Below are 144,179 nucleotides of genomic sequence, written 5' to 3' on the forward strand. Positions count from 1 at the left end.
AAAAGTTAATTGGTGTTCTTCCTTGTCTTTCTAAATAGTTTTACATTTCTATTTCCAAGATTTTCATAATAATAATCTTCCAGATCTGAAAGCTTTTTATTCAACCACATCCCTTTCACTCTTAAAAATACTGTTCCCCAACTTATCTCCCACCCAGTTTCCAAATGGTTGTATTCACACAAACTCTGATAGCCATCCTCTAAGCAGAAGTGAAACCAATCTGAGTATCAGTGATTGGCTATGGGTATAATTTCATCTTTGCTTTTATGCTTTTACATTTTCCCCTTTGTTTTCCCTATATCTCCCATTAGATTAGGGATTATGCCCCTTGTGTCTCATTCCTGGGTGTCAGTTCCTTCATCTGTAAAATGAGGGTGTTTGTTGAGGTAGTCAATTAAGTCTCTTCCAATCATCAGATCACAGATGACATAAGAAGATTTTTATCAATTGATACAGAAAGAAAAAAGTGGGACCAGGAGTTGGCATACAAGATAGCTAAAATAACATAAATGTAAAGGACACTTTGAAAAAACCCCACAACTTAGCAGTTATAAGAATCCGTCTTGGTCCCAGAGGATAAGCAATGAAATAATCTATTCTCTGATCAAGGATAAGTGGACCATAAGTAAACGGTTCATATACATTTTTGTGTCTTTTTTCTCAATATTATTTTATTGTTTCAATTACATGCAAAGATAATTTTTAATATTCATTTTTGCAAGATTTTAAGTTTCAATTTATTTCTCCCTCCTTTCCTTACTTCCCACCCCCCTCAAGACAGCAGGCAATCTGATATAGGTTATATATGTACAATCATCCTAAGTGTATGTCCATATTTGTCATCTTGTGAAAGAAAAATTAGAACAAAAGGGAAAAATCACAAAAAGAAAAAGCAAATAAAATAAGTTGAAAATAGTGTTTTTTGAAACTCATTTGGTCCTCCATAGTTCTCTTTCTGGGTGCACGTGGCATTTTCCATCCAAAGTTTATTGGAATTGTCTCAAATCACTGTATTTCTGAAAAGAATTAAGTCTATCACAGTTAATCATTACCTAATTTTGTTATTACTGTACACAGTGTTCTCCTGGCTCTGCTCACTTCACTCAGCATCAAGTCATGTAAATCTTTCTAGGCTTTTCTGAAATCAGTCTGTTCATTTTTTTGTAGATCAATAATATTCCATTACAATCATATACCATAACTTATTCAGCTATTCCCCAATTTGTGGGTATACATTCAATTTCTAATTCCTTGCCATTATAAAAAAAAAAAAACTGCTACAAACATTACACACCATCTTTGTTATGGAGTCAGTTGGTTTTGCTTAATTCTTTTTCAATGTTGTAAGGGATAGTTTGCTATGGAGGGCAACAGGCATATACCAGAAAATGACTGTGATACAAAAGGGAAAAGCATCAATAAAATTTAACATTTTTAAATAAACAGAGTGATTATATTAAATGACATCTAAGTCACCTGCGTCCATTCTTTCAATATTGGATTAGCCAATACACATGAAATGGTTTCTTTCACATTTACTCCTTTTTCCTTAGCCAATATCTGCCAGAATTTATATGCACTTCTTCATCCATGCACCCTACCTCCACCCTTAGGAAATCCTACTTCATGATCACATCTCTAGGGTTACAACAATCTGGTAGAGATAGATCTACTTTGGCCTTTTGCTACTTGGCTAGATGGGGCATGATAAGTGAAATTCTTATTTCCTACAGAAGAAGCCTGTTCCTTTTGAAGCAATTCCAGGTTCTGCCAGTTTGGGGAGCCTGAAACCAGGAATCAAATCTGTCTGAATTCTGTGAATGATGGTGTCTAAGGAAAACAGACTTTACTGAGCACTCTGCAGGATCCCAGCCAACAGAGAAATATCTTAGTCCATGCACCTCAGATGATTATGATAAAAGTGGCTATGAAATAAATTCTAAAGGATTTACTTCCTTGTGTTCAATGGGAAAAGATGGCCAACTCAAGAAGTGTACATACAATTCAATAATAAAAGAACAAGATTACAAAAGAGCTACAAGACTAAAATTTTGAATCCCCTCAAAAGTGATTAATCTGGAAGACTGGAACAGAATGCCCATGATTAAATATGACATATTAAAATAAATAAAGGAACAAATCACGAGTATGTCTTCATTCAGGCAGACGTGCATTCTAAACTAAAGCATGTGAACTACCTAAATTTCAGAAATGACATATCAACTACATAAGTTCAGAAAAAAAAATTCTTTTATTGGTTTTTGCTAAAAATAAGAAATGAGGGAGAGGGGTATAATTATTGGACTTATAAATAACATCAAGACACATAAAGCTATAGTTTGCAAAGATGCTTGAAAGATGGCCCCATTCTCACATACTATATCTTTTCTCTTGTGCATGGACTTCCGTTCTCACCTTTGTCTCAGTATCTCTGGCTTTTGTCAAAACTCAGCTCAAGAGACCTTGATTCTATGTGTTTGTTAACATTAGGTTTTTCCTAGCTTTCTAAAGAATGGGTTAAAGTGGAAGGGAGAGAATGAAGATCTGAAAGAAAAAAAAAATTTGAATTTAAGAAAATAATTAGGAGAGGGAAGGAAAAAAAAAAAAGAAGAAAACAATAATGTATGCTCCTTGAGAACAAGGACTGCAATTTGTTTGTTTTACTTAGCTTTGGTTTTGCCTGACATATAACAATTTATTAACAAATGAAGACTGACTGACTAAGGTACTGGTGTGACAAAGGTGTCCATTGTAGAGATAGGGCTAACGTGCATACGGGGATGGAACTTTATAGTAAAAAATAGTGAGTATATCTCAAAAAGTTAGCAAACTGTGCATACTCTTTGATCCAGCAGTGTTATTACTGGGCTTATGTCACAAAAATATATTAAAGAAGGGAAAGGGACCTGTATGTGAAAAATGTTTATGGCAGCTCTTTTTGTAGTGGTTAGTAACTGGAAAATGAAAAAATGCCCATCAATTGGAGAATGGCTGAGTAAATTGTGGCAAATGAATGTTACGGCATTTTATTATTCTGTAAGAAATGACCAGCAGGATTAATACAAAGAGATTTGGAGAGACTTACATGAACTGATGCTGAGTGAAATGAGCAGAACCAGGAGATCATTATATACTTCAACAACAATACTATATGAGGATTAATTCTGATGGACGTGGCCCTCTTCAACAATGAGAAGATCCAAATCAGTTGCAATTGATCAGTAATGAACAGAATCAGCTACACCCAGCGAAAAAACAGTGGGAAATGAGTGTGGACCACAACATAGCATTTATATACCCTTTCTGTTATTGTTTGCTTGCATTTTTGTTTTTCTTCCCAGGTTATTTTTACCTTCTTTCTAAATCCAATTTTTCTTGTTTAGCAAGATAACTGTATATATATATATATGTATGTATATATATATATATATTGTATTTAATATATACTTTAAAATATTTAACATGTATGGGACTATCTGCCATCTAGGGGAGGAGATGGAGGGAAGGAGAGGAGGACAAAAGTTGGAACAGAAGTTTTTGCAAGGGTTAATATTGAAATGATTACCAGTGCATATGTTTTGTCAATAAAAAGTTATAATAAAAAATAGTGAATGTATAATAAATCTGGTCAGATAGGTTAGGAACAGGATGTAAAAGGTTTCAAATACCAAACAGAGAGTTGTATTTGATCCCAAAGACAATAGGAAACTTCCAGAACAACTTGATCAATGAATGAAATTAAGAATGAAAAAGATAAACATGCTTTAGAAATATTACATTTAAAACATACAGCAATTTTTCTAAAGCCCAGACTTCATCTTGCCAATTAACTCCAGCAATTTCTCTAGTACCTCTAGCAATAAATATAAACTCGTCTGGTAATTAGAACCCTTTAAGACATGGCCCAACTTATTTTTCCAGTCTTATATCTCATCCCTTTACCTCTCATATTATATTTTCTATATAACTACATGTGTAAAGATTGTCTCCCTCTTAATATTTTCATATTGGATTACTTACTGTTTTACTTTTATATTTATATTCTTAAGGCATTATATAATGCCTGGCATACATTACATACTTGAGTGCTTGTTGATTGAGTACCTATATTTTTCCTATCAGACATCTCATAATCCTCTCTATCACTTCTCATGTCTTATCTCCATCCCTCTTCAGGATATGGATGGTTAAGTGTATCCCGCTAGTTATTAAGCATCTACATTCTGAAGAGAGTTAAGAATCTATTGTACATATAAACAAATTAGAAGAACAAAGAGATAGGCTGCCTCCCAGATCTGTGGAGAAGGAAAGAATTTGTGACTAAAAAAGAATTAAAGTACATTATGGAATGAAAAAGGACAATTTGATTATATTAAGTTAAAAAGTTTTTGTACAAAGAAAACCAATGCAGACAAGATTAGAAGGGAAGCAAAAAACTTTTTTTATATCCAAGGGTTCTGATAAAGGCCCTATTTCTAAAATACATAGAGAATTGACTCAAATATATAAGAATACAAGTCATTCTCCAGTTGACAAATGGTCAAAGAATATGAACAGACAATTTTCAGACAAAGAAATTAAAACCATTTCTAGACACATGAAAAAAATGCTCTAACTCACTATCCATTGGAGAAATGCAAATTAAGACAATTCTTAGATTTGGCTTTCAGATTGGCTAAGATGACAAGAAAGGTAATGATAAATGTTGGAGGGGATATGGGAAAACTGGGATACTAGTACATTGTCAATAGAGTTGTAAATTGATCCAAACATTCTGGAAAGCAATATGGAACTATGCCAAAGGGTTACTTTGATCCAGCAGTGGGTCTATTGGGCCAAATCTTTTCAGGTGATTCTATGTTAGAACATAGGCTATGTTAGCCCTAGGTTTCCTGATTTAACCCCAGTGGAAAGGTTAATCTGCCCCAGAGAAGTCAATCTAGGCTAAAGACAGAAGGGGCTGATGTCTTGCTGATCTACAACCATTACAATGCTACCTGAAATCTCAGATTATCTCAGGAGCATCCCGAATCTCCTTTACTAGAATCTGAATAATACTTCAAAAAGGAGACCAGAAATCTCAGGTGGTATTAGACTGGTTCAGACATCTCTAGGAAGGGGCTTAGATGAAACTGGTCTAAAGTATAAGAGTTTAAAATATTGGTTCAATTCAGCAAATATTTATTAAGTGGTTAGTATGTGCAAAGCACTGTGATAGTCACTGGGGAGCAAAGAAGAAATGTCACAGTCTCTACCTTTATACTTCTTATAATCTGAGAAGGGAGAAACAAGAGAAAGATGTGTGTGTATAAATAATTATATAGTAACAGAAAATGTGTTCAGTTGAAAAGAGTTATCAAAACAAAATGCCATGAGGAACAACACGGAGACACGGAGACATTATTTTAACCTGCAGTATTTGTGGTGGATATATCATTGGTTCTGAAACAGGTGACCAGGGCTCAAATTTTATTTCTATCACACCCCTGTTTTCACTTGGACAAATGCCTTCATGTTTTCAGGCCTCAGTTTCTCATCTGGAAAATGAAGTAGTTGGACTATATAGCCAATGAGTGAGGATAAGATGATGAGAAGATGTGAAAGATATGACACTTTGGTTAGACCTTAAAGAATGGGAAGAATTTCCAGAGTGAAAATGAGACAAGAGGGAGTCTGTTCCAATTATGGAAATAAGAGAAGGCAGGTGAGTATAGATTATGTGAAGAGGGCTTAATAAAATTCAGTTTACTGAGTGAGCTTCCAGACTCTCTTAGACACAACCAAAAAAATAAAAGTAGATTATGTGAAGGGAGAGAAAATATAAACTTCTGTTTCTCTAGTGTCTTTCTCTGCTCTCTTAAATGCTACCTTCCATTTTGGATATCTATCCAGACTTTGGAAAATAAGAAACAGAAATCTTTCATCTAGCCAATAGTTTCAGTGCTACTGGGACCGAGAGATTAATCTGATCCACTCAGTTTACAAAAGAGAAAACATATCCATAGTTTTAGTGACTTGCCTGGGGACACATAGTTATAAAACAAGTAAAATCAAATAATCCTGAGATCACATAGTTAAGATGTCAATTTTCAGATGAAGACATTAAAGCCATATGTAGTTGTATGAAAACATTTTCTTAATTACTATTAATTAGAGAAATGCTAATTAAAAGAACTCTGAGAAACTGAGGCAAGATAGAGATTAAAGAGTTTTTAATATTTTATTTGAGAGGGAGAGATTGTGCTGAGAGCATGTTGCCCCCAGGGCTGATGTCTCAAAGCATCCAGCAACTAATGTAAGTTTACCATGAAATATATACATGTAGCTCCAAGGTCGGGTAGACAAAGGGGGATGAAATCCAAACTCTGGTGAATGGGGATCTCCAAGAAGGGGACCATCAATCTGGAACTCACAGGTTGGGAGTAGGATGATAAATTCTTACAAATTGGGAAGATTTAGAAGGTGTCCAACTAGAGCCAGTCTAGACAATGCCAATTAGGTATCTGAGGTAGGACATCTAGAATCTAATCTTTTGGAATGCCAGATCTCCACAGCCCTAATTATCTCAGTTCTAAAGAGCAGAAAAGGGGAGTTGCAAACAGGGGGAGTAAGGCAGAATGATTCAAGGAACTGAATCAGAACAATTGGAGAAACTGAAGCAGAACAATTTAGGGAAACTCAGGCAGGACCATTAGGGAAACTGAGGAAGGACAATAAAAGGGAACTGTGGCACAACACCATCTCACACCTCTCAGATTGACTAAAATGACAAGAAAAGATAATGATAAATGTGGGAGGAGATGTAGAAAAATGGGGACACTAATACATTTGTTGATTGAGTTGTGAACTGATCCAACCCATTCTGGAGAGCAATTTGGGCTGTACCCAAAGTGATATAAAACTCTGCATACCAAAGAAATCATAAAAGAGGGGAAAGGACCCATACATGCAAAAATATTTGTAGCTGCCCTTTTTGTGGTGGTAAAGGATTGGAAAATTAGTAGATACTGGTTAACTGGGGAATGGCTAAGTTATAGTACATGAAAATAATGGGAAATTATTATTATATAAAAAATGCTAAACAAACTCATTTTAGAAAGGCCTAAAATGATTTACATGAACTAATGCTGAGGGAAACAACCAGAATCAGGAAAACATTGTACACAATAGAAAGTTTGTGGAATGATTGGCTATGACAGACTTAGTTTTTCTCAGAGTCAGAGGAAACTCCAATAAACTTTGGAAGGAAAACACCATCTTCCTCCAGAGAGAGAAGTATGGAGACTGAATGTAAATCAACACATGCTATGTTCACTTTTTTCTCTTTCTCTTTTTTCTGTTTTTTTAAATTTTATTTTATTTTGCTCATGGTTTTTCCTTTTTATTCTGATTTTACTCTGATTCAAAAGGAAATATGTAAAAAAAAAAAAAAAAAAAAGAATGTACATTTATTACCAAGAAAAATGTTTTTTACATATAACTAAGGAAAATAAAATTTAAATAAATAACGAGTCACTGGGGTGGGATATGGTTATTTAATAAATCAACAAATATTTTTTAGATGCCTACTATGTTTCAGGTGATGGGTCTCTTTGACAGACATAGTATTTATATATAGATTCACAACTGGAAAGGACTTCAAAGATCATTAAAACACCAGCATTATATAAACAAGGAAATTGAGACACAAAAAGTTTTCATGACTTTTTTCAGTCACACAACTAACAAAGGACTGGGTAGGATTTGAACCTTAAGAGTCTTTCCTACATGATTCTTTGACAAGAGTACTTCATGCTTTTTCAGTAGAAAACATGCAATATAAACACAAAATGTGCTTGTCCTGTTATTTTTTTTGACAGAGGAAGAACTAACTCTTCTATTTCATCATTTTGTCCTGATGTAACTTTTTTTTTTCCTGTTTGTAGTCTCCCAAGTTTTAATGGTGACAGATTTCCATTTCAAAAGAAATCTTATTTAAACAATTGATTGTTTCTAAAATAAATCCAAACACTGAGACAAAGATCACAATGTGTTCAAAAAAGACACCACCAGTTTCTCAAGGAAATTGGTAGCAGGTCCAAGCTAAAACTCCTAGTCTTTCTGGGAGGGCAGCTTCAGAGAGCCTGGATAGGATCTGGGGTAAAGTTCAAGGAAGTACAGATTTTGTGCTGAACTTAAATATTGTTCCTCACATCCATTTCACCAATTTTGTGCTTTGGGAAGGAAGAGTGACAATGAAATTAAATGAGGGTCTCTGTCTCTGTTTCTATGTCTTTGCTTATGGCTCACTCTCTAAAATGATGCATTAGAGCTCAGTGGGCTGCCAAAATATCTGAGGGAGCCAGAGGAACGCCCAGTATGGAACAATAGATACATTCTTGGTGTCAATTGTAACCTTTTTAAAAATAATAATAATAAAAAATATTTCCTCTCTGTGATGTGACTGACATTCTTCATTTATTAGTCAGTTTTGGAGTGATAAGATAAACAAAAGATTATCTCTTAGAATCTCCCCCTCCCCCACAGCAAAAATACACAAATTCAGCTAAAATTAAGAGCTATTTCCAAAAAAGTCAATCTCTTTCCCTTAAAAACATACTAAAGCAAGAATTAATGTAAGGCTAGTTCCTTGGCTCAGTTTCTTTCTGACATGATCATCAGATCATAGCCCTAGAACTGAATTTGACCTTAAAGGTCATTTACTTCAATCCTCTCACTTTATACTGGCAGAAGTCAAAAGGAACTAAGTTCAAATCTGGCCTCACACACTTACTAGCTGTGCAACCCTGGGTAGATCACTTAATCCCAATGTAGGGAGGGGAGGAAATAATTAATTAAAAATAGAAAAATAAAAGAAAAGAAAAAAATATTTTAAAAAATTTTAAGTGATTTTCCCAAGGTCACACAGATAGTAGCATCAGAAACAACCTCTGAATCCAGGAACTTTGACTTCATAACCAGTGCTCCTGCCCTGAGGTGGATAAAAAGCCAGAAAGACCCAATTTCAAATGCTATTTCTATTAATTCTGGGTGTGTGACCCTCTGCAGATCTTTAACTTGTCAATAATTGCCCCAGACAACTTTGTAAGACTATAAATTGCAGAAGTTGTCCATTTACATTGCTGGTGGGAGTTTCTACATCTGGATGGAAATTTATTTTTTAAAAAAATTTTAATCTTTCAATTATTAATTTTCCTATTACCTTGGAATTGTTTTTCTGCCATCTTCCTCTCCTTCCCTCAATTTAGTTGATCTTTACCATTTATTTCATATTTGGCTCATTGTTATGCAAACAGGGTGTGTTGATAATAATAAGAAAAAAAAGCCCGAAGCCGAAAAACAAGAACAGTTAAGTCTGCCTTTCCTCTTGCAGAGACCAGCTACCGTCCTAGTCCCGGGACCCTCCCTACTTCCCCCCACTTTCCACGGGCCACTTCCCGTGCTCCAGGCTTTTCATAATTTTGGGACTGAGGCCAAATCATCACTACCCACTGGAGCAAAGGAGGAGTCAATGCTGCTGCTGCTGCTGCTTCCTAGACTGTAATTACTACGTCACTACTTGTTTGCAAATCCCTAAAGGTCCATTTGACGTGTTGGGTTTACAGAGTTTGAACACATCCATCTCTCTTTACGTTATTGAACTTCAGAACTGAGGACTTCATCTCTAAATCCTAAAGGAGATAAGACCCCCCAAGGGGGAGAAGAAGGGGAGTAATTCAATTCCAATCTTTGGAATCAATCACTTCCACCCCTGAGAGAAATAACCAACAGTCAGCATACCCCTGGTTTCAGATGAAATAAAACATTTTAAGATTGACCCATTTTTTCTTACTCTTCAGAGATTCTCTGTAGCAAGCGACTCTAGGTGATAAGGGATTTGTTTTTGTTTTTGTTTTTTAGATTGTTGTGGTTCTTTTAATCCTTGACCTCCAAACAAACTTTATTCATGATTTTAGGAAAGAATAAGAAAGAATCAGAATTCTATAGCAAAACTGGTCCAATGATAAGACTTCACACTTCAGAACTTTCTGTGATAAAGGCACATTGAGTAAACTCCATATAAACATGGTAGAAAACAATTTATATGCTGCATTTTTGCCAAAATATGTCAGACACAATTTTGTAATGTATAAACATTTCTACTTGGAGCGAGATTCTGATGAATTGAGATCTGACAGATCAGAATACTCTCTGATCTAAACAACTTGTAAATGATATTTTATGGTAGAGAGATGGTCTTGAAGCCAGAAAGACCTGAATTCAAGTCTCACATATCCTGGTTGTGTGATTCTGGGCCAGTCACTCATCTAGCAGTTTTCTAGAAAGGTCTCTGAGCTGCAGAAAAGTACCAACTTGATCAGGTCAAAAAAGCATTTATAAAGTGCCTATGATATGTCAGGCACTGTGCTAATTTCTGGGGATACCACAAAAGGCAAAAGACAACTTGCTCAAATAATCAATGGAGAGAAGGCACTAAAATTAAGGAGGGCTTTTACCCAGAACTTGAGAAGCCAAATGCCAGGAGGTAAAAATGAGGAGACATTGGAAAATGAGTGGGTGAGGGGTGGAGGGTGAGTGGGTAGGAGAGATGGGAGAAGGGAAGCCAGGTAGTCAAAATGCCCAGAGTTGGGAGATGGAGTGCCTTGGGAAGGTGGGGAGGAGTAAGGTGGAAGAAGACTAGAAAGATAGGGAAGGGGTTTAATGTGGAACAAAGGATTTCCTATTCTATCTTGGGGATGATAGGCACTGGAGTTAGTTAACTAGAGAGAGAAATGTATGAGAATTCCCTACAGCAATCAAATCATAGGTCTAGTTACTATTTCTATCACTGTAAAACAAACAACAAAGATTCTTCAGCAACTTTAAACAAAGATGGATAGCTTAAGTTCAGAGAAAGGATGCTGACTCTGGAGCTAGAAGACCCAGGTTCTCCTGACTCTTACGTTTGCTACTTATATCAGTGTCATATGCTTCTACATATATGCTATCGTTAAAGGTAAATAAGTCACTTAGTCTCCCTAGGATACAACTTCCTAGACACCTTTCTGCTTTAAACCTATAATTCTACAATATACTTAATTTGACCAATGGGAAAAATGTCTTACAGAAACTAGAGACTCCCATTTAGCTGCTCAGAGATAAACTAAAGGAATATATCTCTCTCAACTGGATTGAACAAAGACACTCTGAACAACTCTCAATAACCAGGTAGCACTGTGGATAGAGGGTGAGATCTGTAGTCAGGAAAAAGTGAGTTCAAATCCTACTTCAGACACATATTAGCTGTGTAACCCTGACCAATAAATTTCACCTGTATCTGCCTCAGTTTCTTCAACTGTAAATTGGAGAAAATAATAGCATCTAACAGAATTGTTGTGAGGATAAAATATTTTTAAAGCTCTTAGCACAATGCCTATATGTAAATAGGTTCTGTGTAAATATTGTTTTTATTATTGTTATCAGTTTTTGACCACCAATAATCTGTCCATTATCTCATCTAGGGAAATAAGATCTTTCCTTGACATTATATCTTCTATTCAAATGATGTTATATGTTTCTATATTACATATTAAAATACCATTTTAAGTTGTTATTTTTGTTGTGTTGAATCATTTTAGTCATATATAACTCTATGTGACTCTATTGGGATTTTCTTGGCAAATATAACGGGAAAGAAAGAAACTGAGTGAAACCGGGTTAAGTGACTTGCCCATGATCACCCGGTATTAAGTGTTCAAACCAGATTTCATTAAATATCTTAGTTCTAAACCCTTCCTATTGCTGTTTAATTCTACTAACAATACATTTAATACTCCCATAGTATGTTGTTTTCCATTTTTGAGATTTGAGAACTAGGCACTCAAATTTGGAACAAATATTGACTTCCTTCTCCCTACCCCCGCCCTAAAAAGGTGCCCAGTTAGAGTCTCGTGTTCTCTCAGCTTAAAATTGCCATAAGTGGGGAAGGAACCTACACCTTAAACAAAATCCAACTCATTATAACCTTAACACAGGTATTATATTACAAAAATCCCACTGACATTTATGTCCCTTTAAAAAAATATCTAAGGTATGCTCAAAAAGTTATCACACTGTGCATACCCTTTGATCCAGCAATGTTTCTACTGTGATTATATTCCAAAGAGATCTTAAAGGAGGGAAAGGGACCCACATGTTCAAAAATGTTTGTGCCTAGAAAATGGAAATTGAATGGATGGCCTTCAGTTGGAGAATATCTGAATAAATTATGGTATATGAATGCTATGGTATAATATTGTTCTGTAAGAAATGACCAGAAGGAAGATTTCAGAGAGGCCTGGAGAGACTTACATGAACTGATGCTAAATGAAATGAGCAGAACCAAGAGATAATTATACATGGCAACAACAAGACTGTATGATGATCAGTTCTGATGGATGTGGCTCTCTTCAACATTGAGTTGATTCAAACCAGTTCCACTTGTTCAGTGATGAAGAAAGCCATTTACACCCAGAGAGAGAACCATGGGAACAGAGTGTGGGACACAAAATAGCATTCTCACTTTGTTGTTATTTGCTTACATTTTGTTTTCTTTCTCAGTTTTTCCTTTTTTTCCTTCTTGATCTGATTTTTCTTGTGCAACCAGATAACTGTATAAATATGTATACACATATTGGATTTAACATGTATTTCAACATATTTAACATGTATGGGACTACCTGCCAGATGGGGGAGTGGGTGGAGGAAAGAAGGGGAAAATTTGCAGCAAAAGGTTATGCAAGAGTCAATGTTGGAAAAATTACCCATGCATATGCTTTGTAAATAAAAAGCTTTAATTAAAAAAAAATCTAAGGGATGTGTGTGTGCACACAAACATAACACACACACTGGATATATGTGTGTGTTATAGAAATTCACTCACACACACATATGTATAAAAATAATTTTGATTTTTTTTTTATAAAGAGAAACAAACACCAATGGTGTTGTTTCCAATACAATATGTTTGTTTCTATCTATCTTATGTCTAATATAAAAAAACCACATATTCTTATATACTACCTATATCTATATCTATATAGAAAGTTACATGGGTATGTATATATTTTAAGAATTGAATGCAGCCTTTTTTGTAGTGGCTAGAAACTGGAAAATGAATGGATGTCCAACAATTGGAGAATGGTTGGGTAAATTATGGCATATGAATATTATGGAATATTATTGTTCTGTAAGAAATGACCAGAAGGATGAATACAGAGAGGCTTGGAGAGACTTAAATCAAGAATTGAATGTAGCTTCTTGATTTAAGTCTAATTTTTACCATGTTCCCTGATATTTTCTACTGAAATGAGTAGGAGCTAGGAAGAAGGAAAAGAATGAGAGAAGAATAAAAGTAAAGCAGAAATGTTAAATGTTACCTGCCAATCATATGCTTAGCTAGAAGCCATAAATATCTAAGCACCATGACAATTCAAGGCCAAGATTCCCAAGGCTGCCCTTGACTTAAATGACCGTTGCTGTTAGCCCACAATATTTTTGGCAGATAGACAGCTGCAATGTCTGTTAACAACCGATGTAATTTAATGGGCCATTTTTTATTAGCTTTGGTTGTTTTAGTATGGAAAAAAAAAAAAGAGTATGTATATGCATGGTTACCCGACTTCAACACTAACAGGAAGGAAAAGGCTAGATAATTAGCATGGGATTTTCTTTTAATCCATAAAACTGCTTTTCTTTTATTATACAAAGTGATTCACATTAATAATGAGGCATGCTTCGTGTTGCATGACATGTAAAAGTTTTTAAAAAAATTACCCAAATTCCCCCCGCCTACTCACAGTTCAAACTCACAGTTTGCCATTAAATGACAGCTGCTTGGTCTGTTGAAAGAAATTCTAAAGGCACTCTTCACTTATTGTAAATGTGACCCCAAAGGTCAAAATGGATATCTTTGGTGAAGAATATATGTCAATTTACTGTTATAGCTATACATATATATTTATAAATATATTCAATTTTTAGAAAAGCACTTTTTGAAAACTCTTGTCTAATGTGTTAGGGTCTTCCCTAGTCTTTATGAGAACAATAACTTTGCACTTTTCTTTTTACTAAAAATCCCTTTGCTTGGCTAAAACCACATAGAGGCAAAGCCAGAAGGAATCATAATGTCTTGATCAAGCAAAAACTGAGCTTGAGAACCAAATTTTCTAACAGATACATATTCCCTATAGAGCCTTCCCAGGACCTGCAATATTTGGGGAAAGTCAACAAAGAGGGTATTGAGAGACTTCTTTCCATACAAGAGCGGAGAGATGTTAAGTACAGATAGAAAGCTGTTTGAGTTAGCATTAACACCCTGTTCTTCACTTCCCAGCAAGTTGCATTCTTCTGGTTTTCTCCATTAGATTCCATGAATCTCTTCAATCTGGAAAATCACTTTGGCCCTAGAAATCACACCAATGCCCAATGTAACTTCTCCAAGATCTTCTATTTATCAAAGTCATCCAGCCCAGCTATTTTTTCTCACCATATTTTAGGCTAAGTATTCTTCCTCTCTCTTTGTCTCTCTGTCTCTGTCTCTCTCTCTCTCTGTCTGTGTGTATGTGTGTGTGTGTGTGTGTGTCTTTCTCTATCTGTTTCTTTCTCTCCTCCCCCTCCATTTTCCTCTTCTTTTTATGTGTGACCTTCCACACTAGAATGTAAGTCTCTTGAAGACAGGAACTACATTTCTTTTTGCTTTTATCAAAATATTAGGAAACATCCTATTTTCCAGAACTAAGACTCAGCAAGCAATCTGTGCTCCTAGATGATCTCACCCTCTAGCAAAATCAAATAATTATTATATTGCTTTGAGTAGCACCTGAGGTTCTCTGAGCTCAGACAAGCACTAGACAAATATAGTCCTGCTATAAATCAAATTTGTCTCATTATTGATTGTTACCTATCATTGCAGGGCTATAGCTCACTTCTTGGCCATTGGTGTAAATATTGAGATCTCCCCACACTTCACTAAATCCTCACATTAAGGATGGGTTCCTGAGACATCTATTTAATTCCTCTCCTTTCTTATAAACTGTTTCCCTGACTTTGAAATTAAGCTTTTGTTTGATTCTCAACTCTCTTGTCTCCTATCTTCTCTGTTGTATTCAGCATTGGAGCTTGTTGAATACTTGTTGCCTAATTGACTACCAGACCATGAAGTTCATGAAGTCAGGGATCCTGTTTTGGTTATCATTCTCAGGGTCTACCTAGCAAAGTGCTTTGCACAAAGTGAGTGCTTAATAATGACTGTTTTTATTAAGAAAGTTTATTTAAAAGCCTGAACAACAAAAGATTCTACCAATTATCCAATGTACTTGCAAATTGCTTAAAAAAAAATTTGAAGTCCTTCCAGATTTATTTATCTTTTTTTTTCCCCCTTTTCTGAGGCTGGGGTTAAGTGACTTGCCCAGGGTCACACAGCTAGGAAGTGACGAGTGTCTGAGATTAGATTTGAACTCTGGTCCTCCTGAATTCAGGGCTGGTGCTCTATCCACTGTGCCACCTAGCTGCCCCTTTATTTATCTTTTTATCTCTCTTTAAAAATTTTTGATTAGAGATAAGATTTCATTGGGAGAGGAAGCTCCCAATGAAAAGCTTTCCTTACCAAGGCAGGTCAGTACTTTTTTTTCCCATTCGATAGTCAAAGAGAACTTCCTGGGAATGTTGAGAAGTTAAAGGACTTTACCTAGACAATAATATGTGTGAGAATAATAATGATAACTATAGTAATATCCAGCTTTTTCAAAAGGCTTTAATATTTGCAAAGCACAATCATGTCATTGGATACTCACGACAGATCTAGGATATAGATAATATTATTCCTATTTTACAAATAAAGAAATTAAGGTAGAATGAGATTAAGTTCACAGTTACATAGCAAATTATGTAAAGCAGAATTTGAACCTCAGTTCTCCTAATTCCAAGTCCCACACCCTATCCTTGCTGTCTATAAAATGAAGCTTTTTTGTACTACAGTTCCAGGGTTCCCAAGCTTCACACTGAATCCAAATCTGCCCAGAAGAAAATAAGAAAAAGGACCTGGGCTAGTTCTTCCTGACTTTGAGCTTAGTTCTCTATCAACTATACTATGCTGACAAACAACAATAACAATGATAGATCTACATTTCTTTAATGCTATGAGAAAGTTAGGAGGATCAGTGCATAAAGCACAAGGTCTGGTTACAAGAAGGCCTGAATTCAAGTATAACCTCAGTCATATATCAATTGTATCATCCTGGGTAACCTGTTTGTCTCAGTTTCCTCATTTTGTAAAATGGGAACATAATAATGGTACCTACTTCCCAAAGTTGTTGTAAAGATCAAATGAAATATTTCTAAAGCACTTTTAAAAATGATATATGAATATTTCTAAAATAGAAATTTTATTTCTTTTTTTTATTTAGAATTTTTTCCACAGTATATATGCATGAGTAATTTTTTTAATAATATTATCCCTTGTATTCATTTTTCCAAATTATCCCCCCCCTCCCTCCACTCCCTCCCCCCGATGACAGGCAATTCCATACATTTTACATGTGTTACAATATAACCTAGATACAATACATGTGTGTAAATCCCATTTTCTTGTTGCACATTAAGTATTAGATTCCGAAGGTATAAGTAACCTGGGTAGATAGACAGTAGTGCTAACAATTTACATTCACTTCCCAGTGTTCCTTCTCTGGGTGTAGTTATTTCTGTCTATCATTGATCAACTGGAAGTGAGTTGGATCTTCTTTATGTTGAGGATATCCACTTCCATCAGAATACATCTTCATTCAGCATTGAAGTGTACATCGATCTTCTGGTTCTATTCAAGAAATTTTATTTCTAAGGCAGTGTGTAAATTCTAGTTGTTTTTATTACTGTTGTTGCTATTTCATTTACAAAGGGTTTCTGGGAAGACAATATTAATATTATATCCTTTAGTTTTCTCATCTGTAAAAGGATAAATTGGACTTGTTGATCTTTAAGATCTTCCAGATCTACCAATTATGATTTCAGAGGTGAATAAAATGAAGCTCAAAGGGATTGTTACAAGTGTAACAGAGATCTGATACATGTATAAAGCACTTTGTTTCTTCATGTGAACAGCTTGGAAGTCTTGCTTCTGGAGGAAACATAATAACAGGCAAGGATACCTTGGAGAGACAGACTATGTAGTGGCATTTGATCTTCCATAACTGGCTCTGGTCAGCTAACCATGTGTGGAAGATAAGGCTCTTTGGCTGTTGGGGTATTCACAAGGATATATTAGCTTCCAGTACCATCTCTGTCTCTCTTCTTAAAATCACCTCTCTGCTCACAGTGTCTGGTAAAGTGAATGAAATCTTCAACCACAGGAATTTTTAAAACGACCTCAAAAGAAAAGCTAGAGGGATCCAGGAGTTAGAGTTCAGTCAAACTGAGAAAGTTAACATATTGGATACATTTCTTCTTTATTATGTTGTTTTAACAATATAATATAATTGAGATCCATTAGAAAAAAAAGGACATTTTTATTCTGTTACATGGTGGCAAAGCCATTGCTAATCCAGCAATGTTTTTGCCCAGCTCTCTTTCCCCCCAGTTGGACCCAGGAGGTATTAAACAAAATGTTTGTCTGTTTGGTCTAGAATGCTGAAGTAAAAATCTCTTTGTAAAAGTTAATCAGTGTTAAATGGTTAAATGGAACTGGAATGCTGATTACCAGCCTTTTAAAATTCATCTGGGAGAATGTGGTAACTATTGATTAAGAACACACATGATTATGTCCGTTTCTGAACTATACATTTATGGTTATTTTTTAAATAAGTTAATCCACTTAACAATTTCACCTATGTGTATGTATATATATTGTAATTTTGTAATTTATAGAACTACCTCATTATTTTTACAAATGCTTGGCAAAACAGAATTATAGGGTGATGAGGTCCTGGGTCATTAAGTAGGATTTACAGAATTAAAATATCCTTTTCTTTCTAATATATCTCAATTATATTATATTGTTAAAATAATAGAATAAAGGAGAAGTGGATACGATAGGTTTACTTTCTAAGTTTTAAAAATGTTTATCCAGTTCATTAATCTTCTCCTTTTCTATTTTCTTTATATAAGTTTGTTATAATATGATTTTATTCGAGAGAACTGATTCACTTCAGTGGATTGAGAAGATCTAATATTCCAAAACTGGATCTCTACACAAGGCATTTCACATTTGTGGGTTTCACTTTCCTCATGAGTAAAATAAGAGAGGTGGACTAACTGATCCCAAAAATACCTTTCAGCTCTACCATACTAGGACAACAGAAGTAATTTTCTGATTTTTTTCTTGTTAATTTATAAAGAGATTTGTTAATTTGTAGGCACTGACCTAAAGTTCTCCTATCTGTGGAGACAAATTATGGGCTTTTCTGTTAAGGGACAAGTCAATTCTCCGAGAGCCTTCACAGCTGTGAATCATAGCATCTGAAGGAGTTGCAGGGCAGCCTTTGCTGACACAGGTGTTTCAGACTGGGAATGAGATAAATTGGAGGCAGAGGGAAGAGGAGAGAGGTCAGACAATGTAATGGCCTCTCAGTAAGGGGGTCAGAGAACAGCAACTGTCTCAGTCTCCTTGTATCTTCCTCTCACATGAGGAGACCCATTCTGCAGGTCTGGGTTGGATCTCCAGTAGCTACTGTCAGGTAGCTCCTGTGTACTCCAATACTTTTCTCCTTTTTTTCAGGAGACAGAATTCCTCCTGAGCAAGTGAAATCATTTATTAAGCTCTTTGCTAAAATTCTGAGGTTTTAAATACAAAAGTCAATTGCTTCCCTTAAGGAGCTTATATTCTAATAAGAAGAGGCAATATATATATTGAAGAGTGGTGATCAGGGAGGGATGCTTGGCTTGGGAATTAATGGGGATGGTGCATAATGGTGTTAATTGATATGTTCTTTCTAAAAATAAATAGTATTGACTTGATTAGATTTCTTAAAACAAGAGGAAGAGGTAGTTGGACCACCAAGTGGCTGGGATTGATGCATAAATAAGATTTCAAACAGGGTTTGGCCTGTACATTTGTAACCTATATACTATAAAGTCTTTGTTCTATACTTTTGGGGTATGAAAAAATAGTGATTTTTTTTTAAAGTGTGAGAAATGTATAGATTAGAATATTTCTTATCATACTCTAGTAATAACAAGGCACAGTGTAAGCAATGAACTGCTTTATTGTGAATTTTCCTCTTCTGGGCAATCAGCAACTGCCTCCTTGTTTTTGGGTGGAGTAATTATGCTAAGTAGGAAAAAAGTTCTAAGTACTCCTTAGCAGCTAGGATTTTTTTGTCTTTTCTCTCAAGGAGCTTACATTCTGAAGGGAGAGATAGCTAAATACATACTTTATATCCTCTAAGAAGAAACACAGAGATAGTCTTATAGGAAAAGCATAACAGCTAAGGAGACCAGGAAAGTTCTCCTTGCAGAAGGTGGCACCTAAACTGATTCTTGAAGGAAGTCATAGACCCTATAAATGCCTTCTTTCGATTCTGTATCTTTTAACTCTTTGTCTCTCGTGCCTGAAATGTTCTTCCTCCTCACTTCGAACAATTGGCTTCCCAGCCTCATTTAGGACTCATTCAGAATTCTTCAAAAAGCATTTCTCTCCCTCCCATCTCATACTTTCTCTCTGACATTCCCTTTTCATTTATAAGATATATAATTGTTGTTGTTGTTTCCCCATTTCCCCAGAGGACCAATGATATTACAGATGCTATTTTGACTTATGCATGAATTGGATTTAAATGAGGCAGTTGCACAGTCTTCAGCCTCTCTCTTCCAGAGTCATCAAAGTCCAGTGGCAGGACAGAAGTGGTACCTTTGGTACCTTTGATACTCTGATCTAGCTCTAAACACTCCACAGAGCCTATTTTAGCATGACTATTGCAGCAAATTATTCTCACCTGCCCATTCTTCCAGGGAAAGTCTTAACACACTTGGGTGGACTTTTCCCTAACTCACCTTAAAGCTTGTGGATTATCCTCAACATGATTTAGACTGTCTACCAAGATAGATGACTGGGGTGTGGCTGCTGCACAGGTTACCGTTTCTTCGAGCCACAGGAGATATTTGGTGAATAAGGTGCCCATCAAAATTGGATGAGCAGGTCTGAAAAGGGTTTGGCTATCTCTCACAATCATTTATTAAGTATCTACTATGTACTAGCTACTATATCTTGGTATTCTACAACAAAAAGGAGTTAGTTCCAGCCCTCAAGGAATTTATAATATAGCTGGAAGATATGTGTTTACATATGTATATATGTATACACATCTCTCTCTCTCTCTCTCTCTCTCTCTCTCTCTCTCTCTCTATATATATATATATATATATATATATATATATATATATATGTATATACATATATATATACAACATAGATCAATGAATTTGGGAGGAAAGTACTAGCAGGTAGGTAAGTCAGGAAAGATTTGATACTTGAAAGAAATTAGAATGTCTAAGAGGTGGAGGTAAAGGAAAAGTGCATTTTAGACCTGGAGGACAGTCAGTATGAAGGTACAGATGGGAGATGGAGAATTGTGTATGAGGAACACTCATAAAAGCTAGTTTGACTGGATTATAAGGAAAGGAAGTGATGTCCAAAGAGAGAAGAAAAAGTGAATGAGCCATAAACATATCTAGGCCAGTTCAGGTCAGAATCTGGAGGTAATAGAACATTTTGCTCTGAGTAATTGTTTACACAATTCTCAATTGCAGATCTTACGTGCAACAGGTTTAGCAACACTATCCTAAGACAGAATGTACAAGAATCCATTGGAGCACATGTCCTTCTCTTTGAATTAGGATGGTCTGGAATTATAGTAGGTGGTTAATGAATATCTACTTTGATGGCTGAATATAGATAAATGCTTTGAGATAATTAGGTGATAATAGGTACTTAATGATTCTGGGAGAATTAATTTATAACAGTCACATTGAGGAGCTTAAGGAAAATATGTTTCAGCAAGAGTTAAAGACAGTGAATTTTGTAAAAGAAGAAAGAAAATGTTTACATTTATGCTACTGACTGAGTTGGGATGATACTAAGTAAAGGCACTAGACTTGATATGAAGGTGTGGGTTCAAATCCTGATTCCACCACTTATAAGCTTTATTTTCTAAGGTAGTCACTTAACTTCTCTGGGACTTCTAAGGTAGTCACTTAACTTCTCTTGGTTTCTCATCTCATAGAAGGGTTTGAATCCAGGATTTGCATTGGTTCCTTCTATCTTTATTGATGTTATTGTTGTTGTTCAGTTATGTCCAACTCTGCATAACTCTATTTGGAGTTTTCTTGGCAAAGATACTAGAGAGGTTTGCCATTCCTTCTCCAGATCATTTTATGAAGGAGTAAACTGAGGCAAACAGGATTAAGTGACTTGGCTGGGATCATACAATATATAATGTACAAAGCTAGATTTGAACTCAGGAAAATGAATCTTCCTGACTTCAGGCCTGCCCCCATCTTCATACTCTATCATAAATATGATGACAGTTTCTCTTCAAAGACTTTACAACTATATAGGATCTGCCAGCATTTATAATCTACAAACCCAGGGTCATTTTCAGACATAATAAAGTTTTAAAGTGGGACTTCAGGGAAAGAATATAGCTACCTAAATATCATCATTATTATTTTTTTTAATGTAAGAGGCAAGATGTCTAAGGAATTTGATTTTTTCTTGCAAAATTACAGTTTTATAGGCCCAGAAAGAAATCAACCCTGTCTACAAGAAGGTCAAGAATTTTTAAATAATACCAAATTAGCTGAACAATAACTTCCAAACCTTTTTTCACTGACTTACATATATGGAAGTACATGGAACATTGGGATGGGGAAAGAAAAAAAGGCTCCAGAACATAGGCAAAAATTGGCATAGAACCAAAGGCTAGAACATTGATTTGGTGGAGGGGAATTCTCTTTTAAAAACAATAAATTTGGTAAAAGAAAACAAGAGGAGGAGAGGAGAAAGAAGAAAAGGAGGAGGAGAAGGGGAAAGGAAAAGGGGAAGGAGGGGAGAAAGAAGGAGGAAGAGAAAGTGGAAGAGGGGGGAAAGGAGAGAAAGAGAAAGGAGGACGGGAGAGAAGACATTTATGTAGCCTTTATGGGTTTGCAAAATATGTTATTTAATTTGATCATCACAATAGTCCTATCTAGTAAGTGATATTCCCATTTTACAGATGAAGAAACTGAGATGAATGAGATTAAATGATTTATCCAAGGTTACACAGCAAAACTGAAGTGGGATTCGAGTTCAGGTGTTATTGACTCGAAATCCAGCTCTTTAGCCCCTCTCCCACCTAGCTGCCTGCATTCTAAAGAGAATTCATATAAAGACCAGACTTCTTTAGATTGAAAACTCTAAAAGAGCAGGAATTGTCTTTCTTTTTCATATTTGTATCCCCAACACTTAGCACAGTGTCTAGTACATAGTATGTGCTTATTAAATGTTTATTGACCTACTTTCAATCTATACACAATGATCAGTCAGTCAAAAAAGGATTAAATTAATTATCTATTATATATGATGTATTGTTCTAGATATTATAAAAACAAAAATGAAGTATTCCCTACCCTTAAAAACCTAACTAGTTGGTTTGGGGGGGGGGGATGACCCAATATAAAGTTTCACATATTGAATTTCTTATAGTGAGGTATATCCATCCATAGGAATAACATGATGGTATAAATCACTAGATAAGAACAATTTAAAAACTGGAAATGAGATGTACTTTGGCAAGAGATATCAAAAAATAACTCAAACAGTTTTTCAATTGTCTTAGGGAAAGAAGGGACCAGAGAAAATTACACACCCTTTTATAGACAGGAAGGGAAAACTAATAACAGAGGACTGTGAATAGCCAGAGGATTTTAATGTCTTTTTCACTTCTGTCTTTATAGGAGATCAAATGTAAACAGTTGACCAAGCAAGTCCTTAGTTATGAGAGAAAAATGAAAAGCCATATTAGAATAAGAGAAAAAATAATGTATTCACAGTTAAACATTATTGTATAATGTAATATTTATTACAATATAAAATATATTGTATTTTATGTCTGATGTCCATTTCATGAAGCATCAATAGAACTTTCTTATGAAAAACTATGTTGAAGATATTGAAGTTTTTTAGTCTGGTGAAAAAACAAGGACAGATAAATTGATTACATCTTCCAAGGACATAAAGGCCATTTTAAAAGTTTTCTAACTAGTTCTCTATGTCCAAGGGAAATAAAAGGAATGAATCAAAAAACACTTAATAAGTTCTTAAAATAGGCCAAGTATTACACTAAGAATGGGGGATATAAACACAAAAGCAAAGATGGTACTTGCCCTTAAGGAGCCCTTAATGGAAACAATATACACAGGGAAGTGGGCTTCAATTGCAGTTTGAAGTTTGAGATATATTTCATACTTCCCAACCTATATACAACTTCCCAAAATATCTGTTAGCATATTGAAACTCTCTGCCAAAATTCTGCTCCATCATGGTACTGGGGTACAAGGATAATTCTGAGTATTCAAATTTAACAACTCTTCAAATATTTGAAGACAATGAATGTATCACTCCATATGATCTCTTTTACACGCTAAACAATTTATCCTCTATCTTGTTTGCGTATAGTTCTTTTCATGTTTCATGCTGCCTCTCCCATTAAGCAGCAAGCTTTTGGAGGCTAAGGACTGTTTTTTGCCTTTTTAGGATTTAGTATAGGTCCTGGTACATAGTAGGTGCTTAATAAGTGTTTCTTGACTGGCCAAACAGCCTGATTTTTTTTCAACTAATCTTTGTTTGTTCTTGGGACTTCTCATCATCCTGGTGACCTTCCTTTGAATACACTCCAACTCATCAGAATTCTTCCTTTGGTATTGATTATGAGACATAGGATTATGAGAAATAGGCACCGGACTGTCCAGCAAAATGTGCCCTTTTCAAAAAAGGTACTCTCTGAGCAAGAGGGAATTGCAGTATCCCAAAAGAAACATGAGATGCACTTCAAATATTCACATGAATTTCTGTGGTAGAGCCTTCTGAGCTCTTCTTGGTGTGATCAGTCACAGTCAAACACACTTGTACCTTGACCCCAACATAGTGATGGCTCTTTGAGAACAAAGGACAACAGATTCTTCCTTTGTCTTATCCCCTGCCCTTATTACATAGTTTTTAATCAATGCTTGTTGATTGTTGTTTGTTCTCCAAGGACATATTGAAGACATATAGGTCATAGGATCATACATCTAGAGATAGAAAGGAACTCAGGGGAAATCTTGTCCAATGCCTCATTTATAGAAGAGGAAAGTGAACTCCAGAGAGGTTAAATGATTTAACCAAGTTTACTCAGCTTCATAGGAAGGGCCTGAATCCAGATCATCTGATTCCAGAAGTAATGTTCATTCCATTTTACCATGCTGAGAAAAAATTTTATTTTGTGTAAAGAAATACTTCTTCAAAATTAATTTTTTTGGTTTGGTGCATAAGGGCAGTAGTTAAAAGTTGCAGTCGCATTATGCATACATACATATGTATATAATATATATATGTGTGTGTGTTTATATACACAAATGTGTGTTTATGTGTATACACATAAATACATGTGTGTATTTAGATGCATGTATATTTGTGTCTTTATATATGTATATGCATATATGTAAATCTCATCTGAGTCTTATAAAAACCCTATGAGGTTAAGTGCTATTCTTTTTTTTTTAATAGTTTTTTTATTTTCAAAATATATGCAAAGATAATTTTCAACATTCTATTCCAAATTTTCCCTCCCTTCCCCCATTATATCCCCTAGTAAATAATCCAATATATATTAAATATGTACAATTCTTTTATATATATATATATATAATTTCTACATTTATCATGCTGCACAGAAAAAAATCAGATCAAAAAGGAAAAAAAATGAGGAAAAAAAAAAACCAAAAAGCAAGCAAACAACAAAAAGATGAAAAAAACTATGTTGTGATCTACATTCAATCCCAACAATCTTCTTTCTGGATGCAAATGGCTCTCTCCATCACAAATCTATTGGAATTGGCTTGAATCAGTAGGTGCCATTCTTTATTCCCATTTTATAGATGGGAAAACTTGTTCACTTATCCATGAATTGAGGAAACCTTTCAGAGAGGTTAAGTGCCTTGCCCAGAGTTGACACAACTAGTGTCAAATCCAGATCTGTACCTACTACCTAGTTGCTTTAGCAGATTTTGTCACTATGTAAGAAAAACCTTAAACCTTTTCAAAAATAGAGTGAATGGACTTCCCCGGGGGGAGGGGGGAGATCGTGGGATTCCCTTCACTGGAGACCTCTAAAGAAAGGCTGGATGACCAATTTGGGATTCTTGTTCCAGATACTGATTGGATTAGATGAGTGGGGGTTCTTTCTAGTTCTTCCAGAATCTCTCTTTCATAGAATTTTGTTGTGTTATTTTAGTCATGTTGATTTTTCATGACCATAATTGGGGTTTTCTTAGGAAAGATAGTAGAGTAAGTTCACCATTTCCTTCTCCAGCACATTTTATAGGTGAGGAAAGCGAGGCAAATAGTATAGAGTGACTTACTTAGATAGTGTCTGAGGCCAGATTTTAACTCAGAAAAATGTCATCTTGACACTCTAACAGACAGCCTGGCACTGTAACCACTGTAACACGTAAATACTAACTATAATTATTCTGAAAATGTCATCCTTAGTTCTCTCTACCCTACCTCTTAGATTCCCTGGCTTTCTTCAAGAAGACTTAAAAACCATTTTCTACATGAGGTCTTTCATGATCCCCTGTGTTCATAATGTCTTCTCCTTCTTCCTGAAGTTGCTTTGAATGTATTTGTTTTATATAAATATATAATTTATATATTTTTTATATAAATTTATGTGTATGTTTTCTCTGCTAAGATATAAACCCCTTAAGGACAGGGATATTAAAAGATTTCCAGTTATCTTCATTATTTTGTATTATTCCTCCTTCTCATTCCTATCCTATACATCCTGTAGCTCCAGACAAACTGCTTCTTCACTGACCAGTAAACATTTCTCTGATTATTGTTTCTGCACCTTTGTCCATGCTGCCTCCACTGCCTAGAAAGCCTTCATGTTTTTCTTCTTTACATGGTACAAAAACTAATTATCCTTCAAGGCTCAACAGAATTTCTGCCTCATTTATGAAGGTCTCTCCCACCACAACTGCCTTCGAAGAGTGTTCCTGGATTCTCCAAACTTTCATCTTTCATTTCTATACAATTATATATTGAATTGCTGATTCTGTGTCACATTTACTCATGACCCTGTCTTCCTGAGTAGACTGCAAGCTACTTTACGGAAGAATGAATACTTTGTTGTTGTTATTTTGTTTGTTTGTTTTTTAATTCTTGATAGCATCTAGCAATGCAATGCTCAAGAAATACTGATTGAATGAGTCCAATAGTGAACAGGACCTCAGGAGCCATCTAGTCCCCAGCTCTTAAATTATGGTTCTTGACCCCATGGGATTTTGTACTTGAATGTGAGAGTGGTGAAATTATGATGTATAATCATTAAATGTTTGCTTTGTTTACCTATTTTATATATCTATATACCTGGGTTCAAATGAAACTGTCTTGGGCAAAAAAGGATTTGAAGGAAGAAAAGTTTAAGAAGCTCTGATCTAAATTCTGATGGACATGGCTCTCTTTAACAATGAGATGATTCAAACCAGTTTCAATTGTTCAGTGATGAACAGAGCCATTTACACCCAGAGAGAGGACTGTGGGAACTGAGTGTGGACCGCAACATAGCATTTTCATTCTTTTTGTTGTTGTTTACTTGCATTTTATTTTGCTTCTCTTTTTTACCCCCTTGGGAAGCATAACAATTGTATAAATATGTACTTATTTATTGGATTTAACATATATATTTTTTACCATGTTTAACATATATTGGACTACTTGTCATCTAGGAGAGAACATGGGGGAAGGGAGAGGAATTGGGAAACAGGATTTTACAAGGGGTAATATTGAATAATTGTCATGCATGTTTTGAAAAATAAAAAGCTTTAATAAAATAAAATAAAATAATTCTAAAAAAAAAAAGAAGCTTTGATCTAGTCCAATGTCCTCCCTTGAAAGTTGATGAATCTTTATAGCAGTATTTCTAATGAAGAACTTTTTTCTAAAATATATACAGAATTGACTCAAATTTATAAGACTACAAGCTGTTCCCCAACTGATAAATGGACAATTTTCAGATGAAGAAATTAAAGCCATTTCTAGTCATATGAAATCACTATTGATTATGTTATACCACAGTCTCCTTGAATTCTCCTTGAATTGTCCTACCTCAATTGTTCTGCCCCAAACCCCAGGTCATCATACCATCCTTCTCTCTTAATCATCAGAATATTTGATAAGGATAAAAGATCTTATATTTTAGAATATCAGATACCTTTCCCTATTAGAATATCAGATGCCTCTCCCCATTTCCAGTGCCTCTCCCCGTTATGTCATTGTTCCTGTCACCCTATAAAGAATCTCTGTACCCCACATTCGATACTGAATACTTGGAGACAAGAGTCTGATCCAGGTCAATTGATTAATTCTCCAATAAATTAAATTATTCAAAACTCTCTAATCTCTATCTTCCTCAGTTTCTCCATCACAATTAGAGAAATGCAAATAAGACAAGTTCGAGATTAACACTCAACTCTTTCAGATCAGCTAAGCTGTAAAGAAGATATAATGATAAATATTTGTGGGAATGTGGGGAAAAATAGGACACTAATGCATTGTTGGTGGGGTTCTGAAATGATCCAACCATTCTGGAGAACAATTTGGAACTATGCCCAAAGGACTATAAAATTGTGCAGTCTCACTACTGGGTCTGTATCCCAAAGTGCTCATAAAAGAAGGAAAAGTACCCTCATGTGCAAAAAGTTTGTAGCAGCACTTTTTGTAATGGCAAGGAAATGGATATTGACTGGATGCCCACTAGTTGGAAAATGGCTGAATTAGTTATAGTATATGACTATTATGGAATATTATTATTCTATAAGAAATGATCAGCAAACTGATTTCAGAAAAGCCTGAAAAGACTCACATGTGCTGATATTAAGTGAAATGAGCAGAACCAAGAAAATATTGTATTCAGTTACAAGATTATGTGATGATCAACTGGGATGGACTTGGTGATTCAAAGTAATTCCAATAGATTTATGATGGAAAGTGCTTTCCACATTCAGAAAGAGAACTAGAGAAACTGAATGTGGATCAAAGGTTCACCTTTTTCTTGTTTTTTGTTGTTGTTTGCTTTTTTCCCCTTTATCATGTTTTTTCCTCTTGAAGCACAGCACAATGAATATGGAAATTTTTAGAAAAATTGCACATGTTTAATTTATATCAGATTGCTTGCTGCCTTGGGGAGGGAGAGAGAGAGAAAGAAAAATTTGGAACACAGGATTTTGCAAAAGTGAATGTTGAAAGCTCCAGCCCTGAAGTCAGGAGGACCTGAGTTCAAATCTGACCTCAGATACTTAACCCTTCCTGGTTGAGTGACCCTGGGCAAGTCACTTAACCCTAATTGCCTCAACAACTGAAAACTATCTTAGCATGTATTTGGAAAAATAAAATATTATTACATTTTTAAAGAAAATTTTAAAAAAAGATAATCAGATTTGGAAAGCTGAATGATTTATCCAAGCTTTTATAAGTAGTAAATTGCAATGCTCAGATTTGAATTCAGGTCATCTGTCCTTAATACCAGCATCTTTTTCACTTCCTGATGCAGCCTCTCCAAAGGATGATGGGCATTGCTATAATCTCTCCCTTTGTTTTTGTTTTTATTTTAAATGTCAGCTCATAAAAGACTTGGATTTCTGAGTTTTTAGCCCCACAATTTAATCCTTAGTTTAGAGAACATGCTCAAATAAAGTCTTAGAATCCTATAAGGATATCATTTTTCTAAATATAACAGAAAACAGAGGCACAAGGTACTTTAGTATAGATTCCTCTGTTAGAAATGAGGAGTGAGTGCACATAGAAGTTACCCCTTATTTATCCTGTATGTATCTTGTACATAGATGTTTCTAAATTGTTGTCCCCATTAGAAAGTGACTATCCTTTTCTATCCCCCTAGCACTTGGTCCATAGTAGGTGCTTAGTAAGTCCCTTCTATTCCTCTGCTATTCTCTGTGGCACATAACAGCAATTTGTTGGATTCACTACAGACATTTGCCCTGGACCAAGATGCTTCTTTATTCTAAGGAACAAGAACAGAGATGCATCAGATATCCCACATGGAGAAAACTACTGATGGAGACCTTAAGAAACTCTCAGCTAGTCCATCAAAGAGTGAGAATACACTGTGGTGTTTTTATCAGAATATCTTCGCATACTCCTAATAGCCTAGATGATGGAAGCACATCAGCACAGTGTCTAATGCTTATGGTGTAAATTCGCGCTTATGGTGTTTACATTTAAGGTAAATCTTTGCTTTAAAAAAAAGTGAAATATTGATCTTCAGGGCTTCTTTCCTTCTCATTCTCTATCTTCTCCATTCGGTAGCATCCCTATTCCCTACTCTAGGTATTCTAAAGCTCTCTAAACAGCTTTAGGCCTCAGTTTCCTCATCTGTAAAATGAGGAGCTTGGTTTAGAGGCAAAGATCATTTTGATTTTGTCTTTCTATAGAAAATAGCTGTTGTATTACCATATCCTGTATTTGAAGACAAAAGGAATTATTATAATTTGAATCCTTCAGATCCTTACAAGCTAGATAACCATGGGCTAGTCATTTAATCTCCCCGTTTTCTCATAGATTAGAGATAATATTGGAATTTACTGATATAACTATGAGCACCCAAAGGGAATATCTGCAAAAACTTGGTCAATTCAGATAAATGTGAGCTATGATTGTTATCTCCTGTGGTCTGGTACACAGCAAGTGCTTAACAGATGCTTCTGAAATTTAACATTACTTCTGCACCATCAGGCTTTGGCTAGCCCTGCTCCTTCCATTTTTATCATCATGAACTTTTGGACAAAGACAAATTCAAGAACCACACAAGCTCTGGCTGCTGGCACATCATGCATGTGCATTTGCGCGCACACACACACACACACACCAGGAGACTCTAGTTCAAGAGCAGCTGTGTTCCACTCCTGTCTTTAGCAAAGAAAAAATTTAGGTCAGTTCCCTGTCACCTATGCCAAGCATGCACTTGGCTTTTAATTTTTTTTTTCCTCCCAAGAATACTTGCACCAAGGACTGGGGACACATCAAAATTCAGAAAATAAAGAACAACTTGGGATGAACATCTCCAGTCAGAATTTATACCTTGGCAACTTTTCAGAGGATTTAATGCACTGCAGGGGATTCAATAAGCAAGGTAGGAAGCTCAGCTTTTCAGGAGACATGTCCTCAATCAAATTGAAGCAATGTGGTACTACTTTGTGTGAGCTAGTCACTTAATATCTCTGAGACTCAGTTTGCTCATCTGTTAAATGAGAGAGTAGACTAGTTTGCAATTAAGGTTCCTTTCAACTCTAGAGCTAAAAATCCCATGAATCCCAATGTCCTTCCATAGAAGTCATCCAGTTCACAGGGAACTTAAGCACTGTATATGTTAAGGGACCAAGGGGCCAACAAGCAAACAGTCATTAGAAAGTTTTTAGAATAATGGGTAAACAGAGTAATGTGACATATTTCTCAAAACTGTCCTACCCTTGAGAGGACTCACAAAGTCTCAAAGGGACTGTAAGATCACAGAATTACAGATTTAGACATGGATGGGAATTTAGAGATTACCTAGTTCAATTCCATTTTATAGACAAAAAAATTGAAGCCTAGAAAGACAAAATGACTCACAGAGTCACATATGTAATAAGTACTTTTTATAGGATTTGAATCCAGGCTCTTCATTCCAAATCCAACACTTTCCACTGCACCACACTGTTCATTTCTGTAGCCTAGCATCCAGCACTGGGTCTCATCCACAGTCAGCACTTAATATTGTTAAACTAGGGGAAAGTTAATCTGAGGAAAGAATTTCTTAAAGTTAGACTGTTTAGCATAGCTTGGTGGTAGCTAAGGGGATAGGTCAGGGTCTGGACTCAGGAGGAACTTACTTAAAATCTGGTCTAGACACGTCCTAATTGTGCGACCCTGGACAAGTCACTTAATAATGTTTGCCTCAATTTCCTTTTCTGTAAAATGAACTGGAGAAGGAAATGGCAAATCAATCTGGTATCTTTGCCAGGAAAACCCCAAATGGGGTCACAGAGAGGCATGGTGACTAAAATGACTAAACAACAAAATAAAGAGGCCCTCCCCCACATATTAATCCAGGATCCTGTCCTCAAAATGTACCTTTTCTACTTAATAATAGACTTTCAGCAAACAGCTGCTCAATGATCAGAATTGTTCAATGATCTCAGACACCTGCTAAAACAAACACTAGGTCTATAATAATTAAACCAGAAACTTCAGAAAAAGCAGGTAGTTTTGCAAGTGCATATGATCGAGTCTTCATGATCTGAAATTTGCATGAGTTAGGACAACTATAACCCCTAACTTGCAGCTGTTGTCTATTGATCAATGAAGTCTTGTCCCTCTGAGAGAGTCACAGAACAGGCAGCTGCAAACTCGCCTTGTCTGTTTATTTAAGTTGGTTATTCCTGTACAGTAGAACAGATGCCTAATTCTGGTCTTGGGTAGAATGCAGTTGTTATAATTTTATCCCTATCTTATAAACTCTCCTGAAGGGCCTAAAAAATTATGAAGCCAAATGTCAATAGTTCTCTGACCATTTAGAGCTTTGTGATAAATATGTGCAGTAATTGGAAGCTTCTGCGAGCCCTCAGCTCCCTTCTGATGAGCCATAAACTGTGTTGCCCTCCTCCCCATATTTCCTTACATGTGAAGGTGGGCCATACATAAAGGATGCTGTCATGTGAAAGGAGGCAATCACGCCTAGAAAAAACCCCACAACTCCAATATCCCCAGGAGACTGGTTTCTCCATTTCTCCCTTTCCTTGAACATTAAAAGGAAAGGGAAGAGGAACTTCCTTCTCAAGTCTTGGTGATTTCTTGCTAAGGATATAAATACAAGCATGTTGAAAGCATATTCTCAATAAGATTATTAATAACTCTGTGTCAGGATGGGAGGAGTCATCCAATGTGGGATCATAGGGTTTTGATTCTAAATCTGTTCCCTATTTTTGTGGTTAGATATGGGTATATACAGGGTAACCCTTTAAAAACGGATTCTTTAGTGCAGTGTGAATGCAAGTGGGCTTATGTGGATGTAGCAGTGTATACTCATGCAAAGCTCAGTGTAAATTAATCATTGCAAACATGAGGCCCTGGATGATTGAAGGAAAAATAAAAGTCTCTAGGTACTATGATAACACTCAAAAGTATGAAATTGTACCATGTTAGTCCTGGGAGGAGCTTAAGAACCATCAAGTCTAGTTCCCTTCTTTTACAGATGAAGAAACTGAGCCATGAGGGCTAAAAATTACTTGCATGGATGACAGGATGTTAGTAGCAGATTCCAGTCTGGAATCCAAGTTCTCTTAGTTGCTGGTCCATTGAACTTTTTGCCCAATCTTCTTCCCTCCCCCCCCCCCACATTTTTTCTGTGTATGTTGGGAAAGGAGAAGGAGATATCTTTCTATCTGTATTCTTTCACAGAAGTTGAGATTTCTAAATATTTAAAATGATAGTTCCTATATTCAAGGAGCTTATATTCTACTAGAGGAGAAAGAATCAGGGATTAAAATTAATTCTTAATTCAAGGTATGCCTTGAACTTAGTATTCTATCTCCTCCCTCCATACTTCTGCAAAGGCTGTTTTCTATTTCTGGAATGTATCCCTTCTTAACTCTACCTCTTAGAATACTTAGAAGAAAGGAAAAAATAAGGTTATATCTATCAATATTTATCACAATAGAAATTAAAAAATTTTAAATGTTTAATTTATATGACACTAAATCCATAACATTTCAACAAATATTTTTATGAAAAATAACTTTTTTCCAAATCAAAAATAGTGAGAAAGGTGGCACTATTTTATATATATTTGAAAATATTGTAAATGTGTGGATTAATAGAAGACAGGATTCTCATATCAGCTTCTTCATTAGACCTGTTATAATATATTGTTTTGTTTAAAGTTCATAAAGAAAATCAGACCTCACAAGAGCATATAGGTGAAAAAGGAGGCAGTATTTTAATAAGCAAATAACATTATGAAAAAGAGATCTGATTCCACAATACTGCAGAAAGGTCTTAGGAGATCCCAGAGAGTCCTTGGATCATACTTTGAGAAGGACTGGTAGAGGAAATTTCACAGGTAGAGAAATTGCTTCTCCCAACATTGGTGGGCATCTTCTCAGTAATTTATCATCTCCAAGCAGTAGTTTTTAAACTTTTTTTGACATGGTCTTATTTGGCAATCTGTTGAACCTATGGATCTCTTCTTTGAGTAATGCTTTCCACCCACCCCACCCCCATTCCCCATTTAATAGGTTTTTTTTTTTTTTTAGCTAAAGATTGTTTACAACATTCACTTTTATAAGATTTCGAGTTCCACATTTTTCTCCTTTTCATCTTCTCCTCCCCAAGACAGCAAGCAATCAATTTCATATAAGTTATTCATGTACAATTATTAAACTTAATCCCACATTAGTGGACTAATGTGAAAAGACTAAGAACAAAAGGGAAAAAAAAAACCATGAGGAAAAAAAAACCAAACAAACAAAAAGTGAAAATAGCATGCTTCCATCTGCATTCCACAGTTCTTTCTCTGGATGTGGATAGCATTTTCTATCATGCGGCTCTTTGGAAATGTCTTAGACCATTGTATTGCTGAGAAGTGCTAAATTAATCAAAGTTGATCATCACACTAATCATGTTCTTAAATGGCTAAGATACCTAAGTTTAAAAAGAAACCGATTATATTGAACCAGTTATTAAAAGTCCAACAACCCCCCCAAAAAAATCATGGTTCTCCCAAGTTAAGAACTGGTATTAGAGTTGCTTAGCCCACACAAGGATTATATCATTTGCCAAGTCAAACAGCCAATATATTCAGAATTAGGACTTAACTTTAAGGCCAGCTTCCCATTGCTTTTCTAAGAAAGGGATCTATTTTTGTTGTTGTTGTTGTTGTTCCATGATAGACTGTGTGAGACAGACTTAAATCTGACCAATGAGCAGTCTACTCCACAGGCTTCTCCTTTCCATAACTATGATCACATTTCTGCTATTTTTCTGGGTTTATAACCTCAGAATCATTCATAATGTTAAACATTTTTTAATAAGCTAGGACAAATTTAGCCTAACTTATAATGACCCAACACCTCATTTGGCAAGATTCTTCCCAATAAACATTACCGAGTTCCTACTGCCTTCTTCCTAATATTTCATATATAAGCAGAGAGAAAAGCTCAACAGAGACCAATGAGCATTTATTGACGTGAAATGTGAAGGGATAAATCCATGGTAACTGAATTAATAAGCAGCTGCCTACATGGCAACATCCACATGCAGAGAAAATAAACATATTGAAGATGATTTTCACCTTGAACTATCACCAAACTTATAAATTGGTTTGATAATTCTACCTCCCCAAACATACATACATATATATATATATATATATATATACACCTATATATGTATGTGTTGTGTATGTGTGTGTATATGTATATATATATATACACACATATATATATGTGTGTGTGTATATATATATATATATATATATATATATATATGTGGGTGGGTGGGTGGGTGGGTGTGGGTGTGTGTGGGTGTGTATATTTTTTAATTTACTTATAAATTTGAACTTGGATTTAGTGGCTTCCCCTTCCCACACACACAACCAGGTCTGTCTGCCCCAAAGGCTCTGGTGGCTGGGATAAGCTTAGGGCAGATGCTTTGTATGTGAACAGCACCAGAGTTGTTACCTATGCTGCTCCAAGCACATCCCTGTTGAACCTAAACTAGCATTTCAAATATTTATTGGGGAGTTTGGGATGTTTTTGAGAAACTCTCTTCAGGGTTATCAGGTGTCATTCCTGCCAGCAGATTCCCAAACTCTTTCTGTTTCTCTGGATGAGCCAGTTTTCTCATGAATTGCACTCCTATGAGATTGGGGAAAAACGAGAATCAGTTTACATTCAACAGTCAAGCCTGCCACCTAGAGCTCAGCAGCCCGAATCCCTCAGCTCCTGGCTCACCTGCCAGTGCAGTACTGAATCTCCTAGCTGCCACAACTGGAGAGAAAACACAATTTTAGGAAGCACGTTTTGATATTTTAAAAGGACCACACAATGACAATGATCATGCTGGTAAGGCAGAATATGTTCCAGAAACATGTTAAGTTTTTACCTACTGTGTGTAAGGAACTAGGGATATAAAGATGGAAAAATGCCCATTTCTGCCACATAGAAATTGATATTCAAGAAATTCTTGAAGAGAGGGAGGGCATAACATCTATGCAAGTAAGTTAAATATAGTCTGGGATAGACCAAAGTGCTCTAGAGAGAGATCACTTTTACCTGGAAGGATCAAAGATTTCACAGAGGGGATCCATGAAAGAGGAGGATTTCAGCCGGCAGAGTTGGGGAGAGAGAGAGAGACAAGGAAAGAAGGAGTGATAGAGGACAAAATAAGACTAGGGAATGGGCTGGAAATAATCCAGTTTTCTGGAAATGGAGAGCATGAGAAGATGAAATGAAATTATTTGGCAAAAGTAGATAGAAGTCAAGCTATTTTGTAATTCAGTTTTTCAGCAGTGTCCAATTCTTTGCAATCCCATATGGGATTTGCCATTTGCTTTTTCAGTTCATTTTACAGAAGAGAAAAACCGAGGCAAATAGAGCTAAGTGACTTGCCCAGGTTCACACAGCTGAAATGTTTGTCTAAGGCCAGATTTGAAGTCAGGAAAACTCACCTTCCTGATTTCAGGACTGGACCTTTATCTGCTGTCCCATCTAACTGCCAACGTCTAGATAAGATGTTTTTATTTTATTCTAGAGGAAATAGGGATACAACAAGTGATTTGAAGCAGGGAAATGATATAGTCTAAACTGTGAATGAGGAGGATTATTTCAGCAACTATTGCTCACCTAGATAAAGTGAATCAATTCTGGGGGTCTAAAGCTAGCTATCACTTTGCATTACTGAAGGGAGTCTTATTCTGATTCCTTTCATGTAAATGAATTAATTCACATCCCACAACTGGAACAGAAATTGTACTAAGAAACATAATAGAAACAGGGACTACATAAAGACAAGCAGGACAAGATAACACAACCAAAGTGGAATACCACTCTGGAATGTCTTACCTGTAGAAATAAACATGACTTTCCTTCAATGAAGAAAGAGTACAGAGGTAAAGTTAGATAAGGTAGTCTTTATTAATAAAAACATGAAGCTTTGATTAAACACACATCACAGATGATATTTATCATGGAGAAAATACAAATGGGGTAAAAAGCTTTGCACAGTGTCCTCCTGAGGTGCCAAAGAGCTCACAGGATGAAAGCCCCCCGAAATCACCAACTTCTCCATTCAAATAAAGTTTAAGAACAATCCACATTACACCAGAAACCAGATTGGGGGAAAAATAAGTCTAATACGATGAATTGTTGTCTCCTCCCCCAAGTCATCCAAAGTAAATTTCTAACGTGCAAATAATTTTCTTTTGGCCAAAATGTAACCCCAGTTCCTAAAAGCATACATCGCATCATAACAGAGCATCCGTTTCAATCAAAAAAGACAGGAGCCTCAACAAGATCAGTAGACACTTAAAACTGGAAATCTAGAAAACAACCACAAGTTTTTATTTATTTCCCCCCTTTTTTTTTTCTTTTGATAGTGCAACTCAGTCAACTGAGAGGAAGCTCAGAATTTGCGTTATGCAAACATGGCTCCCAGCAAATATGGGAAGAAGCAGACATCTTCAACTGTCCACTAGTCTTCTCAGTAAAGTCAAATATTTCAGAACTCCGGCTGTTGCTGTAGAGAAAGAGTATCACTGGCAACCACTATTTAAAACAGCATTTTGGGTTATACATGATATTTAAATATTCTAAAGTATACACACACACATTTATGTACTTAGAAGCTAACAATTGAATACTCTAACTTAAATAAAATTTCCTTTTTGACTTGACAAAAATGCTCTTAAAGGCAGGGATTTTTGTTGTTGTTGTTGTCTGAAGTGCAAAGTTATAACTGCATCAATAGTTGATCTCCCTCCTGCATCTCCCTCCTCCTTTACTATGTTTGTGGCAAAATAGCTTTTATTTAGAAACATGAGATTCCACTCTTCCCTGTCCCCAGATGGCTCACCTTTAACACAGACCCTACAATGCACTGGATAGCTTCTCTTCTTATTCAGGGGTTCTTTTGTGATGGCATTCAGAGGAACAGGGTCGCAACATCTTTTTAGGGAGAGGACGGGAACATTTTTTCATTCTTGGAGCTCTGCGTGCTTAAAAAGTCTGAATTGGCACAAGGGAGTGGAGACTCCCTAGAAGACAGCAGAGCCCAACAAATAATACCTACTACTGCTCCCCAGTGCACACGAGGCAGAAGTTATACTTCTGCACCCATATTCTGCTGTTCTCTGCTTTAATACTTAAGTTCAGCCCCATCAGAAGCATCAAGATTCAAGCCAAAGTTAGAAACTCTCAACTGGCTTGGGTGGACATTGAAATCCTTCCATTTCTCTTCCAAAAAAGAGTGAGCATGTCTAATCAGGGTTCAAATCAATTAAAAAACAATTTTTAAAAAATTTTAAAAAAGAAGCAATCCCTCAACAAAAAACCAACCACTTTCTATGAGGTAGCTGAGGTCAACTCCCAAGTCCACAGTACAAACAAAAGTGCTTAATCAATGCCCAGGCATTTATTAACGAACACTGTCCAGGTGCTTAATAAACACTTTCTTTGGAAACAACACACAGATCCCTACAGACACAGAGGAATCCTGAGATAAATCTATTACAGAGTGAGGGTGAAAAATAAATTTATGCATGAAGGAACCTTGGAGGCGGTACTGATGACAAGGAGTGGGACAGTGACCAGTGGTCAACATCTGGCAGATCTCAGCAGTCTGCTCACCTCCCAGAAAGATGGGGAGCCCCACCTGGACTAGACCAAGACGACCCAAGGACAGCTGGAAGAAACCCTGGCCCTCCAGAGTCCCCTGGCTCAAGGCTAACTGGACAACAAACGATCTCAAAGAACTACATTCTCCCAAATCACCCCAAACTAGGCTCCCAGGGAAGAACCCTCCTCTTTCCAGCCCTCCAATTTATGTCCTTGAGTTCTTTTAAATGTCAGCTCACACACATACAATGCTATTTTATTCCACAGTTTTTTGTTAATGAATGGCTTAAATACTTGTGCATAGAGGCCTGGATCCACAAAAAAGCTACTCATGATTCTAATACTGGTGGTATTATACACACACACACACACACACACACACACACACACACACACACACACACACAATATATATATATAATCATTATATATATAAGGACACATTTGTGCACATAGACCCCCACACGTGTGTGTGCAAGCACGCCCCTCCCCTCTACAATAGGACACTGTAATTAAGCAGCACCCCTTTTGCAAAGCAAGCTAAGGCTGGGGCCGCTTGGGGGAGGGACTGCAATGGCAGGGCAAAGAGAGGAAGCTCGGAGCATGAAGATCTGCAGTAGAAGTCCCGATTCCTTCACCACTACAACTCTCAGACTCCACCACCATCACCCAGTCACCTCGGCGGCCCTCCGAACCCTCACACCATCTGGACTGCAAAGGGGTCCAGCACACCACAGTGCATACAGAAAATATGAAAGACAAGCGGGAAGAAGAGGAGGAAGAAGACTGCATCCTGTTGAGTTAGGTCTCCGTAGTATAGTTATTGCAGGCTAGCGATGGCAGGGTTGAAAAGCTACTCCACCGCCTCCCGCTGGGATTCTGCTGGGGTGGTTCTGCACGGGCTTGCTCTTTGTAATTACCCAGAATGTTTTTGGCTTCTTCTGCATCCTTCAAAGGATCTTCCCCATACTCATCTTTTAGCCACTGCCGAAACTGGAAGGGTTCGAAAAACAAAGCTATCACATATTTGCACAGGCCCCGATAACTGTCTAAATGTTCTCAAACAGCAACAGAGAGGCAGGGGAGGTACTCACTCCACACAACAGGCTTTAAAAAACCCCACGCTTATACAAGAACTCATCATCTCAAGGATAGACTACCATAAGAGCCTTCTGATTGGTCTTTCTGCATCTTCTTCTTCTTCCCCAAAGTATCTCCCTAAGAGACAGGTCTGACCATGTCACTTCCCTCCTCAGTAAACCCCAAGGGCTCCCTATTACTTTCAGATCAAATATAAAATTCTCCATTTGGCTCTTTAAAGCTCCATCATCTGCCCCCTTCCTGCCTTTCTATTCTTTTTTGGATACTTTACTCTTCTCCATGCACTTACAAAACATGTCACACTGGCTTGCTTGATGCTTTTCCATACCATTTCCACCAATTCCTAGAATGCTCTTCCCACCCTCACCAATACCTCTTGGTCCCTTTCACTTCTCAGTTCAAATACCACCTCTGTGAGAAGACTTTCCAAGTCCCCCAGAAGCTAATTTCTTCCATCTCTGGTTACCTTCCTTTTAAACTTTGAAAATAAAGGATGAAAAGCATCCCCACCTTCTATTTACACTGTATATATTTTGTGTATCATTGAGAAGAAGATGACAGAGATCATCCTCCTACTTTCTTTTATACCCTCAGAGTTTAGCACAGTGCCAGGCACATGATGCTTATTGAATAACTAATTAATGGTAAATTGACCCACCATCTGCTGAACCAACAACAAAATGTTGAGAGCCATCATTACACTCGAAAGGTTATTAAAAAACAACAACAACAACAACAAAAACAAAACAAACAAAAAAAAAAAAAACAAACAAAATGAAGCAATAATGTCAATAACCTGAGTGTGAGAAAACTAGGACAAACAATGCTTTGGGATTGGAACAGAATGGAAAGAATTGAGAAACCTGGAGCAAAGAGAGAAAGAAATATTCTGCAAGTTATTCTCCCTATAAATTCAAAACAGAGTGGAAATGTTGAAGGCTCAGTGCTAAAAAGCTATTTGGGCTCCGAGTTCTCTAGTAAAAGAAGGCCAAGAAAAGGGCTTTTTTAAATGTCTGGAACTGTCAATAATCTGTGGGGTCTTACTTTCACAAGCTGATTTTCTATTTCGAATATTCCAAGAATACCCTCTTTCCCATGCAACAAATAAGTGACTCTAAATTAGGCTGTTTCTATGGCCCTTTCTGTTTCTAGGCTCACCTGCCAGGTATCCCACTTCCCACCCTCCATGCAAGGTTTTTTTTTTAATTCTATAGGCCCACTGTAGTCAAAAAATGCTTGATCTGTCAGTCTGGAATGTGACCTGAGTGCTGCAGGGGCCCAAAAGACAAATACCCTCTGAGTGTTGGGTAAGGGGCAAAGGACAGAGAGGGAAGGGATACCAGTATGCTCTCTGTGGATCATTTCCTCATTTCCTCATCTGTAAAATGAAAGGGTGGGGCTAAAGAAATGATCTCTGTGGCTGAAAGAGCCTGTGGAATTATATGATTAATTATATAAAGGGTGCTCTAGAATTATATGATTCCACTGCTTTAAGAATGGAATACTTTAGTCAACACACACGGAAAGCTCCCAAGGTTACCTGTTGAACTTCATTCTTTTCAAACTCCTGGAGCTGCTTCTGAAAGCCCAAGTTGGGATTGGCACAAGACCTTCCTGCCCGAACCATGTGTAGAGCATCTTCCCAGCCAAAATCAGTAATCGTCATGATGTAAGCAACCACCAAGGTCACACTTCTGGAAACACCAGCCAGGCTGATGAGCAAAGAGACAAAGGAGTCTGAATAAGGTTGCAATTTCATTTTTTTTTTAATTTTTAATTTAATTTTTTCAAATAATAAATATTTATTTTCTCTCCCCTTTATATCCTCTCTTAGAGGAAAAAAAATAAAATTAAATCAAGCAAAGCAATTCCTATGTTGGCCATGTCTAAAAATATATGTCTCCTATATTCTGAGTCTATCACCTCTTTATCAGGAAGTTGGTAAAACACTTTTTTGATGATTCCTTGGAATTGTGATTGGTCACAGCACTAATCAGAGTTCTTAAGTTTTTCCATTTTATTTTTTTTTGTCTTTACCAAGTTGAAAACAGCTTTGTATTGTAGAAACTGCAATCCTGATTTTGCTCATTTCATACCACATCAGTTCATAAAAGTCTTCTTAGATTTCTTTGAAATCATCACTTTTGTTATTTCTTAAGGATACAGTGGAATACCATTAAATTCATATATCATAATTTCTTAGGGCATTCATTGCCCAATAAATGGGTGCTCCTTTAGTTTCCAGTTCTTTGCCATCATAAACCTCTTAACATTTTAGCTTGTTCAACCTCAGCTTCCTTAGCCTCCATTATTAAGTAATTTGTGAACAATAAATCATTTAAATGCATGAGGAAAGGATGAAATGTAAAGGAATGCAGAAGTGAGTTTGTCAATTAAAGAATTCTTGATGCCAGTAACAACATCCTTGATTACTTGTGAAAATGTTCCTTTTATTTGTATATATCTGCTTTCTGGTGGCCTCTCTTGATAGAGCTGTAGTTTGTTACAAATTAAATGTAGCCAGTTAATCTATGAAAATGCTTTGAAGATTCAGTGTTTTCACTAATATGGGTTATTCCTTTCACTACTAGGAACTGCAGCTCTTCCATGCTGGTCACTTCATCCTGCCCTCGTCCATATTTTCCCAAATATTCTTCTCAGAGGATTTACTCAAAATGGACTTCTCAGACTGGCTCTGGTTTTCTCTGCTTCTTCTTCTGGATTGCTGACCCAACTGTTCAGCAGTTGACCCTACTGGTCAGACACATGGCTGTTGTTCTGTCCAAATCACTGATGGCCACATACCATGTGGTTCTTTGGTTTTCTTTTGGTTTTTATGTTATTTTAATTCCAAGATGCTCCTCTCTATGGTATCACCAGAAGAATATGGGTACCAAAGATGGTCTTTTAGAGCAGTAAACAGTTTGACATCATATAAAGATCTATACTGTTTCTAAAATATAATACAGTCTGATCTCCTATAATCTGACTTCAAACTCGATTCATTATCCTTCTACAAGGTTTATTTAATATGTAAACATTGATGGATTCATTCTATAAAATAGTTTAACAATATGGGCAAAATGTATCTGTCTTTCAGTGTGAATAGCTTGACATGTAATATTATTTCACTGAGGAGGCTTTGAAGCATTCTGGTGCTTAATTATTATTAATTATTAATCATGCAATTAATGCCATCTATAATAAGAGCACTTGGAAAACTTCATCATCTATAAAGAATCCTTCTTATGCCAGGACATTTCTTATGATGCTGGCAAACTTCTTGCTTTAACACTTAAGTTGTTATCTATACTCAGTGTATCTCTGAACAAAAATTATTTCTGTCTGCCTCCATCGAGGGAACTTTGTAGGGCTTTGCTTTAATAATACTTCATCAGTAAAGACATTTCCAGGGTGCATTTTGCTCTATGAATCCAAACTCTTTTATAAAATTAATAAATATGGCAGGAGCTTATAGCTCCTCCTTCTCTTAATTAAGAAGCTTTTAAAAACCAAACATTTAATTACCTTCAACTACCTGAAAGGCAGCTTAAAACACAAGTGTAGTAAAAAGGTGCAGCTCAGCTTAGGCTGAGAAATGTTATCGCAAGGACAACGTAGGAATCTGGGAGGGTCCTAAAAAGGGGGAGTGAGATACAGAAACAGGATAAAAATTCTATGTCCTAAAACTCAAGTATTAGGAGGGCATTCTGCCTAAAGTATTATGAATAGCAAGGTCCAAGGTATATCATATTCAAATACAGGTAAAAACATACTCTAAAAGGCAAGAGTACATGACTTTAATTACACACTACTTTCCAATAATTCCCCTGAAATCTCCTTTTGCACATAATCAAAAGGTGACAAGTCTAATTTTTAAATATTAAGCCATATCATATTAACTATTTCCTAAAATAAATAAATGTCTTTTCAGAAACTTTTCTGGAGCAATTAAGCTATCTGACTTCCTGCCTTATCTTCTTTGTTCTTCTGGAATGGTGGAGCTACCATCAGCATGTAGACGTCGCCTGCTAAGAAGGAATTGTTATGTTTATAAAGAACTCTTCTTTAAATAATAAGTACCATTTTGCTGTTACATAGAATCTTCATTCCAGACATCTCAAAAGCTCTAAACCTATATATCCAGGGTCATGGATATGGGCAAAAAGCTAGAGAAGGATCTGGCAAACTACTCCAGTTATCTTTTTTCCCTCAAGTATTGTTTGTTCAGTCATATTCAACCCTCTGTGACCCAACATTTGGTGTTTTCTTAACAAAAATAGTAGTTGGTCACTTCTTTTTCCCAGCTCATTTTACAGATAAGGAAACTGAGGCAAACAGGATTAAGTGATTTGCCTAGGATCACATAGCTAGTATCTGAGGCCAAATTTGAATTCAGGTCTTCCTGATTTCAGGCCTAGTACATTGTGTGGCCTAGATGTCCTATTATTCACCTATAAAGTATACACTAGTACTCTACCTCATATTGTGTCTAAATATGTTGTATATAGTAGGGCTTCTTAAACTTTTTCCCTATTCATTTACATGTCCCTGGACATATAAGTATATGAAACAAGTTACAGCAAAACATTTATTGATAATTAACCATATTTTTGTGATTTCCACATTCAGTTTTAGACCCCATATGGGGTCTTTATCCACAGTTTAAGAAGTTGGGGTATAGTGTTTGCAAAATAAAACTAACAACATTCTTTCATGTTTCTAAAATAAAGTATTTTGAAAACATATTTAAAGCCACCTTAATTTACCATCTTACCTTTTATATAACAGCTCTTTCCCCTTTTCATATATTACATATATGTATGTATGTATACATGTGTGTTTCTATACATACATATATGTGCATTTAGCTAAAAATTTCCAAGCAAGTGGAAAAGACATGCCTAAAAAGTGCCTAAAGGGCATTCAAATTTCTAGGCTGAAACTCATACCTGTATCATTTCTATTGGAATGCTAAGAGAAAGCTTAGAAAAAGCAGTTTCTATTGTCAAGAAATCTCAAAGGTCAAAGCAATCCCTAGTAGCAGCTCGGAATGAAAAACAATTGGGATCCTGGGTATGGTCCTTGGTGAATGAAAATATCAATTAAATATATGAAATGATAGGAGGGGAAAGTAAGGGGGAGTGCAGTAGAATATGTAATTCAACAGGAATCTATTAAGTGCTTACTCTATGCCAAGAACTATCACAGACACTGGGGAAGAGATAAAGACCAAAAAAACAAAAACAAAAATAAACAGTTAATTAATTGGGTTGGGGAAATGTTTAATCCAATCTAATAATAAAAGAAAGAAAAAGAAAGGAAGGAAGGAAGGAAGGAAGGAAGGAAGGAAGGAAGGAAGGAAGGAAGGAAGGAAGGAAGGAAGGAAGGAAGGAAGGAAGGAAGGAAGGAAGGAAGGAAGGAAGGAAGGAAGGAAGGAAGGAAGGAAGGAAGGAAGGAAGGAAGGAAGGAAGGAAGGAAGGAAGGAAGAAATTGACACTTAGAACCATCTAAATGATTTTTACCAGTCACCTAAATATTAAATAGGCAGAGCAGGAACTAGAATACAATTCTGCTGACTCTCAAATTCAGGGCCTCTTCTGCTGTTTCCCAATATTTGGGATTATGCATAGGTAGAAACTCTGACAAAGGAACCAAACTAATAATTATATGGAAAAAACAGATAGCCAGAAAATGGCTTGGCAAAAGTAACAAGCTTGTTAACAAAAATATTCTTAGGTAGTAGACATACGTACCAGTGTACAAGACAGCCCTCACCTCTAAGCCGGCATTCATGAATGAACCTGATACTCTCTTTAAAATGTCTTGTCCTGGGCAGAAGAGAAAAAAACAAAATATTTAAGCAGAAAATTTCAATGTTAAACACTCTCTAAGTAAAAAAATATATTATAATTGAAATTTTTTGAAAATTCTTTAATTTTCAAAAATGTGGACCAACCTGCCCAGGTCTGACTCCATCTCTATAAATGACATCAATGAACATGTGAATCTCACAAGGGTGCCAGAAATTTTAGAAGCCCCTATACGTTATTTTCCTGTTTTCCACTGAACTAAGGGATTCATGATGTCCTTCTTGTCAAACCCATTCTCCCAGGTCAGAATCCATGACCAAGCATGCAACAGATGAGCTCACCACACCCTCACAGCCAAGCCTAAAGGTGACAAATATAATAATAACACAGACTAAGCAGGGCCATTCCTACATGCTGTCACAGTTAACTATTTTGGAATATGTATGGGAATTAGCTCTCAAATTCCTAAAAGCCATTTTGTGGAAAGCTAACTAGATGTAGTAGAAAGAATATGAGACTTGTGCCTAAGTTTTCATGACCCTATTTGGGATTTTCTTGGCAAAGTTACTGGAGTGGTCTGCCATTTCCTTCTTCATGTCATTTTACAGAATAGGAAATTTAGACAAACAGGGTTAAATGACTTATGCAGCTAGTAATTGTCTGAGATCAGATTTGAACTCAGGAAAATGATTCTTCCTAACTCCAGGCCCAGCACTCTATATACTGCAGCCCCCAAAGTCAGAGGAAGTAGATTCAAAACCCACCATTAATATAGACAAGATCAGGGCAGCTGGGTGGTACAGTAGATAGAGCAACAGCCCTGAAGTCAGGAGGACCTGAGTTCAAATTTGGTCTCAGAGACTTAACACTTCTTAGCTGTGTGACCCTGGGCAAGTCACTTAAATCTAACTGCCTCAGGGGGGGGGGAATATATATATATATATATATATATATATATATATATATATATAGAGAGAGAGAGAGAGAGAGAGAGAGAGAGAGAGAGAGAGAGAGAGAGAGACACAGAGACAGAGAGACAGACACAGACACAGAGACAGAGAGACAGACAGAGACAGAGATCAGGAGTTTCCAAACTATTATCAGGTCAAAACTACCCTACTCTCTGCTTTTGCAAGGTCATAAGCTACGAATAGTTTCACAGTTTAAAAATACAATAATTTTTTTTCATTTAAAAATTAAAAAAAATTAAAAAACCCCAAAAACTGCTCACTCTGAGTTGGCATAGTTTGAACTAGATGCTCTTAGGAGATTAAGATGAAGATCTTTAATCTTAGGGACCTTACTAACAATGGGCTTATATAAGTCCCTCCACTCTGGCCACATTTAATCATACAGTCACAGCAAGGACAAGGAATGCAAATGACCTACCTGAGCAGGTCTGACAACCACCTTCCTTGACCCTCCCTTCCCGCACTGTTTGAAACCTGGAGCTCCCTTCATATTATGTCTTAGATGGCTCTCTTTCTTTGCTATAGGCACTCTCAGCTATTTACTTGCTATCAGGAACCACACCTCGTTAGTCTTGGGGAGAGATCAAAAATCTTTGAGTATATATAACGATGTTGAAAATAGTTCTTAAAATTTTTTGTGTCATTCTTGTCTATTATAAAGTCAAATCATTTATGGAAAACACATTTTTTAAAATTACGGAATGAGTATAGGACTACCTTGAGCATACTGTAAATAATCCAGTGTGAGTCCACAATTACTTATTAAGCACCTACTATGTGCCATGCTTGAGCTAAGCCCCAAAGACATAAAAAATATTGTGTTTTGATACAATATTTGCCCTCAAGGAGTTGACATTCTAATGGAGGAAATAACATGCAAATAGCTACTTATAGATGAGATCTATAGCATAAATGTAAGGTAATCTGAGGGAAGAAGTTAGCATCTGGACAGATCAGGAAGATCTGCTGTAGAAGATGGACTTTAGGCTGAGTCTTAGTAAGAGATGGGAGATGAAGAGGGATGCAAGTCATGTATGGAGACCAGCCAGTTTCAGGCAGGGAGATCAGTGATGGAACATTCTATTCAAGGAGCAGCCGAATGGCAGTCAAATGTAAAGAGGCTCAAAAGGAAGAGTCAGTCCAGGATTAGTTTTCAGAACTGTGCTTTCCTGCCTAGCCAAGACAAGAATACTAAAAAACTAAATAACAACAACAAAAAGAACTCAAGGAGAGGAACTAAGGAACAGCCAACTGGCACAGGGGCAGCAATAGATAGGAAAAAAAAAAACCAACTACTTTCTATAGACACACAAGTACACAGATAAAGATAGATATATAAGTACATATGTATGTATAATTCATTTCTATGTGATGCTTTAAAATTTTCAAAGACTTGCATACTTTTTTTTTTTTTAAATTTTAACTTCACAACTGCTCTATGGGATAGGGAACACAAGTATTATTATCTCCATTTTACAGGTGGGAATATTGAGGTTCAAAGGAATTAAATGACTGGCCACAAACCACATAAAATGGGATTTAAACCTGGGTTTCCCAGACTCTCATGCTCGGAATTCAACATACTATGCAATGCCTCTCCATGTTTATACATACATGTGTATGTATATATATGTCTATAATCAACATCTGTACAGGATAAATATATTCCACCCAGTGGAAAGTTCTAGGTAGAACTAAGACCACCAACTTTTGCCTCCTACACAAATTCTCTCATTAAGCCTGGAAAATTATACAGTAGCTATTTGCAAAGCTATAAATATTAATCAGAAATATATGAAAATGGCTTAACCTCTCCCTCTCAGGTGTGAACCATTACTTAAGACAGGGAAGAGGAATACCTGGCTCCTGAGGCAAGCTAATTAAGAGCTGAGATTGCTCCCCTCACTCCGCACTTTCACATACTCTAGGGAAGTACAATGTAATGAGAGGACCAACAGAATTGGCAGAAGAGTTGGAATCCCAGTTCTGCTACCTTGGAGGAAGTCAATTCTCCTCCCCAGGGTGCTCTTTAAGGCTCCTCCCAGCTCTGAATGCTAGGATCCTGTTCAGAAAAGATCTTACTACTCACCCAGGCCACTTCATTATCATCTCCTTCTCATACCCACCAAGCCCCCAGGTTTGAGATCTTTCTCCCTTCTCTGTGGTAAACTTTTCTGGTAGAGGGGAGATCTGGGTCAATGATAAGGGGTACGTAAGAACAAATCAAAAAGAAAAATCAAGAAATGACAATCATTTAAGTAAAAAAGGATGCACAAATGACAAGGTCCCATTTCAAATTATACAAAAATCTACCCACTACCATATTCCCCCATGATGCCCTCCAAAATCTCAGTGAACACCGCCAAAATTTACATAGTGTGATTGAAGACATTGGTCTGATCCTTTTTACCGAAACCTTTGAGCAGGGACAATTTCCTACATCTGGTTCTTACACCTGTGCTCCCCACCCACACTATGAAACCTAGATTCTTACAGCTTATTTTTGGACACCATGTGTATTTAAGTCAGGGCTTCTCTCATGTGTTGTAACTAAGGGGACGGAGGGGAGTCACAGTCAACAAGGCAGCATCTCCCTGAGTCAGGACAAACTAAGTTTGGCCAAGTCTGGAAACAGAGATAAACAATGTAGCATCTGAGGCACCTTAAACCTGTTAGGCCCTTGAGGAAAAATCTTAGAAACCCTTTTTACAAATGAAGAAGCTGAGCTCCAGAAAGGAAATGCCTAAGACAGGATCAGAGTCAGCCCTCAAACTCAGGCCCAAACTCTATGCTTATTACATTCTCCTTCAGTCTACAGTTAGGTCTACCATGATGGGTGACAACAAATTGTAACCAAGGCTATTTGGTAGAGCTCAACATCTTTTCTACCACTTGGTTGCAATATAAGGCAGCATCTGGGACCCCACAGTCAATACTCTTTGGCAGGGATATTTGATATATGGTTTCTCCAAAGCTACTAAAGAGACAACAAAGAGAAAATGTTAGGGAGGGAAATGTTTAACAAGTATGTGTGACTCACAATCCAGCTAAGCATTAGACTAATTTAGCCTAACCAGGCATTACATTCCTAGAAATGTCTTTTCCAAGAAAATCAAGAGGTGGGAAATCACATTACAATTTTGGCGCAGATCCGTTAATGTGTTTCAGAGCAGGGTATTTCCAGGGAAGACTGTGACATAAGACCAAGCACTAATCATTAAATCCCCTCTCCTCCACCCTGGGAAAAACCCCAGACCTCAAATCATTATTACAACTTAATTCAAATTTGAAGCAGAAGCACTGACTGACAGCACAATGTCTGCCACAAGCTGTCTCAATAAATACAAGTTTCCCCTTTTTGCCATTCATTTGATTCACTTCCATGGCAATGAGAAGTCTTGCAGAAAAAGCAGTGCTTGAGTGAAAGTAGACCCCAGATCTGCTAGAAGGAAATGCTTCTATGTCTATTTGTACAAGTCCCAAGAAAGGAAGAACAGAAAAAATTAACTGGATCAATTCAAATAAAACACATATAAATCTTCTGTCACTTAATTTTTTAAAGTTTAATTTTAATTTTTAAAGTTCTTTTTATTTTGTTAAGAATATTTTCTAGAAAAAAAACAAAAAAAATTTAAAGACTTTTCTGGTAACATATAAACTAGATTTTGTGTAAACACAATTTAAGAGAGTTGATAAATATAGCTTACTTTATAATTTAACTTTTTTTGTTCAATTAAAATCATAAACTTTGGGATATATTTGACAAAAGTGTTCTTACTCTTCACTTTCTATCTTGATATATATAATATACATATATAAATGTGTCTATATATAAATGCACACACAAATACCCCCAACTCTTTTCTGAAATTCAGTTTTCTGTCTCTGTCTCTCACAAACACATATACACACACCCCTGTCCAAACGCTCCCCTCTTCTAAACTTCCCTATTTCTGTCCAGGAGAACACTTTTCAGTCACTCAAATTCACAACTTCAGAATCAATCTCAGCTCTTTGCTCTCCCTCCACATATTCAATCAGGTGGCTAAGTCTTGATGCTTTTCACCCTACGATATCTTTCCCATCAGTCATGTTTTCCCCCAATTCACAAATCTACTGCTCCCATTTTGGTACTTATCGCCTCTCATTTGGATTACTGAAATAATATTCTATTTGGTCTCCTTGATGCAAGTTTCTCCACCCTCCAATCCATTTTTTCACAGCTACTTAAGGAACATTCCAAAAGTAGGATCTGACTATGCCAAATAGCTACTTCAATAAACTTCAGTAGCTCCCTATTACTGGAAATCCATTGCAACTTAGCTCCTCCAACCAGCTCAACATTCTAGATCAATTTGCCTCTACTCAAGTCAAAGTGGTCTTTTTGCTGTTCCTATTAGTTAGTCAACAAGCATTTATTAAGCATTTACAATGTACCAGGCAACAAGCATTTTTATTAAGCACTTACTGTACACCAGAGATTGTTCTAAGTCTCAGATATACTCAAGTCCTTCAAATTGTCCTAATTAGAAAGCAGAAAGTATAAAAGGATTTTAACATTTCTGATTGCTCTCGATGTCTGGCAGTTGCTCAGATCATCCTTTTTATTATTTTTCTTGTTTTGTTTTGCATTTTATCATGGTCATCCCCTTTCTTAGTTTTTCTTAATATGTAAACATGAATAAATTGTATATGAAAAAGTGTACATCTGTTACTAATGGTTTGTTTTTAAAGCATCCATTTAACTTAACACAATAGTAACAAAACCATCCTGTTTTTGTCCGTCTCTTTCTAAGCTTCCTTCAACTCTTCTCTCTGTATTTTTAAATGTTTCATTTTATTTCTTTTCTTCTTGTTTTGTGGTATTATTATCACTACCCAACTCTCCCTCCCTCTTCCTAGCACTTCTACTTCCTAATGACTCTCTCCACTCCCCTGCCAGCCAAGGGAGAAACCTCCCTTATAACAAAGAAGAGCCAAGTAAAAGTAAACAAAATAAATCCACCCTTCCTATCTGACAATGGATGCCTCACTTGGGGCAGCCAGGCGACACACTGGATATAATGCTGGGTTTGAAGTCGAGAAGACGAATCTTCCTAAATTCAAACCTTGCTCACACACGAGTTATATTATCCTGGGCAAATTACGCAATCATGAATGCCTCAGTTTCCCCATCTGTAAAATTAATTGAAGAAGGGAAACCACTGAAGCTGGAGATGATTGAAATGAGTGAACAATCACCAAGTCCATCAGCTCTTTCCCAAAAGTCAGAAGAGGTAACCATCAATCCTCTAAAGATACAATTTAACTTGCATTCACAAGTTTTTGGAATTTGTTCCAAATTCCAAAGTTGTTCAAATAGTCACTGTGTAAATAATTCTCGTGGTCTGCTTATTTGCTCCCAATTAAGTCATATTCATTTACCATTCTTGGTTCAGCCATTCTCCAATCAATTGGCCTCTGCTTTCCTTCTATATCCTATAAACAATTCTGCTTTATAAAAACACAGTGGGAGTGCATTTGACATGGGAACTTTTCCTTCTACTGCTGACCACTGAGTATTAAATTCATTTTTAGCATTTATATCATGAACCTGGTTAGACAGCATGCTCATCACATTTGCAGATGATACAAGGCAGAACACCATACTGGATACTGTTGTTGTTTGTCACTTATTTTTGAAGAGGACCAAGGACATCATAAGGTGATGTTTTGACTTCTACATGAATTGGATTTAAATGAGAAAAGGACTCTGCAAGTCCCAGTCCTCCCTGAATACTCCACACACCCCATACTCTAGGCACTATATATTGAAAAGGAAGACACAAAGACAAATTTAATATCTTTGTAATAATTAAGTAAAGTCCCTACCCTGATGGACTTTGTAATCTACTTAATAAATAATAAATTGAAATAGACTTATCAGAAATACTTCGTATTAGCAACCACTATTGCTATTATATTTTAAATACAATCTTTCTGTACTATTAGAACCCAAGTCAAGGATAAGGAAAAGAAAAAGAAAAAGAAAAAGAAAAAGAAGACCCTGAAAAACTTAGAGATCTTTGAAGCCTGTTGCTAAATGTTACAAGTATACTAAGGTTTACATACTTCATATTCTGAGTTGAATCAAATTTCCTTAGACTACATAGAGAAAACCCCCTTTCTAATGTTTAAATATAAAATGTTTAATGTTTATAATATAATGTTTAAATAAAAAAATGTTTAAATATTATTGTGCACCATATAATTATGACATTGGGACAATGACATATTAATGTAGCTAAATCTAATATCTTTGACATAATAATAATGATGATGATAATATTTCTACAGAACTTACAAAACACTGTATAAGTGCCTTACAAATATTATTTCATTTAATCTTCATGCTATTACTATCTTCATGATACAATTTAGGAAACTGAAGTAAAAAGATTTTAAATGACTTGCTCAAAGTCACATACCTAGTAAGTGCTGAGGCTGAATTTGAACTCAGCTCTTTCTAACTCTAAGCATAATATTGTATCCACTGTACCACCTGGTTGGAGAGAGCACTGAAAATGGAACAAAGAAAAACGCCTTGAGTTCAAATCCTGTCTCAGATATTTACTAGCTATAGGACCTTTTAAAAAATAATCACCTAATTTTTTTTTTGTCTCTCTCAGTTTCCTAATCTGTAAAATGGGAATAATAAAAAGCATCTCCCTTACTGTGATGATGAAGATTCACAGACACACAGACACATAAACATGCCATATATGTTATGTACAATAAGTTTTGTTTATATATATATATATATATATATATATATATATATATATATATATATATTTGTATAATACACATCAGTGTGTATGTGTATGTATAAAACACAGCACTACTTGAATAGTTAACAAATGTTATTACCTTATAACTATAATCTTTTATTATATTGGAAAAGGAAATATCTTTTTTAATACTTAATTTTTTTCCTACAATTATATATAAAGACAGTTGTCAATATTCATTTTTATAAAATTTTAAGTTTCAGATTTTTCTCCCTCCTTCTTTTCTCTTCTCCTTCTTCAAGATAGCAAGCAATCTGATAAAGGTTTATACATGCAGTCATGTTAAAAATATGTCCACAATTCTCACTCCCTGTACCCCAATCTTTCCAACATTATGCAATACCCATGGGAGACATTGGCACAGGACTGCCCAGCATGGAGTGTCCTAAACGTGTTCTATGAACAAAGCAGAATTAAATTAGCCCAGAAGCCATGCGAGAAGCACAAAATTAGAGCAGCTACTTCCTATGTTTATAAGGACTATTTATGTCTAACCTATGGCAGAGCTTTCTAAGCTCACACTGATCTGATCAGCCACAATCTGACAGATACACCATAACTCGACTCTATCACAGGGATATGATTTTTGTCTCTGAGAACAAAGGGCAACAACCCAACCCACAATCCCTTATATGACTAGCTAGTTAGAAAATGGGAATCAGCTATCAATTAATTCTTCAATTCATCTCCTCAACTGGGAGGTGTTCCTGTAGCATTCTTCCTCCCTTGTCCTCCCCTCCTCTCCCCTCCACTCCCCCAACCTGGGTTTATAAGGTTATTTAACTCTGAGAACTTGAACTTTCACATTTCCTGATTATAAACAACAAAATATTGGCAGAACTGAGATAAAACTCTCAAGTCTTTCTGTTATGTCATCGGGGGTTTCTGCATTTTAAGTTGTTGGAAGGACGTGAGGAAATGACTAGGGACTAAGGCAAAAATACAGACAAATTACATTTAGATAATTAATCACCCTCCTGGCAGCAAACAGCAGCTGAAAAAGCAGCTAAAATATAACATTAAACAAATCTTCAAAGGTCAAATTATGTTGTACCTAGTCTAATAAGTCTCCTTTGGCCTAAGGTTTGTTAGAATGCTGGGAGATGAGGAAAAGTTAAGGTGAGAAGAAATGAGATTATCAGATGACATCCAAAGCTCAAAATCATTACTCTGCCATCTCATTCCCATTTGAAAGCAGAAAATAAGAGGATTTTTGGCATTTCATTTTGGGATTGGGATTGAAGAGACTGACAATTTGATAATGATATAGAAAAATGAAGAATCAGACTAAGGAATAGATGTCAACATGGAATAGCCTATTTCTAATCATTAGAAAGATATGTTGCATCTTAACACAACCACTTTTTACAACTTATGTGAAAGCTATTTATCAGCTTTTATAAATGTGTATCATTTTATATATATATATATATATATATATATAAAAAAAACCATCAATGCTATGTGGATTGTACTAATAATTACAAAGGGAATGATGGCATTCATCCAACAGATTCAGAGTATATTATCAGTTGCTACATGGTACAATGGATAAGGTAATGGACTTGGGAGTCAAAAAAAGTGGCTCTAGGACTCTGGGAAAGTTACTCAGTCTCAGTTTCCTATTCTGTAAAATAGGGATAATCATAGTGCCTGCCTTCTAGGGTTATTGTGAGGGTCAAATGAAATGAGAGATTTAAATAAAATGCTTTTCAAGTCTTAAAACACTATCATGCCAGTTATTATTCATATTAGTATTATTAACTGAAATCACAGAGATGAACGTTGTTCAGTCACTTCCAACTCTTTCTGATTCCATTTGGGGTTTTCTTGGCAAAGATACTAGTATTGTTTGCCATTTCCTTCTCCAAGTCATTTTACAGATGAGAAAACAGGAAAAAAGGATTAAGTGACTTGCTTAGGGTCACAGCTGGTAACTGAGGCAGGATTATTTTTTTTAAATATGATAAAATTTTATTTTCAAATGTAAACAACATTCTTAATTCATGAGCCCTACAAAAACAGGCAGGCCACATCTGGCCTGCAGGCCACAGTTGCTAACCCCTAACAAAAGACCATTAAAATATGGTTTATCCTTTGAGATTAAACATTTCCATGGGATATGAAAAAACTCTGTATATGAACAGTGTATATGAACAGTACCAGGCAAATACATAGCAAAATAATAATATAATTTAAAATTAAATTAAATTGGATTACAGCAAATAAAAAGATCAATAAACAGAAACTGAATGCCTGAATAAATGAAAAATAAAAAGTTCTCAGAGAGCAGATAATGAAACATAACTCTCTTCACTTGACAGAATATATACAATCAAAAGTGGTTACTCTCTTGATGTTTTTGCTTCATTGCTTTCTTTGCCAGGGAGCAGTTGGGGCTGAAAGGCTAATGTCAAAAACAAAAGGTTTCAATAAAACATGTTCAAAAAATGATCTCAATAGTGTATCTATAATTAGGAAAAATGAAACAGTTGTAGAATAGTTGTTTTATTTATAAAAGGCTAGAGTGTGCATGATTTCACTAGGATTACTAATGGCTTAAAAATTCAAACTTTAACCAACTATTTTTTTAATATTATTTTCCAAATGATTAATATGAAAGTCACTTTTTCTCCATTAGATAAATTATCTTCTTTCCTTCCTTCCCAACTGAAACAGTCAAAAGGAAGACAATAGATTGGTTGTAACAATCAGCTATTCAATTGTTTTCTCTGAACATACTTCCTGCAAACAAACCCTATATGAGTGTTTGCTATAAACCACACCATCTACTATGACTTAAGACCCTAAAGTGAACTCTCATCCCTTCACTACAGTGAAATTATGCAGGAAGGCAGGCAATCAGATACAGCATGACCCCTTTAGAACACTGATGTGCAGATGAATATGTAGGGGCAGGAAATAACTCACACCCAATAAAATAACCATATAGGATTGTCAATTTTTGGGTATGCTTATGTTTCAGGACCATGATCTGACAAATAGCATAGCTGAACCCATGTAACAAACCAAATTCACATACTAGCCTTACATCACTGAATAAACTGGGTCACATATGTGAATTCTCCTAGTGACTGATACTGGCCCCCTCCTCCAAGGGCTGAAATTTGGTTTTTTTTAACCATTTTTGATCAAAATCTTTCTAAAATTTATCACATACTCCCCGGCCTTATCTGAATACTCTGAAGAGAACTTTGTCTTTTCCTGCTGACACAGATGCATCACGATAAGTGCCAAATTGCCAAGGTGTGAGATAGCAGTGGTTCCTGAGATGGAGTGGGCAGTCCTTCCAAAGTTCAGGCCACTTGATAGATGGGGACTCTGCCAAAGATTGCACAATGAAAATCAGAGAAATAGGCTCATAAGCATGGTAGAATCTCTTGAGATTAGAGAAATACTACCCAGCTAAAAATAGCCACCAAAAACATTGGCCAGAGCTGCTATGATCTTCAGAGAAACCCAGAGCTGTACTTCCTTCCGTACATAGCATGCCCTTTCAACCACTTCTGTTTCTCGGCACAGCTAGTTACCAGGGAAGTTCTGAAAACCTTCCTCCCTTCAGCCTTCCAAACCCAGGATTTATGTGCACTAGGGGATTGTGAGTTCTGATCAGTGACTGGAGTCCCTCTTCTACAACGGGAGATGATAGAGATGGGACACCTTCACTGCCAGAGTTAGGAGTAAAAATGGGCTGACAGGTCACATTCTCCTACTACTTTCTCCAACCTACCCATGCTTCCTTTCTCTCTGGCTACAATGCAATTCTAGTCACTCTTCTCTAAAATGTGTATGTGTTTATAGAAATAGCATAGCACCCTGAGTAGAGAGCTGGCCTTGGAGCTGGGAACTGTCCCAGCTCTGTGACCCTGAACAAGTTCTCAATGTTCCAGGCAATCTTCTAAGACTACTGAGGAGTTACTATTTGAACTGGTTAAAGCTTCCTCATTGAGAGATCCCAATAACCTTCATAAGTATGATCCCCATCCCAATATAGGATAGACACACAGCCAGCTCAAAAAATCCAATTTGTGGCCTCTCTATCCCAAGAGCTTCGCTGAAAGAGTAAAATCAAGGATAACAGACATAAAAGTATTTGATAATCTTGAGTAACTAGTTGTATCCACAGTAAAACACAGAAATCAAGATTTTAAAATTAGTATAATTGCTATTGATACAGTACCTTTACCTTCAGCAGGCTCAAATGACTTATTTCATTTGTTAGCTCAATATCTCTATTTATGGGTACAGGTAGATGTTATGAACTATTTTCACAACAAAGAAACTAAAGCAGAGAAAAATTAAGTGGCTTAGCTGTGGTTAAGGTGCTGGAAAGAAAGAGAACGGGGATAAAGAACTATTCACAGGATTCTCAGGGAGAAAATCAGCAATATAAGTTGAGTTTTTCCTTTAAGAACAGTACAATAAAGGGCTGCTTGACAACATACAGATAGAGGACCGGCCCTAGAGTCAGGAGACCCAGAATTCAAATAGGACCTCACAATTCCAATAGACTTGTGATGGAGAGAGTCATCTGCATCCAGAGAAAGGTCTATGGAGACTGAATGTGGATCACAACATAGTTTCCCACTTTCATTGTTATTGTTTGTTTGCTGTTTTTTTTTCTCTCTCTCTCTCTTTTTTTTTTTTTGATCTGATCTTTCTTGCACAGCATGATATATGTGGAAATATATTTAGAAGAACTGCACATGTATAACCTATATTGGATTACCTGCTGTCCAGGGGAGGAGAGAAAGGAGAGAGAAAATTTTGGATCATTAGGTTTTGCAAGGGTGGATGTTGAAAACTGATCTTTGCATGTATTTTGAAAAACAAAAAAGTTATTATTATGAGAGACAGACAGACACATGGGGAAATAAAACAAAACCAAATTGGGCCTCAGATACTTGATACTAGCTGTGTGACTCTGAACAAGACACTTAACCCTGACTTCCTCAACAATAAACAAATAAAAAAATATTGAATGAATGAAGGCATGAAGTAATTGATTGATTAAAGAAAAGAATAGCAACTGAATAAGTATGGCTACACAGTTGGGTTTGAATATGTTGTTCCTTTAAAAATAATTATCTCAAATCTCCCATGAGATAGTCAAGCTGTATCTTGAATGCTCCACTAAGTCAAAAAAGGACATGTGGGTTCTAATCCTAACTTCACTGTGCTATCCTGCTGTGTAACCTCCAGCAAATCTTTTCCCCTGCAACAACAAAAACAAGAACAAAAATTTCTATAGCACTTAAACTATTTGCTTTACAATTCTTCTCTCATTTGATCATCACAACAACCCTGAGAAATAGGTGTGATTATTATCCTCATATCCCCAGGGTCATACCACTATTTAAATTGGGTCTTTCTAACTCCAGCCCTGATGCTCCATCCATTTGCCACCTAAGAGAGTTTATATGAATAACCTGTAAGATCCTCTTCTGCTTTTAATAGCTTCTTACTGCCCTGCTCTTTTATTTAGTTTTTAATATCATAAAATAGCAAAACTTACAAGTTCTGAGAAGGGGAATCAGCGGCAGGAATACACAGGTACTTAACTCCCTGTAGAATAGAACAAAATATTGTTAACCCAAATGTAATACACTCCCACCCACATACATACCCACATTCCCCCACACACACCCACATACCCACATCCAATTTAAAGGAACCTCTTGTTAAGGTCCAAAAAAAAAGGAAAAAAAGAGAAGTTTTTCATGAGCATTTTGTTGCCAAGAAACCATCCAAATTAGCATTTTTTAAAACATATTCCTGGTTATTTTCCACAACTATAAACACAAATGCTCCTATGCCATCATGTAAACATTCAAAATATTTTTAGGCCGAATCCATATACTTCACCAAAAAGTAAAATGCTGAGTAATTTCTAATTAAGTTTCAAACCTCTTCAATGCCACTTTGCATTATGTCCATCCCATTTAGGATTCAAAATTACCCAAAACAAAAAAGATTGTTAGCAAAATGCTTTAAGCCTTAAATTAAAGGATTGTTATTGTATTATATTGCTCTTTGCTAATGAGCATCAATTTTAATGAATTCTACAGCCAAAACTGCTTTTGCTTAATTTGTTAACTTATAAATATTTAATTGTGCTTTTGGTACCAAATCAGTGGTTCATTTATAACTGAGGGAAAAAGTCCCCTTGCTATTCCTGCTTCACTGTTATGTCCCTTCGAAGCCACACTGCACATCTCTGAGGGCAAGTGGGGATTACCCTGCTTCCTTCAGAAAGGCTTACAGTAGCTCCTAAAATGAGTTCTGAACACACAAAATAAATACCTGGGTTGCCAAAGCATCCGTTCCTACACCTGTGCTCAGAAGATAGGGCTTTTAGAAAAGCTAGGAAAGAGCCTTGCAAAGTCTTAAAAAGCAAAACTATACTGACTGAGCTCTCAGAAGGACCCCTAATACCTCCCATATCATATTCAGTATAGAAAATAACAGTGACCATCAAAAAATAGGAAGTTATCATCATGAAGCTACCGAGATAATTAGTGAATAAAGAAAATATAAATAAGGCCTAATGGTTTATGTCTTGGTCACGTTACAGGTATGGGAATGATTCCTGCTTCAAGAGAAAGATGCCATTCTGTAAAGTCCTCTGCCTCGAACACACAAACAAGATATTCCAACAAGAAGTCCTTTGCATCACTGCTTCATACAATGACATTTCACCATGCTACTTAATCAGTTTCTGAGCAGCACCAACTGAATACTGTCTCTTCAAGGATTTTTTGCTACATTTTTCCTAAAATATTCCTTCCTGTCTGCTTTTCTCCAATTTTGAGAAGCCAAGAAAAAGTTTTCCCTGCAGTATCCTCCTTCCTCATACATTATTTCCTGCTTTACAGGAGCAAATAGATATATAGCAGAGGGTTTCCCTGTGGTTTTTATGAAGTTTTGTTTCAGAGGAAATGCGTGTCTGAAATTCCAACATGTCTCCAACCCTACTGATAGTAGGGCAGTAAGTAAACTAGAGTCAAAGTAGCAGTCTCATTCTCCCAGAATCAAAATACTAAAGCCACAAACCTGAAACTTAAAAGGAAAGGAAATCCTGAATGAAAACATTACCTTTTAAACATTTGTTTCCTTTCTCCCTTCTCTCTTAGAAACATACGGGCATATAAACAATGGCACCTTCTTCTAATTTTCACAATAATGTCTCAATTAAAGGTATCTTGCTATTACCTTGAATGACAGGATAATCAGAATAATCTAATTAAAAATACTGTACTTTTCAGTCTGTGTTTAATTTAAATTTTCTGAGGAAAGAGGAAAGTTACTCAAGTAGATATGGAATGTCTTTTTGGCCAAATACCTAAACTCCCTGTTAGGAGGAAAGATGATACAACTCATTCCTACTGAAAAAACTAGCAACATTATCAAGGTGGGCAAAATTTGGAATCATTTTATTGGAGGTAACAAGAGCAGTTATTATTGTCATCATGTACTATTTTACTTTTTGCTTTTTCTATGAGGGAGGAAGTATATAATTATCTCCAATTTTTGATGATGAAATACTATACACAACATTTTAGGATTGAAAAAGTTTTCCAAGGATTATCCACCCCTATGACTTTTCTATCCCTTGCTTTCCACAACCACAAAAGAAGACTAGTTTAATCAACTCATTTGTACAAAATAGCCTGCCTTCAAGATAAGCTGAAAAGGCTGTTAACCTGTCACGGGAAGCTAGTGAAAACTTCTAATAAATAATATCTGGATAAGTGTAACCATACTCCCCTTCCCTGAATCTTGATGAAATCCAAAATCTGCCTTAGTTTATAGAGAGGAAGGAAAGAGGGAAAAGCTGAGGAAGAGGGAAAGGAACAGTTTAGGAATATTCATTGTGAAACAAGAATCTGTAAGGAGTTCCTTTGGTACTTTCAGTAGGAAAGAGGGTTGGGGTGGGGGAGAAAAAAAAAAAAAGACACCAGCACCTGCCCTACAAGAAGAATGTCTTATACTTGTTCAAGATTTTACAGTTTGCAAGTACTTTCTCAAAAATAATTCCACTTGATCTTCATCACCTCTCTGAAATGTACAGGGCAGGTATTCTGATGCTCACTTCATAGCAAATAAAAGCAAGGAGAGAAGTCACATAGCCAATAGTCCCTCAACAATATGTTTATTAAGCACCTACAATGTTTTAGATGCTGAGGATACAAATTTTTAGAAGACACAAACTTTTCAATGCATCTTGAAAGAAGGCAGAGAACATTACAAACTTAATCACAACTGATAGTCAAATTCAGGCTAATAGCAGGTGGTGATCCTTAAAGAAGGTAGGATGTAGTTTGACTCTAAAAGGGAAGACCCAGAATTCACCCAATAGCAGGTAAGTAGTAGATTTTCTGAGTAATATACTCCAGGGACCCTTACTTCCCTGTGCGCAAACAGGACACATGTAGCAATGTCCGTGGGAGGACTCACAATTGGAACAAAATGGGAGTCAAAAATGCCTACACTTGAATCACTGTTTATGGCCTAAGAATGTCCATTTAGCTACCTTAGTTATTGTGAAAGTCTCCCAAAGTCAATCCCCTAAGACATCAGGCTACACCAGCCCTGTTGTTACTTGGGGAGATGGGGGAAGTCTCCATGAACTACTCATTTCTGAAATTTAGGACCTAGCAGTTAATGGCTAATTCAGAAAGGACAAGCATAGAATACAAGAACAGTAAAGTCTCAGATAATCTTGGTATGAGGGAGACAAAAAAAAAAAAAAAAAAAAAAAAAAAAAAAAAAAAAAAAAGAGGCTGACTTATGATTGTTGTTGTTGTTGTTATTGTTAATAGGAATTTAGATTTTTCATTTACTATGATCTCTTGAAGGTCTTTTTTTTTTTTTTTTTTTTTTGGTCCTGGAAGTGGACATCCAGTGTCTGTAATTTATACCTGTCTGATCAAATCACAGAAACTTTCTGTTATTTATGAGCTGAATGTTAACACTTAAAAATCAAAATTAAAACTCATCAATTCTAGTACAATCCAAAAACCGTATAATCACCAAAAATTGAGAAAACTTTATACTTTAAAAATCCTTTGCATGTTAACCTTCTGTGTAGTTTATAGTGTTGATGCTTATTGTTTCACATGAATTTTTTTCAAAGCACAGAAACATTTTTATTTTTTATTTTTCAGTTCCAAATTCTCTGATTCCCCATCTCCTACTCACTGAAAAGTAAAGAAACAAAAAGCCATTACAAATTCATATGGGCATGCACAACAAATTTTTACATCAGTCATGTTCACCCTTCCCCACACCCCACAACCATCACCCCCCCCAACTCCCACCCCTCCCATCAAAAAGGCAGAGAAAGAGAGAGAGAAAGAGAGAGAATGAATGTTTCAGTTTACCCTGAGTCCACTAATTCTCTGAAAGCTGATAGCATGAATCATTTAGAGCTCTGCTGATCAGTACTACTAAAGATCTTTCAAAGTAAATTATCTTTACAATATTTCTGTATAGATTATTATTTTGATTCTGCTCACTTCACTTTCCATCAGTTCATATAAGTTGTCCCAAATTTTTCTGAAACCATCTTCATCATTTCTTACAGCACAGTAGTAATCATATTCCATCATATTCATATACTATAACTTTTTCAGTCATTACCCAACTGAGAAGCATCCTCTCAGTTTCCAATTCTTTGCCATTATAGCTACTATAAATAGCTTTGTAAATATGGGTCTTTTCCCTTTTTCTTTGATCTCCTTGGGATATAGATCTAACAGTATTACTGGGTCAAAGGATATACACAACTTAAAGCTTCTGGGCATCATTCCAACTGCTTTCCATAAGAATCAGCGTTCATAGCTCCACCAAAGCATATTAGTATGCCATAGCTCTTCCAGCACTTATCATCTTAGTCAATCTGAGATCCCTCAGAATCATCAATTAATTAATTTTCACATGATTTCTAACACCAGCACACTGATGTTTTTTCCTTGAAAAAAAAAAACGAGAGAGAAAGAGAAAGGGAGGCATTGGGAAATATAAGCTATGTAGAAGTAAAAAATATCAATAAAATTTTTATTTTAAAAGAAACTAAAAAAAAAAGCCCTTGAATAAAATAGAAATGCATTAGCTGCTCTGCTCTGTTTCTGAATGTTCTTGGCCTGATGCTAAAGTTTATCCCAGATTTTCCACGTTCACTCAACTACAGACAAATCTAAAAGGCACTATGATGTGCTTGTGAGGTTATACAAATAAAACATTACAGATACTTCATAGGACTAGCTCTGTTTTCTTGAGTGGCACAGTGATGGAGAGGCTTTTGATATATATGTAATACTGGGAATAGGGAATGGAGATGAGAAGAATGTATATATAAAAGAGACTGTCTTTTAAGAGCTCATAATCTACCAGAGAAAGGGTCATGTGATAGTCAGAGGGAAATACAAAACAATCCAGCTCCAATAATGCTCCCTAAGAAATAATGGGACCCGGAACAGAGGGATAATGAATTGCTGTGTGGAACCAGTCATGCTCTCTGGAGTAGATCAGTTCTGAGTCAGATTTGGAGGATAGCAATAGACATGCACTAACAAAGAAAATAGTGAAAAGTGAATTACAGAAATGTTATTAAGGCAATTTGTAAGTCAATATTTTCAAAATTTCTAATATTTTTCAGTTTTCTGTTTCAATAAATGCAGTAACCACCAAAACTTAAGTTTTTTCTTTTCTCTGGCCCTGAAACTAAGAGCTACACTTAAAACCATACAGTGAGAGCCTCAAAAATCAGGGCAAGTATCCTGATTTCAAGGCAGTCAAGAAATATAACTCTCGCTTGTTTCAAGTACAATTTCTAAAATTTACTGGCCTCAACTAACTACGATAATACTGCAAGTTAGGGAACTTATGAAAACATTGATAGCATCAAAGCAAAAGTCTTTCCAAAAGGCTAAAGAAACTTTCTAAAAATAAGAAAAAGAGAACATTTTCCCCAAGTTACCTGTCTTCAATAACAGAGCACAAAACTAAGATGATTTCAGCCTAGGATAATAAGAAAAATCTTCAGAATGGTTCTAACAGCTTTAGTCAATGTTAAAAAGGAGTAAGCAATAATCAAAGACATGGGTAGAGATGTTAAGGAGAAGGATGAAGAGAGGCCAAGTATGCAACTATATTCCAAACAGTTGTGAATGATGCAGCTACATCCAGAAGCTTTAACCATTAGCAATGGAGAACCATTTCATCCTAACTGTTCCTCAATTTACAGAGCAAGAATTTTCTTAACATGTATGTTTAAAAAAATTTTATAAAATGAATCAATTTGGAAATGCACCAGAAGCCCAGTATTTCATGGAACCCTGTAGTAAAATTTCCTACCAGGTAATGCAACATCTCCTTATCCCAATTCATATGCTCTAAAAATTTAGATGTTTAAATACTGAGTTTCTTTTATGAAACAAAAGACACTCATTTCTGCTGGAAAAATATAAAACAAAACAAAACCCTACTACAGCTACCAATGTGGACAGAATTTATAATCATTATATTGGGACTAATAATAGCAATAATTATTGTCATAATATAGAATTTTACTTTTCACCAATTCTGTGAGGTAGGTAGTGTATTATTATTTCCATTTTTTCAGATGAAGAAATTGAGAATACAATGCCTTTGTATTCAAGGGAAAGTATCACTACAGATTCTATAATATTTTATCTTTCCCTCTTTCAAGAATCACTGCAATAAATATAAAGAAGATTGTTCAATTGTGCAAGTCATCACCACCTTTCAAAATTTAGTTCTCAAATGGAAGATGTTCTATTTAAAACAAGCACATGTGAGACCAATCCTTTCAAATTTCTCAAATTTCTGAAATAATATCAATAACGACTTCCAAGAAATATGTTGAGTATTCGATGTTGGGGGGGGAGGTTAGTGCGGAGGAGATTTACCCCTGGTTTGAATTTCTAAGCCCAGATGCAAATTACAAACCTCCACCACCTGTAGACTTCTTTCAGGTTACTCAAAAAATGATGTGTATTCTGCTTGTCACATCAACAGATGAGGGCCCAAGGACTTATTTTTGTTTAGGGTATTTCAATGAAAGGCCCAAAGTAGGAGCAATCAGCACTCATGGTTTCATCAAGTTGGTGAGGAGTTATTGAGAATCAGTGGAGGATGTCCAAGTCGACCAGAGAAACACAACTGAAAATCCTTCCATCCATACTGTCCTTTCGGTTAAGTTTCTGGACTGCAGTGCAGATATATTAATGACTCATGAAAATAGGGTCAGGGTTTCAACCATCAGTCCCAACTTGCTTGATTTTACAGAATTATTTTATAAGTTCTGTTGAAGATACACATAAAAAAAAAAAAAACTGCCAAAGATGAAATGGAATCCTTATTATAGGAAAGCAAAAAATCTAAACAAAACAAAAATAAAATAAAAAAAACACAATGAGACGTTCAGGAATCAAACAATACCCCATCCAGTTATTTTTTATGTGCATAAGTCTCATTGTTCTGGCAGGTAAGGATTCTGAAATATATGGTTTAGTGATAGGACCACTGGAGTTTACAGACATCAAGGTAACAGTTACAATAGCACCTTGGACACTTACTACTTTTCTGACCTTAGATATGTTACTCTCTCTAGGTCTATGTTTCTCATCTATAAAATTAAATATGATCAAAAGTCCCTTCTAGCTTTGAACCTATGGTCCTATGAGCCTTAATGGAAAGCTAGATGATGCAGTGAATAGACAGGGCTAAGCTGGAGTCTGGAAGATTCATCTTCCTAAGTTTAAAAATCTGGCCTCAGACATTTAGTATCTGTATGATCCTGAGCAAGTCACTTCATCCTGTTTACCTCAATTTCCTCATCTATAAAGATGAAGGAAATGGCAAACCACTCCAATGTCTTTGCCAAGAAAACCCCAAGACATGACTGGAAAGTCAGATATGACTGAAAAAAAAATAGACATGAATCTACTACTTCTTGGAAGTCATTAGAGGTACCATCCTCTATCTGAATAAAGCTGGAGGAAACAGGGGAGGAGGAGGGGAATTTCATTTTCAGGGTCTCAAATTTTTAGCCCCCAAAATGTCACCCCTTATAATCTCAAGGGCTATCAGGAAAGAAAACAAGACTTGTATGTTTGGATCATGACAGACAAACTACTCTATAAAAAATCCCAATTTTGAATTTCAGTAAGCTTTCATAGATGGTTCAAAACAGAATGGGATGACCAGACAGCAATTAAGACTGGAAAAAGAAAATAAAGATGGTAGCAGGCAAGCAGTCACTTAAGCGACTGCTATGAATTGGGAGAACTAAGGTAGCAAATCACATAGGGAAACTGATTGATATTTCACTCTGCTCTTTTCAAGATAAGAATCCCCCAAATTACAAGTGGAGAAAGCTTATTTAAATTACTTGGTCTACTTCACAAAGAATAGGTGCCATTTAGGTGCTTAACTAAGATTGCAAAAAGTCCTAATTTATTTCTTGCAATTTACACACATACACTCTCTCTCTTGACAATGGATCTCCACAAGAAAGCAAAAAAGACAGATTAATGAAATAATTTAGTAGTACAGTTGATCTTTCTACTGAGAATTGTAGGGAAGAATGCTTCACAGACAGTACCCCTTCCCTCTTCATTACACTCCATACTGATTACCAAACTGGGATGCTACAATGCAGGGATGGTCAATCATTTACATAAGATCCTCCAATGAGTCAGTGGAAAAAGAACTGCCAGTTCTATGCTCTCTTTCTTTTGAATCACAGTCCCTTGAATAAAGGTAATTATCATCAGTCACCCTCTCTTCTTAGCACATGATTCAATTCATTTTAAAATACAGACACAGAACATAAGGCCACTTATCTGCAAGATGGAAAGCCCTGTTTAGTCCTTTATTTTTCCCCATTATTAACCTTTCCTATCCACCAATGAAATTCAGAACTTCAAAAGGCAAATCTTTTTAAAGCCAAAAAAGGGACTGGATTTTGCCAGATAAGGAACAATTTTTGGGTCCTTGACTTTCTATCCCTCTTCCTAAGATATACATACTTTGGAATCCATCCCCAACAAGTCACAATTTTCTTCTCTTCATTCAATTTGCCGAAATATCTTTTGTAAATCATTCACAATTTACAGAGTATCTTGCATGTAAAAACCACTGTCTTATAGCCAGTTAAAGAATACAAAAAAGTCTTGATTTCCAGAATGCTTTCACAAGAATTACCCAATTTCATAGAACACATGTTTTTGTCTTCAAGAAGTTTCTATTATAATTAGAGATATCAAATATTTGAGAGCCAGACAAAATTTTATAAAAAGACTTGATGAAGGAAAGTTCATCTTCAGTAGAAGGCAATATTTGATGAGGTAAGACTTCATGGAGAAGATGGCACCTGAATTGAGCTTTGAAGGAAGAGAGAGATTTCAACAGATGAATTATAGATTGAGACAACTTACTGGTATAGAAAGAGGAAGGAGTTCAAATTCAACCTCAGCTACTTACTAGCTGTGTGATTCTGGGCAAGTCACTTCCCCCTGTCTGCCTCAGTTTCCTTATCTGTAAAATGAGCTGAAGAAGAAATGGCAATTCCCTCCAATTATCTCTGTCAAGAAACTCCATGGGTAACACTGGCATACTATGGTCCATGGGGTCAAGAACAATCAACCAAAAGAAAATGCTGAGAAAGGAGTAGAGTGAATCCAGTTTGGAAGAACTGACAAATGAATCAAGGAAAAGTAGCATGAAGTATATTTGGAAGGTAGGTTTGAGTTAGTTTGAGGAAAGCATTGAATGCTAGGCCAAAGAAAGCTTACAACCTGTATCCTCCTAGAGAGGATAAAAGCTTAGATAATATAAAGTGTTCAAAGAAAAAAAAAGAAATGTAATGGCCTTAAGAAAAAAAATGTAAATTGGAAAAAGTGTTTAAACAAGAGGAAGTGACTACCTGCTTAAAGATGCCGGCCAATAGGCATTATGGCGAGTAAGGGTTATTTTATTCCCAAAACACGCATAATAATACTGGATATATTTTTTTTTCTCTGAAAGGGTCAGCACAGAAGAAAGGTCCAAAATCTTCTGAGGACTAACAAATCCTGGGCTTCAAAATGGTCCCTTTAAAAATTGCCAACTCACAAAGTACTCTCTTCCTCCACCCACTTCTCTGCAGACAGATGGACCCATTTGGAGAAATCTAACAGGACTATTTTTGTTTTTTACGGCTTCACCCTCCTCTATCCCAATATAGGAGGAAGGGTCACCAGATAGGTAGGATCCTCTAACATCATCATTGCAGAGCTCAGGAAAAGCTCTGCTTAGGGATTCAGGATGCAGTGACTCTGCCAAAAATTAAAAATAAAATAAAATAAAAAATAAGATAGGGAGTCAAGAGGAAGATATCTTAAGAAGAAAATAGCAGCCTCAATTGGTGGGAAGCAGTTTAGTTTAACAGAGATAGTTTTTTCAGTGTTGATGCTACAAGAAAAATATTGTTTCACAGTGAATACTGGCAGTAGTTAAGCTATTTAAACAATTGGCAAAGTTGTCTCTGGTAGGTGACAGTGGAAATGTCTTCCACAAAAATCCAAGGTGTCATGTCCTACACCAGAAATTAAGAGACTTGAGTTCTAAGTCAGACACTGACCAAATTACCCCTCCTTCCATGTTTGATTTCACTCCTACAAATATGGACAAAGTTATAGAATGTTACTAAACTAAACTAAAAGAGGCTGTAGAAATCATCTGGTCCAATTTTCCTTGTTTTATAGAAGAGAAAAGAGAAAACTGGTAAAATGAGAATCTGTTCAGAGCGCCATATTCATTTATAGATGCTGCAGTTTTAAATGGATAAGCTGGAGCATGTCAAGAACTCAACCAGTAGAAAAAAGAGTTTTGAGCCATACAGCAACTGGGCATGGAAAAGAGGAAGCTCAGAGAAGACATGAGAAAAACTACCGTGTTTGCAGAAAGGACTTTGCTTGCCCTCAGAGAGCAGAACCAGCACCAGGACATGGAAATTTAAAAGGCCAAATTCAGGCTTAAAATCAAGGAAAACTTCCCAACCTCTCCAAAAACAGAATAGGCTAAAGGTGGTAAGCTCCCCTGCTCTGAAGCTTTGCAGAAGCAGATAGAAGACTACTTTTCAGATAAGTTATAAGTGGGGTTTTCTTTTGTATCGGGATTGGACAAGCCAACTGCTAAGATCTTTTCCAAATCTCAAATTCTGCTAATTCCATAACTCACTAGAGTTGACAGATCTAGAACTAAAACTCAGGCCTTTGGACATCAAAGTCCTGGACTCTTTGAAATCATTCACATTGCCTCCTTTTGCCCACTTCAACACAATTTTGGGGATATGAATTACTGACTTCTTCACCTAAATTCTTGAGGTCTCTAATTTGAGGTCTACATTCTGTCTCTCCCTATGAACATGTATATGATGTTCATACAATGGCTTTTAAGACAAAAGGCTCTAAATCAGAATTCATATAGAGTGCAGTGGTCTAAAGGAAACAAAAATTTGGCCACTTTCCAAGTCTAGAAAGCCTTTTATGAACTGATGCTGAATGAAGTGAGCAGAATCAGGAGAACACTGTAGACAGTAACTGCAAGACTGTGATGATCAACTATGACAGACCTAGCTTTTCTCAGCAGTGCAGTGATCCAAGACAATTTCAATAGACTTGGTATAGAAAATGCCATCTGCATCCAGAGAAAGAACTATGGAGACTGAATGTAGATCAAAGCATATTATTTTCATCTTTTCTTGCTTTCTTTCTTTTTTTCTTGTGGTCTTTCCCTTTTGCTTTGATTTTTCTTTCACAACATGACTAATATGGAAATATGTTTAAAATGATTATACATGTATAGCTTATATCAAGATTGCTTGCTGTCTTGGGGACAGAGGGAAGAAAGAAAAGGAGGGGAAAAAATTTGGAACTTAATCTTACAAAAGTGAATGTTGAAAATTCCCTTTGCATGTAATTGGGGAAAAAATACCATTAAGTGAAAAGAAAAAGTCATCATTAAATAGTGCACAATGCTCACATTTGCTGATGAATGCTGTCACATTTGCTCCTGCTGTGGTCATAAATGAAAGGGTAAAGATAATTTCTGATTTCAAACATAAGTATTCACTCTCTCAGCCACATCATGCCTACGTTTCTACCCTTAGTTTGCCAAACACCCAAGATACCACAGAGAGGGAAAAGATGTAAAACTAATAATTAAATGAGTCATTGTAAATATTTATTCTAATCATATAGAAAATTAAAACTGATTTAACTCTTTCCCCTTCCAGATGTGAGGAGACACACTGACATATGTTCTTACCTATTAGATACAAAGTATTAAGAGCTAATATGAAGGTCGGATTAGGCCTGAAACATTTTTCTCTGGAAGTGGCAAGGAAACCCAATCCTTTTAATTTTTTGACCAATAGCCCTTACATGGGCTCCTAACCAATAACTATTTACATCACATTTAAACTTGATGGTAGCCCGAGGTCTGCTATCAAACACTAAACTTATAACATCATACCCCAACCCCATATCTGGAAGGGATGTACATCAAGCTTATTTCAGTTTTTTATATTAGATGGTACAAGTACTGAGACTGACTCACTTCAGCAAAGTTATGCTCTCCAAATGAGGTAATATTTGTCAAATATTACCTGGCATAGAGTAGGAGCTTAATAAATGCATATACCCTCCCTTTCCTCCAAATGATTCTAGTGTGTCTACCTAATCACAGTTTGTGCTTCATCATTTCCAGCCCCTGAATCAAGAAACATATTAGTTTCTCACAGAGAATGCCTTGCTGCTACACATTCTTCTATACCTGTCTCTACCAAATTAATGTCACTCACCTTTTCTAGGGAATCTTTCCAAACTAAATTCATTCCATTTCTTCAAAATCTATAGTACTTTATAAGTACTGTATTAAATTCATAAATTTAATGCTAATAAATAATGGAAAATCTGTCCTGCCAGGGATCAAAACATATAATTTGCTATATTTTAAAAAATATCTTTACTGACCAGAAAGTGTCTTGGATTGTCTATCGACCAAATTGTCAAAATTTAGATCCGTCAATTAGGTAAAGCTAAAAAATAAATGTCTGCCCAACATATGCAAGGATAATTAAATCACCTGACAATACATTTTTTTTGGGGGGGGAGGGATGTTAAAGACTGATAAGAGCTTTTAAGCTGGCTAGAATCATAGACATTTCTAGCTACAGTGTTTTAACAAGGACTAGACTACATTTAGGGAATCTAGAGAGACCTCTTCCAAGACCTCTTCATATCTTCTATCATTCATATATATATTTGTATAGATATAGATATACATATATATATCTATATATAGATATATACACATATATATACATATAGATATATCTATACGTATATACATATACATATAGATATATATGTGTATATATCTATATATACATATAGATATAGATATACATATATATATATGTATACATATACACACATATATTTATGTATACATATACACACACACACACACACACACACACACATATATATATATATATATGTGTGTGTGTGTGTGTGTGTGTGTGTGTGTATATATATATATGAGAATGTATATGGAAACAAAAGCAGTGTGTTCCAATCACCTAACTATTCAATTAGAATGGACATGGTTAGATCTTTTAGAAGCCATAGAGTTCATGTCCACTTAATTCAGATAAAATGTGTCATAAAACCTGGCCTCCTCCTATGGAACCACTTTCTATTCCCCTTATTCCTACAAACAATTCACTGTCCATTTCTCCAGTTATACTTGTCAACTTCACTAAGGCTTGCCAAGGGCGAGCTCATTGCTGTTATGCTTTTGGTTACACTTTTCACTCTATCCTTCTTTTCTCCTATCTACACCCTATCTTTTAAGTACATTAAAGAGAATTAGCTAAGTCAAGGAATAGTTTCAATGACAGTCTTCAGTTTTATGAAGGTACAGGGGAAGAGATGTAAATTCAGGAAAGAAAAAACTGAATACCTTGGGATCTCTAAAGCAATACAAAAAGGATCTTAATTTTGGTTCTTTCATTGGTGATTTAAAGAATCAGCTTTTCAAGAACAGGGTTAGCCTCTTGGAATCTCCGAATGCAAACTTCCCCAAGCCAGTGCCAAAGTCTCTTACACTCTCTGAAAGCACTAATGTGGCTCCATTTCAACGTGAGATTACTCTTCAATGCCTGAAGTAGCCAGACACAGGAAACCTTTCCATGCTCTAGACTCCCTAAATAAAAGAAACTGAGATAAAACTTAATTCAAGAAATAGCAACGACTAGACAGTTTCCGATACCTGCTTTCATCATTTCTATTTGAGTCATTTCTGTTCGAATCTCAGCTGGCTTCAAATAAATTCACCTACACACATCAAAGCTGCTGCAAGCCTTTGGTCTTCAGGGCAGAGATGGCACTGGAGATGCAATAAAGTTCAGGCTGTGAAGAAGGGCTTTTTTGAGGGCAGTGAACCTCACCAAGACACACAACAGAAAAAGCCACAGGCATTTTGCACACCTATACAATGCAAACCCTCCACTTTTGTCTTAATGGTTCCTCAGCATCTCTGAAAATCTGAACTCTAAAGATCTTTTTTTAGAGTATTATTCTTCTGTCCAAACAAGTCATCAATGCTATGATGCAACAACTCTTCCCAAAATCATCTGAATAAAGAACTTCAAGTCCAAATAGTTAACTAACCCACAATAGATGGAATTATATATTATTAAGTGAGCTACTTTCCCAACACTGCTATCTATATCTGTTTCTTTTATGTGATTCTTGTCAATGTTCTCCTGGTAAGTCTCTTTGGAAATGAAATGGAGAAGTTTTGTTCCTCTAGACTTAGAGTTTTAACCCTTTTTGTGTTATAGAACCCTCTGGTAGTGTGGTGAACTCTATGGACCTTTTTACAGAATAATATTCTTAAATGCATAAAACATAATACAACCATTACAAAGGAATTCATTTATATTGAAATAGTTGTCAATTTTTTTTAATTAGTAGACCCCATGTTAAGAACTGCTGCTCAAGAATCCCAACAAAATATTAATTATGAGACTATGTATGAAACATCAAGGATATTGTTGTGGTGTTTCTCATATCCATCTATCTATCCATCCATATTTACTGCAACTACTATCTTGAAGATTTTGGACGACCATAAAGTGTCCTTTATGATCTTTCCTTAAGTCTTTTCTGAACAATCTCTTTCAAATGCAAATTGAGGAGATGTCCATTAATTGGGAAAGGCTGAACAAAATTGTGGTATATGAAGGTAATGGAATACTATTGTACTATAAGAAATGGTAGATTCAGAAAAACTTAGAAAGCCTTCAACAAACTGATACTGGGTGAAGTGAGCAGAATCAGGAGAATGCTGTACACAGTAACATAACATTGTGCAGATGATCAACTTTGATAGACTTTGTGATAGACAGTGATAGATTCATCACTGTATTACTGAGAAGAGCAATTTCAAAAGATTCATGAAGGAAAATTCTGTCCACACCAAAAGAAAGAACTATGGAATCTGAATGTAGATCAAAGCATACTATTTTCACTTTATTATTTTTTTTCTTTCTTGTGGTTTTTCCCTTTTGTTCTGATTCTTCTTTACAACTTGCCTAATGTGTAAATTTTTAATATGACTGTACATGTGTAACCTGTGTCAGATTGCTTGCTTGTTTGGGGGATGTGAGATGGAGAGAGAAAAAAAATGGAAATCAAAATATTATAAAAGTTAGGGTTTTTTTAATTTAGGTTTTCAACAACCTATCTCTTTCACTGCTACTCAAGTAATCTTGCTAATGTAGCCAGTTTGATCACACTATGATTCTTTTTTCATAACTGGTTCTCAATTAACTGTAAGTTAAATAATTCAATAAAATAACAAATTCAATCCAATATTTACTAAATGATAACTTATTGGGTTAGGTACAAGAGTTATAATAAGAAATAGTCCCTGTCCTCAAGGGAGCTTACAATCAAATAGATCTGGACACAATGCAGAATTTTTTAGGCAGAAAGGAAGATGTTCAGAAAAAGCTAATTAGAATTTTCAAAAGAACAGTTCTCTGTCTCAGTTGGAAAAAATCAAGGAAAGCTTCATGGACATAATAACTAAAAAGAGCCTTGAAAAGTAAAGACAATGATAAATGGACAACAGAAGGATAGATGAAGAGGCTCTGCCAAACACAAGGACAGTATGATGAACAAAGGTATAACAAAAGAGAGTGAAAGAGAATGGGGCTCCAGAAGTCTAACTTTTCTGGAATTCAGTACTCAAAGGGAAATAACTAGAATCAGATTGTGGGAGACCTTGAATGCCAAGTTATGGGAATTATAGTTTGTTTGGAAGGTAATTAGGAACCAATGAAGGATTATAGAAAAGAGTTATAATGTGATCAGCATAGCTGCATTAGCAAGATTACTTGAATAGCAGCGTGAGAGAGATTGCAAAGAGAAGACTTAAGGTAAGACTTCAAAGGAGGCTATACAATATAGTCCAATGCCTTCAAGAAATTAGTTGCAATAAATATGGATCAATGATTAGATGGAAAGATGTTTATATAGAAAGATAAATGGATATGAGAGATACTACAAAGTGTCTCCCAGTGCCTAATATAGCACCTCATGCACAGTAGGCATTTAATCAATATTTCTTGGACTAAATTGAGTGGATGTGAGGAATGAGAGGGAAGAGTCATAAATGACTCTGAAATTTCCAGCTTTAGCACCTGGAAGAACATTAATACTACAAAAGAAGAGAAAATTTGGCAAAGAGAAAAAGACAGAAAAAGGAAGGAGAAAGGATGAGTTTCAGTTATGAGTGTATTGATTCTGAGGTGCTTTCATGTCCAATATCTGGATGTTGACAAGCAGAGATATGTGAAATTGGAGAAAAAGAATTTGGGCTAAAGAGTCAGACTAAGAAGTCATTTGCATAGGGGTGATAATAATGGAAGCCATGGGAGTAAAGTCCAAAAGCAAACAATATAGAAAGCATGGGAGGGAGGGAGGCCCACAGATTATTGTATGTTTAAGGAATAGAAGAAATTAAGAGAGCAAGAATAGAGTGTCTTGGAAGTCAAAAGAGGTGAAATTATTCTAGAGAGAAGGAGAAAGAGTAGGGGGGAGCTAACAATGCTGAATGCTGTGGAAATCAATGAAGGCAAAAACTAAAACTATTAGGTGCTAAGGAGCTCATTAAAAGCATCTTTGGAAAGAAGAAATTCTGATATCAACTTTGGAGAAAGTCAGATAACACTGCAAAGGGATGAAGAATGAAAAGGATAGAAAAGAGTGTGGACTACTTACCCTAGAATTGGGCAATGAAGGGGAGGAGAATAATAACATTAGAGCTTGAAGAGCCAAAGGATAAAGAATGGGATTTTTTTTTTTGGGGGGGGGAGAATTTTTTTTTTTTTTAAGGATAAAGGAGGCCTGTGAATATTTAAAGACACAGGGAAAGATGCCAAGATGTTAGACCAGTTGTTTTCCATCTAGCTATACATGAGCCTATGATTCCTGTATCTTTTTAAGTCCAATTCTTTGGACTTTTAAAGTGAGGGAGGAGGGGAAACTTTTTTTTCTATCTTCAAAAACAGACATGTCAAATTCATCTCATTTTTATTTAAACTTATTTCTTCAAGATACAAAATTTATAAGTCATCAATTTTTCACATAAAATGACAGAGCTAAAACCAGCATCTTACACAATCTGGTATACACCCAATATATTATTGGATTGCATAGGAATATGTTATCTACGGATGACAGAAAACTCATAGGATGGAAATTTACATTCTAATGGCTATCTTAGCACTGCAATGGATAAAGACACTAAAAAAAAATATGTAAAAAGTAAATAACTCAAGCTTCCTGCAGGTGCTCTGGTAAAAGACAAAGAATGAAAAATGAAACATACTCTGAAAAATTTACATTAGAAAGACATATGGGGGGGTGTAAAAAGCCTTTACTGGCAGGGACCCAATATTATTTCTTCTGCACCAACAAACAACAGATGATACTTCACATGTACAACAGTGGGGTTTTGACTCAAAAAAACACCTACTTTGGTAAAAAGGAATGACTATCCTCCAAACCAGTGACAAGTAATGGGTCTTGACCAAAATAGCACTGTGCTCACACCTGTTCACTCTTCAGTGAGACAAATACCATTTAGCACTTTCAATATAAGGAATATCAAGTGCTGAACAACTTCATCGAACAGGATCTAGAATTAATCTTGAAATTAAAATAGTCTTCCAAGTAATCTGTTAATTATCATAATGGACTGCTGTCACCACATCATTTCTCTATTGAAAAAATAATCAGCGCTTCCTCACTGCTTATTAAAGTATAAATTCCCAATTTTGGCATTCAAAGCTCCACAATCTGGCATTCGGTTGTTTTTTAGTCTCATTCCACACTAAGCCCCTTCACATACTCTACAATTTAGCCATTCTGTGGCAGCCATTCTTGTCCTGCTCTTGTCTCTATATCTTTAGTTAATGCTGTCCCCCATAACTAGAATAGATTCTACAGGACTTTAGCCTGTCTGGGTTTATTCCACCAAATTCATTAGCCACCTCTTCCATGAAGCTTTCTCTCTCATCTTCTCAGAAATAAGGTTCCCTCTCTCCCTCTCTCCTTAGCTCCTTTTTCTTCCCCTCATCCTCTCTTTTTCTCTCCCCATGTTTCAATTTTGACAAATACTTATTTGCTGCAGAACTTCTGCTCCACCCCCAAAAAAATTCTCTAGGAAAGGGATTCCAAAGTGACCTGGGAAGTGCTTCCCTTATGATAAACAGAGAAAAATTTCAAATTCAATATTAAAAAATGAAAAAAAAAATCTAAGTTGATTCTTCACTCAGGCTGGATCCAGAACTAAGTAACAATCAGAACAGAAAATACACAGCAAAGTGGGAAAAAGCATTAAATTGGGATTGAGGGAGACTATTATCTTGGGCAAGTTTCTTCTCTCTCTCTCTCTCTCTCTCTCTCTCTCTCTCTCTCTCTCTCTCTCTCTCTCTCTCTCTCTCTCTCTCTCTCTCCACACACAGCTGTTTTCTCAAGTGTAAAATGAGCCCATGGGCTCAAGGGGTCCATGAGTTTTTTGTTTATATATATGTAAAAAAAATTTTTTTCTTGTGATAGCTTTTTAAATAATTTTTATTTTCCCCAGTTACATGTGAAACAACATTTTTTTGGTTATACATTTATATATTTTTTCATAACCATATTTCAAGGATTCATTTCCTTTGTAATCCTATGTAATATATTTTATGTTTTGAAAAACGTTATCCTGAAAAAGAATCCAAAGGCTAGACAGCCTTATGACATTTAAAAAAAACAAAAAAAAAAATAAAAGTTAAAAATCTTTGACTGAGATAATCTCCAAGTCCCTTTCAATTCTAAAATACCATTTCTACATATAACTTTTTCAAGTATGTAGTTTACCTCCCCCAGGATGTATGCTAGAGAGTCTTGGGTAACCCTAGAGTTGGAAATGATGTGTAGAACTCTTTTTTTTTTGGGGGGGGGGAAGCTCCCTTATTAATTCATATCTCCTTCAGTTCAGTCTGCTAAAATAAATTGAAGTTCTTCAATTTTCCCACTGTATTTCACCCTATAATTCTACATAGGATCATAGGCTTATGTATTTAGATACAGAAAGGACTATACAGGAGTCACAAATCCATTCCTCTCATTTTTACCCCTAAGAAAGCTGATGACAAGGGAGGCTAAAGTGACTAGCCTATGTAACACTGCCTAACAATAGACTCATCTGAAAAAAGCCATATTTACAATATTTTTGCCTTTCATAATACTGAGTCTGGGGCAGCTAGGTGGCGCAGTGGATAGAGCACCAGCCCTGAATACCCGAGGACCTGAGTTCAAATCTGGTCTCAGATACTTAACACTTCCTAGCTGTGTGACCCTGGGCAAATCACTTAACCCCAGCCTCAAAAAAAAAAAAAAAAAAAAAAAAAAAAATACTGAGTCTGATTTTTATAATATCCTTTCCCTTCACAATATTGGGCCCGACTCTACTCACAACATATGGTTAACCAACAATAAATCCTTTACTGATTCATTAAAAAGGCAATCAAAATTTGCCCAAATCTTGAATCCAAGATGCAATGATGAGGTTCTAAGTCATAGGCCTCAAGTGATTGAAAAGAACAGTGCTGGACAGCACCATTATGGAACGCTGATGATGGAAACCATAAGAATAAGTTCTAATTTCTTTAAGGTCATAAGACCTATATGGATGATGGAGCACTGGTGATATATCTTCTGGTATTACCTGAAGCACCTAGTAATTCTGGGCACAGAATAAGGAATTAATCAATGCATGCCAATCAATAGGAAAGCTTTTTAGAATCCCTTTTTCCCAGATCTATCCCTATTGCTATGACCATGTTATAATGTTATTACTTTACACTCAGTGTTAAAGACAGACTCACAAGTTGTTTCAACAAATTGGGAAAATGTCTTTCAGTAACATAAGCAACAGGATAGCAATAAAAGTGAAATTGGACAGCTCACCATTCTATAGAGCATGTGCTGACAAATTTCCATTTTAAAACAGGCAAAATATCAATAAAAACAAGTAAGAATCATGCTTGGTTGTTATTCCTTGGTCTCCTTGGTATCCTACCTGCACATCAATTAATGTATATCTAATAAATTCCATCCAAATAGGTTAGTTCATCTCTTTAAGGCAGAGCTATCCCAGCTCTGAGTCCAGGCCCTCACGACTGCTTGCCCAAATCTTGCTTCCTCATCTTTTCAGCTTCAGCAATAAAGCACTATTGATCATGTCACAAGCCTTCAAACAGCTGTTGAATGAACAGTGTTTCATGCTGCTAGATGGCTGTGATCTCTTGGCTGGCCCAGGTACAGCAGAATCATGAAGATACTGGGCTACATTAACCAGAGTATTCTGAGAACTCTCGATTCAAATTTTTATTTATTGTAATTGAAGCTTTTTTTTTAATTTTCAAATATATGCATGGATAATTTTCAACATTCACCCTTACAAAATCTTGTGTTCCAAATTTTTCAATTCAATTTTTTTAAGAGGCATTTATGAAGTGCCTACATGGGCAAGATGGTTCTAGTTCTCTCTCTTTCCATCTCTGACCCATCTATCCTCCTGGCCAACTCACCAGGCTGGCTGGTAATCAGTTTACTTCACGTGCTTCAATAAATGACATCAGATACCTAAGGAAAGTCTTATCTTTTCCCCTTTTTCTCTCCACTACTCATCTCCACCAAGGTTCAAACCTATGAGAATAAAGAACTCTAGACTCTTACTCCATAATCTTTAAAAAGGCAGTCCAGACATCCCTATTGGATCTTTTAACTCACCTGTGTCCCTGGACCATGGCCTTTGCCACTAGGCTTGAAACCTAAGCCAGAATACTGATTTGAAGGATCAAGTATAGGGTCCACTGGGGTAAGAACTAGGGAACGCTAAAGAACTCTATTCCAATAGTCTTGAGGTAGAAACAAGATGGCAAAGCAGAAGGGACATCCAAGTTGAACTCCCCCAACTTTTTTTTTTTTTTTTTTTTTTCCTGAAGCAATTGGGGTTAAGTGACTTGCCCAGAGTCACACAGGTAGGACGTGTTAAGTATCTGAGGCCAGATTTGAAGTCAGGTCTTCCTGACTTCAGAGCTGGTGCTCTATCCATTGCACAACCTAGCTGCCCTACCCCACCCCCAACTCTGAAGGGGTGCAGCTCCTCTCCAGCCAACACAAGTCAAAGTGAGACATTTTTTCATCCTAAGGAGGTCAGAAGGAAGGCCTTTAACACTAGGACTGGGGTTGCCCTGAGCATGAAGCAAGGTGGCTCCACCAGCTATGTGGGTCTTGGAGGCAATGGCAACAGAAGCAGCAGAAGTTTCAGAAATGTTCACCAACCAGAGACAGGAAGAGGAATGGTCAATTGGTCAGAAAGCGATTACAGGGGACCCCTGTACTGGCACTATCTGGCAACTCCAAAGCCAATGGAACTTTATTCCAATAGTCTACCATATGACTTTTTTTAAATTAACTTGTTAGAGACCTGGCTTCCCTCCTTCTAAAACTATCCTATGCTGTACCAGCATAGTAAGTACTGGGTATCTTCCAAATGCTTAATAATAATAGTTCTCAAATGTCACAACTATAAGACTATTTAGGTGGAAGGGGAAAATATACAAAAACAACAAAAATAAACTAATTAAAAAGTTATATGTCATCTTTACAGATCATAATATTAGTGAGAAGAAGAAAAAATATATATAGGAGGAGAAAAAAATTAATCTGTCTCCGTGGTTTTCTGATCTGAATTCCAATTCCAGTAATGTCATTCATCAGCTATGTGATCTTAGATTCCTCAACTGTTAAAATAAATAAATAAATAAAAATAAATAAATTTAAAAAAACAGAACAGGGAAAGTCTATATAGCAATAAGTCCATTTTATATAATGCTTTAAGATTTACAAAATAGTTTCCTCCATATGATTTTAATAGTGGCACAAGCATTATCCCCATTTTGTATATAAAAATACTGAAGCGCCAATAGGTAACGTTACTTGTTCATAGTCACATCATTAGTAAATGATACAGGGGTTCATACCCAGTTCTCATAACTACAGAAACTCAGACAGATGGAATACCTAAAGAAAACAAAATTTACCGGCAAAATCTACTTAACTCCAGCCACATTTGAATTTCAATGAAAACAGGTTAAAGCAGAATTCTCTCAGAACAAGCTCTCCAGGTCCCCCACCCTCCAACTACCCCACCCTAAAAAAAGAAAAACATACACACCTTTAAAAAAAAAAAAAAAAAAAAAAAAAAGAGGTTTTGTGGCCATCATCTGTAAGTTATATGGTCAACACTAATTCACAGAAATAGATTTTACTCCGGACCAATAGCTCAAACCATCCGTCAGCTAAAACTTGAAAATGTTTTTGGAATTAGTGTACATTAACAGGCAAGACACACCCTGTTTACCCTGATACACTTGAAGTACAATAACAGCTTCTTCTGCTGCTTGTAGAGCCCCAGGAAAATAACAAGTTTCAACTCACCTTTAATTGCCTTTTTCTTAAATGCCAACCCTGTATAATTGAATCTAAGAGGGAAAGATCAGGAAATGAAGTACCTAAGCTTTTCTGAGGAATAGACACAGGAGCTGACTTTGGAAGAGAGGAAGAAAATGGTTTTTAAAAGGTGTTTAAATTCAAAGGAAAATGCTAAGTCAGGTTTTTCTCCCTTGCCATTGAGTCAATGGAAATTGACTTGATTTGGTACTAAAAACAGCCAAATGGACAAATAAGGATGAACAACAGACAGAATTAACACTACTAAGGATTTCACAGCCAGAAGACAAATCTGTGGCAGTCAGTTGTGTAATAGATTAACTCTGAATTATATATTTAATGCTAGGGAAATGTTGGGTTTCATCATCATTTTATAATGGTTGAAGTTAAAGCTTTAAAACAAGTTCTACATGTAAACATAGATACTTAGGCAGGTACAGACATATATACTTGACAAAGCTGTGTTTGGTCTTACCTCCAACATAGGTCTTGCACTATCATGGATAGAGAGAATGTGTGTAACTTTATTCTTGCTCAGCTGCTCAGCATCTCTTGCATCTGTAGGCAAAAGAAAAAAAAGAAAAGAAAGCACATTTATAATTTCTGACAATTCATTTTAAAGCTCAAGACAGGATAAAAGAAATATTTATATGAACTTGGCTTTCTTGAAACTTCATAAATTGAAATACTCAGAATGTATTTGGTTCTAAAAAAAGAAAGGCAGCTTAAAGAACAATTTATGGGTTTATATTTTTAACAAGTTTCTAAGGATGAAATTCATTAAATGCTTGACTGTCTTTAGGAAGAGAGGCAAAGTCCTCAAATGGCTTTTATAAATTAGAGGCTGTGCTGAAATACGATCAAATGACAATTCAGATGTTTCAAAGTTAAAACCAGGTAATTATCTTTTAATGAGAGGAACCCTAGTTAAAACTAACAACAAAACAGTACCACATGGAAGGGACAAGAATCTGTCAGGCAATTAGTTCTTCAGACATGAGCAAATTCACATGGGAATGTGGTTTCTTCTATATCATCTACAATCACTTTAGAACAGTGGTAGAAATATAACCTCTCCAGTCTTAGAATCCCAAAAGAAATCTTTGTGAAATCACTTGTTGGCTACAGAATAATTTGCATTCTGAATCATCATATCAAGGCATCAAGGTACCTCATCCTCCTTGAATCCCAGCAGCTTTTAGAAAGAGAAAAAAGAGAACTTTGTTTTTGTAGAAATTAGGGCTGTTCAGGTGCAGGAGGAACTGGTATCTTTTGTCGGGTCCCAAAATAAATGAGCATCCCCCCAAAAAGGAGGTAAAATTATGAGTTATCCCCAAGCTTCTCTCCTACCTTGGATTGAAGCCATCAGTTCAAGGTGAGAAATGATTACTAATAATCAATGATTCAGGGAGATTCACAGTTCCTTCCTTGCTAAAGGGATTTTAAAAGTTCAGTCTCTAGAAGGATATGGCTGATAATGGGACTGGACTAACTTTCTGGTTCAAAATCTCACCCTAGAGGAAGTCCACAAAGTTCAATTCAGGTTTGGGTGGGAATAAATTATTTTTAATAAATTGCCCAAGGTTAAAAGTGGTCTGGGTATCTGTCTATATAGTCTGTCTAGATCTGTCCAAAGGTGACATAATATCACTCTTAGCTACTTGGTGATATCTATTCAGAGTTAATTGCCACCCTTCAAGAACAGCTACTCTTTGAAGGGTATATAAACAGTGATCCCATCACCATGACTGTCTTTGATCTAAAAGAGATGGCCAAATGACCATTATTTTATTAATAATGTACTGACCTTGCTAACAAAACAATTAAATTACCCTGAAATGATTCTCAAATCTTTTTAATAGTCAGATCAAATCAATGTCATAGATTTTGATACAAGATAGTGAAAGGCAAAAATTATTTTTAAAAGGGTAAAATTCAAATGATGATTTTTTAAAAAATTATTTACACAGACCACATCTTTTTTTTAAATCCACATGCTGCCAACTGCTAGAATTTCCATCACTCTTACAATTACTAATGGTTAAGAAAAGAGGTAAATTGGAACAGCAGAGTAAGGATAACTGTACATTCATTCATCCCATACTAAAATCACATGGATTTAATTGGGGTTTCCAACACAAATGTCAGAGGCTGATACTAAATACTATGCTTTAGACAAATGTACAACAGATGCCTTATTTTCTAGAGCTTACCCTACCGAATGGGTATGATACTAACAAAGATGAGCATGTAGGAAGAAATGTAAACAAAGAGAAGCACTAAAATAAGGTAACAATCTCTATAGTCACACCATAATAACTGTCTGACCAAGCACAAATAATTTAACTCCACCTGGTCTCAGTCTTCTCATTTATAAAATGGGACCGGACTAGTTAAATGGGTTAATGTAGAGTCCATGAAAAATTTTAAAGCTATAATTTCATATAATTTGTTTCCCCTGTTGTAATTCTATATATTTATATTATGCATCTAAAACAATAATTTTGAGAAGAGGTCCATATGTTTTACTGGACTAACAACAAGGTCAATGACACAAAGAAAGGTTAAGAAGCCCTGGTTTAGAGTATCCCAATGGTTCCCTTCAAGGAAGGTTTTATGGCCTTATATACAAGGATTTGTTTAATTTTACCTAATATTTTGAACTTTAATAAATCTGCAAATTTCAAATCCACTTCTAAAACATGAAATAAAAGATGCTTTTTTTACATTTAAAAAAAAAAAAACCCTGTATTTTATATCCTGATGACTATCAATACTAACCTATTCATATATATGTCAATGTAACAAATACAGCATATAAAAAATAAAGTTAAATAAAATAAACTAGTAGTACACATTTCTATGGGGAGCCTAGTTAGCTCAGCAGATAAAGCACTGTCCCTGAAGTCAGGAAAACCTGAATTCAAATCCAACCTCACACTTACTAGCTGTGTGATCCTGGATAGATCAATCACATAACCTATTTGCCTTAATCTACTAGAAAAGGAAATGGCAAATTACTCCAGTTATGTGTGCCAAGAAAACCTTATGGACAGTATGATTTACAGTGTCATGAAATGTCAGACATGACTGAACACCACCACCACCATCACTACATTTCTATAGAATTTTAAAGTTTGCAAAATACCCCCATTTTGCAGGTGAAGAAATTAAGGCCCTAATAAGCGAGTCACCCATAAGCACACAACTAGCAAAGAATGTGAGAAAGTTAAAATCCATAACTCCTTACTCCAAATCTAGCACTCAAAGATCTGCTTAACTCTCTCCACATCTTTTTTTTTAAAATGTACCCTACCCTTCTCTGCCCACATCCTTATCTGCAGAGATACTGTTGAGTTGATGACTGGAAACACCTGACTACCTCATTTCTCTAGGCAATAGCACTACATGAAAGGGGATGGATATGTGTCCTGAAGAGAAGTTCAAGGAGGCTGAGAAAGCTGCCTTCAAATGCTCAAAAACATTGTACTTGTTTTGCTTGGCTCCCAAAAAAACCAACTAGGAGTAGCGGTGGGAGTTACAAAAAGAAAATTAAGGTTAGATGACAGGAAAAACTCCTTGATAACTGAAATTAGACAAAAGGGGAGTGGGCCCCCAGGATCAGGATAAGGGATGGAATAGATTCTCCTCTCATTGAGGATCTTCAAGCAAATGCCAGATAATCTACTCATTGGGCATATTGTATACTAGCTTGATTTAGCTAGCTGCCGAGATTCCTTCCTGCTGGGAAATTCTATGACTCTGTGATTAGTAAATACTTTTTTTCTCAAGAAGGTAAACCTCACATGCTTGTAATTCCTATTCATTCAGTTAAGGCTCCAATTTTTTTTTTCCTCTAAAGCTGTTTTAAGCAAAAGCTGTGAGATTAAACACTTTTTATAGATCTTGAAACAGCTAAGGACTACAATCATCAGTACATGTGGAAATTATGCATGGACCAAGAGATTTCAAGTAGCTTTCCCCTTAACACAAAAACAGCAATGGGATTGATTACCTGGACAAATTTCTGGAGAAATATACAAGTTGACTGGCATCTTCAAAATAGTCATTTCCTCTCTGCTACCTAGTTTTGCTTTGTTTTCCCCCTTTAAAAATATTTTTACTTATTTTATTTTTAATTTATGGACTAAAGCAAGCATTTCTATGACAGTATAATAATAATAAAAACAAGATAACTGCCAAGTCAGAAAACTGAATTTACCATCATAGTCATCATTTCAACATGTAACATCATGATAGCCAGCCCACACAACTATTTTTAAGTATGGCATCTTTTTTTTCTGACATAGGGAAGGGCAACAAAATGTCCTCTCTATAAAATGAAATTCAGCAAATATTATACACTCACCAAGTTCAAGGTCAGTTAGAAGAGGACTTGGAATTAGAGTCAAATCTGGCCTCAGAAGCTTAACTAGCTATATGATCCTGGGCAAGTCACTTAACCCTATTTGCCTCAGTTTCCTCATCTGTAAAATAAGCTGGAGAAGGAAATGGTGAACCACTCCAGTAATTCTGCCAAGAAAACCCTAAAATGGAGTTACAAAGAGTTGGACATAACTGAAAATGAATAAACCACAAGTCCCAGGCACCATGATAAGAAAATTTAGTTCTATTTATTTATCTAAAGTCTATAGTAGAAGGCACAGTAATGCAGTGGAAAAGATCCTGGGTTCTGAAGTTAGAAGATCAAGATTCAAGTCCCATTTTTTTATATTTACTGTTTCTTAGACTTGAGGCAAATCAACCACTTTAGGACTCATCTGTAAAGTCAAGGATTGGACTACATGGCCTCTGAAGCCACTTTTAGCTCCAAGTCTAAGATCCTTTGCTCTTAGAAGTGCTTCCTGAGACAATCAGATGACATTCAATTTGATACAAAGTTCTGAAAAAAATGCTAAGTCAGGGCTAAGTATCTTTGAACAAATTCATAATGTGTTAAGCAGAGCTGGCTACAGGATTATCATTAAATCTACTCTAATTAAATTATATATATTAGACTAAAACTGTCATCTTCTAGAGTCCCCCAATCATGTTTTATAGAAAAATCACAATCTAAGCACTTATTCTAATTGTAATCAGAGCTCACAACTCTATCGCAGACCTAGATATTGATAAGTTTCTTTTAGGGATAAATCTGTCACATAGTTCCTTTTCTCTACTCCCCGATGGACAAAGCCACTTCTATAATTAACTTTCTCTTCAGTCACTAGCAGCTGTATCTTCTTCTGATCTCTAAGCATCTCATTTTCTCTTGTAACTAAAACACAAACTATAAAGTATATATAAAGTACTATGTACTTAAAGTTTTCTTGCAGTCCCTGAATTGTTCCTTTGATTTATAGTTTCTGGAATAGATCTTTCAAAAGCCTGAAATAGTCATATGCAAATGAGGTGATGGACAACAATTTCTTGCAGCTATTCCTGCCATAAGGAAGTACCTGTAACTTTTAAGAGGCATGTTTTCACCCAAAGTCTCCCTTATCAAGTTGCTTTGATTTGTATTCTTCACTTAATTTTTTTTTTTTTTTTTGCCCCTTTCAGGAAAGAAAATATCTATATATTAAAAAGTGATAGTATATTACAGAAGGAAAGTAAGAATTAAACTAGCTTTAGCTTCTCGTTGTCATTAGTTTTCACTGTTTTATTCATGGAATCCTATGCTTTTGATTCTTTCTTCCCCCAAACTATGGTTTTTATTTTAAATCCTTTCTAACCTTAGTTTTTCTTACTAGCTTATTCTGAACCTTAGTTTTCTTGATACTATTCTTATATAAATTACCACATTTGGCACTCATCTTCCATTGCCTGACCTTGCAAGTAGCCTCTTTTTAAAGATCTAAGTTAATTCATGAGTTCCTTAGGCATTTATACCAATTTCTCTGTATAGTTTTCCTTTTTTCTCCATGATCTTCTCCCAAAATCTCTCTAACATTTTTTATCTGAATTGCTCTTAGTAATGAGGGAAAGGAAAGGGGGAACCCCATTTCTCTGCATTTCTCTGCACATAGATAGTAAGATAATCTCATGAGGTGCAGTGTCCCTTGTAAAATGAATTTACAGGCCCGAAAACCTAGATTGATAAATAAAAGGTTTATTATAGGAATTTGGAAGTAAAGTTAAGTTAGAAAGACGCCAGCGCCAGAGGTGGCTGCTAGGCGGGCAGGAACCCTTACATGGCTGGAAGGATACCATGTGTTGGCTGGGAGGGCTCCTGCAAAGAGAGCGCTCTGGCTCATTACTTTTATACCTAGAAGATGATGGGCAGTAGCCCTAAGTTCTTGTTGGGATTTTCAATTAGCTCAAATCAGGGGAGGGCTGGGGGAAACTGAATTGATAGTGGGGCTGGGCCCGGATTTCAAAGGGTGCCTTTGACCAGGATTTGTGAATCAAGGTCAGCCATGGGTTGGGCAATTAGAAAGGAATCTTAAAGGGGCCTCAACCCCCATCAATAGGGACATTTTCTCTTAATATATAATGTTTCTTTCCTTTTTTTTTTTTTTTTTTTTTTTTTAACATATCCTGTTTCTTCTAAGCAGGTACAGTATCAGTCAGTAAACATATTGATCAGGAAAGTTTTTTTTTGTTTTTTTGTTTTTATGACGTTCACAGTCTCAGTAGCCATACACTTAATCACTAATTATGGGTAACAGAGAAAGTGAACTAGGAATCTTAACTTGAGTCACTAAATATGAGCTCACAGATATTAGCAAGATCTGGTAGGGTAAACAATATATCTGGAGCACAACAATAGAAAAAAATACACCTCATTCAAAAGGAATAGACTGATTAGGAAAAGAAATAAATAACAAAAGAATTATTTGGTAAATTTAATACAAAAAATAGACAACAGAATTTGGCAATTGATTTGATGTGGAGAGACAGAGGAAGGAAAGAGTCAAAGATACTTCTAAGATTATCTATAAAAGACTGAAGCATGAAAAGTTACAATATGACTTTATAGAAATATTTTGCATAACTTCACATGTGCTTTCTCAAAGTGAGGCTGACAGTGGGAAGAGGAGAGAATATGGAACTCAAAATCTTAAAAACAAATGTTAAAACTTGTTTTACATGTAACTGGGGAAAATAATAGGGGGGGAAATGAACAAGTCTTGAAAAGAAAAAAGATAATCTGTAAAACAGAAAGAAGCAAGAACAGGTAAACTGCATGAAAATCCATAAACTTGAAGTGAAAAGCATAGTAGGAAGCATGTGAGTAATAACCAACAGGGAGAAGTAGGATGATACTTGCTAAGAAAATACCTATTCCAGTTAACAAAAAATTTATAAAATATCTTCCATGTTCAAAGTACCATCCTTGGCATTAGTAATACTACAAGTTACTATAATACATAGCTGATGTACTATTGAGGCAGATCAAAAGGTTGGAACAGAAACAAATATAGGGGAAAGGAAACAAAAAGCATTTATATAGTGCCTACAATGTGCTAAGCAATTTACAAATGGCAACCATTTCAAACACCATTGTGTGTGTTTTTTCCCTCTTTTTGATTTTAAGCTCTATGAGGGCAGGGTTATATCTTATCACCATCACCACTTCTTGCCCAGGACTGGACACACACAACAGATACTTAAATACTTGTTGAAATGACTAAATATAAAGTGAACAGGAATTGGCAACTGGTTGGGAAGGAAGAAAAGAATCAAAAATTACTGAGGTCATCTTTTTAAGACAAAGAATGACAGGTAACAGGATAAATACAAAAAAATGACAGGTACAATAAGAATAGTGTCAAGAAGAATCCTAAAGCCTAACAAGAGCAAAGAATTATGATAAATACAAAACAAAACAAACAAACAAAAAATACAAGGTTTTAGTTGAAAGCTGTGTTAGGGCCAAGAAGAAAATGAGAGAAAGCAAAGAACAACTCTTTAGAGTGGATGAGGAAATAATAGACAATGGCTTTGTTGCTTCCATAAACTTTAGACTGCCTACAGTAGGAAAAAATTGGAAATGGAACAAAGATTTTAAGAAAATACACAGTTTTCCCTATTACTTAGCCCAAGTGATTATGGTCACATAATTATGGTGACATTTGTGAGCAAATTTTATCCAAGAAAGTTAGTGAATTTCATGTAAAATATTGTTAAAATTCAGAGACAGAAACAGAAAGGGATGGCTTGTAAGCATCTAGTGGGGAAAAAAAGAGGCGATTATTTTGAGTTTTTATGGGTTCACTAAGAAAAAGTCATGTCAAATTCTTTGACAAGACTACTAGGCTAATCATCAAGGAGATAAATGAAAGGCATATATTTAGCAATTACTACACAACAAGCCTAGGCTAAGCACTAGAGATACAAATAGAAAAGCAAGACAGTTTTTGCTCTCAAGACACTCATATCTAATAAGGGGAGACAATCTATATAAGATGTTTCAGTTAAAGTCAGATGGAAACTCTAGTGGTACTTAGGATGCAACAGCAAAGCAGATGGCAATACACCTTCTTTAATGTCATCTCCATTAATAAGAATCGTATCTATTTCTGATGTTGCATCATTTGACAGTGCCCAGGACTTTGGTGACAAGAGCTTTCTTTTCTGAGCCTTCTGATTGCTGAAAATGCAGGAACTATAGTACCTGCATAGAAAACTGCCAGGTCATATTTCTACAAGAGCTGCTTCCCTAAATAATGTCTTGGGGGTAGGACTGAAAACCAAGCTGGTGGTCTGGAAGCTGCTACTGATCTCAAGGTTCATTTGCTTACCTGCTATTCAGTGGCAGTTAGCCAACAGTTGGTGGCAAGGATATTGGGCCCCTTTTTCACAAGGGTGATTCTCCTCTCCAAAGGCTTTAAGGGGTAAATGGAATCAGGGCCAGTCATTTGGGAGGGCAGGTATGGGGAAGTGATATTTCTTGGGCTCAGCAAACTGGGATGTTCCCAACAGGAAAAAAATGATGGACGAAATGATGTTAAGCACTTCAGCTAGGTTCGTCTGCCTTCCCCATTCGTGGTAATTGGTAGGTAGTTAGTATTGGTAGCTGCTAGGAGGGTGGATTCCTTCTCAAGACTTGCTCCTCTCTACGATAGCTGCAGGGCTAAGCTGGAGCATGACAGAGAATTTCTGGAGAACACTGCTATTTCCAGGGTTTTGAGGTTCAGATTTGGGGCTGTCTCCAACCCTACCCAAAAGGGAGGAGTAGTCCTGGTAATAGTACAAGTCTGACCTACTTGGTACATTCCACCTCTTGTCTCTCCTTCAAGATGAGCTGAACATTACAGTTTTTGCACTTCTAGGAGCATTTAACAAAATCAGTTACTATATACTTAGAGAGAACATGGAGAAATAAAAATCCATTCCTGACTCTCCCAATTTCACCACTTCTCCTCTTCCCACATCAGCCTTCTCACCCCAGAAAATGACCCCTATCTCCCACTGGTGAGTTTCTTTCAAAATTCCCATTTTGAGAAAGTGTCCAGATCAGCCATGCTCACTCCTTCACTCTGCTCCCACCTGGATGGGCAAACTTCTGTCCCCCAAATTCATTTGTAGTTCCTTTTTACTTATTGTCTTCCTCTATTAGACTATAAGCTCCGTGAGGGAAGGAACCATCTTTACTTTTACTTGTATGTGTATTTCCAGCATTTTATATAATACCTGGCACTTAATAAATGTCCTTATCTATCTATCATTGGGTGAAGTGCAAGCTCAATATGAATCAGGGCATATTGCAGCTGCTAAAAACAGGTAATAATAATACTACTTTAAAAGGCTTCATTAATACTTCATTAATAGAAGAAAAGTATCTCAAACCAGGAAGGTAACAGACCCATTTTGCCCTGTCTAGGTGGGACAACAATTTGATCATTACATCAGAATCTAATGATGAACACCAAATTTTAGAAAGGACCCAGATAAACTGGACCACATCTGGGAAACAATGGCAAGTCTGATTAAGAGCCTTGAAACCACATCATCCTAAGGCTCAGATAAATGAACAGAGCATATTTGGCTTGGAAACATGTGGCAGGGAGGAGGTTTTGTGGGCAGGAGGGATGACACAATTGCCATCTTTTAAAATTTGAAGCTCTACCACATAAAAGAAAAATTACATTTGTTCTACTTGGCCCTGGAGGGGCAAAACTGTAACCTAATTATAGGAAGGCAAATTTCAGATTAACATAAGAATTTCAATAAAATTCAAACATTTCTTAACAGTTAATAATTAATGATTAGAGATCTATCCTAAGGAGGAATGAGCTTCCTTAGGAGGTATTTGGTTAATCACTTAACAGTTTCCTTGTTGTGCCACAGTTTCCTTTTATTGTTCAACCTTAGTTTCCCCAAATTGTTCTGCCTCAATCCCCCTGGTTGCAAATCCCCTTCCTAACCATTAGGACTGAAATAATTAGGGCTGGGAGTCCTGACCATTAGCATTCCATAGAGCCGTAAATTGCAGATAAGTTACTCAGAGATATGTAAGCATATCTCTTGTTCCAGACTTTCTATCTCTAGCTGAATACCTCCTTCCCTCCCAATTTATCAGAATTTATGGTCCTACTACCAACCTGTCAGGACCTAATTGATGATCCCTTCCTGGAAATTCCCACCTCACCAGTATTCGGACTCCACCCCTTGCCTCTATCTCCCTTGATCACTAGAGCCATATAAAAGTCATTGGAATCTCAGGAGATGTGGAATTCTTTGAGAAGACAGTCCAATTCAGCCCTGGGGGACAAATGGATTCTGCCTCCAAACAGTCTCTCCCTCTCAGAAACTCAAATAAAATATTAAAAACTGTCTAATCTCTATCTTGCCTCAATTTCTCCAGCATTACATTCTCCCTGGAAGCTCTTAAGTAGAGGGTAAAGTATCACTTATCAGGGAGGAGATAGTCAGGATTTTGCTTTAGATGGGTATAAGGCCTGAGTTCTATAAAGTCCTTCCAATTCTAAGAGTCTATCATTTTTAATAGGCAGTCAATTGGGCTATACTGAAGTAGCTTCAGAAGAGAGTGGGATTATTTGCCTAGTGCCCTGGAAAATAATCATTACTCTCTATATTGCACAGAAAAGGAAATCAAGGTTCGAAAGGGAGAAGGAAGAAGAGCAACTAGCCAAATATTCTGCATAATGAATCCACTATAAAGGAAATCTTTCTAGTACCACCATCTAGACAATATTTTAATGATAGTAAAATGGAGAATATAAGAAGAATCAAACACAATTGGGAAAAAAAATTGAATAACAATCCCTAACTAGGCACAACACCCAAGGCACAGAATAGTTACTTCAAACATGCTCCTTGAATTGAATAGGCAATAGGGGACCATTTCTGAATGGAGAAATTAGATGCTAAAAGTAGGGATGCAAGAAGATTAATCTGGTGGTGGTATTCAGAATACAGTAGAGACCCACCCCACACCCCACCCCACCCCCCAAAAAAAGACTGAATCAGGAGACCATGTGAGAGGCTACTTTTAGAAGTGTGGAACTGAAGTGGAAAGGGTCTGTTTAAAAAAAAAAATACAAACACCCAGAGCAGAGGAAAATAAAATTCCCTACATATATAATTTATTAAGTAAAGACACAAAGGTATGTACACAAGCATTTCCCATCACCATGGCTGCTTTTTCAGAATTTCACAGCTTACTAAGTCAGCAATTCAAAAATAATTATAAATGGTACTATTTTTAACAATATGCTCTAATAGCAATTAGCATCTGTCAGCTTCCTAAGCTCCCTATGAAGCCAATTAGTTGGCACTAGGAGTGTATATGGGGTAAAGAGGAGAAAGTAAATATAATATAGGAACACATGAAGGAATCAATTTGAAAGAAAAACCATTCCTAGCATCTGAAAGCATACAAATTAAAACAGTAACTAAAAATGCCTAACATCAGTGACTGTGCCGCCCCTTAGCCAGGTTATATTTGGCTTTCCCATGTGGGAAGAGGGTGTGCTAGCAGGCATATGTGGGAAAAGGCCATTTTGCTTTAGTCTGGTATCTGAAGCAACATGTCTTTATCAAGTTTCTTAATCTAGTCCACCCATTTCTCACTTCACCTCTGATTCTAAAGAACTTCATGTATATAATGACCAGGATATCCTACCAAGGAAATTGATAATTGAATATTGATCTACCAATTCATGACAAGGATTGTCAGGAAGATAGGATAAGCCACATCAAGTACTTTGACAACCTTAAAGCACTATTTAAATCAGTGGTTCTCAAACTTTTTAAGTAGGGGGCCAGTTCACTGTCCCTCAGACTGTTGGAGGGCCGGGCTATAGTAAAAACAAAAATACTCTGTCTCTGCCCTTCAGCCCATTTGCCATAACCCAGCAGGCCGCATAAACGTCCTCAGGGGGCTGCATCTAGGCCAAAAGCAGTAGTTTGAGAACCTCTGAAAATGCTAACTAATATTACAAAAGGTTCAATTGAAAGAGATTAAAGGGAAATAAATGTGGTGTGAAAAAATAAATGTAATATATTGTTATTATGATTACAAAACTGGGACAGCTGGGTGGCACCTGGAGAGACTAAGACTCTCCTTTTCTAGAGTCCAAATCAGCCTTAGACAAGTATTAGCTGTGTGACCTGGGTAAGTCACTAAACCCTGTTTGCCTCAGTCTCATCTATAAAATGGACTGGAGAAAGAAATGACAATTTCCAGTATCTTTACGGGGAAAACCCCAAATGGGGTCACAAAAATTCAGGACAAGACTGAACAATAACAATAAATTACAAAAATTTACTTAAAAGAGAGTAAAGAGAAATAACTACTTTGAGGGAAAAAGGCAATGGTAAGTCTACCAGAGGAGTCCTTGTCATGGATTTAAGAAACTGTCAAGAATTTAGGCTATTTTATAATTCTAGTAACAAAAGAAACAGGTAACAAACATTCCACCAGCTCCTTCTAATCAGAGTGTTTTGGATATGTATACATGTATCCCAGGTGTTTTATTTATGTATGCACTGATTGCCCAACAGGCTATAATTTGCTCTTTGAAGTTAGGGAAGACCTCACTTTGTATCCTCAGTGACTGAAACAATACTTGGAATATTATAAGCATATAATAAATGCTTGTTGATTGACTGAAGTAGCAGACATTAAATCAATAAAGACAGCTAACAAAGAGTATGCAGATAAGAGAATATAAAATAAATCCTCAATCAGAGAGGAGTGAAAATAAACATCTAGGAATTTGCATCAACAACTAGAGAAGGGATTCTTAACTGAGACTCTGAACTTTTTCTTTTTAAAAAAATAGTTTGATAACTGTATTTCAACATTAATTGGTTTCCTTGGGGATCCAGTATCTCATTTTAGGCATTTAAAAGCATTTCTTCCATCTGTGAAAGTTGCCTTCAAAAACCCAGATAAGAATCTTTAAAATGTTCTTTTAAATCAGACACTCACCTTTAAAGTTGCCAATGTAGAGGCCAGGCAGGATCTAGGGGAAAGAGAAACACACAAAAATGTAAATACTAGGATGAAGAGTGGCAAACTCATTTGCACTGAGGAAAGGGCAAGGTAGAGAAGCAGTGCAGGTCCATTCAGAGTCTACTTAGGCTCCTCTAGCTTCAGCAGGCCCAAAAGGTGCTATTTTAATAACAACATGTTTTAAGGAGTTTATAATCTGATTCTCAAAACCCGTTAGAAACCCACTCTAAGGGCTTTATGGAAGGTCAAATGTCATTGTCAAATTCATGAGAGCTAAGGTCAGGGAAAGGGTCCCACTCTTTCCTGATTTCTTCCCTATAGGGCAGTGGTCCTCAAACTTTTTAAATAGGGGGCCAGTTCACTGTACCTCAGATTGTTGGAGGGCTAGACTATAGTAAAAACAAAAGCTCACAATCTGTCTCTGCCCCTCAGCCCCTCAGCCCATTTGCCATAACCCAGTGGGCCACATCTGGCCCTCAGGTATTAGTTTGAGAACCCTGCAATCTAGATGATCCACTGACCACATTCCAAGCAAAGACTTTGCACTTGGAAGGCAGTTCCTACTACTTCCCCTGACTTCCTCTGTGTTCCTATTTGTAAAATGAGAGTTTATAAAACAAAAAACTTGGCCTAGATCACAGATTTTTAACTTTTTCATGTCATGGATCTCTTTGACAGTCTGGTAAATCTATTGTTGCCAATATTCATAAAAATGTAAGTTAAATGAGAGTAAAAATAAAAATGTATGTTTTTATTTTTTTCCCCTCTCATCCAAATTCATGGATTCCCTGACACTTATTCATGGACTCCAGGTTAAGAAATCCGATACTAGAATACTGCTAGGATCCCTTCAAGGTCTTACATCTTATAATTCTAATCACAGGAATTAGATGATTTGGGGACAAGTGCCCTTTTTCTGGGCCTTCTCATCAAGGTAATGGGAGGCAGGTGTAACAAGAGTCCTTCAAATTACTACTATTAAACAAACTCTCTTGTTTTCGGGTTTGTTTGTTTTTTTTTTTTTTCTGCCCATCCTGCCATCTTAAATTCCCCAAATCCTTTTTCATTCAAATTTCTTGAATTTGTAAATTCAGATGAGCCCTAAAAAGATAAATAAAAATGGAACTTCATATAAGCCCTTGACTTTCCTCCCCTCTTCCAAAAATCAGATTGCAGATAAAATAGAGACTCTAAAGGCACTCATGGCATGTGCTTTACACACACACATACAAATACCCCTTCACATCCGAGAAGCTGTCTGATATGCCAGTATACCTCACCAGCATTCTCAAATCCATATATGTCCAATAGTTTGAGATATCTAAAAATATGCCAGCTCCAATGTATGGTGATTTTTTTTTAAGTGCATACCGAACATGCCATCATTAATGACATTTCCCTCCTGACATCCTAGCAACACCCTCTTGTCAGCACAAAAGCAGCATGCACTCTTTCAGATATTACTTGTTCCAAGGGAAAACTGACATTAATTCTATTCCAGTCTAATCAATTGAAACCTGTGTCCTGGCTTTTTCTTGTATTTCCTGATGATATAAAGATGGTCCCTGCCCCAAGTGTACAATGCAGACAGTTAACTAAAATTACTGGGACAACAAAGTCACCTCCTTGAATTTTTTCAAACACATGGAAAGATGCCCACTTTTCTAAATTATTTCATATTATTTTCTATCACACAACCTGGGTTCAAATTCTGACTGGCATTCCTTACAAGTTTAACCCTATCGGTTGGGTCTCAATTGGCCTCAGTTTCCCCATCTGCATGGGGAAATCTTATGATCCTATAGTAGCTATTTGGGCCAGTGTGGAACACAGGATTTGGAATCAGAAAAAGTACGGTTCAAATCCTGCCTCAGACACTTAGTAGTATGATCCCTAGCTAGTCATCTCATCGCTCAACATCAGTTTTCTCCTCTGGAAAAAAAAAAAAAAAAAAGTTAGACTCACTGAGTTTTTAACATCCCTACTAGCTCTATATTTCTGACCCCATTTCCCCAAATCTGCCTTTCATACCTGGAGAATCCTCCCTTCTCACCTCAACAAATAACCCCTAGCCTCTATGACAAGTGAAAAATGTGAGACAAAATTTGAGTAATTAACAATCAATTTCCAAATTAAGCTAGCTATTAATCAATTAACTGATGGCCAGTGGTTTCTTCCAGTAATCAAAGACAAAGACATAAAGAGACGTGAAGGCTAAATATGCTGTTAAGAGAAGGAGGTGCCCCAGCAAGTGAATAAAGGAATGAGCTAATAGTCTTGATCACCAGGCTCAGACACCTTCAAAAATAAGGGCAATGGAATCCATCACTACATAGACTAGAGCACTCTCACTGGTTTTTTTCCACTTTTCCAAAACTCAATGGGGGAGCACAGAGACAAGAGCTTATTTCCTCAAGGCAAGAATTCCCCTAAAATAGGTTCTATTTACACTTCAAATAGAAGTAAGCTCTCCTACTTGAGTGGAATCCTGCCCAACATAGAGAAGTATATACCCCAGTCCAAGAATTAAGGCAAATCTCTATGAGCCAAGACCTTTAGAGAATGGCTGATTGATTGACTTACAGGGGCTGATTAATGCATGTGGAAATAAAAAGCCCAGTTCCTAATTTAAAATAGGTTATTAATATGAGAGAGAATAAACATACCTCACCTCCTTTAAGATAGCTCAGGTGCTATTTCACATGGGAATATTTCTATTTCCACTGATTCCTTTTCCTCATCCCAGTTCCCAAATCTAGTTCCTGAAGATACTGTCCACAGCCACCCTCTCTAGTAAAACCCTCAGCTCTAGAGTTTCTGCCCTTACCTCTGCAGATGACTCCCTTGGTAATTTGTTTACCCCTATCTTTTGATTCAATTCCTCCTCTTACTAGATTTACAAACTCCCAGAAGGACTGAGTTGTCCACCATGAATGATGGTTTGCACATAGTAGCTAATGAATAAATATTTGTTGGATGAATGAACAAACACAAGAGGAAAATACCAGGTACAAGAGGATTCTGAGGGGCTGATGTCCAGAAGTAGAATGGACCTTCTCTCCTGCTTCATTCTATGAGCATCCATAATGAAGTCACTAACCAAAGCAACAAAAGAACAGAGAGACAGGTGCTAAAAGCCAACTAGGGATCCTGAAAACAGCAAGTCAGAGTTGGAGAACTGAGAAAGAGGAAAAGGAAAATTAGCATCTCAAATGCAGTGTGAAGACATTTCTTAGAGTAAGACGTTAGAAGATGAAGTTATGTTACTAAACATGTGTAAGAACAATAAGGGGAAATTATCCCATTGTTAAACTGGGAAATCAAAGCAGACTTTCAAAAGTTGGAGATGGATTTATAATTACCAAATAGCCTATCCAATAGCCTCTTTAACCTGGCTCCCTAGCCTGGGGTAGCCAAGCCAAGCCAAGCCAAGCGGATGGAGAGGTAAGGAGTTTGGTAATGAACTCATGGGTCTTCTGACCAGGTATTCACTAGGGAACCAACAAGTCAGGGCATCAAGTCAGGGCATTATATGAGGAGGTATAATAAAGGCTTTTAAGATTACACGTGGCTGTTCTTGAGCGTGCTACCAGTTAGTAAGCTATATATTCAAGAGATCGTGGCCAGAGACCTTTGAGGAGGCGAGCAGGGTAGAGTTGACACTGCAAAGGTCAGTGGTCAAAGGTACTCTGTTGGGCCTAGGGCAGATTAGTAACTGTAACTGCCAGGAGGGCATGTTACAAATGGCCCATCCATTCCTTACTTTGGCATACAACAAGATCTCAAGTTATTTAGAATGATAGAAAGATCATTAACTCTAGAGACAGAACACTTGCAAGTAACTTATTCTTCCAAAGCCTCAGTTTCCTAATCTGTAGGATAAAGTAAATGGACTAAATGGCTTGTAAGGTCTCTTCCAACTCTAAAGCTTATGATTAAAAGACAAGAAGGCAGTCAGCAGCAGATACCTTTTAAAATGTATATTTTCAGAAAAAGAGAGAAAACCACCTCACCACTACTTAGTCAACAGCTCCACATCGAGAGGCATTGTAAAGGTGCACTGGACTTGGAATCAAAAAGACTTCCAACTCAGAAAATTAACCTAGTTAATCAGTTTCCCCATTGTAAAATACAGGGGTTTGGAATAATGGTATTCTAAATTCCCTTTTAGCTATAAATTTATGATCCTATATGATTAAAGGCCTGCAAAAAATAAAATGAAAATATCATTATAGGACAATCTCAGATGTTAGTCAGACAAGTAAACACAAGTAGCCTTACCAAAAGAAAATGAAAGAGAAGAAAAGTGTCTCACAGAAAAATAGCTTATACTGGATGATCATAAGAAGGATGAAAATCTTTAAGCAGTAGCTAGTGAATAGCATTTGAAGTAAAAAAAGGACGAATCCCAAAATTAAGTATAGGCACTTCAAGAATTCTTCTGTGACTGTGTCAGGAATAAACAATAAGATTTTGAGAGAGGTTGAGATAAAACCTAGCCCAATGCTACCCCATAAACAAAAGGAGAAGCTATACCACTCAAAAAGAAACAAAGTGTTCTGATCTGTATTAAAGAATTGTTAATGGAAAAACAATAAAGGCACTCACCTTCCAAGAGAAAGGAAGTGCTTATTAGTAGATTGAGATCTTCCTAATGATTCTTCCTAAAAACAAAACTACCCAATTCCTGAGCAATCAATGCCTTCTCCACTCTTGTAGTATATGGCAGTGAACTGGAATGGACAAAGCTGACCCAGTGCTTCAAAAGGAAGAAATGTATGGGGGTTTAACAGTTTAAAAAAAAAAAAATTCCCACCCTTTAATTTGTACTTGATATTTGTATCATTAATTGTATCTGAAGCAGATACATCTAACCCCAATTCTCAAGTCAACTTTGAGTGTCTGGGATATGAGGTCTAATAACATATCCAAACAGGCACAAGTTACAAAATATCTCAATAAACAAGACTGGGAACCAGAAAGACTGGATTTCCTTCCTCAAAGTCAACAGGAGCTATAAGACTTCCCGTGAGTCCAAGTCATCATGCATAAAAGCAGGAAGATTTAGTTGTCTTCTAGAAGAATTACAAGTTACAGATGGTTTCTTGATGCCACAGAGCCAACAGGTTTGCACTTATACAAGAAAGATGATATATGCAAAATTTTAATGTTATGTTGCTTGATAATGATTAACTGCTGAAACCTCCCAAGATAGATTTCTTTCTTAAAGACCATACCTTAAACCAAATCACACCTGCTCTCAAGGATTGGTCTACAAAAGGTTCAAAGGCAAGCCCCAGTGGATCAAGGTTTGGGCCTCTGATTAGACAATGAACAAATGTAAATAACAATTGTTTGTTTTGACCAGAAACCCTGAGGTCTCCCCCTCCCAGATTGGATTTTATTTTATTTTTTTGAACTAGGACCATTCTTTGCCTCAATCTTACCTAGCCAAGGATCATCTAGTAGAAGTGTGAAATTCACATTTTCCTGTCCCCAAACTCAGTGCTCCATCACCAAGTGAAGTTGCCTCTAGTAGGCAACAGACCTAGGACTCAAATTCAGGTCATCTCACTCCAAAGCCATCATTCTTTCCATTACACCACAAGACCTCCCACAGGTACAGACACCTCTCCTACATGAGGCCACACAGATACAGCATCATGAAAGTTATGAGGCGTTTGCCACCAAGAGGAGCATATTCCTTTTCCTTCCTGCATCTTTCTATAATTCATCAATATCTTTAATTTTATCTACAACAATAAAATCTTAAAACTTACAAAGAATGCTGATAGTAGAAATAGCAGCAGCAGCAAGCAATAATAAAGATAACAACTGCTAGCATTTAATAACACTTTAAGGTTTGCAAAGCACTTTCTACAAACATCTCACTTTTTCTTTAAAACAACTTTGGAAGAGATGCTATTATTATACCTATTTTACAGCTGAGGAAATGGAAGCCGATAGAGGTTAAGTAACTTATTCAACACTGCACAATTACTAAGTATCTGATCCCAGAGAAGAACTCAAGTTTTCTTGATTTCTGGACTGAGCACTATAGCATCCAGAAAAGATATCTTATACTCCTCTGTCACTACTCTTTAGCTAAAGCTGATCTTACTAAGGATGTCAGAATCATTCCATGTGTGGACAAAACAAAATGATAACACATGAAAGATACTACGACTATAATCACTTGTAAATCAGATTGTAACACAACCTCATATACTTAAATGTTTGTTGGATCAATCTTATACAAATAGACAATTTTGAAAAATAAAAAAATGAGTAGAAGGATAATTAGACTACAAAAATACTGTAAAGACAAACAGCTTTGAAACAATTGTAAACCTTTGTTTATAACTGTAAACTTTGAAATAACTCGTAAATTATGATCAATGCAAGGAGAGGTCATGATTGTGAAGAACTAATGAAACTGAGCAACATTAAGGACCATGAGCTTCTTGTTTTTATTCTGAAGGAAGCACCACTCCGACATACTTAAAAGTACAGGAAGCCTGTGTTTCTGCCATTCATCAACTGTCCTTTTACTTCATCTGTAAAATGGGGATTAAAAATATCTTAACTATCTACCTACCTCACCGGATTGTCTCAAGGTATATACTATAAAAGTTGTGAATTTGGAAGAGAAAGGAAATTAAAATCCAAGGTCACCCACAGAAATTGGGAAAGAGGAACCTTTACCAGTTAACTAGTCTAATGGATTCATGTGATAGGTGAAGAGACTAAGCCACTGGAGTTTAAGCCACTCCACTCACATGTGGATACTCAGAGATTGAAGAGACCAATGGATTTTAGTTTTAGAGCCAGATTTGGATTTAATTTCAGAAGTCCATCTGATTTATAGTTAAATGCTCTCACTTTATAGTTAGACACTAAGATCCAAATGGGCAAAGTGACTTGCTCAAAATCACAGACAGTGACAGAGCCAGGATTAGAATGCAAGTTCAGTGCACTTTTAACTTTCATCACATTCCTATCAGATGTTTCCAAAACATGACAAAGTATTGCATTTACCTATAATACAAATTTTAAATAAACTGAATATTCAGCAAGTGTATACCTCTGACAAGATCAACATTAAACAACTACGAGGCCCAGGGGATGTAGTGTTAGAGTCTAAAAGACCAAGTTCAAATCTGGCTGCTTAATGACAACTGTGTGATCCTAGGCACTTAGCGTGTATCTTCTCTGCCTCCCCTGCATCGTTCCCTTCTCCCTGCTCATCTGAGCCCCACTTCATCTCTCATTTACAGAGCATTCCACCAGCCTTCTAAAGTGGTCCTTGCTCTAGCCTCTCCCTTCTATACACTATTCTCCACAATGCTGCCAAACTGCACTAAAAAAGTACAGAGTTAAACAACCAAGTCACCGTCTGTCAGGGAGTCGGGAGCTAAGAGTTTGATCCCATTTCTGGCAACAATGTGTTTACAAATTGCAGGTGGCTGTTATTCTTACTCAGTGCCATATATAGTATAGGGTGAAATTCGCAAGAATAACACACTCGGAAAAAGTTTTGGAAGAAATGGGCAAATTTTTTAAAAAGACACTGTTGTTCATCACAAAAACTAAAACTATGAACTTGCAGAATTCCTGAATTCATTTTCATCTGTACATATATTGAATGCATAAAAAACAGTTCTATCAATTAAATATTCAGAGGTAGGAAGGAGCAAATTCGATGAAGAAACATTTTAAAGGAGAACCCAAAGTCAACTAGATCATAATCACTATTAATTCAAAGCTGGATCTATCGGCTTTTAAAGCCGAGAATCAAAGAACTGAAGGACATAACAATAAAGTAATATCTGCACAGCAAGAAATTATTTCTCTCCTTCAAATGTGTTCTCGAAGGGAAAAAAAAGTGGAGTTATGAAGACCCCGGCGGTGTGTGGAAAGAACTCCGGAGCTGGAATGGTAACAAGTCCCAGCCCTGCAGAGTCCGAGCCTCAGTTTCTCTAAAATGAGAGAATTGCACTAGAGGGCCTCTAAGCTCCGAATGTGCGATCCTCCGAACCAAACCCGGTGGGGACACCCTGCCCGAATGTGCGTACGAAAGGGTTCCTTCCTCACTGCTTTCCAATAGTTCGTTTGGAAAGTTAAACGTTTACACACTTTGTGTTGTTCGTCATTCCGTGAACTTTTTTCTCTCGTTCTGTTGTCCCCGGTCTGTTTCCCTCTCCACTGTTTGGCGCTCCCACCGGAGGCACTCATGGGCGGAGGATGCCCGCCCGGGTTAAAAGCTGCAGGACCTAAGCCAGCAGTCGCACTTAGTCCGACCGTTTGAAAAAGGGAACGAGCGCACGGGCCGGGGAGGGTGAGACTCACTGCAGGGGGCCACTTCCTTTCCAGGGCTCTCTCTCGGGCTAGCAGCTCATACAGTGCTCCCAGGGAGCGAAAGCAGAGCCTGGATTCTTCCAGAGAAAGGAGCAGCCTGGGCCCGGGAGCTAACACCCGCCCGGGGGTGGGGCGGGGGAAGACCGGACAAGCCCAGGGTGGGGCTGACCGCGGGAAGACAAAGCACCGGGCCGGGAAGAACCAGCCGAAAGTAGGCGCAGATTTTCTAGCCCCGGTCACTCAGCTGGGGGGGAGGGGAAGGGAGGGGGCGGACAACAGGTTTCCCCAAGGTGAAGACCGCGGGCAGGAGCTGTGCCACAGGCTGACTGGATCCCGCTCCTCCCAGACGGACAGCTGTCGCTAAGAAGGATTCTACCTCCACCAACCAGACGGACAGCTGTCCCAGCAACTTCTAAATCGCACGTGGGGGGAACCACTGGGGGAGGAGGGTGGGGATGCGACCAAGGAATGAAGGAAATGACAGCAGAGAAACGCCCAGAAGGACCGCGAGATGGGTGGGCGACGAGTGGAGTCTCAGAGGGAGGGAGGGGAACAAGAAGCCGCGAGGCTCTCCGCCGCCCCGCGCTCCCGCGGGGGACAGCTCGGAGCCGCGTCCTGGCCCAGCAAGTGTAGAGAGCTCTGAAAAGGGCGCGGTGGTGGGCGAGAAAAGCGGTCCTCTGCCGCAGGCGGCGTCCGGCGCGCAGGGAAAGCGCCCGGGGGCTGTCTGCCGGGAAGCCTTCCCAAAAGGGAGGGCGGGGGATTTTCAAGTTTTGACCTCCCCCCGCATCCCCCTCCCCCCCCAAAATTGCAGAAGCCCTCGTCTCATCCTGGGTCCGCTCCTCGCCGTTTGCATCATCCATCCCTGCCCCAACCTGATATAAGTATTTTTAAAAACTGCAGCCAGTCTTAAAAATGCCAAGGAGATGCAGAGCATGCTCCCCCCCACCCCCCAATGCTGGTCAAGCCCAGTTAAAGCAGGGGAGCAGATGGGAGTGGGGAAAGCAGGGAAGAAGCGGGGTTTCCACGCCTTTCCCGGTCACGAGCCTAGGGCGAGATGAGCAGGCAGCAAGCAAGCACAGACAGACGGAAACATACGTTACCTTGTTCATCCCATTCCCCATGGTGGCTACAAGCGAGTGAACTCTAGCACCCCTGGAAATGTGGCTGCAGGATCGCTAATTGCATGTTACAACAGGAGGAGGAGAAGCAGGAAAGGGAGGAGGCGCGAGGAAGGAATGGATTACACGCGAGATAAACAACAATCACTAATAGTACAGAGGGAGATTTCTATACTTTTCTTTTTTTTTTCTTTTTTTTTCCTTTTTTGGCTTTCTCCGGGCTCCAGGAGATCGGGCGCCTGGGGACTTCCCTAGCCCGAGACCCACTGAACTAAGAGGATTCTTTTGCCAGGAAATGAGTTCTAAGCTTGGCCCTTCTCCGCCCCCACGTGTGAGGCAAGTAAAAGCTCGCTTAACCCTTCCGCGGCCCTCGCCGCGCCCCTCCCGGCACGGCTTGCGCTTCCTTCCACGGGAGTTGTAGTCCCAGCCCCGGAGGCGCGGCAGGCGCGGCCCCGGGCCGGAGAACTACAACTTCCGGCGTGCAGCGCGCGGAGAACGGGAGCGGGGGGAGGGGAGCGGAGGAGGCGAGGCGGTGACATTCACACGGCCCGCAGCGCGCAGACTCCCCGCCGCCGCCCGCGCCCTGCTGCTGGTGCACTTTCATTCCTGGAAGACTGGATGAAGCTCTGGCTCGGGTGGGCGGCAGAAACCAGCGCTGGGTCTGGTGATTTGCAGACAGGGTGTCTAAAATAAGGTTACAAGGTGATAAGTCTGGATCTGCTTCTAAGTAAAATTCGGGGACTTTTCCCCTCCGGCGCGCCCGCGTTGGTTACATCACCTTTGGTGAAATACCGGAGGTCTGTTACCAGAAACTGCTGCTCTGACTTAATGCCTGAGTGAGCTTGGTGCCGATCAGAACCCCGGGGCAAACCTGCCTAGGCCTGTTGGGGCTTCGGACATCCCCCCTCCGCACCCCTATGTGGTAGATGAGCTTGGTTAAGTGAGCATCCGGTGTTCCCCACTTTCGTGTCAGGGCTTTACGGCATTTCCATTCCAGAAACGTCTCCCTCCTTTTTATAGTAAATGTTTTTTTAATTATCAAAAATCTCTTTCTTCCCCTCCCCCGTTGAAACTAATAAATAAAAAGTCGTTAAATAAATATGCATAGTGAAGCTAAGCAAATTGTTTGAATTGGACATAGTAAAAAAAAAAAAAAAAAAAATCATGGTTCATTCTGCACCAGGGTCTGTGGCTTCTCTGTCAAGAAGTGGATAGAATATTTCATCAATACTGTGTTGAATTTCTTGATCAGCATTCTTAAAAGTTTTTTTCAAGTTGTTCGATTTCACAAACAATGTGACGTAACACAGATTGTTCTGGTTCTTCGTGCTTCCCTCAGTCATTTCATGGCAGTGTAATAGGGAAGACGACCCTCAGAGGAAAGCTGAGGAGGAGGTTGGGTGACCTCAAGGATCTCTTCCAGGTCTAAATCTATGATCCTGTGTCCTGTCTCACCTAGGAAGCTATAAACGTCAAGCAGCAGGGACTGAGCCCTGGGAACAATGTTTGCTGATCATCGAGGTCAGTAAATATGGAGGTGAGCCTCCTGAAAGGCAGCTCGGCTCAAATCTAAGCACCGACCCGGAGTAACCCAGAGCCAGCCACCTAATCCTGCTCGCCTCAGTTTCCTCATCTGTAAAATACACTGGAGAAAGATCTCTTATCTTCGCCCAGAAACCACAAATGGGAACACAGTCCTACACAATTTAAACAAAAGAATAACAACAAAAAGACCGCTTAACATTACCATGTGTTTTGATCCTGATAATCTTATCTCCATTTTACAAATGAAACTAAGGCAAAAAAAAGAGGCTCAATGACTTTCTCAGACTCACACAAGAACAAAAAAGGTCAAGAATCTCAAGGGAAATGAGGAACAAAACATTACCAGATCTTCAACTTAATATCAAACAATTATCAAACCATTTGGAATAGGAATGAGAACTACTCCCAATTGAGGAAACTTCCTCCACCAATATAGGGGTGACCTTCTTAGCAGCTTATATTCCCAGTGTCCATGTAGGACACTATGAAAGTAAATAATTGGCCCCACTTCTCACAGCCAACATGCGTCAGAATTTGAACCCAGATTTTTCTGTTTATTGGTTCTATCATTGTATGGCACTAAGCTATTTGGTTTAAAAATTTTAAATCAGTCAATGAAAAAAAAATCAGTTAAGCCAGGCACAGATGCAATCCTATTTGAAAAGATTCCTGCTCACTATAGCCCAAAACACAAATTACTGTAACAAGAATCCCCCCCCCACTTTTTTTTTTTTTACAAGAACCACTAGGAAAACTGGAAAACATTTTGATGGAAATTAGATTTAGAACAACATCTCACACCATACATCAATCAAATTCTAAATGAATATGTGACCTAAATACAAAAGGTCACATCAAAAACAAAATTAGAAAAGAATAGAGGTAGTTCAGTACAACTTGTACAACTCTGGATAAGGGAACAATTCATAAAGAAAAAGGGATTAATTTTTTTAAAATTCTGATTAAGTTAAATTTTTAAATGTTTGCACAACCAAAAACAATTCAGAAGAAAAGTCATGTATTGGGGGGAAAAAATTTCCCAGTAAATATCTGGTAAGATTTGACATTCAAGATATATAGGGAGTGATACAAGAATAAAAGAATAACTATTCTCCAAAAGATAAATGATCAAAGGTTGTGACTGTATAGTTTTCAAAAGAAAAAAATACTTCCTAGCTGTATGACCCTGGGCAAGTCACTTAACCCCAGCCTCAGGAAAAGAAAAAAAAAAAAAAAAATATATATATATATATATATATATATATATATATATATATATATATATATATACATATACACACACATTGTCAGCAACTATGTAAGATAAAAATAATTAATAGAGAAATGCAATTTAAAACAATTCTGAATTATTGTCTCTCATAGATCAGTAGACATGGCAAATAACTTGGAAGGAAAAATAAGCACAGTAATGCACTGTTAGTGAAATGGTGAGTTGGTCCAACCATTCTGGAAGTTCTGAATTATACTAAAAAAAGATATTAAACTTTTATTTCCTTTATATATGTTCATTAACCCAGTGATGTCCACCAAGCAAAAGCTCAAAGATGGAAAAAAGAGTCCCCTTTCCCTATGAGAGAATAGGCAGCATTTTTGTGTAGAAAAGAACCAGAAACAAAATGTATTTCCAGTTATTGTTGGATAAAAAAAAAAAAAAAAAAAAAAAAAAAACAAACTGATGGTGTAAAGGCGCACAGTGGAAAGAATGGACCTAAATTCAAATTCAGCTACAGATACTTACTACCTATGTGACCAGAGGCATTTACTCAACTCTGTTGGCTTCAGTTTGCTCATCTGTAAAATGAGCTAGAGAAGGAAATGGCAAGCCACTCCAGTACCCTTATATATTTAAAAAAAAAAAAAATGGGGACATAAAGAATTGGATAGGATTGATTAAAAAAAAAAAAAATCATGGGTGTGCTAGTAAGTGTTTAACAACCAGCTCTCTCATGGGGAGGGGGGAAAGTTGATCGTGAAAAATTAAATCTTTATTAACATATCCTTTACTTTCTTAAATATAAACAATCAACAAAACAATAAGTCAAGCTCTGATTTGTAGCTTTTGCTGATTTCTGAGATGTAAAAATGCTCATAGGGAAAATTTTACATCATCTCTCAGGAGCCAGCAAGAGTTGTCTCTAACACCCCCCTAAATGAAATAAAATACTTTATTGTAAGAGACAACATGTATCAGGGAAATCCAGGATGACTTTATGTACTGATGCTAAGCATAGTAAGCAGAATCAAGAGAACAGTTGGCAGTGTCCACAAAGACAAACAAAACAAAAACTTTGTTGTTTTTTTTTGCTTTGGTCAATGCAGTGACTAGTCCTGACTTCAGATGACTGTCACTAAAATAGGGCTTCTTATACTTTTTTTTATATTCACAACCCCTTTTTGCCCAAGAAATCTTTACACAACCCCAAGTATATGAAATGTATGCAAATCAAACATTTATTGATAATAAATCATAATTTTGCATCCCCACATTCAGTTACATGACTCCATATAGAGTTGTAATCCTCACACACAGTTTAAGAAGTTTTGCACTATAAAACCTCCCTATTCCTGATCAAGATATAAACTATAAGTCAAAATAAGGCATATGTTTTCAGATATGGAATACTTCTCTGGTCCTTTGGAAGCTTCTGTTGGACAGAGGCAAATAGAGGGTAGTGACAGTGACAGTTAAAGGAGGAATGGTTAACATTAATTAAAATGATGCTGTGGTGAATACAGATATTTTTATTGTCCTCATTGCCATTATTTTTCACCCAGTACTTTTCATTCCTACTTCAGATCGATGCCAGAACCAGTCTATAGAAATGTATTTTAATCTCATAGGGGATCACTTATATTAACTCAACTATAGTAATAACTGATGATAGTGATGATGATAGCTAATGTGTATTGCTCTTACTATGTGCCAGTTGCTGGTCTAAGCCCTTTACAACTATTATCTCAGTTGATCCTCACAACAATCCTGAGAGTTGGGTGATAAATTATCCCCATTTTATGGATGAGGAAATTGAGGCAAATAGAGTCCCTTAATCTTTAGAATGAAGTAATTAGACTCTAAAGTCTCTTCTAAGATTTTGTAATAACTGGGATTACAAGATAAGATGTTTTTGAATACAAGATGGGCACTCATATTAGAAGGATTAAAATTAGTTTGTTGGTCCTGGTCTCAAACTCTCTCAGTCCAAGACCCATTTATAATCCTCAGTTCCTTTTTCTCTGTTGAGTACAGAAAGGAGAGTTAGTATGGATAGAAGTTTTGAATTTGAATTTTCTTTTTCTCTGTACTGCCATCCAAAAGCTCCATCTAATAATCCTTATAATTACAAATAATATTTTTACACTTCTTATGGATTGATGGCTCCATAATAAATATATGCCTTTAAAAATTGGAAACAAAAGTATCAATTATTGAATGGCTGAATAAAATGAAGCATATTAATGTATTGGAATAATGTTACTTTATAAGAAACAACAAATAAGGAATTCAGAGAAATACAGGAAATTTTCTTCGTGGTGACACAGAGCAAAAAAAGTAGAACCAGGAAAACAATACACAGAGGAGTTACAATAATGTAAATAAAAACAATAGCAAAAGATAACAAAATCTTTCTCTAGATAAATAGACTTAAGTGACTTCCCCAGGGTTACATAACAAATATCTGAAGCCAGATTTAAACTCAGGTAGATGAATCTTCCTTACTCCAGACCAGACACTTTATCTACTGTGTCACCAAGCTGCTCTATATATTAATAATAGCTAATGCTCATTGAGCACTTATACTTTATGTAAATTATCTTATGTGAGCTTCCCATCAACCTTAGAAGGTAGGTGCTATTAATATCCCCTTTTTATATTAAAAAAATTATAGCTGAGAGAAGTTAAGTGATTTACCCAGAAACACATAGCTGGAATATGTCTCAAAGAGGATTTGAATTCAGGTTTTCTGATTACAAGTTCAGCATTCTACCAAACTTGATGAGCTAAACTGTACAATCCTCCCACTTTTGAAGACTAGTAAGGTTATTTGGTAATGATCCTAAGATATTTTCACTGCCTTTTAGGAATAGCCCTAGCCATTTTCTTTCTTTCATCCTTTAAGTTAATACTGTAGATGAATATGTCAGCTATTTAGAGCTAGAAGGGATTTCAGGGATCAAGTAGTTCCATTCCCATACTATGCAAATAAAGAAACTGAACTCAAGACATTTATCCAATGTCAAGTCATTTATTAGTAAGTAGGAGACCCCAGGATTCAAATGGAAGTCTACTAACTCCATTCAGTGATCATCAATGTGTTGCTACCTTGACTTATAACTTGTAACTAATTTATAACTCTTTGTCCTGAATTTTTGTCCTCATTAATCAGAATGAAAAGCCCAAACAAAGAATTTTCCTTTTAATATAAGGCTTTGCTTTTGGACCAAAAGTCTTGGAAAACTAATGATACCAAAGGAGTATTGAGCTCTGCAAATAGGAACTAGAGTGTCGAGACCATAGAGACCTGGATACAATATAACAAAAGCTGTTTGTAAATTAGTCTTTACCAATATTCTTCTACAGAGGCATCATGAATCTGGAGGTAGTACACTTTATTTATAAGAATGTGATAATATGAAGGTACAGGGTACTGTGGTGAAAAGTGGGTAATACAAAAAGGAGACACACTTAGTGTCTCCTTCACCATAAGAACCTTTCCTCAGCACTAATTGATAAGCAGGGCTAGGAACAGTGACCTATACTGACTCAAAATTTTCTAACAAATGACTAGCAATTTTGGTACCTGGGACAAGAAGTACAAAATAACTTCAAATAAACCTTTCAAATTCAGTTTGGCACTGAGGTGGGACTTCAACCCCTGTTAGGGGAAAGAGTCCTGGGACACTGCTCCCTGTTAGGGAAAACTTTAATCCCTGTAAAGCTGCTGCTGAGGAGAACACTTAAGGCAAAGAGTAGCTCACTTGGCATGTGGCCAGGAGAGAGTAGGAAACATGATTTTTGTAATTTCCACTTTAACTCTTATTCTTGCAAATTAGCTGCTAAACTTAGTTGTTTCTTTGATGTTAAAGGAGTATTAGAACTGCCTGTGCTCTCTAAATTCCAATGTCCAGAGGCCAATTAATTGCCTTCTCTAGTTTTGACAAAAAGTGGCAACCCTTGCCTGATTGAATGACACAAGTTAGATTGCTGTTTCTAATAGTTGCTTTTCATTTGAATTATGAACCTTGGTTGGATAGACCTTATTAAATCCCTCTTTCCTAGGAAGTAATAATTTGAGGGAACCAGCAAAGCCTATGAGAATTTCAGGTACCTATAATTCCTCCAGCTGGCAAAAACTGAAAAATGGACAGCTTCTATAGTTATATAACAGCCTCATCTACTCAGTGGAACCAACACTCATAATATCTTGGCATCTGACAAAAAAATGAGCTAATGTTAGCAGCTGTTGTCTTTTATTTTTCCCTTTGGTGTTGTCTTCCCTCCCCCCCCTTTGGTGTGGGAAGCTGCCCTTTGCTTTTTTTTTTTTCTAGCTTAATTGGACAGCTAAATGCTAACCTTTCAACCTCTCCAGTCCAATGAGATTACATCATGTATTAACACACCTGCACTTCTGCATATCTGGCCACTTAGAAACCTACTTCTTCTTCTCTGTGTTAGTTGAGGGGGCTAGAGCTGCCCAGTGGAACAGAATTATTTGAGTGAGGGATACACAAGGCAGATAGGGAAAGCCCCAAACCTTGAAGTGAAAACTGGTCCAAGAAAAAAATGTTCCCCTGACATGTGCAATATATCTTCATTGTAATGTCAAGTGAGCAATAAAATGATAACTTTCCCTAATGAGATTATTTTTCTTTTTTTCTATTCCTTTCATGTGAAACAAGATGAAATGTTCTAAGATTAGCTTGGGTGAGGAGGAAGAGAGGGATTAAAGTCAGTGTGAAGGGAGGTAGGGTGATTTCCTTAGATTTTAAGGTTAAGAGTTTAAGACATCCCAAGAGAAATTTCATAAGATAGTATAAAAGGAAGTCCACTTCTTTCCCTATATTATTGTTATTATTTATTAACTCATATTAGGTATTATTTGTTAATTATTGTCATTTTCATCATTCTTCACTTAAACTCTGTGAATTAAGTTGGAAATCTGACTTTAATTTTCAAAAACCTATGTAAGTAATGTCATTTATGTTTGGTAAACTGAATCCTGAATTTGTCTCTGTGTTGGTCCATTAAAAGATCACAGAAATAAGAGGGACCTTCCAGATTATCTAACCTTAAGATATCAAATACATTGATCATATTAGAATATATTTGGTAAATATCTCCTAAAATAAAATACAATAAAACATAAATAACATTAAATTAAATGCGACCCCCAGTCTTGAAGCCTATTGATATGGAACTCTGCAGAATGCACTGCCCTTTGGGAGGAGCTGGGGGCCAATGGAGAGTAGAAGAGAGGAGAACTCTTCAGTTGTCATCAATTCTCTTGGCTCTCTGCAATCATGTTCAGTGCTTCTGACTTCCACCTTTGAGAGGAAATATGGAATTTGCCAATCCTGCTTCAGATTGCTGAAGGAGAAGACTGACAAAAAGCTGAAGTAAGGAGGAGTTGGCAGTTTCCACCATGTCCCTATTTCCACTTTGCTACTCTAGAGACTTTGGGGTGAGATCTAAGACTCTTTCTTCCAATTGAACTGTGATATCTCACTCCCAATGAGAGAACTTCTTCACTTGGAATTGTCTGGTATAATATCTCTTACTTATACTTTTTCTAATACTTGTTTTGCTATTGATTTGGATAAATGGGTTTTCTTTGCTGTTCACTATGTGTGTTCATTATAGGACTATTATTTGGTAGGAAAGGGATCAAGCCTTGAATATAAAGCTTGAGGATCCCTTCTCCCTGATAATGATAGAATAATCAGAAGTTAGATTGAAAGTAATCACATTCCCTAGACTAATAATATTTAAGGGAGCAAATAGATTTATTTTTGATGTTCTCTTTCTCTGAAGAGAGCAAAAAGAGGGTTTCTAGTTCCAACTTCCTGCTTCCTCTCCTGGCCTGAATTAATGTCTTCTTGGGAGAAGAGAATGAGGAGAAGAAGCTAGGGATAGCTTTTCTGCCTCCCTTTAGGCCACATGACAACTGACTGTAATGACACCTTCACGCTACATGTTGGGGACTACCTTGCTTTATACATAGGCCCATTGTCCATTGTTTTATGTCCATTGTCTTAAAACTTGTCAGTATGCAGTCACAGGGATTCTTATTCTGATTTTCATTTCTATTTGAGTTTGACATCACTGATCCAACTCCCATATGTTACACATGATGAAACTGAGATTCAGAGGTGAAGTCACGTCCCTAAATTCGTTCATTATAAGTTAAAGAGCTGGGATTTAAATTCTACACTTATTATTCTTTCTACTATATAACACTACCTTAGAGGTCTTTTTCCTAAAGGAAAAAAAAAAAAGAAAAGCAAAGAAAGAAGGAAATGCAAAATAGTTTTCGTCTATGCACTTTAAAATAAGTCTATTTAAAAAATTAATTTTATTTGATTAAAAAGAAAGTAACAACCTCTCTTTCTATAAAGACCTTGAACTCAAACACACAGGTGGAAGTACCTAAGGGCTTCCTAAAATGTGGTCATTTTAGTGAAGTCATATGCTCACTTTTGTAGAAAGGAGACATAGAGTTTGCAAAGCAGGACATTGAGTGGATTTTTGAGGTCAGTTTATGTGATCATTCCAATGGCAAAGATGACCACAAAAGATTATGGGAGTAACTGTAAGTACATATTGTGGCCAGGCTGATGACAAAGCTCTAAGTTCATTGCTATTTCCCTTGCACTATTATGTATTCCTCCAGAGAGAAGAAGTAATCATTATTCCTTAATTATTATTCATGATTGCTTATTTTCAGAGTGTTTCATAATCACTTAAAAAACTTGCATTCTCCCAATGTTTTAGCTTTTTGTTATATATATGTGTCTCTATATAAATGTGTGTGTGTGTGTATATATATATATATATATGTACATATATATGTGCATATATATATATATGTACACGTATATAAGTACCTATATAGACACACATACACACACACACACACATATATATCTCATTTGTAAATGAATTTAGGAATAATGGTTAAGTGTTTAATTGATTTTTTTCACCACCTACTGATTAGAAACTAGATTTGGGGTCTCAAACTCAAAAAGTCTGGGAAAAAGTATATTTCCCCAGGCAAGCCAGTGAAGTGGTGTCATTCAATTAGAGATCTTGGTCAAATCACCCTCCATTGATCTTTAAGGTGGCACAGACTCTCTTCAGGAAATTCCAGAGTCTGAGAAAAAAGCCTTCAAAATAATTTTATTTAATTGGAGATCTTGGTCAAATCACTCTCCATTGATCCTTTGGGGGTGCCAATCCTCTTCAGGAAATTCCAGAAGCCTTCAAAATTATTTCATTCAATTGGAAATTTTGGTTTGATAATCAGCTCAAACTGTCCCCCAGCCTTCCCTCCCCCACCAAGATTTGCTCATAAAATAGGTTTCTGTTTACACACTCTGCAAATCTCTTCATTAAGAATTTTCCCACTAAGAGAATAACTTCTTAGTGTACAATAAAACTTCCTTTGCCACAGATTTCAGGGTTCACAAATTCTTTCGCATTTTGGCCAGTCTCAGAACAGAGGGGACCTCTTCACCTTATTTCTACCTCTCATTACTACTACTGGGATTATAAATCTAATGTATGAATGGTGGTGAAGAAGTAGCTATCCCTAATTAGGATGATCTGTTCATACCAAAAAGATACTGATTTCCAATGAAATGCTAGGAAGTTGATTGACCTTCCCATCTTCATGCTAGAAATGTTGATTAAAGAAAAGCCAGAAGTATAGTCTTCAGAGGATATGTTTTGATATTTATCAAAACATATCAGTTAAGAGTATATATCATTTGAATATTTTCACTGGAAGGCATCTGAAAATTACAATGTCTCCCTAAGAGCCTTTCCTTGTATCAAAAAGGTTAAAAAAAAAAAAAAAAGGAAGCCAGATTCTTAAAAAAGGAAGTTTTTCTTCATTAAAGAGTTTTCTTCCCCCATCTCCTCCTTAAAGTTAGCTCCTGCCTGTGTGAGTAAGAAGGGTGCCTAGGAGAGCTTTTCTCTGAAGGGAATCCAGAGGGAACTGAAGGGTGGGGGCCAGCTGCTCAAGTCCAGTAATAAAAATAGGCATGTTCCCATAGAATATGCTCGAATAAAAAATAGAATTCTTTGTCAAATTTAATGATTTGTTTGTTTCTTAGTTCAATATTAAAGTAGTCTAGTCCAAAATTATTTTCCTACATCTCTCCCCCTCTTCTCCAAGACTTCCCTTGGACTGGGTTGTAATTCCTGGTTTTGTCCTTGTTTATAGTTTCAGTCAACATTAATTCTCTGCTCCTGCTCCACCCCTATTTTTCCTGATTTCTGTGATCAGCTTATTCCCTTGTGACTTGTCTCCTTGAATGTGCAACAAATTTTTCCCTTTCCCAGCCTCCCAAACTTGGAAGCCATTACTCATTCTCATGGAGATTTCCCAGCCATTGCCTATGAAACAAATTGTACAAAGTTGGGTATTCATTTTTCTAAGTCTCATAATACTTAAATGGTCCTGTGATTGTCTTGATCAGAAGTTTTCCCCTAACAATGCCAATTGCAAATCTGCTCATATGTTTCCCTCTTCTCCATGACTTTCAATAAGTTTTCCAGGGGGAGTACATTCAACATACTAGAAGCCTTCCTTGATTTCTGCCGACGTGGCAATGCTATGCTAACTCTCCACCTGTCACATTTGCCTTCATGATATGTCCATGGAACTGAAACTATTCTCAGATAAGTAAATCATTCCAAAACCCCCTCATCTTCTGCCACTCAGGTCCTATTCTTATCTGATTATCTCAAGCAACGCTGAGAATGGTTTTGATTTTTAGTGTTAAGATGTTTCTGCCTTACAGCCTAGGGATAAAATAATAGGATTTTCCATTTTTTATTTTTAAAAAACAGAACCCTATGGGCACAGCCTGCTATGTTATGTAAAGAGGTGAATCTAAGGGCAACAGCATCTTAATGCCATGTTTTGGTATTCTTGGGTACATTGGGTAATATTTTCAAAGTGGGCTGAAAGAGAAAGGATGCACACACATGCTACATTCTATAAATAAGAAAAGCCAAGCCAAGCCAACACACTGAAATGTACTCTTGTTTCTAAGCTAAAGTTGAATTTGATGGTATTTCTTCCTCCTTCTCTTTTCCCCTTTCCCAAAGTCAGACATTTATGAGGCTCTTCCAAAGAAACCTTTTAACTTTCAAGGGAAACCTGCTGGGATTGATGAGATTAAAAGGAGCTAAAAAAGCCTAATTATATATAAACACAGCTTTCTCCTATTCAGTTATGGAATTGCTTGGGCTTATTTCCACACTCTCCAACTGAAAATGATCCTCCTGAGAGTTAAAAAGAACAATTTTCTAACTGATGTATCCCATGAAAAACCTTGTTCATTTGGGTTTTTCTTGGCAAACACATTAAAGTGGTTTGTGATTTCCTTCTCCAACTCTTTGTAGGGATAAGGAAGCAATTAAGTGACTTGTTTGGGGTCATACAACTAGAAAGTGTCTGAAGCTGAATTTTAACTCAGGAAGATATGATGATGATGATGATGATGATGATGATGATGATGATGATGATATGATGTTCTTTGTCCTTCTTTCTGGAAGAGGATCAAAGACATCAGGAGGAGGATAGCTTGACTTGCACTTGAATTGGATTTAAATAAGAAAGAGCTGTACAGAATCATCAAAATGCAGTAGCAAAAGGTAGGACAGGTCCCATTACTTCCTCTTAGGTATGAAGATGAGTTTCTTCCTAACTCAGGCCTACCCAGTTCTAATCCTGAACCATCTAGTTGCCCAGTAAATGTCTACTCCTATTCAATTCAGTTCAGTTCAATTATTTTCTATAGGAGGCTCAGTGTCCTTATCTGTAAAATGATCTGGAGAAGGAAATGGCAAACCACTCTGTATCTTTGCCAAGACAACTCCATTCAGGGACACAAAGAATTAGACATGACCAAAAAAACAACAACAACAACAAAAAAAACCCCTCAAAAAACAACCATCATAACAACATGTTGTATGGGAGGAGCTGGAAAATAAATCAATTTCTGTCCTGATTGAGATCACATTTTGCAGAGGGATAGTACTCATAACCAAGTCGGGAAATTTAATATAATTTGAGGAGGGACATATATTGGTTCAGATAATTGTTCCAAAACCTAATTAATCAATCACAACAAATATTTATTGAAGAAAATAGGCCAGTTGAAGCTGAAAAAGACCTTCAAAATCATCTAATTGCCCTAAATTTAGATGAAGGCACTAAAATAAGTGATTTGCTTAAGGTGATGCTGGGATGAATAAAACCCCAGCAAAAGACCAGGTCCTTGCTAGCAACCCAATGTCTAGATGGACCATAAGCCAAGGGCATTGATAAGATTATCTTGCCTGTAAGTAGGCCTTTGTTGCAGAAGACCCTTGTTGATTTGCTTGTTTTATAACTCTCAGATCATTTGTTGACAGTATAAAGTTGTCCACTCTCCCTTGTTAATTGCTAGTTCTTTAGGAACTTTTCCTTAAGGTGTCAGGTTATCATTCCCATCTTTCCCCTCATTGATAGTGAGTTCCTTAGGAGCTTTGCCCTGCTTCCCTTTTGTTAATTTTTAGTTCTACTAAGAAACTTAGTCCATTATTTCCTCTTGGTAATAGTGAAGTTAACTCCTTTTTGGAACTTAGCCCACTGCCAATAGGAGTGCTATAGTTCTACAAACCTTGCAGGCTATCAGATAACAAGCTGTTAGTCTGTGATAACAATAAAAAGGTGCATACCAGATCACTCCTCAAATCCACCTGTGACTTGAAGCACTTGGTCTCTCTAATTTTTTCCTATAAACTTATCTTCTCTTTCCTGTTTCTTTGCTGAATTCTTTCATAACTTGGCCACCTGTAACTGACATTTCATTTATAATAAACTTTGCCCCTTGACTTGGAGATGGGTTCAAGCCAGCAATTTTTTTAAAAGATACCTCATTACACCAGTCTGGAACCTCAACTTTTTGGAGTTTCTTTGAACCCCAACACTAAGACATAGTAGCTGTGAAGTTACAGAGAGAAAGACTTTTGATCAATATGAAGAATAAATAATAATGATACAACTATTAAGTAAGTTATAACAATTATAATTTGTAATAATAATTTATCATAATTAAATAATAACCTAATAATTGAAGTTATTCATCTTTAGATTGTTCTTTCTGCCAAAGAAGTTAACTCATCACTCAAGTGTTCAATCAGAAGTTTTGAAGACCATCAAAGAAACAGAGGCTATTTCTCTAGGGAAGTAGTTAGACTAGTTGACTATTGATATTCTTTCTGATGAGGTTTGGCTCAGGGTAGAGAGTTGTGGGAACCCCCTTCTGGTCGATGTAGGTTCTTCGTAAATGAATTTACCAACCCGAAAAGTTAAACTGGCTAAAGAAGTTTATTATTAGAACTGAGAAGTCAGCTTTTTCTGGCTGACTTCCTTAGTGGCAAGGTCCTGACAGAGAAGTAAAGATCTAGCAGAGAAATCCTGACAGAGAGGTAAAGAGAGATAAGATCCTGTTAGGGAAATAGGTAAGAGAGATAAAGAAGGAGTAACACTGAAAAGAGAATGTCTTTTTAGCAGGCAGAGGGTCACAGCTATGCCAAGATGAGAGAGAGGTTCCTTGGCATGATTGCTGCTTTTAGGTCCTTTGCAAGGAATGAGCTGAAGGAAGCTTGTTATATGGGTAGCTTTTGCTGGGGACTGGGAGCAGTTTGAGTTGAAATCAGAATAGAGAGTCTTCCAATTGAATGAGTGTCTCTGGACTAATCTCCAACTCAATAGAGGCTGATATCTAGATCTCCAGCTAGGGCTAATTAGGAGTGGTTCTGGACTCAACTAGATAACAGAATGAAACCACTTTATCTTGATTCCCTGGAGTGGGTCTCTCAGGGGAGAGCTTCTCTGAGGGAGTTTCTCAAGCTTTCTCCCCAAAGTCAGAGAAAGAGAGAGTTTGGGGCTCCCCTCATCACTTCCAACTTGGAAGTTCTTTTATTCTGTACAAATTATGATAGAATCTCAGTCTGTATCTTTTCTTTTACCTTTATCAAATAATCAATGACCTGCAGAGAGAGTAATCATAAATCCATTGGGTTGATAATTTTACCCAGTAGATAACCCAAGGATATGAACATTATAAATCCATTATTATTTGTTCAGATCAAAAGGTGCCTCAGATAGAGATTAAGTTTAGAATACTCTCCTGTCAAATTTTCCATTGAATTGAATATGCTTCTTATTCTTCCAGCTAAGATAAAACAGCATTATCATTTAAATATCTTATCTCTTTTACCTTGACAGGGGATTAGGATCTGGGTTCTAAGAATTTCATCTATTTTAATAAGCATTAAAATATGAGTTTTCATAGCACATGAAGTATAGATAAGTTATTCATGTCTGTCCATGTCTCTACTTTGGCAGTTTTGTCATCTTTAAATGATTCCGGAAGGAATACTCAAGTATTTATTTAAAGTAATTAATTTTAATTTTAATTAATTTAATTTAGCTAATATCCACACATATACAAAACCATACTGAGTATGTAAAAAGAGAATACATAGGCTAAAGATCAGACCAAGCCTAGGCCAGGAAAGATCAATTAGTAAATTAATAGTCTTATTTGTACTTTATCACTAATAATCATTGGTTTGTTGAAACTAGAGTCCTAGAACTGATGCTGTCTGAACACAAACTGGAGCATTATTTTTTTTTAGCTTTTTTTCTGGGCGGGGGGAATTCTTTCACAACATGACTTCTATGAAAATGTTCTGCATGACTACACTTGTATAACATAACAAATTGCCTGTCTTCTCAATTGAGGGAGGAGCATAGTGGAGAGAGGAAGGGAGAATGGCAGAGAATCTGGAACTCAAAGTTTTAAAAACAATTATCATAAATTGTTTTTACATGTAACTAGGGGAAAATAAAATACTAAATAAAAAAAGAAACAAATTTTCCCCAAAATGTAGCTTTCTTCTAGTAAACATTCAAAGAGATAAAAACAAAAAGAAGTAAAAAGAGAAACTAGTCTTTTATACTAGTCTTCATTAGTGCTAGTTAATGAATATGTCTTTAAATCTCCATAAAAATAATAAAAAGAATCCATAGATGGCACCAGTAGCAAAAATATCTATTTTACCACAAGAAAAGAAGTGTTGTGATAGATGGTGACTCCCACAAGGATGGGGGGTGCTTCAGAAAAGTATGAGGGTAAACCTAACATAAACAATCAAGGCTATCTATACACTCCACTTGGTGATAAAAATGGGAACTAGACACATGAGAATCAAAAGGAACTGGAAAGAATCTCTAGAGACTTTGAAGATCAGGGCAGCACTAATGGACACTGGTGACATTTTCCTCATTATTTCCAGTTGAAGGCATGAACTTGAGAAAGGATGATATGAGAAATAACTAGCTACTAGGGATTTAGTACCAGAGAAGATTTGGATTTCTAGATCATAACATAAAATATAGGGATGTTTTTGAAGATCTAAACTGTGGAGAACTATAAATTAAAAAGAGACTGGGTGGGAGGTGGGGGTGGATGGAAATGTGCAGGCAAAAGGGATAAAAATGCCTATATCTGCTGCCCACTCTTTTTTCCTCCTGATTTCTGGTTATTTCCTGTATTTTTCTCCTAACTCTATTTCTTTTGTTTGTTTTTAGTTTTCAACATTTACTTTTATAAGATTTTGATTTCCAATTGTTTACCCTCCCTCCCCTTCTAGTCCAAAGATGGCAAACAATCTTATATAAATTATACATGTACAATCTATTAAATAGATTTCCATATTAGTTATGTTGTAAAATAACCAGAACATAAGGGGAAAACTAAGAGAAAGAAAAAACAACAACAAAAAAGTGAAAATAGTATGTTTCAATCTGCATTCAGAGTCCACAGTTCTTTCTATGGATATGGAAGAGGTTTATATAAATGGAATGGATTGCCTGGATAAATAAGGAGTTGCCCATCCCTGAGGGTTTTCAAGTAAAAATGTCAGATCATCCCATGTGAAGGTTGTAGAGAGAATTCATTTTTCAAGTAATGGTTAGACAACATGAACAACTGCTGAAATTTCTCTAAACTCTAAGATTCTGTGCTTCAAAAATGGAAGCTTTTCCCATGCTCTTGAATCACAGTTTAGTCAAAAGTTTCATAACACTGATTCAAGGCATAGGACTTTAAGCAATAAAATTAAACTTCTTAAACTTTTATTCATAAAATTCTTATTAGTTATTATCCACTACTAACATTAACTGACATAGTTTGTGTTTCTCATAACATGTTAAGTACATGTGGGAAATTCATCACATTCCAAAAATTAAATTTGTAAAAATTACTAAAAAATAGGGTAATTGGACTCTAGGTTGAACTCTGAAACTGGGTAATCTTGGGCTTAATCATTAGAACTTCAGTATCATCATCCATAAAATGATGAATTTTAACTAGATGACTTTTAACATTCTGGAGTTCTAAATAGGAAGGTTTCCTTAGAAATGGAGCTTCTTCATTCTGCATAAGTAGTAAACTATCACTTGTCTCAATTGCTTCCTCACTGAGCTTCTGTGGATGTTTTCACAGGGAAATGAGGATGTCTTAGCCAAACCTCCAGTTCACAGAACACTAAAAAAATGATTTTTTATTATTCTTTCCTTGTTGTTTGATGCTTTATTAGAAAATACACATTCATGCCAAGAAAGTCAATACTCCCATTTATCACAAAGTATTACTCAGTTGCTACCTGTGGAGTGTTTTACTTACTACATTCCTTGTCAGTGATTTATAATGTAAAAACCTTGATTTGTTTAGGATATTTAAGTCCTTAATATTTCCATATTTATTAATAAGATCCTGTGAATTCTTTTTATCCATTTTCTGTGTGGGGAAAAATAAGGGGCTGTCACACACTTGATATTGATATTATACATTGAGGGTCAATGCAGGAACTGGGCATTCTAGTGTCCATGTTTGGGGAAAGCAAGACACAAATCATTCCAAAACTTTATTTTAGTATAAAACTCCACAATCAGGACTAAGCCAGAGAAATAATGGTTCTGACTAGGATCAGGGTTCTGGCACTGTAAATGCTCTCTTTTTTAAGGGATCAGGAGTGAGAAAAAGGGTAAATCATCTATAGAATGCAGACTTTGAAGCCTTAAGGGAGCCCTAGAAAGGTAAAAGAACAAAATCACAATCTTTGCAAGCAAAACCCTTGTCCCACTTATTCAGGGAGTTCTTGATCAATGTATTCTACTAGATTGCCCTTTTACAGATCTCAAAAGACTGAAATAATCCAATTTTTAAATGTAAAACCTATACTTACTATTCCCAGCCTCTCTATTCCTTCTATTTTTAATCTATTTGTAATACATTTGAGGAAAGTATTTTTATAATCCATAATTTTAAGAATAAAGGCCATTAATTTTTCCCCCCTTTCATTAATTGCCGGGGCTAAGACAATTCCCTCACTATATAGCCAGGATAATTGTGTCCTGGCTTTCCATAATTAACTAGATGTCCTAACAAACAGACCTTTTCTGTTCCTGGATCATTTTCAAAACTTTTCTACCATGGCAGAATCTGATAGATTTATACCTTGCTGCCCTATCCTTTGAGAACTCGAGAATCTTTCAGCAAATTGTCAAATTTTGTTTTGGTAGCTGGGTGGCACAGTAAACAGATTTGGGTCTAGAGTCAGGAAAACTCATCTCTCTGAGTTTTAAATCCAGCTTCAGACACTCACTTGTTATGTGACTTTGGGCAAGCCACTTAATCAGTTTGCCCCAGGTTCCTCAATTGTAAAATGAGGAAAATAGTAACACAACCTTGTAGGATTATTGTGAAGATCAAATGAGATATTTGGAAAGTTTTTAACACAGTGTCTGGCACATAGTAGGAGTTATATAGATATTTATTCTCTTATCTTTCCCCTTCCCTTGACTGACCCCAAGTTTCCCATAAATACCAAGGCCCATTTTTTAAAGATTACATTTTCCTCCATTTAATAATTAAAATTTTGAAATTACATGTACAGATAGTTTTCAACATTCATTTTTATATTGATTTTCAAATATTTTTTCTCCTTTTCTCTTTAATCTTCCCTTCTGTCTCCCCAAAATAGCTCCGCAATCTGATAGAGGTTACAACAGGACACATTTTCACATTAGTCATGTTATGAAAGAAGAATTAGGACAAAAGAAAAAAAAACCATGAGAAAGGGGGAAAAAAGTGAAAAATAGTATGCTTTGATCAACATTCAGACTTCATAATTTTTTCTCTGGCTGTGGATAGCATTTTCTACCGTGAGTCTTTTAAAATTGTCTTAGATCATTGCATTGCTGAGAAGAGCTAAATTTATCAAAGTTAATCATTGCACAATATTGCTGTTACTATGTACAATGATTTCCGTTCTGCTCACTTCACTCAGCATCAGTTCATGTAAGTCTTTCCAGGCATTTCTAATTCTGCCTAATTATTATTTCTCATAGAAAAATAATATTACATTAAATTTATGTAACACAATTTGTTCAGCCATTCCCTAATTGATGAGCATCCACTCAATTTCCATTTCTTTGCCAGCACAAAAAGAATTCCTATAAACATTTTTTATTATAATCCTTTTCCCTTTTTATGATCTTTTATGATCACTACTACAGACATAGTAGTGGTATTGCTGGATCAAAAGACCTATTTTTTTTAGATCTTTAAAAGTTTACCATTGTTGCTATGTAGCAGCCAGATGTGGAATATTCTTGTATCCAAAGGACTAAAGATGAACTAATATGAAGGCAATAATAGAAAGGTGTATAGTGAACATGAATAGACCATAACATATAAGTAACTTGGAACTCTGAAGAGAGATAGAAATAAAATCATCAAGGAATTTTATAATAGAAAAAATGGTCTAGTCACATAGTAAGAGTAAAGCATGGCAAATAGAAAGTCTCTTATTAGTACCCTTGTGAATAAGAAGGACTCCAGAATGTTGAGTGGATTGCTTATAGTGAATTTGGGGTGGAGGTGAGGGGAGTATGATTAAGAGTTACACAAGAGGAGCAGACATAAATAGATAGATTGTACATTATTGGAAAGAACTTCAATATTGATGAAATTACAGATCTATTCAAATATTAACTGCCAAAACATCAACTAAGAAAAATTCTTAAAATGGTTTTGCAAGTCAGGATACATTTGAAACTAACCCTTTGGTCAAATATACACACAAATTCATTCTCCCAGCTGTACTTCCTCAGGTACCAAGGAGGAAACTAGAAAGTGTTGATAAAGTATTGATAAGTACTCCACAAATAATGACATCTGAAGGTCTCCAAATCAAAAATGTCAAAACTTCTTGGTTCTGACTCATCAGGTAATTAGAAGTTCTTGATATATGAGTAATATGATGAATATGGAAACCATGGGGAAGGAGAGTATCAAAATCTTTTCAGATACTACTATCAAGGCAGTCTTGTAGGTAGAGAGGCAGTGGAAAATAGATTCAGATTTGAGCATTTTAACAGGCTTATTTCAACTTCACCTGTTAAAATAAGAGACTTCAAAGCACAAACCATAATTATGTTAGCAAAATAATTACCTGGCTAAATAAATATTTCAGGAAATTTCCAAATAGCTTTAGCTGAAGATTATGATTTCACCAGTTGTGGTAGATACTTTATTTGTCAATGTTGGGTAGAAAATGAAAGTCCCCTTAATCTTTTAATATCTGAGAACAATGTGTACTGTTAGATGAAGACATATTTAGAAATGGTGCCAGCCCTGAGTAATTTAATATCATTGATAATATCTGGAGTCAAACACTATAGAAATGAAGGTAGGCTTCCTGTATGTGGCTTACAATATCAGGGTAACACACCAAAACCTGAAAGTTTCAGTTATAAAATCATAGTTACTGGGTCTTTTCCAGGGCCCCCACCTCTGCCATGTTTTCTAAATTGTCAGACAGGTGGATTTCTCAAACTTTCTGAAACATAATTCAAGAAAAAAAGCAAAGCTAAGAAACAAAACAAAAGCTGAGTGATAGTGATTAAGAAAGTCAGATATGAGGGTGGTTTTGAATCAACAAAGTGCTGAGGGTGAACCCTTATCAAAGAATTAGTTGACTATATGATATTTGATGGAAGGGGGTCACAAGTTCTAAAACCCACATCTAAGACTATGATTCTGATAAAATGTTAAGAAATGCACTAGAAGAGTAATAGATAATAATCAATTAGAAAGGGTGTTCCATGGACAAGAGAGATAAAAGAATATTAGAATTATTATGAGATGATTTATTCCAGTATATCCTTTTTATAGAAGTCCAGAGATATGAACTAATTTGCCAAAGATCCCAGAGTTAATTTGTGACAGAGGTTCTTTAGGGGAACATTAGTTGTGATAGTCCACCATTGTAGTACTAAAGAGCACAGGCTCATGGGATCATCATGTAACTGGCAGAGATTTCAGAGGTCATTTAATCCAATCTTTTCCTTTTACAGCCAGCTAACATAATTATACTTTGGACTTTAAAGACTCTATTTTAATAGATGAAGTTAAGGTAAATCTGCAAAAATGTTCAAGGCTTCTCCTTTTGGATACTTTCTCTTCACATAGTTCCTTTCCAACTCAGTCCTGCACAATTTGGAAAAGACTTTGTTAATGGAACTTCTATTCCTTTGGTCTCTGGGCTCTGCCTGGTTTGTGGCTTTCACCATCAACAAACAAACAAAAAAGCTATTTAAAAAGAAAGACAGAAAAGAAACTTGAGATTGACTTTCAGAGGAGAAAATGCATTTCCCTGTTTCAGAGTAGTTGAAATGAGGAAGGAAATGTAAAAGCCTGCATTCTCAGTTCTGTTGAAATTTGAATCATAGTACCTTGTTAATAACTAACCACTAAAAGAGTTTGGGGATCTCTTCAAATGCAAGATTCTACTTGCCCTCCATATATAACCAAGCTTAAGGAACACAAGAGGGCATTGGGCCTCTTTTCCCTCTGTAATTTATAATATGGTTGAGCAAAAGGCAAAGGAAAAAGTTATTTGGTAGGAGAAGCCTGTTGTCCATGTTTTCAATCCTTTCCATTCTAATTGACCCTCCATCCATATGAAAAGGTGATTTGTTTGTACTATAGCTCTGACTATGCCACATCTTTCTCCTGCCCTTCCAATAGTTCCAAGATTCTCCAGGATCAAATATAAATTTAAAGTCCTGGCCCCTTATGCTAGTATTCTTTCACTTTACTCTCCTCCATGCATTCTACAAACAACTATACTGGCTTGCTTGTTGTTCCCCAAAGTCAATTCCAAGTCTTCGGTAATTTTTTTTTCCTTCCTTTTCCAAGCTGTTGACTCTCTCATGCATACTTCTCATTTCTTTTCTCATTTTTTCTTCTACCTCCTTTATTTGCCTTATAAAGTCTTTTATGAGCATTTCCAAGAAACCTCTTTAGATTTGAGACTAATTCATATCACTCTTTGAGATTTCTTCTGTAGACATTTTGTCTTCATCTGAGTTGGTGCTTTGGTCTTCCCTGTCAGCATCGTAGCTTTCTATGATTAAGGTGCTTTTCTGTTTCTTGCTCATTTTCTTTCCTTTCTCTTTCCACAATTTTTCTTTTGTGACTTTTGTGGTTGAGCTCTACTCCTGGGGTAAAGGTGGCACTGTCCCAAGCTTCCTGTACAACTTTCAAGCTTGGCTTTGAACACAGGGACCCTTGTGTTTGATGTTTTGTGCACAGCAAAGAGTAGCCCTACTCTCCAGGAAACAGAGTGGTTTTCCAGAATTTGTCTTCTGAGCTGGGACTGGAAGCTACCCCACTGGTCTGCTTGCCTACTGAGCCAGGACCAAGGGTTTCAGTTGCTGATCTGCTGTGATTAAGACCCTCTCACTGGCTTTCCCAGACTCCTCTGAGCTGGGCTGAACATCCCTTTCACCCCAGTGAGACTGACGTTTCCTGAAGTCCTTCCAGTCTGTCTTGAGCTGGAGAATGGTTTCCTTCAGTCAGACTCTATTCAGTGACTTGGTTTCGTGTAGTTTTTGATGGAACCTGGGAGAGCTCCAACAACTTCCTGGTTTCATCTTCCAACTCCAAGTCTTTAGAGTGACTGTTCCCAATGTCTAGAGTCCCTTAACCTCCATCTTTGAGTTTCTCTAATCTCCTTCAATACTTAGCTTAAACCTCACTTTCTTCAAGCAAAGGTCCTCCTCACTGAGTTTACCTTCTATGTATTCTGTATCTATTTCACATATATATAGTTTCTTGAATATTATCTCATCCACTAAAATGTAAACTTTTAAAGGACAGAAACTATATACATGCATTTCTTTGTATCCCCAGCATTTAATACACAATGCTGGGCACATTTTTAGTGTTTAGTAAATGCTTGTTAACTGATTGATTAGAAAGGGTGACAGATTGTAGGTGTGGGAAACAGAAATTAAAGAACAATAAAATCTGCTTTGGGAGAAGACAATGTGAAATATAGGTATAAAAACTAGAAGACCAATCTGAGTAAGAAGGAGAATGGAATAATAATTGCCGACAATTATATAGAACTTTAAGGTTTATAAAGTGCTTTATGTCTATTACCTCATTTGATCCTCACAAAGACTTAGATAGGTACTATAGGTATGCTTATACACAGTATGTGGATGACAAAATTGCAGTTCAGAGAGGTTAGATAACTTGCCACAAAATGAAACCTTGGCTCTGCTCCAGAACTATATAAGTTGCTCTCACATATGTCAAGAAAGTATTCAAGAGATTTCACGATTTCACATAAAAAATAACTTGTCTTGAAGAGGAATTGTTAGGCTACTAAATATTCCACCCCCCACTTCCTCATTCCTCACTAAAGTATATGGAAACATGTCCATGTTGGATATTTTGTAAAAACTGCAAACACATAAAATGCAATTCAATTCAACAAATACTTATTAAATGCCCATAGATATGCCAGGCATTGGAGATACAAAAACACAAACAAAACAGTCCCTGACTCCAAAGAACTTATGTACTTTTTCTGAAGAGAGCATGTATTGTATTCATATGTCTAGAATCCTAGTCAGCCATTTTGAAAATGCATGTCTTTAGTCACAAAGGAGAGCTGATGAATGAGTAGGGATGACTCAACATAACTCATTATTACTATTAGGCAACTCAAATAACATGTCTTATTAATAGTGAGTGAGAACTATCATTTTCCTATGCTAATGGCTATAAATTGTCATCATTATTGTTGGGGGTGTATAGATTTCATGTGTAGATCCCAAATAACATGTAGCAAGAGAGATACATATACATACACATCTATGCTTATATACATATACGCATGTGGATGGGTTTAGTAAAACTGAAACACAATTAATAATCCTCAATTATAATTATAATTTTAACGAAGGGAGGTAAATTACAAGAAAACAAGCCTATTATAGGGATTCCTCCTCCTCCCCTCCAAAAAAGTTATATTATTTTTCTTATCTATAAAATAAAAAGATTGGGCTATATGACTTCTAGAATGTCTCTATGATAGTGTGATCATATATTCAACTTCTCTCATATAAGTCACCATTTTCCATATACTAAAACCTACCGACACCTACCATGTGCTTTACCATTATCCCATGGGTCACTGATAATTTTGTTCTTTGGAGACTATGGCATTATAGAATTCACAGAGCCTTAGCATCACTGGGAGAATAATAGTGTTTAACATATGACTTTTTGTGTCACAAAAGACCTTGGAATTGAAGCCACTACAGAAGGTACCATTTATAATCCAATCTATTTTTTTCCTCCTATTCAATTTGGGACCCCGCTCATTGTCTATCTGCCATACCAATCCGAGTTATATATGTGATAGACCAGCTCTAGAGCCTGCCCATCTGCATATCATGATGGGGTAATAAACTCTTTTAATCCACTTAGTTTTATTTAGTTTTTTTTTTTTTTTCCTGAAAGATTTGCTAGACTGATCACTCTAAAAGGCTATCAATATGCATTGAAAAAAAAAATAACTTGTTAATGGATTAAACAAAAAATAGAATAACAAATAATTGAAAAATATTTGCCAGCATTTCTATAGTCACTTGTAATCACCATTATTTAAGACAGTGGAACTATTTTAACGGAGACACTGTGTCCTGCAAGCAAAGTAAAGGAATGACTCATCCCTCATCTATGCCTAACCCAGTAGTGAACTTGATAGAAGGAATGTTTTGTAGCAACCACTTTAATGGAGTCCGTGTTCCTCAGGGATGGAGGTGGTAGAGAATAGTATGCTTTGGGGAGGTGTTTGACCATGATTCTTACTATACCTTCTCAGTAAATGTCTCAGTTAATAAAAGCTAATTAATGTTAATTGAGAGATATTAATTGGTGATTATTATTGGAGAACACACTAGATAAGGGCTCATGAATAATATTATTAGAAAAATACCCACAGCTATCCCTAAAACTCTGAGGAGGAGAAGTAGTAGCCTTTCTCTGGAAACCTAACTTGGTAGTGTAAGCATAGGTTAACAGAATGAATCCCGAGCCTATGTATTTTGCCATAGAGAGGCAAAGCAGTTGCTCTGCAGGGGCAAGAAGATAATCTTGCTCAGAGTCTGAAGGTGTAAATCATTCTCTCTGAGGCTAGATACAGCATATAAGAATAAAGATGTCTCTAGCATCTCTGTCTATATTCCTTACCTAGTAAGGTATATTGTGGCATTTGTGTACTATGGTGTACTTATTTGTATACTGTGGTCTGATTTTGCTTAATAGAGAATAAGAGAACCTTGTAGCTCTGAGAGGTCCACTTATTCTGGGCAGATTTTCATAAGTGTCAGTATTTGTATTTCCTTGTGTTGTGTATGTCCCTGGGGAAAGTTTGCATGACAAGTTGTATTTTAAGTTGCTTGGATTTTTAAGGACACTGTACACAATAGGACAAGAAGATGATGCCATGTTCCAAACTTGGTGATGATATAACCATAATAATACCTCCTGAGCTGCTTCTTCTCATTTCCCTTGGATGTACCATCTATGGCTATAGAACATACACATACACATAGATACAGATAAATCAAAATGGATACATTTCATACTATGAAAGAATAAAAAATCATTTATTAAACATGTACTGTGTTGAGTTGGGGATAAAGCAAGCTATTTCCTTCAAAAGGTTTATAATTCTATTAGAGAAAGACAGCACATTTGGGGTGGTGAATAAGGAACACTATTTTATTCAGAGAAATCAAAAGGATAGTGAGTAGAGTCATAAAATAATTGGGTGACATTTCCTTTCTCAGAATGATTATGTTGATTTGATTATTGTTCCTAAGGCAAAAGATTGAAAGACAACTGATAATGATCAGAGTAGAGCAGTGAGATAGTTCTAGGTGGAACTAGAAATCATGAACGTTTCTAGGGCCCAGGATCTGAGATAGAATGTCTATCTGCATATATTTAGACCTCTAGAAAGGAAGGAAGGAAGGAAGGAAGGAAGGAAGGAAGGAAGGAAGGAAGGAAGGAAGGAAGGAAGGAAGGAAGGAAGGGAAGGAGGGAAGGAGGAAGGAGGAAGGGAGGGAAGGACAGAAGGAAAGAAGGAAGAAAGGAAGGAAGGAAGGAAGGAAGGGAGGAAGGAAGGGAGCAAGGGAGGGAAGGAGAGAAGGAGGGAAGGAGGGAAGGAAAGAAGGAAGGAAGAAAGGAAGGAAGGGAAGGAGGGAGGAAGGGATGAAGGGAAGGAGGAAGGGAGGGAAGGACAGAAGGAAAGAAGGAAGAAAGGAAGGAAGGAAGGGAGGGAGGAAGGAAGGAAGGAAGGAAGGAAGGAAGGAAGGAAGGAAGGAAGAAAGAAAAGAAGGAAGGAAGGGAGGGAGGAAGAAGAGAAGGAAGGAAGGAAGAAGGGAACAAAAGCAAAAAGGAGGGAAGGAAAGAAGGAAGGAGGAAAGGAAGGAGAGAGGGAGGGAAGGAAGGAGGGAAGGAAGAAAGGATAGGAGGGAGGAAGGAAGAAAGAAAGGAAGAAAGGATGGGAGGGAGGAAGGAAGGAAGGAAGGAGGGAATGAAAGGAAGGAGAGAGAGAAGGAGGGTGGGAGGGTAGGAAGGAAGGGGAAAGGGAAGGAAGGAGGGAAGGAAGGAGGGAAGGAAGGAAGGAGAGAAGGAAGGAGGGAAGGAAGGAGGGAAGGAAGGAAGGAAAGAAGGAAGGAAGGAAGGAAGGAAGGAAGGAAGGAAGGAAGGAAGGAAGGAAGGAAGGAAGGAAGGAAGGAAGGGAAAGAGGGAGGGAGGGAAGGAAGGGGAGAGGGAAGGAAGGAGGGAAGGGGAGAGGGAAGGAAGGAGGGAAGGGGAGAGGGAAGGAAGGAAAGAAGGAGGGAAGGAGGGAAAGGGAGAAGGAAGGGAAGAAGGAAGGAAGAAAAGAAGAAGGAAGGAGGAAAGGAAGAAAGGAAGGGTGGGAGGGAGGGAGGGAAGGAAGGAAGGAGGGAGGGAAAGAAGGAAGGAAGGAAATTGTTGAGATTATTTTTTAGACCAAACTTGCAAGTTTATTGTTTTAGTGAACTCCCAGTGGTTAAATCCTGTCTACCAATGCATGTCTTCTGCAACTTACAATCATAAGAAAGTCTCTAGGACTTCTGAGAATCTTAATGACTTATGTAGTATCACAGAGCCAGTATATGTCAGAGATGACTTGAATCCAAATCATCCTGACTTTCAGGCTGTCTGTCTAGCCATTATATCTCACTGCCTCCTATGTAGAAAGTTACTTCTATTTTATTATAACACTAAGTATAATCTAATTACTCTACAAGTTGTTATCCAAACCAGATCTTGTATAGGGTTTTTACTTCAGATACCTAAAGATGTGGCCAGATTTTAACCCCAGGGTAGAAAGATGAGAGCTAGGATTCTTGCATCAGTTAATAGGAAATGAAAGGTTTTCTATCCAGTGCATAATAATACTTCTTGGTCCAGAAAATGGAGAAGACCATCTCCACCAGCTGAAATGGAGTTTTAGGGGGAAGGAATTAGCCTCCTTATCTATGGTGGAAAGTACCATGGAATTTCTAAAGAAATAATATCACTGATATGTCTCACCTAAACTCTAGTCGTGCTGTAGCCCAGTCTTCTCTAATGTCAAGCCAAGTTACTGGTTAAGAATTGACTCAGGGAGGAAATCACCTTTAGCATGGCTAGAGATAATCTAAGGTCCCCTGGGCTAGGTTCTGACCAGTCACCAGTTAAACCTTGGTGATGATAATAACCTGAATTTGCATAACACATTTCTAATCCATCCTAATCCATCCTGTCTATTGTCTAATTTTTATTCTAACATTGATACTATGAAATCAATAGAGAAGATATTATTTTTTTTCCATTTGATTGCTGAGAAAAGTAAGGTACAAGTGACTTTTCTGAGCTACATACAAAAGTCCTGATGGGGAGCAGAGTATAGTGGCTCCTCTGAGCTTCCCTTTACTTTTCTGGAGTGGATAACCTCTATGGTCTCGTCCAGCTTTCTGACCTAGATTTCTGCCACTGGTTCCTTATGAGGAATAAAATGTCAGAATCTAGACACCAGGAAAAAGCTGGACTATCTAATAATATCAGAAATATTAAAGGAATTGAAAACATGTAAAATAGAGTACATGCCATCTCTTAACAAATGCAGCATCTTGTATGCATGCAGTGCCTATCCTTAATTGAGAGGCTATGGAGAAGAGATGTAGAAAGGGATGGATTTGAAAGGAAGTTTTTTCCCTCAATATCTTCATGTACTAGAAGAGAGAGAGAGAGAGAGAGAGAGAGAGAGAGAGAGAGAGAGAGAGAGAGAGAGAGAGAGAGAGAGAGAGAGAGAGAGAGAGAGAGGAGGGAGGGAGGGAGGGAGGGAGGGAGGGAGGGAGAGAGAGAGAGAGAGAGAGAGAGAGAGAGAGAGAGAGAGAGAGAGAGAGAGAGAGAGAAAGAGAGAGGGAGGGAGGGAGGGAGGGAGGGAGGGAGGGAGGGAGGGGAGGGAGGGAGGGAGGGAGAGAGAGAGAGAGAGAGAGAGAGAGAGAGAGAGAGAGAGAGAGAGAGAGAGAGAGAGATGGAATTGACTATTGACCTTGAATGTTGGATGTTTTAATGAAATTTTTAAAAATTTGGTGCTTAAAACATGGGATAAGAATTGGACCTATAATCTCAGTGGCGTGGGGAATGCTGTAGTGAGGAAAGTTCCTCTATTAATGTAAGTACATCAGCAACTCATAGTCTTAAAGAATTGCCAGTAGCTCAAAAAAGGAAGTGACTATTTCAGGGTCACTCTACCAGGATATATCAAAGTTCCGATGTGAATCCAAGTCTTCTTGACTCTATAGCCTATTCTCCACTAAGCCAAGATACTTCTCACTCTTGAAATATATATTGTAGAGGGTAGAAGGGAGATTAGCTCCTCAACTTAACTTGAATGATGTTAAATATATTTCATAGCTCTTATGTTACTTTATTACTTCACACATCACAGATCAATAACAATGACTGTGTTGAGTGAATAGTGAAGAATAATTTATAAAGCATTTCTTTAATGCAAAGAACTATGTTAACACTGAGGATACAAAAAAAAAAAAAAGAAGTAAAGAAAAGAAAAGCAGAACAGTCCCTGAGCACATTCGAATGAAAAAGACAAATGAAAAGTTTTAGAGTGCAGCAAAGGAGAAGGTAATGCCTCTTTCAAAATATCATTTCTACTGAAAAAATAAGTTTCTGGTGTAAACCATCTGATAGTACCAAGGATTTTGGTGTAAGAACTTTTCAGTAAACTGAAAGAGACAAAAAGTCGACTATATGCTGGCCTCATATGGGGAGGGCTTGAAGCTCTGCAGTTAGGGCATTGCTTCTTACCAGAACCACATTTTGTAAGAAGTAAAACCAAGAGAAGGGTTATGTACTGGTATAATAGTGTCTTTTGATGATTCTTCTTTCCTCCAGTTCTGGCTCTGCAGACAATCAAAGGTTTAGTTTACGATTTCACCTAGTTGTAGATTCAGAGCTGCAGTGATCATATTAATTACACAAATTATAAAGATCACAAAACGATATATAAATGAAGGAAAAGATTTCAATGAGACACAGCACATTTATGTTTAAAGAGAAAAAATTTAAAAATCAATACCTAGATTATTGCAATAGAAAATTGCAATTGGTTGGTCTTCTCACCACAAATTTTTCCCCATTCCAGTATATCTCCTGTCAAATTATTCTTCCTAAAACACAAATCAATGATGATGTTGATCCCCTAATTAATAAGCTTCGGTGGCTTCCTATCACTACCAGTATCAAATATATAATACTCTGGTATTCAGTATCCTTCACAACTTGGCCCTCTCCTATCTTTCCCGTCTTCTTATACCTTACTCATATTATGTATTCTCTGTGTGTATGGGATGTTCAAGAAGGACTAGCATCTCTGGCATTAAAGTTTGCTGAGTCCTTTTCAGGGCTGTTCATCCACCTTTCCTGTTCACTTCATCCATCCAACTCTTATCTTTGGCTCTAAGAAGCTGGAACATGGGCAGCAAGTCACAACCCAGTAAACCATCTCAGCAGATGGGCTAAACTAGGTTGAGGGTTACCAACAGACCTTAAAACTGTGAGTCAGTTAAGAGAATGTCCATTCTAAGCCTGTGAAGTCTTCCCCCAATAGAAAGGGAGGATGAAAACAATTTGTTCTAATGGCCCTGAAGCACTTTGATCAGACATTCAAGACACCAAGGTCATCAACTGCATCCTGGTCTACCATCATTCCTCCTGATTTTTATCTTGCCACTGGAAGATAGAGTGAAGCTGATGACTTTGCAGCTCTTGTTTCATTTAAATCCAATGCACATCACTCTTTGTTGTCATTGGTCCTCTTTGAAATGAAGGACAAACAACATCATGAGTGACCCAATGACAAAGGAAAGGTGATAAATATCGATAGTCTATTAAACAGTAGATGTTCCCTTGCCAACAAAGGATCATATAATCAAAGCAAATATTTTTTCCATAAGTAATATATGTCTGTGAGAGATAGACTATGAGTCTGACTACTACAGAATGCTTTCCAATTGTTGGATAGAGAATACTTTGAAATATTTGTCTCTTGCACTGCAAATCAGTCAATATTTAAAGAAACCAATTTAGTCTACTGATTGGAAGCTAAAGCTTAAATACTTTGGCCACAAAATGAGAAGACAGGATTCATTGATAAAGACTCTGATGTGGAAAAGATTAAAGCCAAAAGTAGAAAGGTATGGCAGATGATAAGATGAATAAATCGTGTCATGGAAGCCAAAAACAGGGGCTTATATAGATTTTAGGAGATAGTAGAGGATAGAAGGACCTAGTATGCTATGGTCTATCAAGTCACAAAGAGGTGGACAGAACTTAATGAATGGAGAACGACAGCAACATCTTGTTTTTAAATAGTTACTTTTGGTTGCCTCCCCCAATTAGACTGTCAACAGTGATTTGAGAACAAGGGCTGGTTTTTGTCCTTCTTTATATCCCTAGTTCTTAACACAGTATCTGGAACAAAGTAGATGCTTAAATGCTTACTGTCTGTATCAAATAAATAGGTAGAACAACATCTATCTTAAACTAAGAGCTAGCAATGTCTGTAAGAAATGCAAGAGTACTTTATAGTAAGACTAGAAATAAGATAAATATTTTTATTATCACAATTATTATTTAATATATTTCTATAATATATTTCTATCTATTTGATAAGATAAGGAAAGTGAGAGAATAAGCATAGATGAAGAAAGAAAATTATTGCTTTTTGCAGATAACATGCTTTAAAAACCCAAGTGATTAAACTAAAATTAATTGATACAATAAGTTCTCAATAGGATGTAAAATAAAACTACAAAATTCATCAACTTTTTTTTATCACCAACAAAACACAGCAGGAAAGTTAAAGACATTTCATCCAAAATAATAATAAAAGTACAATATGACATAAATTTATTTATAAATTGAGTGCCATACCAATCAAGCTCACTGCATCATAAAGGCTGGATATAGCGACAAATACACTTATCTCCAACCCAATCTGTATGTGGCTGTACCTTTCTGACTAGACATACTTTTGCCTGGATTTGGTCTGCCTCTTTTGTGTTTCCTTTCCTGAGTAGTGACCAGGCAGGTGGAGATTTGAGTTCAAAAAAATCCAAGGTGCTGAGACCATTGAGGGTAATTATAACTTGTGGAAGGAGAGGAACATCCCAGCAGCAAGGAAAGTTTCTGCAGCAGAGAGGGGAACTGTTACTGAAAAGAAGATTAGTCAGAGTTCAGCAGTTTTAAGAGTTAATTGAAAACCGTCTGGATAAGGAAATATATAAAATGGCTAATTAGGATTCTAATAAATTGCTTTATGTAATGCTAAATTGTCAGCTCCTCACTGGATTATAATAGCCTCCACATTTAGCACATAACTAAATAAATCTACAGATGAATTTGTGCCCTCTCCTGTATTTACCATATAATTTAAATTGGGTTTGGGCCTGAAGAATCTGCCTTTGGTGAAAGGGAGGTCCCTTTTCTCATATCCATGATCTTATTGAGTCCTTTACCCTAGTGAGCTTGGGAGATCTGAGCAGTAATGGACAAAGTCAATCAAGTATCCATACTTAGTTCAGCATTAGTATAGTGAGTACGTAGGCACAGATGGCTACCAAGGTGCCTAAGGACAAGGAAATCCAGGTTAGGGATAGAAGTTTTTGTGCCAAATAGTAATAAATCAAGCCCATGAATTACCTGAGCAAGATAGGGAGACTGGATCTTTAAAATAAATTGATTTTTTAGAAAAGAAATAAATGCTAAGGACAAAAGAATTGCTGCAAATAACAAAACTAACAGCATTCAGTAACAACTTATACTTATTGTAACAACAATCAGCTGGAAGACTATCATTTAATTCTCATCAAAATGTAAAAGCAGTGGAACAGGCACTTAGTCATTCTTATATTTCATCTCAAATAGGCACCATCCAAAATGATTTCTAGTCCAAACTTGCCAGACATTATTCTTTTTTTAATGTTATTCTTTACAGTGGCATAATTGCTTAAATGCAGAAATTTTCTTTGATAGCAGTTTATTACTGACACTGTTGCAATAGAACACTTGTCCCATTGACACTAGAACTCTTAAACCTTTTGAACTTAAAAGATTTCTGCCAGTCTTGGATAGCTCCACCATGAGACATGTATTTTCTTAATCTCTAGAAAGAACAAATACAAGAGGAAGGCTACTTGAATCCAGGTTCAGTTTGACTAGACTAATGGCCACATAGCATCTAGGTAGGAGAAGGGGCTAATTGCTCTTTCTCTAACTGACTTTTGGGATATAGTCCAATAATGAAGAAGAAGGAGGAAGAAGAAGAAAAGAAAAAGGGAAAAGAAGTCAAAGAAGAAGAGGAAGAGGAAGAGAAAAGGAGGAGGAAGAGGAAAAGGTAGAGAAATGGGAGAGGAGGAAAAAACAAGAGGAAGAATGAGAAGAAGAAAGGAAGAGGAGGAAAAAACAAGAGGAAGAATGAGAAGAAGAAAGGAAGAGGAGGAGGAGAATGAGGAGGACAAGGAGGTGGAGGATGGTAAGTAACTGAATAGATTCTTTTGGACATTCATGTAGTCTCTCTCAGCCAACTAGAGAGGTCTTTGTCATCTCAGAGATGAGTAATCTGAGTATGGAAGCAAATCCCATCATAGTCAATCACACACAGACATGGAATATTTGTGCATTCTTAACAACTCATTACATTGCAAAAAGAAAAATTTAAGCTTGATGTCAAGAAGAACTTCCTAACTATTAGCATAATCTAAAAGTGTAATAACTACCTCAGGAGATAATGAGCCCCTCTTTGTTGAAGTTCTTCAAGCAAAAGTTACATGATCATTTGTTAAGATTACTACAGAAAGGAGATTGTGGAGAAGAGGAGAATGTGGTTGGATTTGATGGCCACTAATGTGCCTTTCAACTTTGAAATTCTATAATTATCTTATAGGTTCTAGTTTATTCAGAAATTTTCAAAGAATCAGTGAGGAAACTAATTAAGATGATGAATAGCTTCAGTGGGTCACAAAATTTCATCCTCTAATCATCATCAGTCCTATAAAACTCCAAAAAAACCCAGAGGCATATTATAGAAAAATTCCATTCACAATAAATACAAAATGCATAAAAATGCTTGGGAGAGAATCTATGGACTAGGACTTATATGATTAAATCACAAAATACTCTTCTGAGAGACTAAGACAAATAAACAGAAAGTCAGTTGTAACTAACCATGATTGGGCTGGGCTAATAAATTTTAAGTAATGATATTATCTAAATTAATTTACAGATTTAGTACCATATAATCAAACAAGCAAGACTTAAATAAAATAGTTTTTAAAAAATCATATGGAAAAACAATCAAGCTAGCATCTTGATGGAAAAAATGAAAAAAAATTGAAAGGTAGAGTTCTATAACTAGCAGATTTCACATTGTATTGGGAAAAATATGAAAATTCTCTAGTACCAGTTAAAAGATAGGAAAGTAGAACAGTGGGAAAAAAAACTAGAAATGAAAAATTCAAAAAGCACATGGTCATAATTGCCTAACATGAGGTTTCATCATCAGTTATGACTTCACTTTGAATCAGTTCATAAACGTTTTCCCTATTTCTCTGAAACAATTATTTTTTTCTAAACATTTTTTATTAATTTTATAATTATAACATTTTTTGACAGTACATATGCATAGGTAATTTTTTTTTACAACATTATCCCTTGTACTCCCTTCTGTTCCGAATTTTTCCCCTCCTTCCCTCCACCCTCTCCCCTAGATGGCAGGCATTCCCATACATATTAAATATCTTATAGTATATCCTAGGTACAATATATATGTTCAGAACCGAATTTTGTTGTTGTTGTTCTTGCAAAGGAAGAATTGTATTCGGAAGGCAAAAATAATCTGGGAAGAAAAACAAAAAAAAATGCTCACAGTTTACACTCATTTCCCAGTGTTCCTTTTCTGGGTGTAGCTGATTCTGTCCATCATTAATCAATTGGAATTGGTTAGCTCTTCTCTATGTTGAAGATATCCACTTCCATCAGAATACATCCTCATACAGTAGCATTGTTGAAGTGTATAATGATCTCCTAGTTCTGCTCATTTCACTCAGCATCAGTTGATGTAAGTCTCTCCAAACCTCTCTGTATTCCTCTTGTTGGTCATTTCTTACAGAACAATAATATTCCATAACATTCATATACCATAATTTATCCAACCATTCTCCAATTGATGGACATCCATTCATTTTCCAGCTTCTAGCCACTATGAAAAGAGATGCCACAAACATTTTGGCACATACAGGTCCCTTTCCCTTCTTTAGTATTTCTTTGGGATATAAGCCCAGTAGTAGCACTGCTGGATCAAAGGGTATGCACAGTTTGATAACTTTTTTGGGCATAATTCCAGATTGCTCTCCAGAATGGCCTGATTCTTTCACAATTCCACCAACAATGCATCAGTGTCCCAGTTTTCCCACATCCCCTCCAACATTCATCGTTATTTGTTCCTGTCATCTTAGCCAATCTGACAGGTGTGTAGTGGTATCTTAGAGTTGTCTTAATTTGCATTTCTCTGATCAATAGTGATTTGGAACACTCTTTCATATGAGTGGAAATAGTTTTAATTTCATCATCTGAAAATTGTTCATATCCTTTGACTATTTATCAATTGGAGAATGGTTTGATTTCTTATAAATTAAAGTCAATTCTCTGTATATTTTGGAGATGAGGCCTTTATCAGAATCTTTAACTGTAAAAATGTTTTCCCAATTTGTTACTTCCCTTCTAATCTTGTTTGCATTGGTTTTGTTTGTATAGAAGCTTTTTAATTTGATGTAATCAAAATTTTCTATTTTGTGATCAATAATGATCTCTAGTTCTCCTTTGGACACAAATTCCTTCCTCCTCCACAAGTCTGAGAGGTAAACTATCCTATGTTCCTCTAATTTATTTATGATCTCATTCTTTATGCCTAAATCTTGGACCCATTTTGATCTTATCTTAGTATATGGTGTTAAATGTGGATCCATGCCTAGTTTCTGCCATACTAAATTCCAGTTTTCCCAGAAGTTTTTGTCAAATAATGAATTCTTATCCCAAAAGTTGGGATCTTTGGGTGAAACTATTATTTTTTTTATCATGAAATAATATCTTTGTATGTAATATTCTTTAAAATGTAATGTTCTCTGGGATCAGATTTCTTGAGGGCTTCTGGAGGCAGCCTTCCTTTCAGTTCAGTAATCACTCCAAATGCAGCCAGGTGTTAAAATCCAAATCCTTTATTGTCTCTTTCCAAGTCTTGTCTCCTTTTCTGCAGTCCTGTTAGCTTTCTTAGAGGTCTTCTGTAGTCTTGGTTCTGAGAGCTTGAGCTCTAGCTTCTGAATCTGCCAGACTGAATCCTGGTTGAGGCTCATAGCTTATATATGCTCTCTTAAAGGTGTGAATCTTGTGGAACTATAATAAATACTAAATACATGTACTGAACTAGAGAAATGTTAAGCACCATGCTAAATAATCATTGTCTCTATCAATTCCACTGACTTAGCACCTTATTTCAATCCTCTGTTTCAAGTTCAGAGTTCTGGCCCATAACACTTGTAATATTCTCTCTAAAATGTAATATTCTCTTGTTGGGGCTTTCTTGGGGTCTCTGGGAGCAGGCTTCATTTCAGTAATCACCACAAGTGCAGCCAGGGATTAAGGTCCAAATCCTTTATTGTCTCTTTCCAAATCTTGTCTCCTTTCCTTGGGCCCCGTAGCTTTCTCTTAGTCCAGATCCTTTATTATCTCCTTTCTAGGACTGGGCAGCTTTCTGGAGAGCCTTTCAGTCTGGCCTTGGTTCCAAGAGCTTAAACTCCTGCCTGCCTTCTCAAGCTTCTGAATCTCCCTGACTGAGGCTTCTAGCTTACTTACATCCTACACACTGAGTACAAACCAATCATTTTATCACTAGGAAACCATTATTTGTTGTAGGATTAAATCAATGCTAAACTAGATTTAACCATTGTCTCCTCAATTCCACTTAGTACCTTGTTTCAAGTTCTGGCCCATAACATCTCCTTGTAGGATTAAATTAATCATAGTGAACCATGTTAAATTAGATAATTATTTGCTCTATCAATTCCACTGACTTAGTACCTTGTAAGAATCCTTTGTTTCAAGTTCATAGTTCTGGCCCATAACACATCCTATTTCCTTAATATATCATAATCTGTTCTACTTTTCCCTAATTGATGAACAGCCTCTTTACTTTCCAGTTCTTTGACTACAGGAAAAAAAAACAAAACAAAAAAACTTGTCTCTTTCTCCCTCTTTTTCCCTCCCTCTCTCTTCCTCCCTTTCTCCCTTTCCTTCTCCCTCTCCCTCCCTCTTTTCCTTTCTCACTCCCTCTCTTCCTCTATCTCTCTGTGTGTGTCTCTCTCTCCTCCCCTTCCCTTTCTTTCAAATAACTCTCCCAAGAATCCATCACTCCACCACTAGGTTTATGTTCACAAAATATCAAAGAAAGAGAAAAAAGATCTATATGCCCAAATATATACACACATAAACATATATACATATATATATATGTATTGCATGATATATGTATACATGTGTGTATATACACATCCATATAGTTATGAGGTTGTGCAATCAAGCAGAAAAGTGTTAATTTCATTTATTGAATTTTTTTTTATCAATTGAAACATTGTTCTCTAGTTTCTGTTTCAGTGTCTTTATTTCAAAGAATACTTTATTTTTAGCCCTTAAAGGCTAAATAAAATCTTTTTTTTCTCTCTAAATTTTTTTCTCTAGTGGCTAGAATCTTACCTTCAAAGGGAAGTCTTTCCTAATCTGCCTTTATGCTAGTGCCTACATTCAGCTGATTATTTCAGATTTATCCTGTCTATATCTTGTTTGTATGGACATAGTAATTCCCATGTTGCCTCTCCTATTAGATTATAAGTACTTTGAGATCAGAGACTGTCCTTTTTATTTTTCTGTATCCCCAGAGCTTAGTGCAAATCCTAGCACATATTGTTGTTCAGTCATTCAGTTGTGTCCAACTCTTTGTGACCCTATGGATCATAACATATTAAGCACTTCGATCTCCTGAAGTCTGTCCAAACTGATGTTTGTTGCTTCAGTGATACTATTTAATCATCTCATCCTCTGCCATCACTTTTGCCTTGTGCCTTCAATCTTTCCCAATATCAGGATTTTTTCCATGAATCCTGTAGCCAAAGCAGCCTCAGTATTTGTCTTTTCAATGAGCAGTCTGAATTGCTTTATTTAAGTACTGACTGATTTGATTTCCTTGCTGTGCAAAAGATTTTCAAAAGTGTTCTCTAGCACCACAATTAGAAAGTATTGATCTTGCAGTGCTCAGTTTTTCTTGTAGTACAATTCTCATAGAGATATATTACTCCTGGAAAAACCACAGATCTTTATTGGCAAGGTGATTGTTCTACTTTTGAGTATACCAGATTTTTCACAGCTTTCCTTCCAAGGAGCAAGTATCTTTAATTTCATGGCTGCAGTCACCATATATATAACTTCAAGCCAGCTTTTATCCTCTTCCCTTTCACCTACATCAAAAGGCTTCTTAATTCTTCTTTATTTTCTGCCATTAGAATATTATTATCTGTATATCTGAGATTGTTGATATTTCTCTCAGCAGCCTTAATTCCAATTTTTGATTCGTCCAGTCTAATATTTTGTATGATATACTCTGCATATAAATGTAATGTTAACATTATAGTAATAATTGGTATTATTAATAATAAACAAAGTCACTTCGTTGTACTCCTTTCCCAATTTTAAACTAATCAGTTATTCCATGTTCAGTTCTTACTGTTACTTCTTGGCCCGTATACTGGTTCATCAGGAGACAAATAAGATGATCTAGTACTCTCATCTCTTTGACGGTTTTCCATATTTTGTTGTGATCTATACAAAGACTTTAATATAGTCAATGAAGCAGAAGTAGATTTCCCCCCCTGAAACTCCCTTGTTTTCTCCATAATTCAGCAAATATTGGCAATTTGGTTTCTCTTTCTTTTTCCTCTTCAAAAATCAGTCCGAACTTCTGGTAATTCTCAATTCATATATTGCTGAAGCCTATAATGCAGAATCTTAAGCATAATCTAACTGGTCTGTGAAATAAGTACAATTGTTTGATAATTCAAATATTCTTTGGCATTCTCCTTCTTTAGGATTGGAATGTAAACTGGCACATAATAAGGGCTTAATAAATGCTTACTAACTGACTGACATCTTAAGCTTGTTTAGAAAACTCACCTTTGCCATCACATTCTATATCATAGGAGATCCTTTTCTTTTTAACTTTTTTTTTCTTTTTATTGAAAAAGCAATTTAAAAATAATCAGCCCCATGATTGTATTTATTTGAGCTCCAAATCATGATAATTCTATCTTGGAAGAAAGTATTTTGTTGTCTTTAGGCTCCTTGTGAGCATATATCTTTCCCCATTAGAATGTAAGCTATGTGGGGCAGAAATTGTCTTTCTTTTTGCTTATATTTGCATTCCCTGAGACAGAGTAGACTTTGTAGATGTTTATTGCTTTTACTAGAAAGAATAAAGCTTCCAAAGTCAGGTTAGCTAAAATGACTATTATGATGGACCATCTCATGATGCACTGACAAGGTTTCAGTAAACTTTGGAATGTGAAAAGAAAAACAACTAAAAAATGTTAAACAAACTGAAAAAATTTAGCAGCATGACAACCAACCTTAAAGAATCTGTGTTGGAAGGGGCTTTCAAAGAATCTAACCCAACACTTACTGGACTGAGAATCTTCTTTGTATTTCCTCCCAAGGTAATCTAATTCCCACTTGAATGTCTTAAATAAGGCAGAATCAACCATTTCTGTAGGCAACTCATTCCAGTGGTGCAATGGATCAAGAACTGGGTCTGGAGTCAAGAAAACCTGAGTTCAAGTCTGGCTTCTGACCTTTACTAGTTGTGTGACCCTGCATAAGTCAGTTAAGCCTTGTTTTCTCATCTTTAAAGTAAGCTAGAGAAGGAAATCTCTTTGCCAAAAAACCCCAAATGAGGTTATAAGAAAACCCCAAATGGGGTCACAGATATAATTGAAACTACTAGACAAAACTATTGTTATGAAGTTATTAAATTCATAAAAAATATAAAGAAAATGTAAATATATAATATAATATATAAAGATGTATATATATCACATATACAACATGTATATGTATAAACAATATGTGAAGAGCCTAAGAAAGAACTTCCCAGTAGATGACTATTTTTGACATGTGATTTGAGGGTCAATAGTTCTCCTGTTTTTCGTCTTAATATAACAAGACTATTAAGCATGCTCAGACTCTAATCTAGATCAGGGTTTCTTGCACTTTTTCCACTTATGACTCTTTTATGCCTGATAAATTTTTACGTGATCCCAGGTATATAGGTAT

The 144,179-nt window shown here is 36.5% G+C and overlaps 1 protein-coding gene across 3 annotated transcripts; it reads right to left on the reverse strand.

The window, feature by feature from the left end:
• Nucleotides 1–36,419: 36,419 nt before the first annotated feature.
• DUSP22 (dual specificity phosphatase 22) lies at nt 36,420–104,274 on the reverse strand. 3 transcript variants are annotated; one of them, XM_074270484.1, is made up of 9 exons: nt 103,914–104,273; nt 94,432–94,465; nt 81,502–81,584; nt 58,388–58,437; nt 44,994–45,068; nt 40,778–40,949; nt 39,057–39,129; nt 37,376–37,517; nt 36,844–37,039 (listed from the first exon to the last, which is right to left on the reverse strand). In XM_074270484.1, the coding sequence occupies exons 1-8, from the start codon at nt 103,932–103,934 to the stop codon at nt 37,417–37,419; spliced, it is 609 nt and encodes a 202-aa protein (XP_074126585.1). In that variant the 5' UTR covers nt 103,935–104,273; the 3' UTR covers nt 36,844–37,039; nt 37,376–37,416. The 3 variants fall into 3 exon arrangements, with proteins under 3 accessions (XP_074126595.1, XP_074126585.1, XP_074126578.1); XM_074270494.1 differs by lacking the exon at nt 37,376–37,517 and having other exon boundaries at nt 36,420–37,039; nt 103,914–104,274; XM_074270477.1 differs by lacking the exons at nt 36,844–37,039; nt 37,376–37,517 and having other exon boundaries at nt 37,914–39,129.
• Nucleotides 104,275–144,179: the final 39,905 nt, after the last annotated feature.

The sequence above is a fragment of the Sminthopsis crassicaudata genome, chromosome 1, assembly GCF_048593235.1.
Source record: "Sminthopsis crassicaudata isolate SCR6 chromosome 1, ASM4859323v1, whole genome shotgun sequence".
In the NCBI taxonomy this organism is placed as follows: Eukaryota; Metazoa; Chordata; class Mammalia; order Dasyuromorphia; family Dasyuridae; genus Sminthopsis; species Sminthopsis crassicaudata.

Bases quoted from the DNA above. Each gene is read 5' to 3' on its own strand.
- DUSP22 (XM_074270477.1), bottom strand. From the start codon at position 103,934: ATGGGGAATGGGATGAACAAG. The intron at 81,585-94,431 runs GTGAGTGTCTGA...TTTTGCCTACAG, and splicing joins CTACATTGGCAACTTTAAAG to ATGCAAGAGATGCTGAGCAG. The intron at 40,950-44,993 runs GTACGTATGTCT...TTTGCTCATCAG, and splicing joins GAGGGCTGTCTTGTACACTG to CCTGGCTGGTGTTTCCAGAA.